We start from the raw sequence: 144,179 nt of genomic DNA on the forward strand, positions 1-144,179 counted from the left end.
GACGGCTCCTGCCTCACTTCAGAGGCCAGTCACAAGTAGCAGGAGCCCAGGTTACCCACAGCTTCTGTCCAGTTGGACTTCAGATCAGAGGTTCCTATAACCCTCCTTCAGGTTTGATTAATTTGCTAGAGTGGCTCACAGAACTCAGGGCAACACTTAGGTTTACCAGTTTACTAAAGGATATGAAGAAGGATACAGATGAACACAGGTGAAGAGACACACAGGGCGAGGCCTGGGAGGGTCCTGAGCACAAGAGCTTCTGTCCCTGTGGAGTAGGGGTGTGTCACTCTCCTGCCATGAATGTGTTGCCCAACTTGGAAGCTCCACACCCCATACTTCGGGGATTTTATGGAGGCTTCCTCATGTAAGCATGATGAGCTATGAACTCCATTTTCAGCCCTTCTCCCTTCTCAAGAGAAAGGAGGGTGGGGTTGAAAGTTCCAAGCTTCTAATCATGGCTTGTTCTTTCAGGTGACTAACCTTCATCCAGGAGCCGTTCAGGAGCCCACCCAGTCACCTCATTAAAATTCCTATCACCAAGGAAATTTCAAGGGTTTCAGGAGCCCTGGTTCAGGGATGGGGTCAAACGCCAAATATTAGAACACGAGATGCTCCTGGTACTCTTGTCACTTAGGAAATTACAAGAGTTTTAGGAGCTCTGGGCTAGAAACGAGGATGAAGACCAGATATTTCTTACTATAAATCACAATACCACAGGGGCCCAGCACTCTGTTTCAACAAGCCCTCAGGGTGGTTCTGTTGCACGTGAAAGTCCGAGAACCACTTTCTAGACTCTAAAACTGTGCAACTCAACACCCGGACCCAGGGCCTGGCAGCATTGGCATTACCTAGGAATTTGTTAGAAATGCAGTATCTCAGCGTCCACCTAAGATTTACTGAATAAAAATCTTTTAAACCAAGATTCCCAGGTGATTCTTATAAACATGAAAGTTTGAGAACCATTGCACTTGTGATTGGACCTGTAGTCAACCTGGCTTGTAGGTCACAGGTAGACAGGATTATTTTAAAGAAAGATATGTTCTCCTCTCTCTCTGTTCCAGTGGGCCCCCTTTAGTCAAAACCTGGGCATCTGAGAGACAATGATCACGCTGGTCTGAATCACCAACTTACTGGGTAGCAGGGAGCAAAAAATTATTTTCCTTGTGAATTAAAGATATATCCACTTCTTCCTGCTTAAACTGTCTCATTGGGTTAACTCAGTTACTTTGGGGTAGATGTTCAATCTTTCAAGTATACTCCACCTCTCCTAGCTCCTCCCATGAAGGCTCTGTGAAATGGAAGATGCTTATATAACCTTGTGGTGCCAGGGGAAAGGCAGGGTTAAGCTATTCACATGGCATTCTGTGCAAATTAGAAAAAGATGAGTCTTCCTTAAGACACTCTCCTTCCAGTGTTGGGACATTGTCACACTGATTTTGTTAGAACATGTTGCTGCCATATGCTCTAAAACTGCCATAATAAATGTATGAATCTATGATGTCTGTGAAATGAGTGTTGCCCTACAGACATGGATTTCTTGTGCAGTGCTCAACCTGCACAACTGTTGGCTAATCTCTAGTTTTGTACCACATTGCTGTGTATCAGGATGCATACGGGACTTCTCCCAGAGACTTGCAGCTCCCTGCAGGGAAAGCGGATTATTAGCATTGACTATTCTCCCCTACACACTCTGAAGTTTCTGCTGCTCCTCAGGCCATGAGGTTCCACATTTGCCTCTGCTGTCCTCACTGTAATTTTTACTACCTCCTCCCTACGGTCCACTGGAGTCAGGCGGCCAGGCTTTTCCATTTTCTTGCAAAACAGGAACTTTTGTTTACATCATGACTGCATCATCACTTCCCTTGGCTTAAAGAAAAATCCAAATTTAAATCATCCAGGCCTGGTTCTTGGTATGAAATGGGAGCCCAAGGGATTTTTAAAAATTCTTTTCTTTCTCCATAATGTCTAGCTTTTGAGACTCTGCTCTCGAGTGACTCACAATTAATATTAGCTTCCCTTTCTAGCTAAAATTCCCCCTTTTCCTGAAACATGAAAGCATATTGCTTCAGGGGATAGGTCCCTCGGGCAGCAATATTTTCTAGATTTGAAAATATATCAGGAAAGGTCTCACAAAAAATTGTATTATTGTACCTTTCTCTTGTGGGACCTTATTGAGGGCTATAAAAAGAAGCCCAAAGACTCCAATGTCTTGAGTTTTTCCTAACAATTCCTTAATGGGAGAGCCTTGGTAGGCATTTTCTGAGTCCCAGGACATAGAAGAAAACAGTTGATGAAGCACTTATTTTGCTACCATTTAGTAACAAGGGCTGCCAACATCGTTCTCAATGGTGAAAAATTGAAACCATTTCCACTAAGATCAGGAACAAGACAAGGTTGCCCTCTCTCACCACTTTTATTCAACATAGTTTTGGAAGTTTTAGCCACAGCAATCAGAGAAGAAAAAGAAATAAAAGGAATCCAAATCGGAAAAGAAGAAGTAAAACTGTCACTGTTTGCAGGTGACATGATACTATACATAGAGAATCCTAAAGATGCCACCTGAAAACTAGTAGAGCTAATCAATGAATTTGGTGAAGTTGCAGAATACAAAATTAATGCACAGAAATCTCTTGCATTCCTATACATTAATGATGAAAAATCTGAAAGAGAAATTAAGGAAACACTCCCATTTACCATTGCAACAAAAAGAATAAAATACCTAGGAATAAACCTACCTAAGGAGACAAAAGACCTGTATGCATAAAACTATGACACTGATGAAAGAAATTAAAGATGATACAAATGGATGGAGAGATATACTGTGATCTTGGATTGGAAGAATCAACACTGTGAAAATGACTATACTACCCAAAGCAACCTGCAAATTCAATGCAATCCCTGTCAAACTACCAACAAACTAGTTCTGTTTGTTCTACAGAACTAGGACAAAAAATTTCACAACTTGTATGGAAACACAAAAGACCCCGAATAGCCAAAACAATCTTGAGAAAGAAAAACGGAGCTGGAAGAATCAGGCCCCTGGACTTCAGACTATACTACAAAGCTACAGTAATTAAGACAGCATGGTACTGGCACAAAAGTAGATATATAGATCAATGGAACAGGATAGAAAGCCCAGAGATAAACCCACGCACATATGGTCAACCTTATCTTTGACAATGGAGGCGAGAATGTACAATGGAGAAAAGACAGCCTCTTCAGTGAGTGGTGCTGGGAAAACTGCACAGCTACATGTAAAAGAATGAAATTAGAACACTCCCTAACACCATACACAACAATAAACTCAAAATGGATTAAAGACCTAACTGTAAGGCCAAACACTATAAAACTCTTAGAGGAAAACATAGGCAGAACACTCCATGACATAAATTACAGCGATATCCTTTTTGACCCACCTCCTAGAGAAATGGACATAAAAACAAAAATAAATAAATGGGACCTAATGAAACTTAAAAGCTTTTGCACAGCAAAAGAAACCATAAACAAGATGAAAAGACAACCCTCAGAATGGGAGAAAGTATTTGCAAATGAAACAACTGACAAATGATTAATCTCCAAAATATACAAGCAACTCATGAAGCTCAATATCAAAAAACAAACCACCCTATCCAAAAATGGGCAGAAGACCTAAATAGACTTTTCTCCAAAGAAGATATACAGATGGCCAACAAACACATGAAAGGATGCTCAACATCCCTAATCATTAGAGATATGCAAATCAAAACTACCATGAGGTATCACCTCACACCAGTGAGAATGGCCATCATCAAAAAATCTACAAACAATAAATGCTGGAGAGGGTGTGGAGAAAAGGAACCCTCTTGCACTGTTTGTGGGAATGTAAATTGATACAGCCACTGTGGAGAATAGTATGGAGGTTCCTTAGAAAACTAAAAATAGAAGTACCATATGACCCAGCAATTCCACTACTGGGCATATACCCTGAGAAAACCATAATTCAAAAAGAGTCATGTACCAAAATGTTCGTTGCAGCTCTATTTACAATAGCCAGGACATGGAAGCCACCTAAGTGTCCATCGACAGGTGAATGGATAAAGAAGATGTGGCACATATATACAATGGAATATTACTCAGCCATAAAAAGAAACGAAACTGAGTTATTTGTAGTGAGGTGGATGGACCAGAGACTGTCATACAGAGTGAAGTAAGTCAGAAAGAGAAAAACAAATACTGTATGCTAACACATATATATGGAATCTTCAAAAAACAAAAAATGGTTCTGAAGTAGCTAGGAGCAGGACAGGAATAAAGAGGCAGACATAGAAAATGGACTTGAGGACACAGGGAGGGTGAAGGGTAAGCTGGGATGAAGTGAGAGAGTGGCATGGACATATATACACTACCAAATGTAAAATACATAGCTAGTGGGAAGCAGCCACATAGCACAGGGAGATCAGCTTGGTGTTTTGTGTCCACCTAGAGGGGTGGGATAGGGAGGGTGGGAGGGAGATGCAAGAAGGAGGAGATGTGAGGATGTGTGTGTATGTATAGCTGATTCACTTTGTTATAAGCAGAAACTAACACACCATTGTAAAGCAATTATACTCCAATAAAGATGTTAAAAAAAAAGTAACAAGGGCTGCTAATTTCATAAGCTAGAGCTGTCCCCATTGTCCTTTCCTTCAGACCTCTTCAGCCCTATTTCTTCAACAATCTTAGTCTGTAACTTACATCACCTTCACCTTCACTTCCATGTGCACTTCCACATTCCATTAGGACCCTAACGGAACCCTTTGGGGTTCAAGAAAGGAAAAAAAATCTGACTCAGACTGATTTACAGAATAAGGAGGCTGATGTGGTCCACATAACTGCCATGTGCGGAGAATCATTGTCTCAGAAGACCCAGCTCCAGTGCTCTGATTCCCTGAGTTCTTTCTTCCGTGTGTTGGCTATTTCATGACCACAAAATGGCCACGGAGATTCCAGGAAGCTCATCGTCATTTGACATCATCCAGAGTGAAACAAAGAGCCTTTGTCCCAGCATTCTAAGCAGGTTAAGCCACCTGGACACCACGGAACCAATCATAGTTCCAGGGAATTGATCTATTTTGATTGGCTTAAGTACATGCTCCACTCCTAAGAAACCACGTGGATTTTGAAGAGAATGTCGACCTGATGCACAGGACTCTGGGTCATTAGCTGGCTTCTAGTCAGTCTTGTCAATGAGCCCTGGCCCCAGGATAATCAGGGAGGCAGCAAAGAATAACTGAGGTTCAAAGAACCACTGAAAGCTTAGATAATGTCATTGTCAACTGTGATCGTTAGAGACTGGAAATCAAAGGTCCCTCCTCCATTTTCTTAACATCATGTAAACCTCCCTGATTCTGGTGTGAACCTGAAAAAGGACAGCCCAGTAATGACTGAGATGGAATTTCCTATAGCTTGGCGGTATGTGGGCTGGGAGTTATATATATTTTTTGTAGCACTGAGTCAGTGAATAGAGGCAGTCATGTCATTGTATAGTCTGCAACAAAATTTAATCCATGTATAAACAGCTGACTAAAAATTTAAGGGAAGAACAACCTAAAAAAAAATTTTCATGAGCACAGAATGATAGATGTTAATCAATATAATACCTATTTTTACCAATTTAAAATGAATGTCATTGAAAATATTTGTTTCTATTTTACTTTAACAAATGTAAGAAATATTAATAAAATCTTTCTTAAAACTATTTCTCCATAACCTCATTTTCCCATATAATCTTAAAGTTATTCAACTGGAAGTACAAATAGTTCCAAGGGTTTCAGAAACCGAACTCTGGGGTTAGGACAAAGAGTGAAATTGTACCATTTTTAGTTCATTCCGTTAAAGAACTTTATTCACTTAACAAACAATTCCGATTACCAGTGAGAACACCCTTAATAATAGTCCTTTTAGGAGTCAGAACAAGATTTGTAGAGCAAGAATCTCTGCTTATTCCAGACCCTGATTTGGCTTGGCAATTCTTTCATCCAAAGGGAACTGGATGAGTGCTGAAAAGCATTAGGTCTTTCTGTCCCATAGTCTTTTTTTCTTTTTTCAAAATATAAATGTATTTAATTTTGGCTGCGTTGGGTCTTCGCTGCTGCGCGTGGGCTTTCTCCAGTTGTCTCGAGTGGGGGCTACTCTTTGTTGCAGTGCGTGGGCTCTAGGCCGCTAGCTCAGCAGTTGTGGCTCGCGGGCTCTAGAGCGCAGGCTCAGCAGTGTGGCACACGGGCTCAGTTGCTCCGCGGCATTTGGGATCTTCCCGGACCAGGGCTCGAACCCATGTCCCCTGCATTGGCAGGCGGATTCTTAACCACTGCGCCACCAGGGAAGTCCCTGTCCCATAGTCTTTTTGAACACAGGATGTCACATGCTCCTTTCTTGGGTGAACTGCCAGAGAAGCACAGAAGGCATTGCCCCAAAGATTCAAAACAGATTTCCTTAGCATCAGCGAGTGTCACTTCCATGAATGGGTGAGTGGTATGACAGAGGATTTTTTTTTGTTTATATATATATATATATATATATATATATATATATATAAACATCTTTATTGGAGTATAATTTCTTTACAATGGTGTGTTAGTTTCTGCTTTATAACAAAGTGAATCAGCTATACATATATCCCTGGATCTCCTCCCTCTTGTGTCTCCCTCCCACCTTCCCTGTCCCACCCCTGTTATATATATTTTTAAAACACTAATAAAGCTTAACAGAGCTGGCACTTATCATGCACACGCTTCTAAGGTTGCCGGTATGCCGCTCTGTGGCATTCCTACAGAGGCACGTTTTAGTCCATTATCTCAATTCTTTGATTTGATCCATTTAACTATCAAAAGAAAACAGGGTTTCCAAGTTAATCTATTTGTTAGTAAGTGTCAGTAGTCTTAGAAGCAAGACCAGAAATTTTACAATAATTTTGAAAAGGATTCTTTTAGAAGGATGTTTACAATTTCAATCACATTTCCAAGAAGGATTGATGAAATGCTGAGAACTGAAGTTAATATTTTTCATATCATGGGCAAGTCCAGTCATTGCAGAACAAGATTTCTTGATTGTATTTGATTTTGAAATTAACTGAACACACATTTCCTAGATAATGAAATTTGTATTTTTTTTAAAAGTTTGCACTGAACAATGACATGCAGACTTCCCTAGCCCATTTCTGTATTGGCTTGCTTTTTGAACACCTAATTACAACATTATTTGAGGAATCATAACCTATTTTTTAAATGTGTAAAAATCCACTGGTGCTTCATAAAGAGCTTAAGAAAATTATAGGCAGAAGAAAAGTAGATTATAGGCCATTAATGTGTTTAATGATATGCAAATGCTGTTAAACTAGAACATAATTGTATTACTGTTCTTTGGGGAAGAACAGATTTAAACAATTCAAAATAACAGACGTAAGTTTTTAGTGCTGAGATCTAACAGTAATAAATTAGAAATGAAAGTCATACATATATTGAATTACATCTTGACTTTCATAGATTGTAATTTCATCACAGTAGCTGTAAGCAAACCGCTTACAGCTCATATGTTTTATGTTTCTCTTCATGTGAAAGGTGGCCAGTACTTTCTTCCGTGGGTAAGTTAGCTGAATTAGAACAAGTCATCAGTGTTATACCCACGATCCTGCAGAAATTATATGATTTAGCCTACGTTCTCTCACATGTAGACTGACCAACTTAACTGACTGGAAAAAAAAAAGTTAGAATGACATAGGGAGCTTAAACCAAGTGAAATTATCTGATGGTTACTGAGCTTTCTAGAAAGCAGAGAAATAAATAATGCAAACTGAATTTCAGCAGTTGCCCCTATTCATTTCCAATTCATAGGGAATCTTTCTTGTTTCTTGGATGGAAAAATGTCATTCTAAGCTCCTCTTTGCTTCTGGGGGGTGGCAGCTAGCCGTGAACTACAGGGTCCTGAATAGAACACGATCAACACCTAGTGGCCACAGACAAGTCTTGAGTGTGATTTTTCTTGGCCAGCAACAAGTGATGTCGTAAGAAAAGGATCTTTGGAAAAGAAGAGGAATCTTAGCTCCCACATCACTTTTCCCTCACCCAAGTTTGACCCGATGCTGCCATTGCCACCTTATTCCTGCAAACAAGGGGCATTCAACTAATGCGACTAACAAATGCTACCATCACACTGTCGTGATGGGTAAGCTGTATGAAATGCGAAAGAATAAAAGAAATAATAGGGGTCAAAATTTTTTTTAACTTGAATTGAATCAAGTGTTTATACCATGAACGAAGAATAAAACAGGACATCCCTGTTTTCGTTTAAATTAACCTTCTGTTATTTTCCCCCCAGGACGTGTAAATAAAACGTCCCAGTCAGAACTAGATTTTTCCAGAATAGTAGAGCAATGGAAACAATGCAGATACAAGTTTTCTTACCATGGCTTCCTTGGCAGCCACTTCTGGTTGAAGGAAAAAGAAGGGAGGAGGGAAGGGGAGGGAAGAATCTCAACAGTGTCTCCCAGCTGCTGACTCAGTAAACAAGAAAATAAAACACTCATGTGTGCATTATTTCAGAAGGCAAAGAGGCCATATGTGTTCTACTTGTTGCTATTAGATATCTTGCAAAAGAGTACAAACATAGGTTAAAAGGTCCCAAGGAATTTTTGTTTGTTTGTTTTTGTGAGGTGAGGCAGGGTGTTGGAGTCTATGTGTTCTTTGTGTGCTGTAACATCTACTGGAGGAACAGACTTCTGATTCACAGCAGGGTCACCTGATGGACCTAGACAAAGAAGTCTCTAATCAAAAAGGCCTTCATGGGTCAGGGTGTTATTGTAGCTGATGTGTTTCCATAGCAACCTGTGAATGGGTTTCACCAGAAGAGAGGCCCACGCGTAAATGACAGAATGATGACAGTGACGTCTGGGCAAAAAAGAAGCCCAGGGCAAGATAAACATGTTTTAAACAGAAATGCCTACAAGCTATGTATCACAAATTCTATTTAAAAGTAGGTACTGTCTAGTTAAAAACAGGTGAAGTCAACAGAAGCAATTGGTAAATAATTATGTATTTGATCATAACATTAAGGATTGGAAATATAATTTCTTGGGGAGAACATTTAGCTTAAACTAAAAAGAGAAAAGGGAATAAATCAGGTCGGAGAGACAGATTTTCTCAGGATGCTCCTAGGGAAGTGATGCTATGTAATTTGAACAAAATGAGGTGATTTTTTTAATGTCTTTTAACTTTTTCACCCATGAAGCTTCTCCCAGACTAGGTAGAGAAAAGGGAGGTTTTAAAAAGCTCTTCTCAGTCTCTTCACTGACCTATCCAAGATGTCTAATTGAGTTCATTCAAATAAAAAATAACATTCTGAATAAAGAACAAAAGGTCAAAAACTTAAATTAAAAATGGATCTCTACCTGTTTATGGTGATGTACATAGCATGTGTCTCCTCAGAAGTGTGAACTCCTAGAAGCAGGCACTATCGAGAATGTGGAAGCAACAATAAAGGCCCTTAAGTTACCATAATGGACTTGTTGAACCATCTGGGGGAAGTAACCATAGCAGTGGTGTGTGAGAGCCAGCCACTACTAGCTCACGGCGCTATATTCCTACCCTCAGAGTGCCTCCAGGGACTGTTCTATCTTGTGGGTAGCTATCCACTAATCATGATGAAGATGAGAATAACTGATAGTAAGAAACATTTAGAAAACTCATCATAGTTTACAAAGTGTTTTCACATCTACTTGTTAAAAGCAAGTGATGCTACTGTCCCTGCTGTTTATAGAAACTGAGCCTTAGTGAGAGCGTGAACATTTTTTGAGATCAAACGGTTCGTAAGTGGATAAATGCTGGTGTTCTAATCTAGGTCTTCTGACAAAGGCGTCCCAGGTAATAATAGCTACAAGGTCTTATTCCTTCCAGAAATCCTTTTAGTTTAATGGAGAACCGTAATCAGGAACCTATAAAGCCGGTTCAAGACTAAAGGATTAACTTTCCAATGTTGGGATTGTCGATAATTTTAGATCATGTCTAGAGTGCTTTACCCTAAATCATGTGAGCAACCTCCTAATGTGGGTTCTCCATGGTTGGCCCTGCGTAAAGGTTGTGGCGGCCTGGTTCATTTTGGAACTTACATGTTAGATCAATGGTTTTGCTGTTAATTTTTTTTTTTTTTTTTTGGCGTTACGTGGGCCTCTCACTGTTGTGTCCTGTCCCGTTGCGGAGCACAGGCTCCGAACGCACAGGCTCAGCGGCCATGGCTCACAGACCTAGCCACTCCGCGGCATGTGGGATCTTCCCAGACTGGGGCACGAACACATGTCCCCTGCATTGGCAGGCGGACTCTCAACCACTGCACCACCAGGGAAGCCCTGCTGTTAATTTGTAAGTAGAATGTTCTTACTAAGGGGACCACAAATTTGTATCTGCCACATCTCTTGATATAACCAACTGAGGTCAAGTTCTAACCAGTTCTCTGTAACAGATCAGCTTAATTGCTATCTATATGACTTATTTTATTTCCAGAGATATTAACTTATGAAATAACTCTCCTTTTCCTCCTTATTCTTATCTTGAATCCAATGACTATCTTGAACAACTCTCCATGTATATATGCTTTTCACATCCCTAAAGAAAGAAATGGTAGAAATGTCAAAAAAAACAAAAAATAAACGCACGAAGGAGGAATAGCAGCTCTGGAAGGAAGTCGGAGTTTCTGGGCTCAAGATGTGGCTCTGCTTCAACGAACTGTGTGATCTCAGACAAGACAATCTGCATCTGAGTTTCCAATGTGGGCAAAACTGTTCCTGGATCTTTTACTTTCACACGTATTCAATGTAGGTGCTGCCAATAATGTATCAGGAAAGAATCGAACAGCCCAAACTATTTTAGTTCCTTTTCGTTTCATTGGTGTATCTTTAGCCTTTAAGTATGTATAAGTGTATCTCAGGGTGCCCAGACTCAATCTATTAATTCTCCAGAAACTTTATGATGTGAAAAGTGCAAAGAGCAGAGAAAGCACATAGGGCCTCAAAGCAAGGTGGTTTTCTCTTGTGCACCCAAACTGTCATGGACAACTTTAATAGAAAATGGAATCAGTTTGTGCACTAACTGAGTTTTCTCAGTGTATATCTAGAAATTCATTATTTGTCTCTTTTGTTATCAGATTTTTGTTTTCTAATATGAGGGCACAAATGATACCAAGACATTTACTATCTGATCAATTTTGGGGACTGGAAGGAACAGATAGTAAAGAGAAGGGAGAGAAGGAGAAAAGGAGAATAGGAGGATAAAAACATCTTCGAAAATCTTAAAAAATACTTTGGTTAAGAAAAATGTTTACCTGATGCTTACTTAAAACTAGGCGGAGTAATTTCTGTAGTGAGAAAATATAAATATAAAAGAATATATTATACCAAGATTCTCTAAATACTCTAAACCCCCAAAGAAGTCTCTGAATGTAAGATTTAATAAAAATAAATGTCTTTTTTGTTTATAGTATATTTTTGTCTAAACATTAAACTTCTAATAATTTCACCCACACTGTATTCAACAGCAAATTTTGAAAGAATCAAAATTTTAAAAATTGTGATTTTAAAGAAAGTAAAAAGTTCTCTGATTAACTGAAAGAACTTTCACAAAGCTCATGTCCTTTATATCATGGATGAGGCCTTCAGACTCTCACTCAGAGACTACTGACTTTTATTTTATAAAGAACACTTACAAGCTCAGTGGCTATGTTTCCAAACTGATATAAGCTTCAAAAGGCTTATGAGATCATTTCTGTTGTAACCCCAGTACTTACCACAAAACCTAGCACATAGAGTGGGCTCAATAAATGTTTGTTAACTAATGAGAAGATTAGAAGCAGTATTTAGTAGTTGGTGTTGTTGGCTGGGAGAAATGATAGCCTGAGATCCATAGAAAGAGTGAGAAAAATCACAACAACCAGACACGAAGCTCACCAATTTAAAAACACACAGTCCAGTACATCTTACTAACCTCTGAGTGATTAGAGCACAGATACAAAAGCAATTGCCATTCTACAGTGATGATCCTGAGTCATTAGGAAAATATTCAATTTTGTTTAATTCTTGTTTAATAAAAGTCAGGGAGCTATAGAGCACACGTTTGAAATATTTCCATCGGAGAGGATTAAGATAGTCCCTCAGTGGGAACCTTTACTCCCCTCTCATGCTGAGATTTCCTTCTGAAAATATAATCTTGACGGTATAATATTGCATATCTTTAAAAAATTAGACCTTGGTTCTATTCCAGGATGTCTAATTCCACAGTATCTTTTGTAGACATAGAAAGTATGCTTTTTCGTTGTCTTTTGGATTTATTAAGCTTCTCAGTAAAGACTCTGAATACATTCCACATATCCGATCTTCCTGTTTCAGTTACGAAGCAGTACAGAATTGGATCAGCAACACAATTTAAACTTGTTAATGCAACTGTGATTCTATAGATTTTATAACTCTGCTTCCCAGGCTTGTTACGGTCAAACATACGTTCATCCAAGCTCACATCATGCTCTAAGATGCTGCGAATCAGCAACATCACATGAAAGGGAGTAAAACACAAGATAAAAGTCAACGTGATACTGACAAGTAGTTTTATGATTCTCTTCTTTTCACTGTTTCCTGTAGCTTGATTTTGCTTCACAGCTTTGTAGACTTTCTGGTTGCAAGCCATTATGATGACCAAAGGTATCATATAGCCTACACACGTCCTAACAAAGTTAAACCGGATTTGCCATTTCTCCAAAGGGTATTTGTCGTAGCATAAAGTAAAGTTAGACTTTGCGGCGTCACAATATTCAACAGCTGTTTCATCTTCCCACAGAATGACAGCATTGAAGATGGTTTCCAATATCCAGATGAAGAGGCTCACCATGAACGCACATCTTCTTGACCTTAGAAAAGAAAACTTCAAAGGGTAGACAACTGCTAAATACCGATCAATCGCGATGCAGGTGAGGAAAGCTGTGCTACTGTAAAAGTTCATGTACATGAAGAAGGCACTCCCTTTGCACAGGGCAGGAGAGAATGTCCAGTTGTCTTTATTCCAAGTATAATCAATCCATAGAGGGAGAGTTAAGGCATACAGCAGATCCGATAAGGATAAACTGAAGAGGTAAATGCCTAATTCATTTTCCTTCTTTGCTTGCAGAAAAGACACACATAGAGAACCGATGTTAGCTGGAATGCTGACTATTATCACAAAGATGTAAACAACTGGAAACAAATAGTGATCCAAGTCATGCTGTTCTTCAGTACATGTGCTGTTCATGTTTCCTTTTTTAGGTGATGATTATATGCGTTCTTAGATGGTAAGTACCAAGATAAGCCTTGTCTCTTGGGAGTTTGTTTCCAACACCTAACTCTCTTTCACTAAGATTTCTTCAGTTGTCCTTTGCTTTCAAAAGTTCTGATGGATTCATCAATGGTCTTAAAGGATGAGTGGAGATCAAGTTTCACACAGGTATCGATGGCTGGAAGTCAGGATCCAGGTTCCCGGGAGTTACTAAAGTGATCAGTGATTTTAATGTGCAGAAGTCCATGTGCTTATTCTCACAGCATGCTGATGAAGAACCCTGGAGGATTCGCCACATTATCCATCAGCTTTCATAGAATGCTGTCTTCAGTTTGGTTTCCTTCGTGAAACTCAGAGGAGATTGGTGCGAACGTGAATATAGAAGGCTTTACTTTCACAAAGGTTGACATCTCTTTTTAAAATGCCTTCGTTTCTGTAATGAAAGACAAACTAGAATAGTTCGGATGCTTAAAAGAGACATCATGATTTTTGAAACAATCTTATTTTATTTCATTTATTGAGGATATCAAAATGCATGAAATTGCATACAATGAAGGTGTTTAAAAAGGGAAACTTGTCTAATTGACTTTGGTAAATGAAATCAGGCTGAGATATTTGACCTTTTTCAAATAAGAATTATCCAAGGGATGCCAGGTTAGAGGGAATTATATTTCTCACTAGACACAATCTAAGCACGCAAAACTAAAGTTAAAAGTCATTTTAGAAGCTAATTAAAAAAAAAGATGGCGAATTCAATTATTTGTTTGTAATCAGTAAATGCATTTGAGTGTATGGTAAACTGTATGATTATAGGATTTCAAATTTTTTATTTCGTGTGCAATCTATGTATAAGGCACTTATTTTCAAAATATGCTTATTAGCCAAGAAAAAAGTTGTCACAAGAAGTTTGATAAAGTGAAGCACTTGAAAATATAGCAGTTTGCTGAAACTTCGTAAATAATTAGACAACACTTCCTCATTTGTTTCTCCTTTGCTTTCTTTGTGGGCTGATTTACTTTATCTTTCTCGTACTCTTGTGAAAGAGAGGGCAGAATGTGCTGCATTCTGGGTAAAACCTATGATCATCAGTTTCTACATTTATACCTGATTGTTTACTAGGTTAGCTTTTTAAAAATGTACATCTGATGTACATCCATGTAGGAACAGAGAATATATCCTTCTCTCCATATTGGAATAGAGAAATACTAGCTTTATTCCTTTGCTAGTGAGGCCTGTTGGTGCTTTGGATGATTTATCTGAGGGGAATCTTCACAGAAAGCTTTGTAGAGTCACCATGTAGGGGAAGGAAGACATGTCCTCTTCCTGTGTGCTGTGAGGCCTACAGGACCTCAAAACCGTCCCTTTCCAAGTGTTGATGCGCCCTTAGCACAAAAGAGACCTGCCACCACAAGGCACCAGTATTCTGCTGGGAGAGTAAACCATATCCAGAGCCCATAGGATATGTCACTCTTAACACAAAATGGAGAACTAAAATTCCTGAAATCACCTAATTTTTCCACACCTAAAAATATGAATAAACAGCCTTTTATTTTTAAAATTTTTATTGGAATATAGTTGATTTACAAATGTGTTAGTTTCAGGTGTACAGCAAAGTGAATCATTTATACGCATACATATAGCCACTCTTTTTTTTTTTAAGATTCTTTTCCCATATAGGCCATTACAGAGTATTGAGTAGAGTTCCCTGTGCTATACAGCAGGTTTTTATTAGTTATCTATTTTATATATAGTAGTGTTTATATGTCAATCCCAATCTCCCAATTTATCCCTCCCCGTCTTAAACAGCCTTTAAATAAATAGGAAAACCTTCCAGAGAGGAAAAAAAGGAAGCGGGCGCTAATATCAGAGAGCTAAGTGAGCAGTAAAGCTCTGGGTACCCTAAGGCATACGTGGATCTGGAGGAACTAACTAGAGCTTTGACTGCAGAGAACCAGTGGCAGAGCATGGGCCAGTGACAGGGCATGGGCCAGTGACAGGGCATGGGCCAGTGACAGATCATGGGCCAGTGACAGGGCGTGGGCCAGTGACAGGGCATGAACCAGTGGTAGAGCATGGGCCAGTGAAAGGGCATGGGCCAGTGACAGGGCATGGACCAGTGACAGGGCATGGGCCAGTGACAGGGCATGGGCCAGTGGCAAGGCATGGGCCAGTGACAGGGCATGGGCCAGTGGCAGAGCATGGGCCGGTGACAGGGCATGGAGCAGTGACAGGGCACGGGCCAGTGGTAGAGCATGGGACAGTGGCAGAGCATGGGCCAGTGACAGGGCATGGGCCAGTGACAGAGCATGGACCAGTGACAGGGCATGGACCAGTGACAGGGCATGGACCAGTGGCAGAGCATGGGCCAGTAGCAGAGCATGGGCCAGTGACAGGGCATGGGCCAGTGACAGAGCATGGACCAGTGACAGGGCATGGGCCAGTGGCAAGGCATGGGCCAGTGACAGGGCATGGGCCAATGACAGGGCATGGGCCAGTGACAGAGCATGGGCCAGTGACAGGGCATGGGCCAGTGACAGGGCATGGACCAGTGGTAGAGCATGGGCCAGTGACAGGGCATGGGCCAGTGACAGGGCATGGACCAGTGACAGGGCATGGGCCAGTGACAGGGCATGGGCCAGTGGCAAGGCATGGGCCAGTGACAGGGCATGGGCCAGTGACAGAGCATGGACCAGTGACAGGGCATGGAGCAGTGGCAGAGCATGGGCCAGTGGTAGAGCATGGGACAGTGGCAGAGCATGGGCCAGTGACAGGGCATGGGCCAGTGACAGAGCATGGACCAGTGACAGGGCATGGACCAGTGACAGGGCATGGACCAGTGGTAGAGCATGGGCCAGTGACAGGGCATGGACCAGTGGTAGAGCATGGGCCAGTGACAGGGCATGGGCCAGTGACAGGGCATGGGCCAGTGACAGGGCATGGGCCAGTGGCAGAGCATGGGCCAGTGACAGGGCATGGAGCAGTGGCAGAGCATGGGCCAGTGGTAGAGCATGGGACAGTGGCAGAGCATGGGCCAGTGACAGGGCATGGGCCAGTGACAGAGCATGGACCAGTGACAGGGCATGGACCAGTGACAGGGCATGGACCAGTGGCAGAGCATGGGCCAGTGACAGGGCATGGGCCAGTGACAGAGCATGGACCAGTGACAGGGCATGGGCCAGTGGCAGAGCATAGGCCAGTGGCAGAGCATGGGCCAGTGACAGGGCATGGGCCAGTGACAGGGCATGGACCAGTGGTAGAGCATGGGCCAGTGACAGGGCATGGGCCAGTGACAGGGCATGGACCAGTGGTAGAGCATGGGCCAGTGACAGGGCATGGGCCAGTGACAGGGCATGGACCAGTGACAGGGCATGGGCCAGTGACAGGGCATGGGCCAGTGGCAAGGCATGGGCCAGTGACAGGGCATGGGCCAGTGGCAGAGTATGGGCTAGTGACAGGGCATGGGCAAGTGACAGGGCATGGACCAGTGACAGGGCATGGGCCAGTGGTAGAGCATGGACCAGTGGTAGAGCATGGACCAGTGGTAGAGCATGGGCCAGTGACAGGGCATGGGCTAGTGGCAGAGAATGGACCAGTGGCAGGGCATGGACCAGTGACAGGGCATGGGCCAGTGGCAGGGCATGAGCCAGTGACAGGGCATTGGCCAGTGACAGGGCATGGGCCAGTGACAGAGGATGGGCTAGTGACAGGGCATGGGCCAGTGACAGGGCATGGACCAGTGACAGGGCATGGGCCAGTGGCAGAGCATGGGCCAGTGGCAGAGCATGGGCCAGTGACAGGGCATGGGCCAGTGACAGGGCATGGGCCAGTGACAGGGCATGGACCAGTGGTAGAGCATGGGCCAGTGACAGGGCATGGGCCAGTGACAGGGCATGGACCAGTGACAGGGCATGGGCCAGTGGCAAGGCATGGGCCAGTGACAGGGCATGGGCCAGTGGCAGAGCATGGGCCAGTGACAGGGCATGGAGCAGTGGCAGAGCATGGGCCAGTGGTAGAGCATGGGCCAGTGACAGGGCATGGGCCAGTGACAGAGCATGGACCAGTGACAGGGCATGGACCAGTGACAGGGCATGGACCAGTGGCAGAGCATGGGCCAGTGGCAGAGCATGGGCCAGTGACAGGGCATGGGCCAGTGACAAAGCATGGACCAGTGACAGGGCATGGGCCAGTGGCAAGGCATGGGCCAGTGACAGGGCATGGGCCAATGACAGGGCATGGGCCAGTGGCAGATCATGGGCCAGTGACAGGGCATGGGCCAGTGACAGGGCATGGACCAGTGGTAGAGCATGGGCCAGTGACAGGGCATGGGCCAGTGGCAGAGCATGGGCCAGTGACAGGGCATGGAGCAGTGGCAGAGCATGGGCCAGTGGTAGAGCATGGGACAGTGGCAGAGCATGGGCCAGTGACAGGGCATGGGCCAGTGACAGAGCATGGACCAGTGACAGGGCATGGACCAGTGACAGGGCATGGACCAGTGGCAGAGCATGGGCTAGTGACAGGGCATGGGCCAGTGACAGAGCATGGACCAGTGACAGGGCATGGGCCAGTGGCGGAGCATAGGCCAGTGGCAGAGCATGGGCCAGTGACAGGGCATGGGCCAGTGACAGGGCATGGGCCAGTGGGAAGGCATGGACCAGTGGCAGAGCATGGGCCAGTGACAGGGCATGGACCAGTGACAGGGCATGGACCAGTGGTAGAGCATGGGCCAGTGGCAGAGCATGGGCCAGTGACAGAGCATGGGCCAGTGGCAGAGCATGGACCAGTGGTAGAGCATGGGCCAGTGACAGGGCATGGGCCAGTGACAGGGCATGGACCAGTGACAGGGCATGGGCCAGTGACAGGGCATGGGCCAGTGGCAAGGCATGGGCCAGTGACAGGGCATGGACCAGTGACAGGGCATGGGCCAGTGGTAGAGCATGGACCAGTGGTAGAGCATGGACCAGTGGTAGAGCATGGGCCAGTGACAGGGCATGGGCTAGTGGCAGAGCATGGACCAGTGGCAGGGCATGGCCCAGTGACAGGGCATGGGCCAGTGGCAGGGCATGAGCCAGTGACAGGGCATGGGCCAGTGACAGAGGATGGGCCAGTGACAGGGCATGGGCCAGTGACAGGGCATGGGCCAGTGACAGAGGATGGGCTAGTGACAGGGCATGGGCCAGTGACAGGGCATGGACCAGTGACAGGGCATGGGCCAGTGGCAGAGCATGGGCCAGTGGCAGAGCATGGGCCAGTGACAGGGCATGGACCATTGACAGAGGATGGACCAGTGGTAGAGCATGGGCCAGTGACAGGGCATGGGCCAGTGACAGGGCATGGGCCAGTGACAGAGGATGGGCCAGTGACAGGGCATGGGCCAGTGACAGGGCATGGGCCAGTGGCAGAGCATGGACCAGTGATAGAGCATGGGCCAGTGACAGGGCATGGGCCAGTGACAGGGCATAGACCAGTGACAGGGCATGGGCCAGTGGCAGAGCATGGGCCAGTGGCAGAGCATGGGCCAGTGACAGGGCATGGGCCAGTGGCAGAGCATAGGCCAGTGGCAGAGCATGGACCAGTGGCAGGGCATGGGCCAATGACAGGGCATGGGCCAGTTGCAGAGCATGGACCAGTGGTAGAGCATGGACCAGTGACAGGGCATGGGCCTGTGGTGGAGAATGGGCCAGTGACAGGGCATGGGCCAGTGACAGGGCATGGACCAGTGACAAGGGCATGGACCAGTGGCAGGGCATGGGCCAGTGACAGGGCATGTTCCAGTGGCAGGGCGTGGGCCAGTGACAGGGCATGGGCCAGTGACAGGGCATGGGCCAGTGACTGGGCATGGGCCAGTGGCAGGGTATGGGCCAGTGGCAGAGCATGGACCAGTGACAGGGCATGGGCCAGTGACAGGGCATAGACCAGTGACAGGGCAAGGGCCAGTGGCAGGGCATGGGCCAGTGACAGGGCATGGGCCAGTGACTGGGCATGTTCCAGTGGCAGGGCATATTCCAGTGGCAGGGCATGGGCCAGTGGCAGAGCATGGACCAGTGACAGGGCATGGGCTAGTGACAGAGCATGGACCAGTGACAGAGCATGGGCCAGTCAGTGACAGAGGATGGGCCAGTGACAGGGCGTGGACCTGTGGCAGGGCATGGGCTAGTGACAGGGCATGGGCCAGTGGCAGGGCATGGGCCCACACAGGTAGCACGGGGTCCTCGACATCCCACTCGTGCTGCGATCCAGGAGCCTCAGCCATCAAAGTAAACAAAATAACAACTTTACAGATATTTGCAGACAGACAGCAGGGAAAGTTGGCAAGTTCCCTGTCTTACCTTTGTTTCTGTGAGGAGCTATCATAAAAAAAAACAATCCCTGAGTACTCATGTCCTCTGGCTGGTCCTCACTTGGGAATGGGGTCTGAGTCTATACTATTAATCTGGTTCCATAAACTTCAGGCCAATAGTGAATTAATATTGGATCTATGTGCTCAACTTCACTAGTCGTCAGAAATCTACAAACTAAAACCACAGAGGGATACAACTACACAGCCACCAGAATAAACGAAATGAAAAATTTAGCAAATACCAAGTCTTAGTGAGGACGTAGAACACCTGGAACTCTCATATACTGTTGGCTAGAAAACTGTTTGGCTCTTATGCAAATCATATGGTTCAGCAACTCTACTTCTAGGTATACGCTCAATAGAAATACATACATGTGGTCCCAAAAGACGTGTGGTAGAATTAGAATGTTCACAGCAGCAGTATTTGTAATATCCCCCAACTGGAATGCCTATTAGCATTAAGAGAGGTAAATAGATTGTGGTATATTAACACAATAAAATCTATACATTAATGAAAATGAACAAATTATTGTTACATGCAATAACATGGTTGAGGCTCAGAAACAATGCAGAGGGATAAAAAAAGGCAGGCAGAAAGGGTACATATTATCTGATTAAGAACCAGGTAGTGTTAATCTATGCTGTCAGAAATCAGGGTAGCAATCCATTTACTGAGGGCTTTCTGTGTGCTGGACTCCATGTAAAATGGCGTGCATATTTATTATAATTTATGTTTTATTGTAACTGTGTCCTGTTTATTACAGTCCTATGTTACAAAGAAGAGTTGAGCCACGTATTAGGCAATTAGCCCCATATTGCCTGTCTAATCTTGGTAGAACTTGGCTGCAATCCTAGGTTTAACTCTAAAGCCTCTTGACTCAACTATTTGTCTTCTGCCTTTTACATAAAAATACCTTAGATGTCTGAGGTATTTTTGCTACGGCATAGACTAGCTTTGTTGAAAAGGAAGAGAATATTTTCTACTTTCCTCCTAAATAGTAGCACTGAAGGATTAGTACAGGTCTTTCAACTATAATGGCTCTTCTAATTAAAGAAAACGACGTGAATGAAAACTTCTGCAAACTAGATATAAAATAATCAACCCTACATTTTCTAAAAGATGTCACTTTTATGTTCTCTATTAAACTGTGTGGACTTCAAATAAACTTGTGAGAATCATCACCTTACATCATGTCTCACACTCTGACAATGTGTCCTTATGTTTCCGTATATCTGTCAACACATTTTCTTTGGAAGGTTAAGCATGTTCCTTTTCAGTAATTTATATAATGGATAAGGCAACATTTTATTTAGGCTTTTATTTTTCCTGTACTTGATTTTAGAAACAGATGGCTAAAAAGGAGCAAATATCCTGCTACCACGGGGGGGCGGGAGCGGGGCGGGGGAAGATCTCCCAGTTTTTTGAGTCAGGAGGCTGAATTTTGAAGGGTCTATTGTTTAGATCAGGAATCATCTGTGAATTGGTTTAAAGCCGAAATTAATTATCTTTCACCACTCACAATGTGGTAATGAAAAAAATGTAAATAAGACCAACTGGAAGTGGGAAAACCATCATGCATTCCCGTTCTTCTCAACAAAGCCCACCTACATTGTTGCAAACAACTATGTAGAATGTCATATTAATTATTTAGTTATAAAAAACAGAGAAAGAGGGCTTCCCTGGTGGCGCAGTGGTTGAGAGTCCGCCTGCCGATGCAGGGCACACGGGTTCATGCTCCAGTCCGGGAAGATCCCACATGCCGCGGAGCGGCAAGGCCCGTGAGCCATGGCCGCTGAGCCTGCGCGTCCGGAGCCTGTGCTCCTCAACGGGAGAGGCCACAACAGTGAGAGGCCCACGTACCGCAAAAAAAAAAAAAAAAAAAAAACAGAGAAAGAGGAGTCAGATGGCTGTTATCTTTGGCGGGGGGTGGGTGGGTGAGTAATGACAGGAAGAGGGCACCAGCAGGACTTCTGAGAATTGGGTAATGTTTTGTTTCTTGATATGAGTGTTGATTCCATGAACAAGTTCAGTTTGTAAAAATGAATCATGCTGTACACTTAGGATATGTTCCTTTTTGCTGCATGCAGATTATATTGCAATTAAGGTTAAAAAGTGAAATCGAAAGGCTATGTGAGATGAGATGTAAAGAATCTCGACAACTAACATCTGAATAACCGGCAGATACAGCATATATGTCTTCCTAAGAAATGATATGATGTCACTTCTTTCCTCACATATAAAAAGTAATTTATAGAAACACAACAAAACAAACAATAAACAACTTAAATAATCTGAAAATAAATTCACCCATAATAAAAGTTTACCATATGAAAGAATAAGTATTCTATGCACGTGGAAGAAGTAAATACAAACCATGCCTTGAGGAAAGCTCCCTCAACCCAGGCTTTAAAGAATTCTCACAGATCTCGTTCTAACAAATATAGGCTGATTAAAACCCCCCAACCCCACACACACTTGATTTTAAAAATAGATGGATAAAAAGAACAAATATCCTGCTACCACACTAGAAGAAAACACACATACTTACACACATACAGAAATTAGCTTGTATGTGAGAGTCAGCAAAAGCAAGAAAGAAGAGTACTAGATCCACGAAAGCTTTAGAGATAAAATTAATAGATATATAACACAAAACAAGTATGTTTAATACATTTAAAGAAATAAGAGAAGGAATCTGAACACATGAGTAAGGCTCAAGAGACAATAAAAGATGACTGGGCATATTTTTTAAAAGATTGAAATAGACCTTTCAGAAATAAAAAATACAGTAATATAAAATTAAAAATTAACACAGGGACTAACCAACTGCCTAGCTCCAGCTGAAGAGAAAATTAGTATATTGTAAGACAGCTAAAGAAATAACACAAAATTATCAGAGTGCTAAAGAGACAGGAAAATACCACAGAGACATGGAGGATAAAGTGAAAAGGTCAGTGTATGTATAATTAAAGTTCACAAGGACAGAAGAGAGAAAGTAGGGGAGAGGCAATGTTAGAAAAGATGCTGACTGAGAGTTGTCTGAAAGTGATGAAGGACATGGCATCCTCAGATTTATGAAGCTCAGCAAACCCCAAATAAGATTAGAAACAAACAAACAGAGCTGGAAATCTATACTTAGCCAACGTTGCAATCAAGCTGCAGATCACCAAAGACTAAGAAAAAAAAGAGCCAGAGAGAAAAAATGCACTACCTACAAAGGATGAAATTTCGACCGACAAAGACATTTTCAACAACAATGATAACATAAACCAGAAGACAGTGGATTGATATTTCCAAATTGTTATGAAAATGTATGTCATCCTATAACTGAATACCCAAAGATCTAAATTTCAAAATGAGAGCACAAATAAAGATATTTTAAGATAAACTACCACTGAGAACATTGACCCCCAAAATCCTCATTAAAGAGACTTCTAAAGAACATAAGCGAAGAAGGAAAATGACACTTGAAAAATGTCTGAGATGCACAAAATTTAATAAGCTACAGAGGATGGAACTCTGATGGTTACGCAACATCACGTCTATCACTAGGCTCATGCGTCTGGGGAAGAACACTTAAACCATGAAAATATTCTTCCTTAGAAGAAGGACTTGGGAGAGCTGGGTGATGAGCAGGAAGGTGCCCCTTCCTGCTTTGTCCATGTTACTCAACAAATACTCATCTTAAAAAAAAAAAAGATAGGAAGGGTCAAATGGAAAAATAGTTTTGAGAGGACTTACAAAATTCTCAGTGGAATAAATTTCTTTCTCTGTAGAAATATTTCCTGCCTTAACTAAAACAACCATAAGACTGAATGGTTTAATGAAGCAGTTACTGGGTGTCTTCTGGTTTGGGCAACAGAGGCAGTGTTTCTGGGGGCTTGTGGTTACATGTGTGAGGGCTCTGGAGACTCAAAGGTTCTCAGCAGCTCTTGGGGGATTTGTGACCATGTGTGTTCCTTCACCTCTCTAAGTTTCAATTTTCACAGGCGTAGATAGCAACCATTTCACAGAATTCTTGCGAGGATTAAATGAGATAACACATGAAACTCAGTACTGAGCACATGGTAAGCCTTCATGACATGTTAACTGATATTGTTCTAATGACGACACTGGTAGCCTGTGTTGTCCCCTACATTTCCTGAAAGCAGATCATCTTTGGCCACCTATCCAGAGCATAGCAGAGAAACCAGAGGCATTCAGAATATAATTTATATAATAACATTTCACATATGATACCAAACACTGCAGAGGAGAGCTGTTAAATTAATTTGTGTGAATCTGAGATTTTAACAGAATACATAATTCTTATTATTCATACATCTTGTCAGATATTATTTTGATTGCTTTAATCATATTTTGAGAAAACTGTTTTTAGATCCAGTGCTGAGAAATTTGGATAAGTTTTTAATTCTGATTTTAATTTTTACCTGATACCCAAAGAAGATAATCCACAGCTCCTAAAACAGTACCAACCATTGATGGTTCGTAAAAATCAGAATTAAAACAGTACCAACCATTGATGACAATGATCAGAAGATAAAATGTTATAGGAAACATTTGCCTTCATTTATCAGTTGAATAGCTACTTATTAACACTCTACTGTGTGTCAATGTGATAGTCATCTCTTAAGAATTATTAATTAATTAATACATACTAGAAATATTAATTAATACTGGAAATATTATTTTCAAATTTCACATAGTTTCTGATGGTATAAAAACATATCACTAGACCTTTACACTGCTGAGGAAGTGGTGCTAGATAGCTCTACAGCCAGGAGTTGGTACATTTCTTCCCTAACCACTTAATTTTCATTTTGCCAATATACTGTTTCCTGTAGAGGAAATGGAGCGTAAGCATTCCTCTTTTATATTTTGATAGTGTTACCTATTTCTAAATGTAAATTTTGACATCCTTTACTACTGCTCAAAGTAGAGAAGCCATGTGTCGTCCTCATTTCTCCCCGTCTTATAATACTTTGCATGACCACATTTATACAGCCCAAACTAGAAAAAATGTTGCAAATATTACTGACGATCATTCAAAAGTATGTTATCTACTTAAAATCTTATTTCTTAATCTTACACTTACCCATGTTTCTTGGGATGATGATTTTGTTGACCGAGGAGCAAGATAAATCTGCTTGCACCCAGAAGAGAAACCAATATTATTGAGGGGACAGGAAATTGCACTCATATTTCATCACAAACCAATGAGGAAGCAACATATTAATGAGAAGGAAGTGCATTATCCAAGTTTAAGCAACAGAAGTCTCCTAAGTATTTTAAAAGAGGTTTTATGTATTATTTACTGTAGTATAATTTTTATTACTCACTTTTCTCTTTGCATCTTAATCACAATTGTATACTGATACTATATGTGCTTTATTTGATAGAATATGTACTAGAATCTCATTCATTCATTCACTCCCTCCCTCACTCATTTATCTGTCAACACATATATCTATCCTCCTCTCCTAAGAGACCACTGTGCTGGCAGATATATAGGACCTGGCCCTAACCCACAAGGAGCTTATCACTTAGTGAAGGAGAAAACGCTAATAACCGCAATGGTAAAAATGGTAAAAATGGATAAATACTCCAAGAGAGGTACAAAAAGATAGGATGAGTCGTTGGATGTGTAGAATAGGAGAGGATGTTGTAGATGGAATCAGGGTGATCAAGATCCTGGGCGAAAAACAACAGAGAGCGAATGCGGATGTGTGTATAGAGAGCATGTTCATTGCTTAATGGCATGATGGTGGGGTCAAGGTAGCCAACTAGGTAACGTTTTTTATTGTTGTTTTTGTTTTTTTTCAAAGGGATTATATATTAGCTATACAGTATTTTATTGTAGAACCATTTTCTCCTTTGATTTTCCTCTTGGAAGAGAAGATTCCATCAGAAATTGCTAAACCATGCTAAAGCCACTTGAACTAACTGGCTTAGGCAAATCAATAATTTTACGAGATTTGAAACTTTATTTGAGAAAGACATGGGATGTTATAATGAAAATTCACTTAGTATAGTAACACCTGGACAGTTGTTGCCAAATCTGTAAGTGATTTTTTTTTTTTTTTTTCGCGGTACGCGGACCTCTCACTGTTGTGGCCTCTCCCGTTGCGGAGCACAGACTCCAGACGCGCAGGCTCAGCGTCCACGGCTCACGGGCCCGGCCGCTCCGCAGCGTGTGGGATCTTCCCGGACTGGAGCACGAACCCGCGTCCCCTGCATTGGCAGGCGGACTCTCAACCACTGCGCCACCAGAGAAGTCCTGTAAGTGATTTAATGTGAAGTGAAATTAGCTCCTGGAACTTCTGAGATATAAAAAAGCCAGAGACTTCACTTTTGAACCTCGCCTTAATAAACTTTTATTACACACGAAGAGGAAATGTTTACTTTATAAGGACAGAATTAATTTGGGATGGAAAAATTTAACTTCATTTTAAAAACTGTAATCATGACAATTTGAGCCTGCCTTTGTAAAATGATATTAGAAGTTCCTGTTGGTAGGGTTTTTAAAATTTCTCCCCAGAACTGGAAAAGATGATCTTGTGATATAACCAAGATTTTTAACCTTGACGTTATTCAGGATGTAACAAGAGTGTAATGGGTTTCCTATACTTCCTTTGTAGGTCTTTTATTGAAAATAATAAAAGTAATCATTTAGGTTTATAAAGTACATTTGCAAAGTAATTTAGTGTATAGGAACTTAAAAATTCAGAATACTTTCTGTTTTTACTGAAATAATAAAAATTTAAGTACAATGTAGAAAATTAATAGTAAGACAAGCCTTTAAAAAAAAATGAAAGCAATGACTTCAGTTTACTTGTCACTCTAATCCAAAATTCTCATTTTTGTTTGGTTTTGCACATCCACTTATCTGTGCCTTCTGTACATGGGTATCTCATGACACTCACAATTTCTTATTTTACCTAAATAGACTATACTCCTGCTTTTAGGGAAATGGCATCTTAATATCCACATCAGATTTTTATGTATTTTGCTCCTCAGAAGAAAAAAAGGATGTTGTTATAAAACACAGGAAACGCAAACTTTCATTTCTGATTAATTAGGAGAAAAACTGTGGCTGCCCTATGCTGAAACGTTGTCAGTTCCACATAATAGGATATTTAAGAACCTGTAATAACTCTGCTTCTTATTTAGTCCAGAATATTTGACAATACTGTATTTTCAACTACAGAGCTAGCTGATGAAGAGATGGAAATTCCAGAGCGTTGAGTCTCTGACATTTAAACAAATCCAAGGTGAGAAAAAGCCAATTAGCAGCATTCAGAATACTACCTTGAGGGGTTTGGTGTTCTTGGCATGTTGGTATCTGGTTTCCTGAGACCACAGAATGGACACCCGACACTGGCCCGTGCAGGGCACTTGGGCTGCCCATGGGGAAAAGGGGAAGTGAATGTGGTCTTGCTTGGCTCCAACTTCTCCGTGGGGCAGCCAGTGGAAGAATCTAATCTGCTGATGAAGGGTCCTTTGCATCCACATTTTCCACTTGCTGCAATTTCACTAGTTCAAATAGCAGCTAAACATGGCAGGGAACATTCTGAAATACTGATTTATTTCCCCAGCCTTACTTCCTTTTACCCCATCCCTATTCCCCCTCACACTCAATTAGCCATTTTGCATTTATTGCCTCAAGAGAAGGAATTCTTGGCAGAAAAATACGGGGTTGGGAGGAGAAGACAATCCTAGGTTTAGAGTTTCAAAGGATTCATGCAACTCAGGAGAATGAAAAGGACTGAGGTGCAGACAATCTGCTTGGAAGAATATCTGTTGAGCCAAAGCAAGTCTTCCGCCCCCCAAGAACAGATAAAAGATTTTTCCTGCCAGCGGGGCTGGGGCTTAGGGTTGTGAGAAGGGAAGTCACAAGAATTCAGATGTGGTGGCCTGATACAGGGACACTGCATCCTGACTGTTTGTACCCTCTCCCCTGCAATCCCTGAGGTGGGGGTGGGGTGACAGTTACTCTGCTGAACTGCATGTTGTGGGGAGGAGAGTGATCCTGTCTCTCATGTCCAGGGTGAAGTCCAGATAGGAGGCTATCTCAGGACTACATGTGTGAGAGGCCTGAGACAACCTTACCATATTCCCCTGTGCCCAGCACAGAGCTGGTCAGGGCACACGAGGGGTGCACAGAAGTGATGCAAGGACTCAGCCCACCTCATGGCGCTTCCAATGGCCCAGCGTGTCACAGAAGAAGCCTTGTCCCCATTGATGGGGGACAACCCAGGTGAGTCCTGCATGGGTTAACTACTGAGGACCAGAAGGGAATGAGGACATCTCACGAGAGGCCAGCATGCACAGAGGGCAGCCTTGAGAATTGGGGCTTGAGCTAAACCTCTCCAGCCTTACCTACATACAAACTCCCTGGATTCTAGATGGTGTTATGGGCTGACTTGCATCCCCTTACCTCTCTGCCAAAATCCATATGTTGAGGTCCTAATCCCTAGTATGTCATAATGTGACTGTACTTGGAGTTAGGCTCTTTAAAAAGATGACTAAGTTAAAATAAAACTGTTAGCATGGGTCCTAATCCAATCCGATCGGTGGTGTCCTTATAAGAAGAGGAGATTTGGACACACAAAGAGACACCAGGTATGCGCACGCACAGAGGAAAGACCAGGTGAGGACAGAGAGAGTAGGAAGACATCTGTAAGCCAAGGAGAGAGACCTCAGAAGAAACCAACCCTACTGACACCTTGATTTTGGACTTCCAGCCTCTAGAACTGTGAGAAAATAAATTTCTGCTGGTTACACCACCCAGTCTGTGGTGTTTTGTAATGGCAGTCCTAGCAAAGTAAACACAGGCAGAATCCAGAGGAAGAAGACGTAGGATCCTGAATTGACTGTGATTAAGTGTCCACCAGTTTGGTAGAATGGGGTATTGAAATGGAATTTTAGTTGAGTTACAGAAAGATAAAGAATATTTTATTTCTGGCATCTCTGATTATGGCCTGAGATTGGAATCCACTTCATGTGTTTGATCTAAAATGTGTAATTCAACAAACATTTGTTAAGCCTTTGAATAGGACTACTGAGCAAAAATATTTTTCTCATTACTTGTCAAGGAGCCTAAAATGTAACTATTAGATGACTTTTATTTGGGGGGGGGGTCTTGAAACTTTTACCAGCAGGCTTCCTTTCTAAGGATGCAAATATATTCCTTGTGTTTGGGCGGGGGGTGGGGGGTGCGGAATATTAAGTTGTCAGATAAAACCTTACTTGGCTTCTACATTATGGCAAAGCTCCCTGAGATCCATTGACATCAATGGTTCTCCAAGTATGCTTCTTGGATTAGCAGCATCAATGTCACCTCTGAACATTGGAGAATTAAAATTCTCAGTCTCACCCCAGGCCCGGGGAATCAGAAGCTCTGGGGCTGGAGTTCAGTGATGTGTGTTATAAAAAACACTCCAAGTAGTTTTGATGCCAAAAGTTTTGTTTTTTTTAAGGAACAAAGTTATTTTTTAAAATAAACAAATAAATTTATTTATTTATTTATTTATTTATTTATTTATGGCTGTGTTGGGTCTTTGTGGCTGTGTGAGGGCTTTCTCTAGTTGCTGCGAGCGAGGGCTACTCTTCCTTGCGGTGTGCAGGCTTCTCATTGCAGTGGCTTCTCTTGTTGTGGAGCACAGGCTCTAGGCATGCGGGCTTCAGTAGTTGTGGCACGTGGGCTCAGTTGCCCAAGGTTTGAGCACAACTGGTGTACAGGATGGTTGCCTGGGTAAGAGACTGTTGGGGTGGGTGGTGGAGAGGCAGGGAGAACAGAACCTCCAAAAAGGGAAGAGTAAGGAAACACTTTATGTTCAAATTCTTGCTTGCTTTTGGTACTTTAACCCTGTCTGAAAGGAAGAAATTTTTCTCTACCCTTCTGTGTTCCTCTGGCTGGTCCAAGAATGAAATTGACATGAGACAGATTAACAGGAGAAAATAAAACAAAAATTTAATAGCATGTATGCACTGGAGAGGCCCAGGAAAACTGAATAACTCACTAAAATGGCTGAAATCCTCACCTTAAGTATTATCTTCAGCTAAAGACAAAAGAGGATGTTGGGGGTAGTTGTTCAGGACTGCAAAGGGGAGGAAGGCAATTCATATGGAGATAAAAAAGCAAATGTTTGGTAAACAAATGTTTGCTGGGTCGTGCAGAGACAATGGGGCAGGCAGAGGACTCTGATCTCTAGGCTCTGCTGAGTTTCCCCCATCACAGTCCATATTTGCAGATATCTCTGGTGATAGCTCTAATCTGGGAACAGGCCCTTTATCCAAATCCTCTTAGACAGTTAAGGGTGGAGGTAGCAAGAAAAACTTCCCAAGTCTTCTGTTTCTTAAAAATAATCAGTCTAAATCAATTCTCATACCAAAGAGACACATTTTTGGGGTGGCAGATTTTGTTCCCCTACAGCCCTATTATCCCTTCATCAGTATTTAAATTCCATTCTGCATCATTGTACCATTAGTTCACTTGGCTCTGCCCTTTTCAAAACAGTTGAGCTAATACAGCCTCTCATTTCAGACTTGTAAATGATTTTAACTTAAAGCTTAAGTCAGAATGTAAGTATAGTAACAGTTAAAATGGAGATATCAAACTAAGGACTAGAGTCTTTAATATCTTAAATACCTTTTCAGAAGATCTAATATGTATTTCATGATGTCTGTAAATTACATATATGCCTTTTAATTCCTTTGTTATACTCATTTATTGAAATAACCAAATTTAAGAAGATTAACTCCAAATAGTTTCCTCTGATGTATTGTGGATGTGCAGACTGCTGATTAGCTTAATTTTTAAAGTCAGGATAAGAAGTGTAAGTCCTTGTGGAATTATCTGTTGAGTTTGCTTATGGTAGGGATAACCAGCTAATCGTTTAAGTTTTAGGATCGAAAAAATATTTCATGAACTTAAATTTAACCAAGACATGTACTAATATTTAAGGAGGTTCAATCCAAAGGATAGGGCAGAGAAGTAGAAATGATTGGCAAAAAATTGAGTCAACTGGGGCAGAGGGGCTAGGGACAGACAGGAGGGAGGATCTGAAGCCAGCTTAAGTGTTGTGGGTTCTATGGCATCTGGACTGGGGAAGGCAGGTTCTGTTACCCAGAGCTGTGGGTCATACCAGAATCCACAGAATGAGCAGAGCAGAGCAGAGATTATAGTGAAAACCCAAGAGTGATAGGAATACCTGCCATTTTACAGAAAATAACGTTAAAGTGTTTATTTTCCTTGGTGCTTTTTTAGAGGATGCTAAAGTATCTTTGCAAACGTGCAGTAATTGAGTAAATCCCTTATATCATACCCATTTCTATGAATAAGCCCTCAAAATATTAGTTACTGCAATATTTAATACTACATCATATGAGTGGTTTGCTGAAATTCATCATGGGTAAGTGTTGTGATTTTAAAATATGTTCACAAATTCCTTGGCACCCCTCCTTTCAAGAGGTGGAGCCCAATTTCCCTCCCCTGGAGTGTGGGCTAGACTAAATGACTCATTCCTAGAAAATAAAGCAGAAGTGATGGTGCACTATTTTGGAGACTAGGTCGGAATAATCCTGTGAATTCCTCCTCATGCTCTCTCTCTCTCTGCTCACTTGGTCTTGAGGGACGCCAGCTGCCCTGTCGTGAGAAAAGGTCCACGTGGTGGGGATCTGAGTGAGCCAACAGTACTGAGTAACCATCTTGGAAATACATCTTCAAGCCTCCAGATAATTACAGCTCCTGCTAACATCCCTACCGCAACCTCACTAGGGATTCTGAGCTAGAACCACTCAGTGAAGGTGATCCAGAATTCCCAACCCACAGAAACTGAGAGATACTAAATATTTGTTGTTTTCAGCTACTGAACTTTGGATACTTTGTGACACAGGAACAGATAACAAATTCAGTATATATATTGTTGAGTTGATGTGAATGTTGTGACATGGAGACTGGGTGCCAGTAGTCCAACGTAGACATAAATTATGAATTTGGGATTAATTCAGGCAATTGTCAGTGTTCAAGAAATTTTCCCTTTTTATAACCAAAATACTCTGTTAACTCTCTGGGTTTATGGCATATACTTAACTCATTTTAAACAAAATTTCCTAATAATCACGGTTACTTATTGCTGATTAAAAGACAACTGTCTGAAAACAAAAAAAAGAAATTTTAATCCTATGGTTTGGACATGCAAGCAGTACAGACAGACAGTAGGTGTATAAGTCAGCTCAGGCTGTCATGACAAAATACCGTAGACTGGGAGGCTTCAACCGTAGAAGCCTTGATTTTCTCATACTTCTGGAGGCTGGAAGTCCAAGATCAAGGTATCTGCCATTCAGTTCCTGGTAGGGTATCTTTTTCTGTCTTGCAGACAGCTGTCTTCTCACTGTGTTCTCACATGGTAGAGGTGGTGGGGTAGAAGGGATGAAGTGAGACAGAGAGAGGATGCGAGGGCGGGGGGCGGGGGGAGAGCCCGCAAGAGCGCACTCTGGTGTCTCTTCTTATAAGGACCCTAATCTTAGTGTATCAGGGCCCCATCCTTATGATCTCATTTAACTTTAATCACCTCCTTATTGTTTCTATCTCCAAATCCAGTCACAATGGGGGTTGGGGCTTCAATATATGAATTTTAGAGGGAAACACTTTAGCCAGTAATCAAAGTCTGAGATGGGGCGGGAAAGCAGGTTGTTGTCCAAATTATCCTCTCCTGAGGTTGGGGAGAAGTGCAGTGAGTGGGGGATGGAAACCAAACAGCATTTGAGGCTTCCATGGGGCCAGAATGCAGGAGGGGGAGGTCTTTCATCCAAACTGTTGGTGTCAAAATCAATTAAGCAAAGTGAGAAGCCAGGGCTGCTGAAGTAGCCTGTGACTGGAGGGATAGAGCCCAAAACAATACTGGCAGTCAGAGTATGGAGACAGGAGTCGGAAATCTAGGGAGGAAGATCACAGCAGTGAATGTAGAACAAGTACTGGCAGGTAATTCTTACAAATAGGCATGAATGCACATGGTGGGGTTATGTTTGCTGCATGCTGGTGCCTGGGACGACTGGCCACTACCGTTCTGTTTCTCCTTGCAGGACACCTCTGACACCCAGTGTGTGTGGGTTTTCATTCCACCAACAACCAGTTCTCCAGTACTCCAGACACCAGCTAGAAGTCCTTCAATTTAGTTCACTTCTGACACTAATTACCTGGAGTACGCACCAGATTCCACAAGGTAAGAGCTCCATCCCACAGGGCTGTTTCCACTTCAGATGCTGGTCACAAGACCTCAGTCTCCAGTACTTTGGACCAACTGGCTGTCATTTGGGGGTTCCCACAACCCACTCCTCAGGTTCAATAATTTGCCAGAATGGCTCTTGGAACTCAGGAAAGCATTTTACTGACATTTACCAGTTTGTTACAACTGAACCACTGTTAGATATTGTTACAGGCTGAATTTTGTCTGCCTCAAATTCATATGTTGAAGCTCTAACCCCAGTGCCTCAGAATGTGACTGTATTTGGAGATAGGGCCTTTATAGATGTGATTAAGTTAAAATGAAATTGTTAGCATGGGCCCTAACCCAATCTGACTGGTATCCTTATAAGAAGAGGAAATTTGGATACACAAAGAGACACCAGGGATGCGCACGCACAGAGGGGAGACCGTGTGAGGATGCAGAGAGATGGTGGCCACCTGCACGCCAAGGAGAGAGACTTCAGAAAAAGCCGAAGTTCCCACCACATCGATGCTGAATTTCAGAACTCTGAGAAAATAAATTTCTGTTGTTTAAACCACTGTTTTGTTGTATTTTGTTATGGCAGCCCCAGCAAAGAGTGGATATCCTTCAATCTCATCTTTAGCAGCCAGAGGCAACCCAGGGCCTGGCATACATGAGATCTGCTCAGTCCAACCCCGGCACCACTGGCCACATGTGGCTATTGTACACTTGACATGAGGCCAATCTGAATTGAGGTGTGCTATCTGTGTAAGACACACTCTAGATTGTTGAAACCTTCGTATGAAAAAACCCCCACAAAATCTTTTATTAATATATTTTCATATTGATTACATATTTATCAATAGTATTTTGGATATCTGGGGTTAAATAAAATGTATCATCAAAAATTAATCTCACCTGCTTTTTTTTTTTTAACTTTAATGTGGCTACTAGAAAATTTCAAATTATGTATGTGCTTTGCCTTACATTTGTGGGATGGAATTGTACTAGATGTTTAAAAAAATCTTTTGAGCCATGGGAACCTCTTGTACTCCTATTTTCTTCATGCCTAAGACTTGAAATTAGGTGGACTCTAGAATTCTTCCCCTGGTAGGAGTGCAGAAAATGGTATTGACGATCCAAAGAAGAATAGACATATCACAGGTGAAATAGGAGGACAGCAAAACTTCCTGGAGTTCCTTTATTGGAACTAATCTATGCATTAACAATTACCAACAGGGACTTCCCTGCCGGTCCAGTGGTTAGGACTCCACGCTTCCACTGCAGTGGGTGTGGGTTCAATCCCTGGTGGGGGAACTAAGATCCCACATGCTGTGCAGTACAGCCAAAAGAAAAACCAAAACCCAAAAACAACAACAAAACCCCCCAAAAAACAATTACCAACAAAAGAACTACAGGTGGTGAAGGCAGTGTTTAAAGTGGGGTAAATGCAGACCCAGAGGCTGAGAATTCTCTGCAGTGATCTCATCTGGTCTTGATTATTACCTGGTGTATCAGTCAGGGTTCTCAGCTGCAGATAACAGCACCGTCTTTGGCTAACCTGAGCAAAAATGAAAGACTTAGAAAGAAATCAAGACAAGGCACAGAATTGCTGCTGAGGCTGCAGAACCCGTCTTGTGAAATGGGCTAGGGCCAAAGGACTAGAAAGGCAGCCCAGGTCATCCTGCCTGAGCAGTAGGTTAGGATGGCACTTCTCACCCTACTGCTCCTGGCACTTGAAGCCCATCTGGTGGAGCCTCTATGCCACCACCTCCTCTGCACTCTGACACTGCTCCAGGGTGCTTTCTCAGCTGTCCATACATCTAATCACTCTTCCAAGATCAAAGTCACAGGTTTGGGGAACTGACTGAGGGAGCTGGGTCACTGGGGCTCTAGAGCCCATGCTGCTGGGGGTGAGACGAGGGAGGATGTGGCGCCTTAACTCCTGAAAGAGGTGGAATCTGCCTCCCACCAAGACTCGCATGAGTGGAACCAGCCACACGGGACATGGATTTGGATGAGTGTAGACAACAAAAACAGAAAAAAAATTCAGACCAGTACAAAGACAGGAAGAATCCTTTTCCTCAGGACTGTCTTAGTTTTGTGGAGAGCAATAAACTCAAGAGCTACACTATAGTTAATCTGTATTCTATTTATGTTATTATTTATATAATAAACCCTTTCATAGCATGCAGGATGATTATATATATATATAAATATAAATATGGTGGTCACTCTTCTAAATGTTTCATAAATATTAATTCTGCTAACCTTCATATCAACTTCTCTATCATCATCTCTATTTATGGATGGTTAAACTGAAGCCCAAAGAAGTAAAGTAACTTGGCCAAAATCACACAGCTAGTAGGTGGTAGGAGAGATTTGAAGCTATGTAGTCTGGGGCTCCAGGGCTGATCGTTTAACTACTATACCACACTGCTCCTTACTACAGCAATTTTTATCTGTAGTTATGCCTAAGAAGATGTTTAGTAAGCAATATATAATTTATTCCATCATGTGGGTTCTGTCCTTTGAACCATTTTTACTGCCTTTATATATAAAGCCCTGAGTTTACAGAGAGAAGTCTTTGAATAGCGGGTGATGTAATTAACAACTGCAATCAAGCAACTTACCTACAAGTTGTAAAGATCAGATAAATGACAGATGTTACAGGATAGTTCATGATAAGAAAATACTTCATACTTTTGGCCCCAGAGGACTCTTACTTTAAGAAATGTTTTCAACTTCTTTTATAAATAATTCTTTTTTCTTAACCCCTTATATGATTTTTCAGTGATTTTCTAAAAATCAAACTTTTATTTTGTTGTGTCAAGATATTGAGTCCTATCCAGACCCCTGGTTATACAGGAATTTACTCATGTTTTCTAATAGAACTTGTAAGGTTTCATTTATTTACATTTAGAGCTTTATCCATTTGGCAGTTATACTTATGTGTGGTGTGAGGTGTAGATCTAAAATTTGATCTTTTCCCAAATAGTTATCCAGTTGTCCCAATATCATGTTTTAAAAATCCCATCCTCTTCCAGTGATTTAAGACACCATCACCACAGTGATTTCTGTTTCTTTAAGTTCAACTTAACAAATATATATTGAGTACACACCATGGGTTGGACACTGCACTTAAGAAGTACAAAGAAGAAGACTTTCAAGGCCTCTGGCCTTGAACTTGTGGCAGCCTAATTCAGACTTCTAAAAGTAAAGCCATTTCTTAAAGTGAGACAACAGACTTTATCAATAACGTTTCATTAAAAGGCAAGATCGCTCACTTTTCTCAAGACCATCTGATTTTGATCACTTCAGAAAACTGAGAAATTTGCTGTGGCTGAAGTATAGCTGTGATACTCAGAAACGTTGCTTATTTAAGAGAAAAAGTGTCCTTACTTTTTAAACTCATCTGACTTTTGAGAACTGAGAAATGCTTCTTTCCTACTGTCTGGTGTATATCAGGGACCCTGAAACCACAGAAGAAAGGGAAGCCGAACACACAATCACTTGTCTGATAACGGCCGTTTCCCTTTATCTCATGTCTTGAGCACATCTGAGTGCCGTGCCCAGCAGTTCAAGGATCTCTCTTTCTCAGCTTGTATTTACTGCTTTTTTATTAGAAACTTTTTTTTTTTTTTTTTCCCGGTACGCAGGCCTCTCACTGTTGTGGCCTCTCCCGTTGCGGAGCACAGGCTCCGGACGCGCAGGCTCAGCGGCCATGGCTCACGGGCCCAGCCGCTCCGCGGCATGTGGGATCTTCCCGGACCGGGACACGAACCCGTGTGCCCTGCATCGGCAGGCGGACTCTCAACCACTGCGCCTCCAGGGAAGCCCTATTAGAAACTTTCTCGTCTAATGGTTTCCTGAGCGTAGATTAGAAATTTGCAACAAGAGACATTTTCCCTGGTAAGGAATTACTTTGGTTATGAACTAATGGGAACTAGTGGTACATATTTACTGTTAAATATTCTGTTTCCTCTTTTACAAATATCACACATTGCACAAATATTTGTGGTGTGCCTTCCAAATACAAGGTGCAACAGTGTGTTACGGAATGACATATGCTGGGTTCTGGTTTCAACTTCCCAGTTTCGCTTGTATGGTATTTTTTCCTCTATTTTCTTCTAGTTACATGATTATGCAGATGTTACATGCATATCCCAGACATAAAATCTCAGGGTTGGTAGGAAGCTTAGCAGTTACTTGATTTATCAGCCACGTCTTGCATCCACTGGTGCTCCGCTCACGTTTAAAATTTTATTAGAACAGATGGATCAGAGTGAGTTCAGAGAAGGTACGTCTATGGAACTTGACTAGTAACTGACTTGAATCACAGTATGGTGATTGTAAGGAAGGTAGTTCAGATAAGTGCTGTATGGGGAAAAGAAGAAATGGAAGAAAACAAGTGGCCAATATACAGGGAACTATATAATTTATCATACAAGCCAGAACATTTTTGAGGGTGAAAGGGATACTATTAATAATTATGTTAGGACAATAGACACAAGCTGGGACTGTCCTTGGTAAATCATAATAGATCTATAGTAATTTAGGAAGATGGAAAGAGTAAGCATACTGTCCATTAAGAACCTAGAGATATCATAAGGGCCTGACGAGTGTGTTTACGGGACTGCCCAGATAAATTTTTCCTCCTGGTATAATCGTAGTCTTGACATTTAAATTTACGTTTGCAGTTAAGGGGCAAAACAATCAGATCTGGGGATCAGAGATGCTTTCTCTGCAGCCTCTCAATAGTCTCTTCAATTTGTTTCAATACCAAGGAAATCAGAAATCTCAGACCAATGCCGGATGTGGCAGGAACCCCAGGACAATCCACAACTTCCCTGCCAATTTAGGGTTATCTGCCTGGAACCATTTCAACTGGCAGCGGCAAGTACCTTATGAAGCAACCAGGATGAAGTTGTTACCAGGATAAAGTTGTTACCAGGATGAAGATCCATGTCAGCTAAGGCTTGCTGAGTGTGTCACGCATTCAGCTAAGATTTACTGCCTGTCTGTTGCCTTACTCGTATTTCATTTAATCATATGTCCCCATGCGGCTGCTCTTCTTGCTTCATCTTACGTAAGAGGAGACTCAGGCTCATAAAGCTAAGTGACTCCACCAAGGTGACAGCCGAACAGGGACTAGGATAGAGACTCAAGCCTGCTCCTCTTTCTCGTTCTGCCACGTACTGGCAGGTGGCAGAAGCGCCCGGAGACGTTCGGGGAGGTCCATAGTAGGCCACGCACTGCCCTGCTCCCTTGGCCTTGGACATCCACCTCCCCTTCGATAAAGTGCTCCAGTGGGTGAAGCCGAAGGAGAGGCAGCGAACGGATACACGCGAAGGCTTAACCCGGACCGTGAACTTGGGCCGAGTAGGAAAGGCTCGCTCCGCCCTCCCCCAACATTACGGCGGCTGCGTCAACGAGCTGCGGCCCACACTCAACATGGCGGCGGCGGCGCCAGCGGCCTCCTGCCCTTCTCCATCATGGCGGCAACCGGACCCGCCTCCGCGGGCGCCGGAGTCATGTGACCCACACAATGGCTGAGCACCTACTCCAGGCTTCCTGGAAACGCCAAGTGAAAGCCATGACGGCCGCCGCGGGTTCGGCGGGCCAAGCCGCGGTGCCTCTGCTGCTGTGCGCGCTCCTGGCGCCCGGCAGCGCGTACGTGCTCGACGACTCCGATGGGCTGGGCCGCGAGTTCGACGGCATCGGAGCTGTCAGCGGCGGCGGGGTGAGCAGCGGGGGGTGGGACGCACGGGTGGCGTCAGGGCACAGCTCCGTCTCGCCCCACAAGCCCCCGCGGCGTAGCCCAGCGTTTCGATGCTCTCCCGTTGCGGCCCGGCTCCCGGCGGGCGCCCTTCGCCTGGCTGTCCAGACCCGCCGGCCGCGGGGCTGGAACCTGCGTTTACTGGTTTAAAATGAACCTGTAGAGCCAGTTAGATTTAACAGATCCGGGGGTCCACCGAGTAAGTGACAGGTCTAGATAGCGACAAGGCTGGAGCTCAAACCCTTCCTTTCTCTGGGCAGCGGGGCATGTGTGTGTGTGGGGTCTCTTCGCCTTGGAGAGGGCACTCTGGGAGGGTCGCTCCAGAGACGGCCAGGGAGCCGAGGAGCATGCGTCTGCTGAAGAGGATGCCCCAGTGGGATGCTTTGGCTGTGCCTCTTCTTTTTTAGGGAGGGGGTTCGGGAGTGCTGGACTAGTACTGCAGGATGCGGTTGGGCTCTTTCAAAGGGTCAAGTACCGAATAAGTTTTTTTTTTTTTTTGCGGTACGCGGGCCTCTCACTGTTGTGGCCTCTCCCGTTGCGGAGCACAGGCTCCGGACGCGCAGGTTCAGCGGCCATGGCTTACGGGCCCAGCCGCTCCGCCGCATGTGGGATCTTCCCGGACCGGGGCACGAACCCGCGTCCCCTGCATTGGCAGGCGGACTCTCAACCATGGCGCCACCAGGGAAGCCCCCGGATAAGTTTTTGTTTGGAGGCACAGCAGGTATCTCAAGGCCTCTTTAGGAAGGTGAGAGGCTAGAAACTGTCTGGGACCTTTTTTTTTTTTTTTTCTTTTTCTAATGGCAGCCTACACCAGTTATCAACTGATAGTTTAGGATTGTTTACTGTTGGAGGATTGTTTTCCCCTGGGATGGCAAAGGCCTAAGAGGGTGAGTTGCCCTCTGGAAGGGGCAGTGCCTCATTGGTGGCTATTTATGTGTGTGAGGAGAGGGAAACGATGGGTCACCAGTCAAGATAGTGACTCACCACCGTTAAGATGCATAAGAATCACCTGGTCGTTTGTTTCCATGCAGACTCTGGCCTCCCCGCCAGCTCCCATTCTGACTTTACAGTTCTGGAGTGGGGCCTGAAAATCTGCTTTTTAACAAATGCGCCAGTGCCTTCTCATACTAAATGTTGAGAGAACTATTTTCCTGATTCAAGGATATCTGGAGCAAGCGGTTTTTTGTTTTTTAAATAAAATTTTAATTTAAAGATAGTTTCTGATTTACAGAAAATTTGCCAAGACAATACAGAGTTCTCATATACCCTGTAGCCAGTTGTCTCCTGTTATCAGCATCCCACATTAGTACGGGACATTTGTCCCAACCAATATTAATTATGTTAATGAAAGTCTGTACTTCCTTTCATATTTCCTTAGTTGTTACCTAATGCTCTTTTTCGGTTTCAGGATCCTATCCAGGATACTAATTGCATTTAATTGGCATGTCTTTTTAGTCTTTTTTAGGCTGTGTCACTTGGGATAAGTTTGTATTGTCTGGGCATTTTAAAATACTTACGTTAAGGGAGACATGAGGGCCATTCCAGCTTAATGCAACGTTTGTGTGGGCACAGCTGGTAATTTCCTTAGTTCCCTAGTCATGCTGATGGGTGGCTCCTAGGCCTGGGAGCTTGCCACAGTAGCTTGATTGTTCTTGGCTCCTAAAAATTTACTTAGTCCTGTCTCATGCTCTTTGTAACCATTGTCTTGTCTTTGTTTTATCCCCTTGTGTTTATAGCTTTTGGGTCCATGGGGTTTATGGTGGCAGATCTTTGGGTGAGAGGGATTTTCTTTTTTGTACCCCAGATCATAGCTAAAACTGATTTTATTTGAAAATGGTAAGGCAGAATTCTTGAATTGGTTGAATGGGTTGTTTGTTGGGTTGAGTCAGATTGGTGCTTGTATCTTTAGATGCAATTCAGAACCAGCTTGAATGCTTGCTTGCTGGGTGGATGTTCTGGGCTGGTCTCAGCCTATTGATAACCAGTGCTTTGGAGGGACTGGTCCTTGTGCTTCTTTTTATTCTTTTTTTTTTTTTTAACGTTTTTATTGGAGTATAACTGCTTTACAATGGTGTGTTAGTTTCTGCTTTATAACAAAATGAATCAGTTATACATATGCATATATCCCCATATCTCTTCCCTCTTGCATCTCCCTCCCACCCCCCCTCCCTATCCCACCCCTCTAGCTGTTCACAAAGTACCGAGCTGATCTCCCTGTGCTATGTGGCTACTTCCCATTAGCTATTAATTTTACATTTGATAGTATATGTATGTCCATGCCACTCTCTCACTTTGTCCCAGTTTACCCTTCCCCCTCCCCATGTCCTCAAGTCCATTCTCTAGTAGGTCTGCGTCTTTATTCCCATCTTGCATCTAGATTCTTCATGACTATTTTTTTTTTCAGATTCCATATATATGTGTTAGCATGTGGTATTTGTTTTCTCTTTCTGACTTACTTCACTCTGTATGACAGACTCTAGGTCCATCCACCTCACTACAAATAACTCAATTTTGTTCCTTTTTATGGCTAATATTCCATTGTATATATGTTCCACATCTTCTTTATACATTCATCTGTTGATGGACACTTAGGTTGCTTCCATGTCCTGGCTATTGTAAATAGAGCTGCAGTGAACATTGTGGTACATGACTCTTTTTGAATTATGGTTTTCTCAGGGTATATGCCCAGTAGTGGGATTGCTGGGTCGTATGGTAGTTCTATTTTTAGTTTTTTAAGGACCCTCCGTACTGTTCTCCATAGTGGCTGTATCAATTTACATTCCCACCAACAGTGTATGAGGGTTCCCTTTTCTCCACACCCTCTCCAGCATTTACTGTTTGTAGATTTTTTGATTATGGCCATTCTGACTGGTGTGAGGTGATATCTCACTGTAGTTTTGATTTGCATTTCTCTAATGATTAATGATGTTGAGCATTCTTTCATGTGTTTGTTGGCAATCTGTATATCTTCTTTGAAGAAATGTCTGTTTAGGTCTTCTGCTTTTTTGGATTGGGTTGTTTTTTTTTTTGATATTGAGCTGCATGAGCTGCTTGTAAATTTTGGAGATTAATCCTTTGTCAGTTGCTTCATTTGCAAATATTTTCTCCCATTCTGAGGGTTGTCTTTTCATCTTGTTTGTGGTTTCCTTTGCTGTGCAAAAGCTTTTAAGTTTCATTAGGTCCCATTTGTTTATTTTTGCTTTTATTTCCATTTCTCTAGGAGATGGGTCAAAAAGGATCTTGCTGTGATTTATGTCATAGAATGTTCTGCCTATGTTTTCCACTAAGAGTTTGATAGTGTCTGGCCTTGCATTTAGGTCTTTAATCCATTTTGAGTTTATTTTTGTGTATGGTGTTAGGGAGTGATCTAATTTCATTCTTTTACATATAGCTGTCCAGTTTTCCCAGCACCACTTATTGAAGAGGCTGTCTTTTCTCCATTCTGTATTCTTGCCTCTTTTATGAAAGATAAGGTGACCATATGTGCATGGTATTATCTCTGGGCTTTCTATCCTGTTCCATTGATCTATATTTCTGTTTTAGTGCCAGTACCATACTGTCTTGATTACTGTAGCTTTGTAGTATAGTCTGAAGTCCAGGAGCCTGCTTCCTACAGCTCCGTTTTTCTTTCTCAAGATTGCTTTGGCTATTTGGGGTCTTTTGTGTTTCCATACAAATTGTGAAATTTTTTGTTATAGTTCTGTGAAAAATATCAGTTGTAGTTTGATAGGGATTGCATTGAATCTGTAGATTGTTTTGGGTAGTATACTCATTTTCACAATGTTGATTCTTCCAATCCAAGAACATGGTATATCTCTCCATCTATTTGTATCATCTTTAATTTCTTTCATCAGTGTCTTATAATTTTCTGCATACAGGTCTTTTGTCTCCTTAGGTAGGTTTATTCCTAGGTATTTTATTCTTTCTGTTGCAGTGGTAAATGGGAGTGTTTTCTTAATTTCACTTTCAGGTATTTCATCGTTAGTGTATAAGAATGCAAGAGATTTCTGTGCATTACTTTTGTATCCTGCTACTTTACCTAATTCATTGATTAGTTCTAGCAGTTTTCTGGTAGCATCTTTAGGATTCTCTGTGTATAGTGTCATGTCATCTGCAAACAGTGACAGCTTTGCTACTTCTTTTCCCATTTGGATTCCTTTTATTTCTTTTTCTTCTCTGATTGCTGTGGCTAAAACTTCCAAACCTATGTTGAATAAAAGTGGTGAGAGAGGGCAGCCTTGTCTTGTTCCTGATCTTAGTGGAAATGGTTTCAGTTTTTCACGATTGAGGATGATGTTGGCTGTGGGTTTGTCATATATGGCCTTTATTATGTTGATGTAAGTTCCCTCTGTGCCTACTTTCTGGAGGTTTTTTATCATAAATCGGTGTTGAATTTTGTCAAAAGCTTTCTGTGCATCTATTGAGATGATCATATGGTTTTTTTCCTTCAATTTGTTAATATGGTGTATCACATCAATTGATTTTGCATATATTGAAGAATATACATTCTTGCATTCCTGGGATAAACCCCACTTGATCATGGTGTATGATCCTTTTAATGTGCTGTTGGATTCTGTTTGCTAGTATTTTGTTGAGGATTTTTGCATCTATGTTTATCAGTGATACTGGTCTGTAGTGGGTTTTTTTTTGTGACATCTTTTTCTGGTTTTTGTATCAGGGTGATGGTGGCCTCGTAGAATGAGTTTGGGAGTGTTCCTCTCTCTGCTGTTGTGGAAGAGTTTGAGAAGGATGGGTGTTAGCTCTTCTCTAAATGTTTGATAGAATTTGCCTGTGAAGCCATCTACTCCTGGGCTTTTGTTTATTGGAAGATTTTTTTTTTTTTTTTTGTGGTAGTGGGCCTCTCACTGTTGTGGCCCCTCCCATTGTGGAGCACAGACTCCAGACGCACAGGCCCAGCGGCCATGGCTCACGGGCCCAGCCGCTCCGCGGCATGTGGGATCCTCTCAGACCACAGCACGAACCCGTGTCCCCTGCATTGGCAGGCAGACTCTCAGCCACTGCGCCACCAGGGAAGCCCATATTGGAAGATTTTTAATCACAGTTTCAATTTCAGTGCTTGTGATTGGTCTGTTCATATTTTCTGTTTCTTCCTGGTTCAGTCTCGGAAGGTTGTGCATTTCTAAGAGTTTGTCCATTTCTTCCAGGTTGTCCATTTTATTGGCATAGAGTTGCTTGTAGTAATCTCTCATGATCCTTTGTATTTCTGCAGTGTCAGTTGTTACTTCCCCTTTTTCATTTCTAATTCTATTGATTTGAGTTTTCTCCCTTTTTTTCTTAATGTTTCTGGCTAATGCTTTATCAATTTTGTTTATCTTCTCAGAGAATCAGATTTTAGTTTTATTGATCTTTGTTATCGTTTCCTTCATTTCTTTTTCATTTATTTTTGATCTGATCTTTATGATTTCTTTCCTTTTGCTAACTTATGGTTTTTTTCCTTCTTCTTTAATTGCGTTAGATATAATGTTAGGTTGTTTACTTGAAATGTTTCTTGTTTCTTAAGGTAGGATTGTATTGCTATAAACTTCCCTCTTAGAACTGCTTTTGCTGCATCCCATAGGTTTTGGGTTGTTGTGTTTTTATTGTCATTTGTTTTTAGGTATTTTTTGATTTCTTCTTTGGTTTCTTCAGTGATCTCTTGGTTATTAAGTAGTGTATTGTTTAGCCTCCATGTGCTTGTATTTTTTACATACTTTTTCCTGTAATTGATATCTAATCTCATAACATTGTGGGCAGAAAAGATACTTGATACAACTTCAATTTTCTTAAATTTACCAAGGCTTGACTTGTGATCCAAGATATGATCTATCCTGGAGAATGTTCCATGAGCACTTGAGGAAAAAGAGTATTATGTTGTTTTGGGGTGGAATGTCCTATAAATATCAATTAAGTCTATGTTGTTTAATGTATCATTTAAAGCTTGTCTTCCCTTATTTATTTTCATTTTGGATGATCTGTCCACTGGTGAAAGTGGGGTGTTAAAGTCCCCTACTATGATTGTGTTACTGTCGATTTCCCCTTTTATGGCTGTTAGTATTTGCCTTATGTATTGAGGTGCTCCTATGTTGGGTGCATAAATATTTACAATTGTTGTATCTTCTTCATGCATCGATCCCTTGATCATTATGTAGTGTCCTTCTTTGTCTCTTGTAATACTCTTTGTTTTAAAGTCTATTTTGTCTGATATGAGAATTGCTACTCCAGCTTTCTTTTGATTTCCATTTGCATGGAATATGTTTTTCCATCCCCTCACTTTCAATCTGTATGTGTCCCTAGGTCTGAAGTGGGTCTCTTGTAGACAGCATATATAAGGGTCTTGTTTTTGTATCCATTCAGCCAGTCTATGTCTTTTGGTTGGAGCGTTTAATCCATTTACATTTTAGGTAATTATTGATACGTATGTTCCTATTACCATTTTCTTAATTGTTTTGGGTTTGTTATTGTAGGTCCTTTCCTTCTGTTGTTTCCTGCCTAGAGAAGTTCCTTTAGCATTTGTTGTAAAGCTGGTATGGTGTTGCTGAATTCTGTTAGTTTTTACCTGTCTGTAAATGTTTTAATTTCTCTGTCAAATCTGAATGAGATCCTTGCTGGACAGAGTAATCTTGGTTGTAGGTTTTTCCCTTTCATCACTTTAAATAGTCCTGCCACTCCCTTCTGGCTTGCAGAGTTTCTGCTGAAAGATCAGCTGTTAACCTTATGGGATTCCCTTGTATGTTATTTGTTGTTTTTCCCTTGCTGCTTTTAATATTTTTTCTTTGTATTTAATTTTTGACAGTTTGATTAATATGTGTCTTGGTGTGTTCTCCTTAGATTTATCCTGTATTGGACTCTCTGTGCTTCCTGCATTTGATTAACTATTTCCTTACCTATATTAGGGAAGATTTCAACTATAATCTCTTCAAATATTTTCTCAGTCCCTTTCTTTTGCTTTTCTTCTTCTGCGACCCCTATAATTCGAATATTGGTGCGTTTAATGTTGTCCCAGAGGTCTCTGATACTGTCCTCAATTCTTTTCATTCTTTTTTCTTTATTCTGCTCTGTGATAGTTATTTCCTCTATTTTATCTTCCAGGTCACTTATCCGTTCTTCTGCCTCAGTTATTCTGCTATTGATCCCTTCTAGAGTATTTTTAATTTCATTTATTGTGTTGTTCATCATTGTTTGTTTGCTCTTTAGTTCTTCTCGGTCCTTGTTAAACATTTCTTATATTTTCTCCATTCTATTTCCAAGATTTTGGACCATCTTTAATTATTCTGAATTCTTTTTCAGGTAGACTGCCTATTTTCTCTTCACTTGTTACGTCTGGTGGGTTTTTACCTTGCTCCTTCATCTGCTGTGTGTTTCCTTGTCTTCTCATTTTGCTTAACTTACTGTGTTTGGGGGCTGCAGGTTTGTAGTTCCTGTTGTTTTTGGTGTTTGCCTCCAATGACTAAGGTTGGTTCAGTGGGTTGTGTAGGCTTCCTGGTGGAGGGAACTAGTGCCTGTGTTCTGGTGGATGAGGCTGGATCTTGTCTTTCTGGTGTGCAGGCCCATGTCTGATGGTGTGTTTTGGGGTGTCTGTGACCTATTATGATTTTAGGCAGCCTCTCTGCTAATGGGTGGGGTTGTGTTCCTGTCTTGCTAGTTGTTTGTCAAAGGATGTCCAGCACTGTAGCTTGCTGGCCATTGAGTGGAGCTGGGTCTTGGCGCTAAGATGGAGAGCTCTGGGAGATTTTTGCTATTTGATAATACGTGGAGCTGGGAGTTCTCTGGTGGACCAATGTCTCGAACTTGGCTCTCCTACGTCAGAAGCACAGCCCTGATGCCTGACTGGAGCACCAAGAGCCTGTCATCCACACGGCTCAGAATAAAAGGGAGAAAAGAAAGAAAGAAAAAGATAAAATAAATAAAGTAAGATTAAATTAAAAAGTTATTAAAAAACAAAAAATTATTTAAAAAATTTTAAAGTAATTTAAAAAAAAGAAAGAAGAAAACAACCAAACCAGAAAGCAAATCCACCAATGATAGCAAGTGCTGAAGTTTATTAAAAAGAGAAAAGAAAAAAAAAAAAAAAAGGACAGAACCCCAGGACAAATGGTAAAAGCAAAGCTATACAGACAAAATCACACACAGAATCATACGCATACACACTCACAATAAGAGAAAAAGGGAAAAAAAAATTACTCCCCAAATCCACCTCTTCAATTTGGGGTGATTCATTGCCTGTTCACGTATTCCACAGATGCAGGGTACATCAAGTTGATTGTGGAGCTTTAATCCGCTGCTTCTGTGGCTGCTGGGAGAGATTTCCCTTTCTCTTCTTTGTTCGCACAGCTCCCGGGGTTCACCTTTGGATTTGGCCCCGCCTCTGCGTGTAGGTCGCCTGAGGGCGTCTGTTCTTCGCTCAGACAGGATAGGGTTAAAGAAGCAGTTGATTCGGGGGCTCTGGCTCACTCAGGCCGGGGAGAGGGAGGGGTACGGATCCGGGGTGAGTCTGCGGCGGCAGAGGCCACTGTGATGTTGCAACAGCCGGAGGCGCGCCGTGCGTTCTCCCTGGGAAGCTGTCCCTGGGTCACGGGACCCTGGCAGCGGCGGGCTGCACAGGCTCCTGGGAGGGCAGGTGTGGATAGTGACCTGTGGTTGCACACGGGCTTCTTGGTGGCTGCAGCAGCAGCCTGAGCCCATCTCTGGGGTCCGCGCTGTTAGCCGCGGCTTGCGCCCGTCTCTGGAGCTCCTTTAAGTAGAGCTCTTAATCCTCTCTCCTCGCGCACCAGGAAACAAAAAGGCAAACAAAGAAAAAGTCTCTTGCGTTTTCGGTAGTTACAGACCTTTTCCCGGACTCCCTCCTGGCTAGCTGTGGCCCACTAGCCCCCTTCAGGCTGTGTTCACGCAGCTCCCTCCCACTGGTGCAGGTCCCGTCCCTATTCTTTTGTTTCTGTTTTTTCTTTTTTCTTTTGCCCTACCCAGGTACATGGGGAGTTTCTTGCCTTTTGGGAGGTCTGAGGTCTTCTGCCAGCGTTCAGTAGGTGTTCTGTAGGAGCTGTTCCACATGTAGATGTATTTCTGATGTATTTGTGGGCAGGAAGGTGATCTCCACGTCTTACTCTTCTGCCATCTTGAAGCTCCTCTCTGTGCTATTTACCATGATTGCAAGATGCCCTCAGTGATAACCGTCAGAAAACCTTGAAAATAAAAAGTTTATTACTCACAGGTCCTGGAAAGCACATGGCACACCTGGGCCACACAGGGAGGTTGTAGGTAGAGAGGGGGGTGTGGGCCTGGGGTTCTGCTTTCATTAGGGTCAAGGGTGAGGCCTAGGGTTTTGTGGGCTCACTTTTTATTGGTGAGTTCAAAACTTAAGAGTAGAAAATTAAAGTGCAGGAAGAGAAAAAAAAATGACCGTAATGATGGTCAGTTATCGAAATCAACCAAGATCTCAAGCAAAGAATCCCCCCCACCCCCTCCCGCCAACCCCAGCCTGGCTCTTTATCTAGTTCTGTGGCTGGCAGTGTGTTTATTTGAGATAGCTATCTCTGAAATGGATAACTCTGGAGTGGATGCCTTGCAATCAAAGCTTAAGTCCTGCCCTTCCATTACAAAAAAGGAAAAACCAACTGTTGGGGATTACACTACAATCCACCCTTGATGCCTAGGCATCAGAGTCAGTGGTGAGGACGTTAACTGCCTGAGTAGCTGATTTACTAAAAGTCAGGGATAGGGCATGTTGTAACCTAGAAAGGATTTTAGTAGCACTCCTATAATAATTATATTGAACAAGCAGTAGTCCTGAAATCCAGCTGGTAGCCATTGACCCAAGCTTAAAGGGTCATACCTTGAAACGAGATCAGTGATGTTGGGGCCCTAGGGATCCATTCAAAGATTAGATAATGTTATGATTAACATCTTGGGACATCTGGTGTAAGTAGGTTTGAATCTGTGCTGAGTTGGTGGATTGCTCCATATCGCACCCAACCACTGTCTTAGAATAGGTCAGTTCAATTAATGGATTGTGTCTCATTTGAGGAGGCAGCGATGCAGGTGTGTTTATAAAGTTAGGCCTCTATGGTGCAAATATTTGATTCAGGTTATTTCATAAGAGGCATTTCTATGGAAACAAAAGAAAAACAATGGTTAGTGGTTGGAGCAGATTATAAACCTAGTCTGAGGCCTGAGGGTAGCCAGTTGAGATTTCTAGATGTAGGACTTGAAGCATATTCAGATGGGGTGGGGACAGATGGTGGCAATCATAGATTTTCCTGGTTTGTAGTCTGAATATCTCTGGTGGTGGGGGGGTTCTTTCTGAGTGGTCCATGCAGCAAGAGGCGCAAAGATTGTTCATACATGAACTGTTGTAGTGATTTCTCTGGAGTTTATATCTAGTTGTCCCACTTTAGCTTGCATGGCTTCAGGAAAAGGGCAATTTTAGTTCTCAATAATTCCAAGTCAGAAAGGTGGGAAAAAGTTGGAAACAATATCTGGAGAGTTGTAGCCAGATATTAGAGGAAGTGAGAAGAATTCAGTATTCAGTCCAGTTTACAGGTAGAAAACAAGCCTCAAAGGCAATTAACAGGACTAAAATCTGATATCCACAGGGTGTCCTATAGTTTCCCCTTCCCCCCACCTTTTATCAGAGATAACCCAAATAAGGCTAATTTACTTGCAAAATAAGTCTGGCCTGATTATTTAATAATTAATTAATTTATTATTTATTAAGTGCAACAAGAATAGTGATAGACCCTATAGGCTCTTTCAAGTATACTCTGCTGGACCTTCACACAAGGAATCACAGATTGGACTCTTAGAAGTCTCTCTCAAGGTAGGAAGCCAAGCTATGAGCTTACCATCAGACCTTCCCTGCAGTACTGATAGATTTGGGTAAATTCCTTTCTTCTCGAGGTCCACCGAATATCCTGAGGTTCGTACATCTGCCAGGAAGCGACCTTCCTTACTCACCTGGTAAGGCTTCTGTAAGCAAGTTGCCAGGCTGATTTTTCCAAGGAGCTTTATTGGCTCCATAAGTCAAGTTTAGTTCCTTAAATCTGTCTGGTCATATCTGAGTCTATGTTCATCTCTCTCAGATATGACATTCCAGTTAAAACCTTAGTAATATAATCAATGTTTCCAATTGTGTCTTGTTACAAGGAGGACAGATTCTTAGGAACTTATGCAAATAAATATATTGCTATGAAAATGAGAATACTCACTAAGAGTTTCTAAATTCTGAAGGGATCAGGTAGGGAGAAGTTTGTTTTATCTTTGTTTATAAGGGTACACTTTACCAAATTGCTGTAAGTCATAGACAGCTTAGGAAAACGGGTTTCCTTAAGTCTGGGGGAAAAAAAACCGTTCAAGAACTAATAATGTTTCAGATAAAAAAATCATAAAAATTATAATTATCCTCATCAGTTCATTCAGTTCCTTGTAATTAATTCTGATTGATCTTGATCTTTAGTTAGCAGTTTTATGAATCTTTTTTTTTTTTTTTGCGGTACGCGGGCCTCTCACTGTCGTGGCCTCTCCCGTTGCGGAGCATAGGCTCTGGATGCGCAGGCTCAGCGGCCATGGCTCACAGGCCCAGCCGCTCTGCGGCATGTGGGGTTTTCCCGGAACCGGGGCACAAACCCGTGTCCCCTGCATCGGCAGGCGGACTCTCAACCACTGCACCACCAGGGAAGCCCTGAATCTTTTTTTACCTTAGAGTTCTGTAAATTCTTACCCAGTTGAGCAGTATGATCTGAAAATTATCAGAATCCTGTACTTTAAGTTAGAGTCCTTTTCACAAGTCTTCTTGAAGATGAAGCACTTTTCAAAGAACACTTTTGCAAAAGCATCAGAGTAAATAATTGTCTGTAAATGACAAAAAGACTTAAACACGACCATGTTAAAGATCTGATAAAGTTTATTATAATGCAAATGACAAGGAAATTAGGTTATTTCTGTGACATACAACATTTTAAGTTAATAACTAGAATTACAAGTGATAACATTATACCAGGATATAGCAGGTATCTAGGAATTTTATGTAATTTCTGGAACACATATATTAGTAACATATATCAATACAAATAAAACCTAAAGAAGGTTTAGTATTATGTCTTTGACAGTGCTTCCCATGCAATTTAACATACCAAAAAAGCCTAATTAGTTTAACGTCTGTCTTTATAAGGAGAAAGACCACATCTTTTGAGATGTTCCAGGGCCCATCTGGAAAATCTCAAAGTTATTTTGAGGTCAGAAAGACTTCATTTAGAATTTGATTTTGGGAAGTTTGTCAAAATATCAAAAGCTGTTAAAACACTTGATTAAATAGGATTGTTGGTCACTGTGAAATAATACTTAGTTATCCATTTAACCAAAATCACAAGAACTTCACAGGCAAATACATAAAGTTACTTATTTTAATCCCAGTTTAACCCCCACCCCCACCCCAAACACACAACCTTAGCTCTTTTAATAGAGAAGACTCACTTTTTTTTTAAGTAATTAAAGATTAAATAAAGATAATGTGAAGCATAGAATATTATTTTGATAAAACACAGAATCTTTATTTCCTAGGCAGGTTACTTAAAAGGTAAAGAAAAACCTTTCACAGGTTTATCAAGAGCAGACCAATAGTCTAATAAAAATTTGTCTTCTTAGCAGATGAAAGATAATTAAGTTTTAGTTTTACATAAGTATGCTATTAAAGTTTATTTTTAAAAATCCTTAAAATAAATTTATTTCATTTTTAGCTAGCTTGACTACACAGATAAAATTCCCTCTCTTCTCTCTCTCTCTTTCCCCAGCTTCTATATCCATTCATTTTGTCTACTTTAGGACAAAATTACTTTCATTTCCCTAACAAAAATACATCTCCCTACCTCATACCTTTCCTTAGCCAAAATACATCCTACTTTCCTTGATAGAATTGTTTCCCTTATTATTTCCAGTATTTTAATTACATATATTAGTTAGAATGCTTGACTCTTATTAACCTTAATTTCTAGTGAAAACTAGGAAGTAAACAATTGTGAACTGTTATACCAGTATTCTGTAGGTTGGCAAATTTATGAATATATTTTATAATTTCTAGAAGCATATGCTTCTTTTTTGGTACAGTTTTTCATTGTAGCACAAGACATGTTTTCTAACAGATCTAAATATCTTTTGTTTCTCTGTGATAAGAAACCAAAAGTAGATAAACCTATGTTCAGTAATTAATGTTTTAGCATTTTATATTATTTGGAAATTATCTATATATTTAATTAATGTCCATCATTTAACTTAGCAAAACTCTAAGGTTTCAAGTTACCGACGAGATTTGGGTGACTATTTTTAAGTAGACGTACCAGAAAACATAATTATTTTTGAAAAGTGGATGCTTTGGTGATCAGAGATTAAGTTTTGCATTTGCATTACAAGAAGGAAAAGCCAGTGGATAACTTGGTCTGTAGTCTGATCACAGATCTGACCTTCTACTGTGGAAAAAAAAAATCTTTTCCCTAACCCAGCTGATTTTTACATTTTTATTTTCTAATGTTGCAACCTTACTCATAGATGCTGGTGCATATTTCAAGGTAAACAGTAGACTAATGGGCTAATGTATTTATTCTTTACTAATACCATTCTCCTTTCTATTTTTGTGGTTTAAACCTGGAATAGCCAGTATTTCTTAAAATGAGGACTCATAATGTCCTAATATCTTTACTTTGATATTAAATCCATTGTTTAACTTGCTGAAAATGGAAATGTTTTGTTATTTTATGTTTATTAACTCAGTTTAAAATGAGAAGAATTGTTTCGTAACTCAGAATAGGAGACTGTTATCTGTTCTAATAGTGTCCTTATGTGTAATGCATCACTCATCTTAGAAGTTCGGTAAATACGATTGGATGAAAATGGTTGCAAGACTATATTTGTACACCACTTTAAGCTTCTTTCTGAAGTCCCTGGTACCTAGCACAGTTTGTGGCAATAAGTGTTTGGAATCTTCATATTTGATAGGGAAGGCAGTATGGTGTACGTGGACTGAAGAGCAGATTGCTAGGGATCTGTTCTGGGCCCTGCCACTCACTGTATAGCCTTGGGCAGGTTATTTAACTTCCCTGTATCTCAGGTTTTTTTCTGGGGACACAGTGATACCTACCTGGTAGGAACATTGTGAGGATAGATGTCAAAGCACAGGATGGCATCTGTCACACGACTAATTTTGGTTAATATGATTCTGTTTCATAGATTAGTGGGGAGGAAGTTATTCCAAGGATTTTAAATGAAAAACGTGTTCCAGTTTGGGTATACAATGCCTGCCATTTGTTGAGAGCTTACTATGTTCCAGCTACTGTGCTAAGGCTTCCTGGGCTGCTTGTAAAGAGCTCCAGGCCTTATTCAGGGAGCGTGATTAGTAATTTGGTAATTTGCTATTGCTTAATGGTACCTTTCAACATTTGGCTGTACTGCTCCTAGCTGACTATTGCCGTTGACTAAGGCTTTTGCATTGGGTGTGACTGTAGGCTTGCAATAGAGTCATGATGTGGTGTGGTTACTCAAAGTTGGCCCTTTCTGTGTTAGGGATAGAAGAGCACAGAGAGCAAAATAACCCCCAAACAGTGAAACACACTGTTCTAACAACAATGTGTATTGTTAGCATAATGCAGAGTAGGCAGCATTGTTTACCTTGGGTCAAGGATAGGCTAGTGTGCGTATACAGCATTCATTCACTTTAATATTTGAGCCTCTGCTAGTCTGTAAGCTCTTTGAGAAAGTGACTCTATGTTTAAAAACAATTCGTGTATACAGTCCCTGTCAATTCTTGAGAGCTTACTATGTGCCAGCTACTGTGCTAAGTCCTTTACATATACTTTATTTTAGTCTTGGGACAGCTGAATGAAGAAGATAACCCACTTTATGATAAATTGCCCTTGGTCACATTGCTTGTAAATGATGTAATCAGGATACCAGCTTCATGGATGCAAAGCCTATATTATGCTGCCTGTGCAGTGCAACCAATGATAACATAAAAGATATTAAATAAATGGTTATTGAATAATAGACTAAATGAGGATATGAACTTGAATAAGACACAGTCCTTGTCCTCAGGGAACTTAGAGGTGAAACAGAAAAGTAAAGCAGTGATGAGAGTGCAGGGATAGAAGAGTTATGGCAGCCATGTGGACCTTGTGCCGAGGGAGTCCACAGTCCAATCTGCATCAGTGGTGTCCGACCCTTTTGGCACCAGGGACGGGTTTCATGGAAGACAATTTTCCCGTGGACCGGGGGAGGGGGATGGTTTCAGGATGATTCAAGCGCGATACATTTATTGTGCATTTTATTTCTATTATTATTACATTGTAATATATAATGAAATAATTATACAACTCACCATAATGCTGACAGGAGGTGGAGCTCAGGCGGTAATGAGAGCGATGGGGAGTGGCTGTAAATATAGATGAAGCTTTGCTCGCTCACCCTCCACTCACCTCCTGCCGTGTGGCCCCGTTCCTAATAGGCCACCGACTGTACCGGTCTGTGGCCCGGGAGTTGGGGACCCCTGACTTACATCAAACTTATGGGGAGGAGCAGAAGGTATTCTTCCTTGAAGAGGTGGAGTTTGACCTGAAAGCTAAAGGATGAATTGGATTTGGCCAAATGAGGGTGTAGAATGCATTCCAGACAGAAGAAAGAGAAAAATTGGTTTGTTAGACCTAGATAGATGGTGTGAGAGTGATAAGGGGTAAAGTGTCAGAGGTAGAATCCAAATAATTAAGGGATTTGGGTATAAAACTGAACAATCTGAACTTTATCCTGAAAGCTCTTGGGGGAGGGAAGTCTTGGCATGTTTAAACAGAGTAGTTTCATGGTTAGGTTTTTGTTTTGGGAAGATTAATCTGACAAGTAGTATTGAGGATAAAATATGGGGAGGCAGATGGGAGACCCTGAAACCATTTAGGCTGTTCTAATAATTGAGGAGAGCCTAGGAAGGTAGTGGGGTTGAAGATGAGGGGATGAAGAGAGATATTAAGGAGGTCTTGGTGACTGTAGATGGAAAGTTTGATGAAAGGGTGACCCTAAATTTATGGCTCAGACAGGTGTTGTTCTTTACTAAGATGGCAAATACATGAGAAGGAAACAGATTTAGGAAAAAGTGCTATGTTTGGTTGGGGATGTGTTGAGCTTGAAGTGGCTAGAGAGTAGCTCCATGGGCTTGTGTGTCAGTGGCAGGGGCTGAGACACCAGCAGAATGTCAGTGGTAGCATGTATGAGACTAAAATAGAACATCAAGCCCCATGGAAGTCAAGTCTTGCCCTTGGCATACACCTGGCAAGGTGTTGGTTGTTTCATGTTAAAACCTATCTCTTTATTCCCCTTGCTACTGTTGCCCCCCAAAGTATACATACTTGGTGGGTTATTGATTTTGTGATTTCTTTGTTCAAGCAGTCATCAGCCATGGTTTAGGTATGATCAAGTGTTATTTCCTGCATCTTCCACCTCTCTCTTTCTATTCTGATGGAAAGTCTTGTGTGAGGTTTCCTTAGTACAGCCTGGCCTGGGGAATCACTGTGTGGTCGTTCTTAATAGCAAGAGGTAGCACCTATAAATCTCTAATAAGAATGAGGAGAGTGGAGGTTCCTTTAAGCAGTGCTGCTTGTAATATTTTCTTGCAAGATGTTGAGGGGAAAAATTACCTGAGATTCATCTTTCCCATTCTGGCCCCCAGATACTGTAGTTGACAAACAGCCTTAAGGCAGAGAAACTGTTTCATTTCTTCTAAAAACCACTCTGTGAGTCAAGGTCCTCAAGATAAATTTGTAGTAATGAGATTCATCAATAGACTTAGCAAGCTTACCTCCCAGCCAACCCTCATCTCAGTAGAAGAGAAACCTGGTTGTTGCTTGGAACCTATGTTTTAGCTATGGGACAGACAACAGCCGTATTTGCCCAATGATGGGCAAAACCAAGACAGGCAAACAGATAACCTGGGAAACGGCTTTCCACAGCTCAACGCTGCCCAAGAGCTGGCTAAATACGGGCATGCTAGATGGCATGTATAAGCACTCTGAAAAGGTGTTCATTATTGGATTTGTTTTATTCATACTTTTGAAAACTTTTTATTTTTTAGGCAACCTCCCGACTTCTAGTAAATTACCCAGAGCCCTATCGTTCTCAAATACTGGATTATCTCTTTAAGGTAATGAAAAAATAATTATTTAATGGTATCTGTGATATCTTAGAAACTGTGGTGAATTTCACCAATAGTCTTTAGTGCCTTCACAATTCTAGTTTTTAAAAAACTAGGCAAATTACTTTTGGAATAAGTTGCTGTTTATTTGAAGTTTTGCTTTGGTTTTCTCATCTGCAAAACCAAAGGCAGTGATTAGTAATTGTCTTAAAGTGTTTTGTCCTTCATACAATGAATCACAGTGTTAATATTGTTACTTCTTTCCCCAGCCGAACTTCGGTGCCTCTTTGCATATTCTAAAAGTTGAAATAGGTGGTGATGGGCAGACAACAGGTAGGAGTATTTGTGGAATGGCATCGTTTTCACCCAGTATTTAAACCTATACTTAAACTTATGGACTGTGGTTTCAGAATATAAAGAATGCCAACATTTTTTATGTTGATTACTGCTTAGATTGTTCTTTATTGTTCCTTCTTCATTCTAATTATTTTTAAAATATTATATCAAAATATGCATTTTTTCCATACAAAGCAGCTTGTGGACTTTAGATTGCTTATTTAGTTGAAGTACTAAGTAGTAAACAAATCCACAGTTTTTTATAAACTAATATTTACTAGACAGAGCATAGGGAGAGTTTGGAATTTTACTGAGAAGTTAAAAAAAGAAAGATTTTAATGTATAAAATATGTAAGATGTTATTAGCTTTAAATAAAAATATGTGGCAAAAATATAAGTAATTTCAGAGATATTTCAGAGATATAGCTTTTTTGTCTTTTAAAAATAAAATCATTTTCAACCACTAAATTTTCAATCTTCATTGTCATAATTTTGGCTTTGTGTAGTACATGTAGTCAATTAAAAAATTTATAGGTCTCTGGTTTTCAGGAAGAAGAAAATTCTCTCAATGATTGTATATAACTTATTTTTTATCAGTTAGATTCCATTATAGTGAACCTTAGAGTATTGTCTATATACCCGTGTACCTGTTAGTGACTTGGAAGTGGCTTTTGTTAAATAGATATATCTGCATAGTGGAATTGGTATTTAATTCATGCTGAAAAGAAACAATGCAAATGAAAAACAAAAGAAAATCCCATAACAAAACTATCCCCAACCTATTATAAAAGACATGCATTTTATTGTCAAACCCTATTTTGCAGAAGTGATAATGACTGGCCACCTTCATTTGCTGAAGCTAAATTAGAGGTAGAGATACAGAAGCAGGTAGTTCTTGTGAATTCTGATGTTCACCTTTAAGAAGAAAAGGGCTAGGGCCCCTCTCCTTCTGAGGCCCTTCTTAACAAGGGCAGATGTTTGTGAAATGTGGTAACACGTGAGGACTGGTGTCACTTACCTACCTTGACACCCTGTAGAGGTTAGTATAGAATTTTCTTACAGTGGGAAAGTGTACTCGTTCCTCTTTTCTCAAAATTCTGTTGTCTTGATTTAACAAGGCATGTTACAGGCTCAAGGCCTGGGGTATGGAAATTGGGGCTTTGGAGCCCAGGATTCACATCTAGGATTGAGAAGCTGGAAGCTGAGGTGATCTAAACTTAAAGTTGGACATAGGGATTTGAAAACCCCAGAGAGACCAAATCCCAGCAGAATATAGTCCTAGGAATTTTCAATTATATGAGTTGATAACACTTTTCTTAACACTGCTTACAATAGAAAGTTGTGGTTTTATAATTTAAGACCTTTATGATGCTTATGGTAATGAAAAAATGAAATAATATGCTTTGATCATCCATCCTTAAGTTATATAAGATTATTCTTTTTTTTTTTTTTTTTTATAAGATTATTCTTATGTGCCCTACGTCAGGATTGGTTCTGGAATACTGCTTCTCTGAAATGTGTGTATGTGTGTAGGGGAGAGTGGCCTACAAAGCACCATTAACAGATAGTTTCCTTTCTGTTTTGCTCTCTCCCATTCAGATGGCACCGAGCCCTCCCACATGCACTATGCATTAGATGAGAATTATTTCCGAGGATATGAGTGGTGGTTAATGAAGGAAGCTAAGAAGCGGAACCCTAATATCACACTCATGGGTAAGAAGTGAAGTTTGATGTACTTTTGTAGTCTGTTTTCCTTTAATTTTTAAATTCTGAATCATGTGTGTGGAGTATCTATTAATACTGTAGTATTAATAATGTTGTTAATACTACCAGTATGCTACCAGCAGCAAAGCATGTGCCAGGCATGATTCCTTCTTTGCTCATATATATTGTGTCTGATATTTATCATACCTCTGGAGTAAGACATTACTCTTCTCATTTTACAGAAGCAGTGGAGGCTTAGAGAGCTTATAGCACTGACTTAAGGTCAGAAAATTAGTAAATGTCAAAATCAGGTTTAGAACCTTATTCTGTTGTTTTCGATTTTTTGTTTTTTTTCTTTTTTTTGTGGTGCTATACTAATTTCCTCAACAAAATTTCTCATCAAAATTTGTAAAAGGGCAATACTATTTATAAAATTGTATACTGTATGCAGCAGTATATCCCAACTATTTGCAAAAATTGTGTGCTACATGCAGTAGTAGACCCCATTTCTAGATGAGGTACGTACAAAAGTTTTTTTTGGTTTGTATGTGTGTTTGTTTTGAACCTCAAGGATGTGGTGGTCACTGTTCTAGGCACTGGGGATGCCTAGAACAATCCAGCCCCCAATTCCTGTCCTCGTGGAGCTTAGATTCTAGTGGCAGGATGGTTTCTTAAATGGGACTGTACTCCTTGCACTGTTCTCCTGTAGCAGTGCACAGACCTATAAAAGATTTCAAACATACACAGTGGTGACATACTTTTATCATTTGAAATGAATTTGATTTTTTTAAACAGGCTTATACATTCAGGCTAAATTACATGAGTTGAGATCCATTTTATAGGACTTAATTTCAAGTTATTTTAAAAATCATTTTCAACCATCCAATTAAAGGGCAAGCATAAGTTTTTCTAAGTTAAAAAAAAATGAGGAGGTCAGTGTGTTCTTTCTAAATGGACTTTTGTAAGAGATTCCAGAAATGTTTTGAGCAGTAAAAAGCATCACTGACTTCAGCACATACTTGCCCATTGTTCTGTTTTCAAGGTCAGTTCTAATTTAAATGCAGAAAATCTGGCATGCTGAACCATGTCCTAACAAAGACTTCACATGGTGGGCCTTCAGAATGTATTTGGCATTTCATTGTTTTAAAACATTCCATTATTTTAATGTCACATTTATTATGTGGATACACTTAGGCATTCTTCTAGAGTTTAGAAAAATAAGCATTTTGGCACTTTGATTTTAATTTTTTTCAATGGTGAACTAGATTGGTAATATATATTAACAGTTAAGGAACTTAATGTTGACCTTATTTTAATATTAATATATTAGTAAGAGAATTAGGATTTAGAATCTTAATTAGTGCTTCTCTACTCTTCTCATATTTTTTTTGGATTAATAATAACTGGGGTATTGGAAGAATGTGGATTATTTGTTCTATATCGTGTAACAAAGGTATATTTCCCTATTGAGTCAATGGCATTTGTATTGACATAGGACAAACTAGTTTTGTTAAATTTGATTACCTGACTAATTAGTCTTTAAATAGCTTCAGGTTGTAAGAAGATGTACTAGTGAATAAGGAATTTGTATTGTACTTAGCTCACAGAAATAGTTAAGCATAAGCCTTTCAAAACTCTTTGATTTGACCTTAGAGGACAAAAATTGAACATTGTATATCTTTTTAGCAGGAGGTGTGGAAGTTAAATTAAATTGTAGGTTACATTTCTTTATATTGGTAAGTATCATTGAGAGAGGTGTTTGTTTTTGTTTATTTTTATTTGTTTTTCTTGAAAGAGCATTTGGAATTATGGAACCTGACTCTCGGGGTCAATAGGAATTACTGTGTTCATAAACTGGAAGGGATTTTGAGAATTTGTGCATGATGTGTAATCTTTCCTTTAGTCAGATCTTTATTGGCTCTTTGCTTAGCCTGTGTTTGTTCTTTTTGATTTATTTTGCTTTGTTTTTAATAGTGCCAGCACTCCTATACCTACTCCAACTTTGCCTCTTCCTCTCTGCAGGGCTGCCATGGTCGTTCCCTGGATGGCTGGGGAAAGGTTTCAACTGGCCTTATGTAAATCTTCAGCTGACTGCCTACTATGTCGTGAGTTGGATTGTGGGCGCCAAGCATTATCATGATCTGGACATTGATTATATTGGAGTTAGTAATATATTTTTTAGAACATGATTAACCTTTGGACATTTATTTATAATTTTTAAAGTAATTTGTGGCACTTTGTTGACTACTTTGTGTCATGAGACTAATTTGTTCTATTGATGTCTATTAACAAATTAACTACATGTCGCCATTTATTCTTTCTCTCTGCCCATCCAAATTCTTCCCACTTTAGAAAACTATACTTAGTATATGCCTCCTGGAACTATTTCTTTGTTTTTGTTATTGGTACTACCCCAGGTCAAATTCTCCTTCTTCCAAGCTTTCCCTAGTTTCTCTAGTTCTTACAACAATATTGTGTTTACTATATAGTTTAATGAATGATTAATCTCATTTTGCTCCATGAGTCTTCCGTGGTCCTAAACCAGAGGGTGGCCGACTTCTTCTTAAAGGGCCAGAGAGTAAATATTTTAGGCTTTGTGGATCAAAAGGCAATATTAAGGATATTATGTAGGTAATTATATAATCATTTAAAATGTAACCACTTAATACTGTTAAAATCCATTTTTAGCTTTCAGGCTGTAAAAAGTACAAATGGTGGGCCAGATTTGGCAAGCTGGCAGAAATCTGCCTACCCTTTTCCTAAACCGTTATTTAACACCTTTTAATGATTTAAAAATGTAAAACGATATCTTGTGTTTCTAGCTGGTCTGTTGGCAGGCTGGAGGGATACGTCACCCTGCACTGTACCCCATAGAGCCTCACACACACTCATAGTGGGTCTCTATACACTTTTGCTTGTTAATATGCTGTCTGTCAAAACTGATTTTAAAAGTTTTCATGCAATTAGCAAGCAGTTATTGAGCTTCTACTGTGTTGAGGCATTGTGACTATTATGTTTTAGGGATACCAAGATTAGTAAGCTCTTGAGGAGTTCAGTGAAAGAGGCAGACACGGGAACAGATAAAACTACAGTAACACAGGACATGATATAGGACATGAGGATGAGCCAAGGGCTCTAGGAAGCCAGAATCAAGAATATACTTGTTTTTGTTATCCTTCCCCAGATTACAACAAAATTGTTTGAGAACTTTCTTAAATGTCAGGGTATGTTTAACCCATAGTGAAACTAAATGTAGGTTTGGGTCAAACAGCATTCTATTATGGTAAAGTCACACTTAGAAATTGTTTCTGGTAAATAATGGGTTATTCACATCTCTTTTAGACTCTTGATAATCACAAGCTATGGTGAGGAAGCTTCTTTGATAAGAACACTTTCCAGTATCACTGGAGGCTGAAAAGAGTACCTGGAGGCTAGGCCCATCTCTCAGCTACAGACTGAAAGTCGTGGAAGTTCTCTTTTAACTCTAAAACCTCCTGCTACATGATTCTGAGCCTGAGAGATTTGTGCATGTTCCATTTATCTGTCTTCATTAAGAGTTTGCTTTTGTTATGTGGCACATCATTGTGATTCTCTGTGTGCACTAAAAAAATTACTCCTGTACATTGTCCTTATTAATACTTGGCTTTGGGGTGTGTGTGTAGGGATCTTATAAGAATTATTACAACAATCCCGTGTCTGTTAGGTCTCCAGTGCCTGCTATAGTCCTCGGCATACATTGCCTTGTCAATCTTTGTTGAATGATTGAATGGATATTCCATTTTTAGAAATCTCTGGGATTAGGTGACTTTTTGAAAAATACCCACCAAATATTTTAAGGTTTTTAAAAATAACATTTTAATTAAAAATTATGTTGTCTTATAAATATCTATAAATTTAATAACAGGACATTCCCTTAAGTAAGAAAAATGGATTTTCAGATGATAAGAAAGATGATGAGAGATAATATTAATGGAGAAAGGTTAATATTAATGATAATATTTGCTTTCTGACACAAAAACTTTCAGTTCTGACATTTTGACTTTCTGTTTTGCAGATTTGGAATGAGAGGGCATTTGACATCAATTATATTAAGGTCTGTACAACTTTAAAGTCTTTTTATCTTTAAGTTATTAGTGAAAAATTCTTTTATGGTTTCACGGAAATTAGTAGTAGGAACACCATATTTTTTATAGCACAGTTATTTATTTTGCTAGTTATAACATAAAATCCAAGCAAAATGTTAATAATATTTATATTCCTGATTAAGGCATATGTAATTCCCTCTATGCACCAAATTGCCTTTGTCTGTAGAGTTGTGTTGAGTTTTCCTACTTAAATATTCATTATTTGTGGAATTATGATAATCGTTATAAAAATAATTGTATCATTTTAGATTTTTAGGACTTCAAGAAATGTAGATTTTTCTTTCACTGTCATATATCAAAATTTATAGTATATAATCTCATTCTTATTTTCTGTGGAATGCCTATTATATTGGAGTGTGTTAGATGTTTCTATTTGTGATTAGCAAATAGGTAGCAACTAACATTTGCAACGTGTGTTACTTTTTGAGCCACTTTCCCTAAATATTTATTTCTATTTAATTCTTACTACCTCCTTTATGAGGTAACTACTATTATTTCTATTTTTCAGAAAAGGAAAATCTGAGAATAATAATCCCTTCTGTCATTGGAAAACAAATGGCAGTTTAACTTTTCAGGTGGAGATATTCTTTAGTTTATCCTTATATTTGTCTTGTTTTATGTGTCTTTTCTCCAAGAAATATAATTTTGTGGTTATATTTTCTTTCAGTTTAAAATTTTTTTTTCTTTAAATTGAGTGTCTTATGTTTTTAAACAGGTAATATCCACTAAATTTCTTTCATTTGTTTATTCATTCAGTCTGCCAGGAAGCATTTACTCAACACCTAGTTTGTCAGGCATTGTGTACATGCTTGGAATACAAGGATAAAAAGTACTGTTTCTGCTCCAAAAGAGTTAACATCTGGGGACTGTAGAGTCCCATATGAACAACTAAGATATCAGCTATAATTTCTTTGGCACAATAATGCACAGGGTTGTCAGAAGGTACAGAGAGGGGGTGACACCTCTGCATGAGGATTTGGGAAGTCTGTTGGGAAGTCTGTTGGAAGACTAGTTGGAATCTTCAAGGTGGGATGGATAGGAACTCCCCAAGTTGCTAAGGCAGGACCATACCTTTGAGAAGTGAAGACTGGGAGGTAAAGGGATTTGGGGGAAGAGCAAGTGGAGAAAGATGGATTAGACAAGTGGGGGCACTGAGCCATCAGTAGGCCATTATGTTCACTGCAGTAACAGCACAATTTAATCACTAGTTGTGGGGAGGAGAAGGTATAGATTTAGAGGACTGAATGCAGCCAGAGCCAGGTAACTCAAAGTTAACTCCATGCTGTAGGCATTACCAGTGAAGTGGTGAGTGTGGTGGTGTGGAGGTGGGACAGTGGAACTAGTGTAAGATTGAAGCACAAGAGTTGTTCGTGGAAAGTTATGACTGCTGTGAGTGCAGGTAGGTCTGATGAGAGCAGCAGGGGGACAGAGCAGAAGCCAAGTTAGTGGCTGTGTCCTGTGTAACCCTATAGTCAGGTGGACCATGTTGCCGCAGTCATGGACTTTCATCTTCCCAAATTTGACATTTCATAGTTTTTTTTTCTCCTTGGGATTATACATGTCTCTTTAATTGTGTTCATTTCATTTGATGGAAGAATTAGAATTTAGTTCCCTTTTTCTTTTAAACTAATGGTCTGCAACTAAGGTGGTTATTTTATTTTATTTATTTATTTTTTTACTATTAAGAGTCTGTTGCTGGTTCCATTGCATTCTAATTCAGCTTACCTGATTTGAAAGACTGTAATTCCTGTTCTAAGACTCATCATCAGCATTTCAAACAGTTCAGACTTCATTTCCTTCCCTGAAACTTTAGTTTACCTGCAGTAACATGTCTCAGGAAATAACTTTTAGTTTGCATTTGCCATTTTTGTAGCAAGATTTTATTGGAATCTGCGTCCTGTTTGTTAAAATGCCTATTGAAAGGGTTCAATAATGGCAGATGAATGTAGGTGTTCAGGTTCGATAAGCTTAATGAATATATATTCCGTATAGTATAATAAGATGGCCCCTGGAAATAATGAGGATTTGTTTTTAAGAGTAGAAATAAACACAGTACAAACAAGCAATGTATGTAAAGGTGGCAAGGCTATTATTTCTTTTATTTTTGCTATTTACATTGTATTTATGGTTTACTCTGGTTTTCAGTGATGTTTTAAAATTGTGTCTGGAAAATCCCGTCTAGGATCTGAGGGTGGTGGACGGAAATGGATGTGTGAGTCTCTGGACTCTCATTCAGTCCAATCAGAACAGTTTCCTTTTCATTTCTCTTATAGGTAGGGTTTCTATCTAGGCTTTTTAGGGGGCAGAAAGGGATGGGTTCCACAGCAAGAACATTTGGAATACATTAGATAAAACTTTGCTCAAAGAATGCTGCTATTCATACTGATTTTGGCAATCTATTATAGAACATAGATTATAGGCTTGTATAGTTTGGAGTATTATTTGAATATATACTTAAAAGTAAGCAATCTTAGAGGTGATGGTCTAGGAATAGCACTAGAAAAACTAGATATAATATTGCGATAAATGCAAATGTGACTAAGTTGTTCTCCTTCCTCTCTGTAGGGATAAGAAAGAATTTCAGGGTGATGAAACTCAAGATTGGTCTCCTAATAGAGAGCTTGGGAATCTCAATCCTACTGAATCTTGAGAGTTGGTCTTTATTTACTATTAAGGATCTGTTCAGATTTCTTCCAGAGTGGAATTGATTTATTATTTGCCTCCTAAAAGAGCACATTAATTGGCAATTTCTTTAGTTCAGAAAAGTTAGAGAGTGAAAAGAGAGCTTGTGAAAATCTTTGTTCTTTCTTATCTTAATTAATTCAACCAATGTTTATTGAGCACCTGCTACTATGAACCTGACAGTTCAGAGTGCTTGGGGGTATAGCGGTGGGTTTATTCACACCCATTCATCAAGAACTACTTCTGTTTTGAAACTAACACGGTATTGTGAAGCAATTATACTCCAATAAAGATCTATTTAAAAACAAAACAAAACTACTTCTGTTTTGAAATCTGAACCTCCTTCTCCTAGGTGAAATAATGACTTCTTTTCTCTTGTCTTGTTTTATATTTTGGCAATCCATACATTTCAGTATATACTACTCTCTGATTTTCTAGGACATTCTGTTAGTTTTAGTGTCCTGGTGAGTGTGTTTGCCACCTAAGGGTGAGAACCCCATCTTGTGCTTTTTTTAGAGTCCTCATGGGGCCCAGATACAGAACTAAATACCAGAGTAGGCACTCTGTGCTTTGTTCATTTATTTCCTGTTACAGTTAGCTTGTTACTTTTAATCTGGTGGGTGGATAGTCCTACAGGCAGATTTTATTGCCTGCCCTGTGTATACCTATTAAAGACTTGAGGGTAACAGCAGAATATTTCTTATTTCTACTTCTAGTATGGTACAAAATACTAAGAACTGTAATCTTTTCAGTAATGGCAGAATATTTAAAGACATTGGAAAATACTCAAAATAAACTAAGTTAAAGCATTTTATTTACCAAATAGTGTATTTAATTTGATCCCAATTTATTGTGTCTGTATAAGAGAATTCATGAAAAAAAATGCATACCAGGGTAATAGTGGGTTTTTTATGGGTAGTACTGCTCTGATTTTTTAAAAAAAATTTCCACCCTTGCACCCACATTTTCTATGGCTAAACATAATTTTAAATTCAGAGGGAAAATCCCTCTAAAACATTTTTACCTCTTGTTTTTTTTTTTCTCCTTACATTCCCATGAAGTGGGTTATCTTAGTGATAATGCTTTTTTCCCCCCACACGGGGCACATTTCTATTGAGAAATAATATTGACACTATCATCCAGGTTGCTGAGTTTGAAGACATTTTAGCTTTCTTCAGTGTAATTCAGCCGCTGAAAACTCATTTTTAACCTTTCCTGTGTTCTGCTTCTCTCTCTGAAAGGTGTTAAGAAGAATGCTGAACTATCAAGGTCTCCAGCAAGTGAAAATCGTAGCGAGTGATAATCTCTGGGAGCCCATTTCTGCTTCTATGCTGCTTGACTCTGAGCTCTTGAGGGTGATTGATGTCATAGGGTAAGGAATGTTTTACTTTGAAAACTAAGTTTCTGACTGCTTGCTGTGGATATTGACTGTGCCTTTGTTTTTGCCTGCTTCTCCCCATTTGATTATATTTTCAGAAGGTAGCTTTCTTGTATTTATTTAACCAAAGCATGTATAAATGATATTTCATTCCTTTTTTCTTTGAAATGTATATACTTTGGGAATCTTTCTATGACAATGGAATAATGTACTGGTAACTTAAAATATTGTTTTAATGTTTGGAGTAATAAAACATGGCTTTGTTTAGATGAAGGGGCAGAGTAGTGTTTACATTTTAGAAATTATAAAGGCAGTGTTGTGAAATTAGTTCCTAACCCTCAGACTTCCTGTGCTTGGGCGTTCATGAACACTTAGGTAAATGGTATGGTATGATCACTGACCGTGACTTTTGTTACATATCCTAAGCAGTATGGCTTTGACCCTGCTCCTTAGTCCAGTTCTGCCTTTCAGCCTTTGGGGCCTTGACCTCACTGGGTTCCAGCAGTATTTTTTTCTTTTAAGTGTATTTGAATTTTGTCTATCATGATAATGTATATAAACATTTGAAAAATAGAATACATATATATGTGGAGTTTGTTCTTTATTCAGTGTGAAGGCTCTGCTTGAACTATGTGTGCTTTTTTTTTAATGAAGAATTTTCAATGTGCACAAAAATAGGCAGAATAATATGGTGGATATTCATGTTCCCATCATTCAGCCTCCATAACTATGAACCCATGAACAATTCTCCATTCACATGCCTATCCATTCCTCTTTTCTTCCTCCTCACATTATTTTGAAGCAAATCCCAGACATTATATTATTTCTTCCATAAAAATTTTACCATTTATCTCTCAAGATAAAAACTCTTTCATTTCACCATAAATAATACTATTATCACAAGAAACTATGTGATAGTTTCTTGATATTATCAAATATCTGTTATTGTTATTTTATAGTTTTATTTGATTGAATCTGGATCCAATTTAGATTCATATATTATGATTACTTGATACCTAAGTCTCTTCTAATTTTTTGGTTCTTACTCCATCTCTTTTTTTTTCTTTTCATTTGTTGAAGAAACTGGATTGTTTGTCCTGTAAAGCTTCTCACAGTCTGGATTTTACTGATTTCATCTTTGTAGTTAAGTTTAAAATGCTCATCTATCCTGTTTCTTGTTAGAAATTGATAGAGGCGTGATTAGATTAGATTTAGGCTTATTTATTTATTTATTTTTTGGCAAGAAAAGTAAAATGTATTTTAATATTTTATATATTGACATTAGAATGTAATTTTTGCCTTTATTGTTAAAACTTGCATAAATAGGTCAAATCTTGAGGGAAAAAAGTTGTGTTGATCTTGAATATATTTGGCTAGGAAAAAATAAATGAAAATTTGGGTTTCACTGTATCTTCATGAAGAAGTTGGATGTTTAGTTCATTTTATCTTTATTGATGTTGGTATCTTATGCAATGAATTCTCCTTTGAGCGCTGCTTTAGGTCTATCTCATGGAGTCTGTTTTTTTAATCATTATTTTCTAATTTACTGCATTATGGTCATTTAATGCTGAATGTATTATTTGATTTTTTTCATAAAATTTCCCAAGGTCTTCTTTTTATCTTATTAGGGTATATTTTCTATCAGGATACGAGAACTGAGTGTATATTATCCACCTTACTGATTGCATTGTTTCACTATTCTGTATTCTAATTATTCTGTTCACTTAAACTATCCAAGGTTACTAAGAGTGTTAGTTTCCTCTTATTAGTGAGTTTCTATTTTTCCTTTCAATCTCATGAAATTTCTGCTGTTAGAAAGTTGTTGCTGTGTTATTTGGTACATACGTATTCGTAATGTTTTATCTTTATTATGGTTTGTAACTTATTATTAGAAAAAGTCATTCTTTGTCTCATATTATGCCTCTTGGTTGAATTTCGCTTTGCATGTAACTAAGAGAGAACTCTGCCTTTTTTTTTTCATTTGTATTTGCCTGATAGAATCTTTGCCCATACTTTTATTCTTTACCTTTCAAGGTAATTTTGTTTTAGGTGTGATGCTGCATATAGCATAGGTTCAGATTTTGTTCTGAAAATCTCCATATTTTAGTGAGTTTAACTCATTTATATTTATTGATTTACCTGAAGGTTTTGTTTTCTTTTCTACTGTGTTTGTCATTTAATGATTTGTACCATATATATATATTTATATATATAATACACCCCCACACACATTCTTTTGCTATGTGATTTGTTTTCTTTGCTCTTTTTAAATGAAGTGTCTTTTTTGTTATTTAACAAGTTTTGATTCTATTGATTACATTTATGCTGATACCTTTATACCAGTAGCTCTCAACTGGGGATAATTTTGCCTCCTACAGAACATTTGGCAATAACTGAAAATATTTTTTTTTTTTTTTTTGCGGTACGCGGGCCCCTCACTGCTGTGACCCCTCCCGCTGCGGAGTACAGGCTCTGGACGCGCAGACTCAGCGGCCATGGCTCACGGGCCCAGCCGCTCCGCGGCATGGGGGATCCTCCCGGACCGGGGCATGAACCCGCGTCCCCTGCCTCGGCAGGCGGACTCTCAACCACTGCGCCACCAGGGAAGCCCTGAAAATATTTTTGACTGTCACTGGCGTAGGTGCTACTGGCATCTGATGGGTGGGGGCCAGGGTTGCTTCTCAGCATCCTCCAGTGCACAGGATAACTCCCCCACAACAAAGAATTATCCAGCCAAAATATCAGTAGTGCTGAAGTTGAGATCTGCTCTATATTAATAATCTTGGTTCTCTCTCTATTTAGACATTGTCTATTCGTTTACTATAATTAATATTAAAATTATTTTACAACCATTTCTTCCTCCCCCTCTCTCCGACGATGGAATTTTAATTACCAGAGTTTCTTAATCTTTGTGCTCTTACATGAGCATAAGCTTGTATGATCTTGATTTGTCAGCTTCAAGTTGTAATCTTTTACTCTCAGCTAACTGGCAAACTTAGTTTACATTTCACTTTCTTTCCTCCTTTTATTTTGTGTCAACTATATTAGTTATACATTATTAGAAAATGTAATGTTTATATACTATTTAATTACCCTTTCTTTTAGTCAAACTCTACTGTTAAGCATATTCAGTGCTCACCTGTAAGTCTTTTGCTGAAGTATCTCCTTTAGTCTCTTGAGTGTCAGAAGCTTAATATCTGCTATATTTCTCAGAAAGTGCTAATGGAAACATATTTCTTGAACTTTTACATGTTTATTACTATATATCTGTGGCCTTTAGACTCAAAGGACAGTTTGGCTGGGTGTAAAATCCTTGATTCATATTTTCTTAATTCTTGAGTATCATAAAACTTGCTCTGTTGGTTACTTACATAAAATGTTGCTGTTGAGAATTCTGATGCCAGACTTATTTTTTCTTATAAATGACTTGGCATAATTCTGGTATGTCCAAAGAATATTTCTCCTTAACTTTAGAGTCTAGTACTTTTATACTGTTTACCATTTCCCAGTAAGTAGTGTGCACCCTTTGAATATCTATATTTCAGTATTTTCTTTTTTCAGTAAGTTTTACTTAAATCTTAATTTAAATAATCATCCTGCTCCATTACTTTGATTTTCTTTGTAGAAAGCCCAGTTACACATATTGGATCTCCTTTGCATATTGTCTTTATTCTATATGTCTCTCAAGTTTTTTTTATCTCTTTATTTATTAGACAGTGTCTAATCTGTGTTCCTTCTACTTTAGTCTTCATTTCTAAAATGCTTTTTCTTTTTAAAGTAATTATTCTGTAATTCTCTCTTTAGTTTTATATATCTCTGTTGTCTAATAATTTCATTTCCTTACAAATTATTAAGTATAACATACAAACACAGACACATACATACATATAGAAGATCATAAGAGTATATAGCTTAATGAATTATCGTAAAGTGAACATACCTATACAATTACCACCTAGGTCAAGAAATAGAAAATTATCAGTATCTATGAAGCTCTCCCCTTGGAAATCTTTCTAAGCAGTAGCCTCTCATTTTGCACCAAAGGCAACTACTAATCTGACCTCTATCACCATAGACTAATTTTTCCTGTTTAAAAACTATTTAAATGGCATCTTAGAGTATCTATTATTTTGGTCAACACTATATTTATAAGATTAAGTCATGTTGATTTTAATTACTGTTTCGAATTCAGTTGTAGGAATATAACACAATTTATCCATCTAGTCTTTGTTAAAGGTCATTTGGATTGTTTCCAAGTTTTGGCTATTGTGGTACAATGGAATTTTGTTCAGGAGATGTTTATTCTGTGGCTCCCACCTCCATAGAAAGAGTATGCCTCCCTGCCCCATTCATGTTGTGCTTGACCTGCGCTATGTTTGCAGATTTTTGTTTTGCAGTTACAGTACTTTCTGGGGTCTTCTTCCTCTGGGCCCCATTCTCCCTACTGTCTAAATGTTGTCTCTCTCATCCTAAGTGTTCCTGTCTTATTCAATTTGGATTCTAATTTAAGCAGCTTATTCTTATGGTGAGACTCTACCATTGCAGAAAGGATTGTTTGCTACCTATTTCTGAAATAGTTAAGGGTTTAAGCTTGTATTGCCCAATATGGTAACCACTAGCCACATGTGTTTATGGAGCACTTGAAATATGGCTAGTCTGAATTTAGGTATGTTATAAGTGTAAAGTATGCACTGGATTTTAGAGATGTAATATAAAAAAGTAAGTTATTAATAATTTTTATATTGATTTTATGTTGAATGATAATATTTTGGATATATTGGGTTAAACAGTATATAATTAAAATTTCTCTTCTGCTTTTTTAAAAGTGTAGCTACTGGAAGATGTAAAGTTATCTGTACACTTCACATTGTATTTCTATTGGACAAATCTGGTTTAAACTGTCACAGTATTGTGTTTGATCTCTTAGTGAATTTACTGTTTTTGGCACTTGGGCCCAATTTAAGCCTGTAAAGACATTTTCACTTTAGCCAGTTGTTCTCAATTCTTCCATTCAGGATAGAGTCTGCTGCTGGGGGGCGGTGAGTACCTATTAGTCCCCTTTCACTTCCACTGTTTCCATATTCTGTCTGTTGATCCTGGCCAGTCCTGATGCTGCAAGGCTCCTGGGGATTCCCTGTCACCTAGATTTGACGTGGATATTGTCTGTGGGTTTTTACTTTCTGTCATCAGGTGGGTCTGTTTGGTTTCAGGAGGAGTACTGGAGGAGTTTCAGAAAGTGGGCTACCATGATCCACCTCATTCATAAGTTCTATTTTTCTTTCAATACACATATATTTTTCTGTTAGGATAAACCTTGGTTTACTTTCATTGATCTTAATCTTGTCATTTAAAGTTTGAAAAATCATGCCATGAAATGATAGAGATGTTTTTGCCTAATTATATGCATTTAAAAAATTATATTCTTAAAGAACTTATACATTTTGTTGAACTATGGATCTGGACATTGGGAGAGACCTGGATTTTAGTATCAGTTCTGCCCCTCTTTTCTCAGATCATTTGATAAATCAATCAGGTTTAAAATGTAACAGTTTCATTGTTTTCTGATTGAGGGATATAATACCTATTTCTGTAACTTTAAGAGATACTTCTTCAGATTTTAAAAATAGTGCATGCTCATTATAGAAAATTTGGAAAATGTAGAAAGCCATAAAGATAGAATTAGAACTTACTCAAAATCTTAATATCTAGAGATCATTAATAACATAATAGCCTATTATTTTCCAGACTATTTTTTTTATATAAGTATTTTTTACCAGAGACACACCAAATATACATTTGGCTGAGTGATAACTAGATGAGTCTTAAAATTAGTATTTGATTGAGGTGTCAAAACCAAATATCATGACCATAGAATGAAGTTCTGGGATATAGAATAAATCTAAAATGTAAAAGTTTATTAAAATTATATAATTTCAAAGAATAGTAGTCAGATTTTCCAAGTTGGGAATTGTAGTACCAGAACAATAATTTCTTAATCCTGTTAGGTGCTGGCTTGCTCTTGGGGTCTCTGTTGTCTATATTTACAATACTGAATAGATAGATGCCTGTTTTCAACTGAGTTCAGTGACTCAACAAAATCTTGGTGGAATCTCATTTTTTCCCTAATTCTTTATATTCTTTATTATTTACCTATTTCTTCCTTACAAAATCCTGGAATGCCAAATTAATGTTGTGCCTTAATTCGTCTTTACTAGTATAATTAATTCCCAAGTAGGATAATTTTTTCTTAAAAGATTCATGATCTAAATGGAATTAAATAAGTAAAAACTAAAGTAGGTTTTCACAATCATTCTTTTAATGTTATGAATACTACTACACCAAACCACAAAGATTAGAATTATGACATAATCCAATCTCTGTTATTCTTCTTGTATTATTGTTAATTTATTTGTAAATAGTTGTTGGCCTAGAAAGTATACACTCTTGTCCCTAAAGTTATTTGGTTCATATGGTCTCTAATTCTTATACTAACTGTTGGTCTGTTTTCTGTTTTCCATTTGAAATTTCTTAATTGTTTTTATATTCAAGAATCAGTCACTTCCACAATCATCATTATGGCAGTATTTTACTCTTAGAACAATAAATATACATTTATATTTAGGCTGACTCCTCTCAAATGCTAGAACAAGGGAGGGGTTCATTAGTCTGGGGCAGGGTTTCTCAACCTCTGCACTACTGATATTTTTCACTGGATAATTCTTTGTTGTTGGGACCTGTCACGAGTGTTACAGGATGTTTAGCAGTATCTCTGGCCTCTACTCAGTAGATGCCAGTAACAAATCCTGCCCTGCCCTGCCTTCTCCACCAGGCAAAAAGCATTCAAGTTGAGAACCACACTGCTCTGGGATAAAACTTATAGTTTTCCCAAGATAGTTTATTCTTGTTATTCAAAGAAGAATTCTCTGTGCATTTTTGTTTGTTTTAGTGTTTTTGTTTTTGCCTGGGAATAAACAATAAATGCCTCTCTGTCTAGGAGGAGTGGGAGCAGGGGAGGAGATACTACATTACATAATAGACTCATTAGTCTTATTTTTCATTTCTTTCTTACTCCTTCCTTCCTACTGTCCAAGCTCTCTGTTTCCCCTGGGAAGTCTGAATCCTGTCTCCACCTCATTCATCTTTGGAGTGTTCTAGGCCTCTTCTGCTGCCTCTACCTGTCAACATCCTTCCCTCCATGTTATGGTTTCCAGAAAGAAATTTCTCATCCATTGCTATCTTCCTTCCCATTCTGTGTGTTATAGGTTTATCTCATTCTAAGGGTGTTCTGAGACACAGAGTGGGAAGAGGATGCTTACAGTCTGCCAGCCACCTGGAAGCTGCCCATTATTTTAAAATAGAAATCTTGGAGAAGATGTGTATTTTTATTCACTCAATAAATAGATATAAGTGCCATGTTCTGGCCTTTTTACATTTTCTCCCACCCTTTCTTTTCTAGAGCTCATTACCCTGGGACCCGTACAGTAAAGGATGCTAGGTTGACTGAGAAGAAACTTTGGTCTTCTGAAGATTTTAGCACTTTAAATAGTGATGTGGGTGCAGGCTGCTGGGGTCGCATATTGAATCAGAATTATATCAATGGCTACATGACTGCGTAAGTTATTAGAAACTTTTAAAGGTTTTTATTTGGAAAAGTTTCAAAACACGATAAGTAGAAAAAAGTACAATGGACTTCCATAGTCTCACAACTTAAATGCAATGATTTTAAACATTTGCCTTATTTCCTTCATACCTATATCTATACCTAAGCTGTGTCAACTCAAAAAAGAAAAAGCAAGAAGCTGCAAATAATAGAGCTTATTTGGGGTCTGATATATTGTCTCAGATATGGTTAAGTTATTTCCCTGGCCTGATAATAGCTGTTTGTTCTTATGTTCTTTTATTCCCTTAAAATCACTTACTACTGAGACCTGTTCTGTAAGGGCAAGCATTGTGGCCAGGCTTAGATCACAAAATGGCTTAGGCCTAAAATGGCTTCTCTTACGTCAAGAAAGTTATGTCTGGTTCTCTTCCTCTGGGGAACCCTTACCCTATTTGCCTACACCATCATTTGAACCCTGGCAGTCTGACTCTAAGAGTTCTCATTTGTAAAACTTTGCAACAGCTCAGAGTGAAGTTCATAAAATTACGTCTTGAAACTGGGGCATTTAGAATGCTGACCGTCAAAAGGAAAGCAAGTATGGATAAAGCCTTTATTTGTATTTGACTCACATTTGTGACATGTCTGGTACTGGTAGGTCATGATTCATCTTCTGGTTACACCATTCGTCAGTAAAACTGTACACCTCATATACATTTGTATTTTTTATTATATGATTCACCATTAAAAATATTTAGATGCATCCAATACTTGATTTTTCAAAGTGTGGGTGAACTTTAGGCAACTTATGTTTTCTTGTTTTTGGTGGTAATTTTTTGTCATTTACATATGTTTGTGTAAACTCTGATAAGGTCTTTTTTACTATAGGCTTGTAGATATTTACATTTCTATTACAAGCTGCTTTGGTGTTTCATTTTTATCAAACAAATCTTTTAGCACAATTGCTTGGAATTTGGTGGCTAGTTACTATGAACAGTTGCCATATGGGCGTTGTGGACTGATGACTGCTCAGGAGCCATGGAGCGGGCACTATGTAGTAGAAGCTCCTATCTGGATATCAGGTATGGTTCAGATTCCACCTCTCAATCCCTAACTTACTCTCTAAGAGACAAAGCAGAAAACACTTAGAGGGGATTATATGAACACTGTGTATGTGTGTGTGTGTGTGTTAGTTTTAAGTGTGTCTCTGTTTCAAGCAAGATTTGTCATAGTGTTTTGTAAGAACCTTTTGGGTAACTAGGCTACTTTCTGTATTCCATTCTCAATTATTCTAAGACCAGGCTTTTTTTTAGTTGATATATTTTTCTCAGAGATTTGTAGTCATGACATTATGTAACCATGACATTATACTAAACTCAGGTTGTTATTTCAAAAATATGGAAATATTAAGTTGGATTTGTATATCCTGGTTGGTTATCCCCTTAAATGTTGAAATAATTGGTCCCACATTATCTACATGAACTAATGTACTTTTCTAATTTTGTCACTGGTTAATTGTGTCACCTCCCAAAGTGGACAAGGAATATTGCTCAGTACATTTTCAGGACCAACTTTGGAGGTGCCCAATAAATACATATTGTGGAAATAAACTTGTTTTAAACCATAAAGCTTAGTTTTTGGAATATTTTGTTAACTTTTTAAAAACCATATTCTTTGTAGTTATATTAGCATGGGTTAAATAGAGATCATCAAAAGTTGGGAGGGGATAACTTTATTTTTTACTCTTGGTAAAAAATGGTTTACTCAGTAGTCTTGAACTGACAGAGTGTGGTTCATTTATTTTCACCAGTCATTCTAAGAATATTCCCATAATTGTACCATTTAACTAGAAGTTGAAACATGAGACTGGTGAATATTCTTCTCCAAAATAGAAGATGGCTGTTAGACTCAATCAGACTTGGGGTGGAGAAGTTTTCCTTCTACCCTTCTAGGTTCTTTGGCTAATCTAATAATTAAATGGATGTAAGACAGATCACCAGGAAAAAAAGCACATTTAATTTTGTACATAAAAATATGAGACTAGTGCTTCCCTGGTGGCACAGTGGTTGAGAGTCCGCCTGCCGATGCAGGGGACACGGGTTTGTGCCCCGGTCTGGGAAGATCCTACATGCCACGGAGCAGCTAGGCCCGTGAGCCATGGCCGCTGAGCCTGCACGTCCAGAGCCTGTGCTCTGCAATGGGAGAGGCCACAACAGTGAGAGGCCTGCGTACTGCAAAAAAAAAAAAATGAGACTCAAATTTGCAGTCAGGCAGTTGAGGTTTATAATGCCATCCTGAGCTAAGGAATGGGATAGGGACCTGGAGCTTCAAAGGGTAGGAAGACAGTTCATAGGAAGAGAAGAGCAGATGTTTGCCCTGCCATGCAGGTGAATCTTTCAGATACAAAGTTGTCTCTGGTAGTAGCTGTCTTTCTGTGCCAGGTCCCCTATCTAAATTCTTTCAGGCAGTTAAAGGAGAGAGAAAAGTTTTTCTTTTGTCTGCTAGGTCTTGATTGCCATCAGCTCAAAATAATCCACATGCTAAAGTGGCACATTTTGGGGTGGCATGTTCTGTTTTCTTTCAGACTCAAATCAGTAAACAGCTTTTTATTTTTTGACGGAATCCTATTATCACAGTTTTAATCTTATTTGGGTCTTTCTCTGCTTGTCTATAGCTCATACCACTCAGTTTACTCAACCAGGTTGGTATTACCTGAAGACAGTTGGCCATTTAGAAAAAGGAGGAAGCTATGTAGCTCTGACGGATGGCTTAGGTAACCTCACCATCATCGTTGAAACTATGGTAATTCTTTGTTGTTTTTATTGGATTAATTCACTTTGTTAGTATTGGAAAATATAGCCTAAAACACAACTGAACACCTTCTTAAAAAAATAAAAAAACGGGAGCTATTCTCCTCTGCATAGGATCCCAGGACTGGGACAGCCAGTCTGTGGCTTGACCTACTCACTCTCCAGGTTGAGAGCAAACCTTCTCTTCCTTTCAGATCCCTTCCAGGGGTGGAGGACCCAACCTTATGCCTTTTTTGCCATTCTACCCAGTTACGTGGAGATCCTTCTTGCAGCTTTGGTTGTATAGAAGTTCTTCTGCCAGTTCCTAGTTAGTTTTCTTTGAGAATTGTTCCACAGGTAGATGTACTTTTGACACGTTTGTGGGGGGAGGTGAGCTCTGCATCCTCCTACTCCACCATCTTGATCCAGCCTCCTCTGTTTGTTTCTTTGAATCTAAGTTGTCTTTCTTTTTGGCAGCATATAGTTGGATCTTGCTTTTTGAAAAATTTAGTCTGACCTTTTGGTTCAATTGCTTAATCTATTTACATTTAATGTTAATATTGATATAGTTGGATTTACATCTTTCAGCTTACTTTTTAGTTTCTATACGTCTCATTATTTTGGTTCATCTATTCTTCTGTTACTGTTTTCTTTTGCAATAAGTCAATATTTTGTGATGTAATATTTAAATTCTTTTAATTTTTTTTTACTATATTTTAGTGAGTTATTTTCTTAAGTGGTTGTTCCAGGATTTAGTGTAGAAATCTTGACTTATTAGAGTCTACTTCAGATTTCTATTAACTGCATTCCAGTGAGATATTCATTTTTCAAAAGGTAGTTTTGCTTAATATAAAATTCTAGGCTGACAGTTTTTCCTTGAATGTGCTGTCTTCCATTGTTTCTGGTGATAAACCAACTATTAATCTTATTGAGGTTCCCTTGTAAATGATCTTGTTCCTTTCAAGATTTTCTTCTTTTCTTTGACTTTCAGCATTTTTACTGGGTGTCTGTATGTGCATCTCTTTGTATTTATTCCTCCTGGAGTTTGTTGAGCCTCTCGGATCTGTAGATTAATGTTTTTCATCAAATTTGTAAAGTTTTCAGATACTTTTCTTTGAATATATTTTCTGCTCCTTTCTCTCTCCACTGTTTTCTACTGTCCCATTGTATATATGTTGGTGTACTTAAGGGTATCCCACATTTCTCTGAGGTTCTGTTCATTATTCTTTATCCTTTGTTTTTTTTTTCCCCTCAGTTCCTCAGGTTGCACAATTTCTATCGATAGTTTTCAAATCCTCTAATTCATCTGCTATTTCAAATCTACTGTTGACCCCTCTCGTGAATTTTTCATTTCAGTTATTATATTTTTCAATTTCAGAATTTCCATTTGGTTCTTTAAAAATTTTTTTGTCACTTAATTGATATTGTCTGCTTGATGAGACATTGTGATTATATCTTCCTTTACTTCTCTAAGCCTTGTTTCCTTTAGTTCTTTAAATGTATTTATATTGGTTACTTTGAAGTCTTCAACTGTTAAATCCAGCATCTGGTTGCTCTCACAGGTGGTTTCTGTTGCCTAGTTTTTGTGTATGGGCCACACTTTTCTGTTTCTTTGAATGTCTCCTAATTTTATGTTGAAAGCCAGACCTTTTATATAATATATTGTGGTAACTCTGGGTACTGATTCCCTCCTTTCCTGGGGTTTGTTGTTTGCTTGCTTGTTTGCTTAGTGATTGGCTGGAGAAATTTAGTGAAGTTTATTCCCTCCACCCACCCACCCACCCCCCCCTCCCTCGCACTGAGAGGCCTCAAATGTTGCTTCTTAGACAGTGCAGCTTTGGGCAGGTGCACCTCTCTGTTATTGCCTCACTGATTACTGGTGGATTGCTCTATTGTTTTCAGCAATGCTCAGGGGCTTAAATTGCTCCATGAGCTGATCCAATTAAATTCCAGCTTATTTGCAGAGGTGGATTTTGAGGTTAGTGTTTTAGGTTTATTCTGACATCAGGAGGGTTCTTCTTAGTTTTCTTTTTTTGTGGTTCTCCCTGTCAAAATAGCTGGGCAGTGGTTTAGCTTATGCATCTAATGAAGCTGACAGTCTCTTTTTATTTGCTTGCCACCAAAACTTCCATTATTTTTAAGAGCACCCTTACTCTTGAACTTCCCCATGCTCTGCATTAAGTACAATCAATTTCTTTGGGGAGACTTTCTGAACTCTTTGTTTTATAACCTGTCTCTCTCCCTGGACGAAATCTCTGAGCTGAAACTTGGAGTTGGGGATGGGGACAAGGGTGTGTTTCTCTCTTAGTGACACCTCTGATTTAGGAGTATGGTGCTGGGTGGGGGTTTGGAATCCCCATATTCTCAGTGTGCCTTGTTTAAGGTGAGTCTGTGAATGGAACCTGGACAGAGGAAGGGAACCCTCAGCCTCTTGGCCACACTCATGGCTACTTGTCCTCAGCATCAAGTAGCTGAGGAGAAGGGGGGTGAGAAATGCTGATAATTCTGCTTCTCTCACGAAGATACTGTTGTCTTCATCTGGGAGCTGGGAGGGAGGGAACCCTGTGTTCTTGGCTGTACCTACTTGGCATGGAGTTTCTGTCACTCTAGGCTGAGAGGGACAGGGAGGGAGTCGATCATGGTTTAAATGCCATGAGTTTTAGTAGATTTTATTGAATAAATGTTTCTATATTTGTTGCATGGCCTTAGGACCATTTCCAGAGACTTTATTGTAATAATTATTTAAATAGTTTTCACCAGGTTCACTGGGAGCAGGTTCATGGAGCTCCTCCCATTGCCATTCTGGAAGCAGATCTCTCCTTTATTCATTATTCATTCAGTGTTTTGAACATATTTAAATACCTGATTTAATGTCTTTGTCTAGGAAGTCTAATATCTAATAAACAATGACTAGGGTTTCTCAGACATAGTTTCTGTCAGCTGCTCTTATGCCTGTGTATGGGCCTTTCTTTCCTGGTTCTCTGCAAATCTCATAATGATTTGTTGAACACTAGACACATTACATAAAATAACATGGAGACTGTGGAGATCAGATTCTTCCTCCTATCTAGCATTTGTGGTTGTTGCTGTTTATTTGCTTTGTGACTTTCCTGAACAAATTCTGTAGTTTGTTAGCTTTATCATTTGTGGCCACTGAAGCTTCTGCTCAATTATCTTAGTGGTCAGATCATGACTGTACAGATTTCCTTATGTTTGGAACTAGCAAGTGTCCCAGCCTTTGCTGATGGGCTCTGTGTGCACAGTTGGGGCATGCCTCAATACTCAGGCAGGCAGTTTACAACTCTGCCTTAGCTCTTACTTCCTGTTTGAGCAAAGCTCCCAGGTTGACTTGAATTTCCCAGTAAAGCCATCTGGCACCACAATTTTCTCTGTGGGAAACTTTTAATCTACAGTTTCAACTTCTTTTACAGATATCGGGCTATTCAGTTTGTCCATGTCTTCTTCAGTGAGCACTGGGTTTTTGTGTCTTCAAAGAAATTTGTCTTTTTAAGTTGTTAAATTTCTGGGCACAAAGTTATTGATATTATTCCCCACTATTCTTTTAATATCTATATACTCTGTATTGATGTCACCTTTCTTAATGTTCATAATTGCAATTTGTGTTTTCTTTTTATCCTGATTTCTTGATTAGTCTGGCTAGAAGTTTATTCAATTCTGTTAATCTTCTCAAAGAGTCAACTTTTGGTTTCTCAATTATTCTCTCTTGTTTTTCTGGTTTTTGTTTGATTTATCCTTTCATCTCTATTATTTTCTTTCCTCTGCTTACTTTTTTTAAATTTAATTAAATTTTTTTATTGAAATGTAGTCAATTTACAATATTATATTAGCTTCAGATGCACAGCATAGTGGTTCAGTATTTTTATAATTATGCTCCCTTTAAAATTATTAAAAAATAATGTCTATATTTTCATGTGTTGTACAGTATATCCTTGCTGCTTATCTATTTTATACATAGTAGTTCGTGTCTCTTAATCCCATACTTACCCTGTGCTTACTTTGGTTTTAATTTGCTCTTCTTTTCCTAGTATCTTAAGCTAAAGTCTCAAATCCTTTCTTCATTTCTAATCTAGGTGTTCAGTGCTCTACATTTTTTTCTAACTACTCTTTTAGTGGCATCCCACAAATCCTGATGTGTTGTGTTTTGCTTTTCATACAGCTCAAAATTCTTTCTAATTTCACCTTTTATTTTAAATTTTTTCTTTGAGGCATGAATTATTTAGAAATTTGTTATTTAGTTTCTAAATATTTTGGAATTTTTCCAGAGATTTTTGTTATTCATTTCTGATTTAGTTTTATTGTGGTCAGAGAACAGACTTTCTGTGACTTGAATCTTTTTGAATTTATGGAGACTTCTTTTATGGCTAAGAATATGGTGTACTTCGGTCGATGTTCCCTGTGCACTTGAAAGGAATATGCATTCTGCAATTGCTGGATGAAGTGATCTGTAGATGTCAGTCCAGGCAAGTTACTTGGTAGTGTTGTTCAAATCACCTGTGTCTTTGTTGATCTTCTGTCTAGGGGTATATCAGTTATTGAGGAAAGGTATTGAAATCTCTAACTGTAATTGTAATTTAAAATTTTCCCACAAAGCCTGTCCCAGAACCTTACATTGTAAGTCCTCTGTGATTGTTGAATCCCCTAAAGTCGGGATGATGTCTCAGACTTCTTTTGATCCCAGCCCATTGTACCGATTATTTTGAAAAAAATGATGCTGGCAGTGAGATTTGTTATATGTATTTAGCTGACCTCAGTTGTGTATTTGAAGGTTATATATAGGTGAGATGCCTTTTCAGTGAAAATGTCCCATGATTTACTTTTGTTTTGATGTATATTACTTGGAAAACAGAACATAAAAATTAATCTGTGTGCCATCAAATGACTGGAATTCAAAGTTTGATTCAGTCAAAATGCCATTGAGTTTTACTTTGACTAGGCATACACATTCAATAAAGGTTTTTAAGAAAAAAGTCTTTAAAAGTTTGAAATAAACTGTTATTTGTCACCTATTATTGTGTCATTTCTGTTAATCTATAGGCATTAAATGTTTGTTTTTTCCCCCCCCCATGGCTTGTATATCATTCGGATAACTTACATGATTCTTTTTTTTTTTTTTTTTTCTACTCAGAGTCATAAACATTCCATGTGTATACGGCCACTTCTTCCCTATTTCAATGTTTCACGACAATTTGCTACCTTCATCCTTAAGGGTTCTTTTGTAAGTAAATAAGTGGAACTTTTATTTTGATTTTGATTTGAGAATTTATATATTTTATCATGGGCTAGCAGTTCTTAAGTGAAGTCTTACAAGTGATTAAGAGTTTGCATATGAATGGGTAAATGCCTTGGTGTCTTATGTCTGCTGACTAGTTTTGGAGTTTTGGTCAAACATACAGAAGCCACTAGGAGGTAATGCTCTTTGTGGTTCTGAAGAATCCTAACAAAAGTCACTTGCAAGAAAGTTGTTCTTTTTGGTAGAGCATCATTTGTGCAGTTGAGGGAACTTTCAAACGTTGATCTTTACAGTACTCTGTACAAAAAGAGACAAGATTCTTGTTATTTCTACCTATTGTTCGATTTGAATACAGAAATACAGTGCTCTTTCTACTAATCGTGTAAGAATTGTTTTTTAATGCCAGAAAATTCTTAAAGAACTTTTTACATAGGTATAATAATGAGTATTTTTGAAGCAAAGACACTAAAATCTTTTTGAACATTTGCCAAAAATCTGCAGTATTTTTAAGAAATAAAGTATTTGCTTGAATAATGTCTTCCTACTTTCAAAATGTTTACTATTTAAGATTTGAGGTGGATCTTTTGGTAAATAGAAATAGAATGCACCTTGTCATTGATTGATTCTTGCTGGTACAGATTTTAGAAATCCTCAAAGAGGAGATGATGAATCACTCAACTGTGCTTTCTTTGTGTTTCCTCCTTAGAGTGAAATACCAGAGCTGCAGGTGTGGTATACCAAACTTGGAAAACCATCGGAGAGATTTCTTTTCAAACAACTGGATTCTCTATGGGTAGTTTTAAATCAATTCCTATAGTGCGAGCATTGCAACAGTAAAGGGAACAGAAATTTGATCAATGAATTAATTTTTAATTTCATAACTGATTTTATGGCTGAAGCATAATAGAGGTAAAGTTTGCCCCCCATTCTTTTAAATAGAAGTCCTCTTCAAGGCAGTATGGTTTGGTAGATGTGTTTCTTCTTGGTATTTAGTTTGTCTTGGTGAATGGTAGCAACCATCACTTGGTTGCTCGTCAGAAATTTGAGTCTCATTTGAGACTGTCATTCCCACTCACCCTTTGCATACCATCAGTGACCAAGTATAGACAATATCACCCACATATCTCTCCTACCCACTCCTTATTTTCCATTCCCACAGCTACTGCTTGTTTCAGTTCCTCATTATGTCTCTCTCGGATTTCAGAAACTGTCTCTTGTTTTCTCAGTCTCCCCGCCACCCATCACACTACTACCAGAATGATGCGTCTAAATGCAGATCTGATTTTTGTCAGTCCCTGCTCGAATGCCTTAGTGATTTTTCCTATAAGTTCACGTTCCTTAGTGTGGCGTGTGACCCACGTTATCACCTCATGAGGTAAAAGACTGCTTTCCTTTCTAGATGCATGTCCTACTAAACTGACCTTTCCTCACAGACTAAACATCTTACATTTTTCAAAGCATGGCATGCCAAGTTAATTACTTCTGTGACTTTGCACATGCTTTTTCTTTGTCCTAGAATGCCTTCTGTTCATCTGTGTCATCCTTCAAGACTCAGCCCAAGTGTTGCTTCCTCTGAAGCCTTCCCCACCAGTCTTAGGTCATAGCCACCTAGGGATATGTACTTACCTAGTAAACACTTTCCCCACTACATTGGATGCCTCGAGGATTGGGTCCCAGCCTTTTATACGTTTTTGTCCCAGGTGCCTAGTGTAGAGCTTAGCAAATGGTGGTTTCTCATGAGTAAATGTTTCAAAGAATGAATTGGCCCACGCAAGCACATCGCTTCACCTAACTGACACAAATCTGCTACTTTTTATGGTAATTATTAAAGTTGTGTGACTCAACTAGTCAGTATCAATAATTGAACGCCCATTGTATATTAAATTTGAAAAAAGGAATAGTCTCTAATTTTTGCACAACACATTGCTAGAAATAGCATAATAAAACTGATTTTCCCCATAGGAAAAATATCATTTGGAGTTCTTCCTAAGCCAGAATATGGTATTAGATATTTCATAGATCTGACCAACAATTTATTAAAGCAAAGGTATGATATAAACCTCTAATGTAAAGTAGAAAAAAAGAGCTACTCAGATGTCATCAAGTGGACATAATGTTTAGCGCCTGTGACAGTTATGCAAAGGACTTCAGTGTCTTCAGAGGCCTGCTTTTACCATAGGACACCTATGATGTAGGAAAGGTTTCTTGTAGGTCACTCACTGAGCTTAGAACTTTATAAACATTTTCTCATTTAATCCTCACAATAGCCCTATGAAGTATGTTTTCTTCCCCTCATTTTATAGATGAAGAGATTATGGCTTTATATGCCAAGGTCATAAATGTGACATAAATGTAATTTGTTAATTGAAATACGTATTGAACATGTAATGAGTAGGACTTTTTTTATATAGTAAACGTTTTCTGTGTTTAACAGCTGAGTCAACAATAAGATTTTATGGATTTTTCTACCTTAGCAAAGTTCTAAAAAATAAATAAGCAGATCTCTTAGTTGCATGTATTGAATTATACACAGGTGTTAAGGATAGTACAGTCTAATGGAAAAGACAGAGTAATGGAAATAGATTTGGGGATCATCTAGTCCTTCTTCCTTCTGTGAAAAGAAATGCTTTTAATATCCTTTCTAGAATGTTTAATTGTATAAAGTCTTATAAATAACTTAAGAAAAATGATTCCAAGGGCCTTGATATTGAGTGTGTCCTTCACAAGTAGTTAGGAAATTCTAAAAGAAATGAGTTTGGCTTATCTTAAGCTTATTTTTTAAAAAGCTATTTGACCCAAATGAGATGAGCCAAAGCACTTGGCCTGAACACAGCATCGTTTCTTTCTCAGCTCCTAGACAGCGGTGGCAGCTTCACGCTGGAACTGCAAGAGGACGAGCTGTTCACACTCACCACGCTCTCCACCGGCAGCAAAGGCAGCTACCTGCTGCCTCCGAAGTCCCAGCCCTTTCCCTGTGTCTATAAGGATGACTTCAATGTCGGTACGTTTTTGTACTAAAGCTTAACTTGGTTTCCAATTTCAGCAGTAGTGGATAGATTTCTGCCTGTCAAACTGGTGCCTGATGGAGTGGTTGTGAGAACTACATTAATTTAGCTCTAAATCTCTACGTGGTAAACGGGAACTAGTTTTTGTGTTACTTCAAGATAAATCGCAACTTGAGGGTCCTGTAAGGTTCAGTGCCAGAAAAAATGTAGAGGTTATTGTTGGAATGAAAGTTATACAGATCTTACTCAACTTACGGTGGGGTTAGGTCCTGATAAACCCATCATAAGTTGAAAATATCATAAGTCAAAAATACCAAACCTCATCACTCAGTCTAGCCTACCTTACATGTGCTCAGAAAACTTACGTGAGCCTGCAGTTGGGCAAAATCATCTAACACGAAGCCTAATAAGGTGTGGCATATGTCGTGTTGTTTATTGAAGACTGTACTGAAAGTGAAAAGCAGAGTGGTTGTCTGGGTACAGAATGGTTCTGAGTGTATCTGTTGTTCACCCTCGTGATTGCATGGCTGATGGAAGTGTGGCTCACTGCAGCTTGCTGCCACTACCCGGCATCACAGGAGGGCATCCTGATCAAAATTCAGAAGTTGAGGTACAGTTTCTGCTGAATGCATACTGCTTTCGTACCTCTGAGAAGCTGAAAACTTGGTAAGTCAGGGCCGTTAAGCAACTTGCCTGGGGAACCGACTGAGCTAGAATCCGAACCCAGGTCTGCTTATTCCACAACTCATGATCTTTCCTCTTAAGCAGTTACATGGATTAAGTATGTAAAGTCTGTAGGTCAAACTGATCACATTGATACTTAATAAAGATGATATAAAAGTCGATAGCTCTTTAGTAACCTAAACCCTAAACTTTGACTGTTTATAAGTATCATTTACTTATTTAAAACTTTTCAAAAGTATATCAAAATGTACCAGAAAATATCAGAGAGGAGAGATTCTGTAAGATTTGATACTAAACAAAGAATTTATTGTGTTCTGAACAGATTACCCATTTTTTAGTGAAGCTCCGAATTTTGCTGATCAGACTGGTGTATTTGAATACTTTATGAATATTGAAGACCCTGGAGAGCATCGCTTCACACTGCGCCAGGTTCTCAATCAGAGGCCCATTACTTGGGCTGCTGATGCATTCAGCACCATCAGTATTATAGGAGATTACAAATGGTATGTAAAATTGACATCCTTATGTAGATCTGACTGAAATAACCTTGTAATGTTGTCAGGTACATTCTGAAGCCAGGACTTTTCAACAGTTCTCCTGTCCAAGAACCTAATAGGTTTGTTATAATTGTTGAATATCACGGTGGCCGTAAACCAGCCAATTGTTTTATTGCCTAAGTGTCCTTCCATCAGATTTGCCCAATTTAATAGTAATTGTTGCAGGATCAGATTGATTTTAATATAAAAATTGAGGACTTTTGGACCCAGTGATAATTTAAAATTTATTTGTAAGCAGACTTTGTGATTTGCGTGTTTTTTTTTAAGCTTTTGTTTTTGCTGGAGAGTTGATTTGTTGAAATGGTGTTGCCACCTGCTGGATTCATACTTGAATTACATTGTTTTAGCTTTTGTGGAAAATCTATTTACCAGGTGACAGTAGATGGCAACAGTAAAAAGCAAATCAGCTTTTAGTTGGCTAGAGAATTCCACTCTTTTATTTAGGCATTTGATAAAGAGAGAAGATGTATTTATTCTTCACTCAAAATATAATGGCCAAAGCAAAGCTGAGAAGTCAGTTATGGAATTCCAAGGTACTGACTAATTATAACTGTTTTAGGTGTTTCTTTTCTATTTTTTCTTTTAACTAGTATAATGCTACTGTGAAACATAAAACACAAGCATTTCAGGCTTAGTGACAGTAACTATTAATGTCAGGTCACCAAACAGCCGTATCTGTAGCTTGGAAATTGGGCAGGGAAGGGAAGATCATTTGGAAAAGAGCTTTGAATTGTTTATCTGTAGAATGCTGCAGAAAGTCTCTATCCTTTCTGTATTGCCTTACTCCCTGTTATAAATCCCAATTCTAGTCTCAAGCTCAGATAGTAAGTCTTAAGAAACTCCTATCCAGAGTTTCTAGAACCCTTACAGCTCCTTGGAGAGTTATTGGGGGTAAAGAATTCTTGCCTAATTTAGAATAACTTCAATGGCTTATCTTCTTATACAACAGAAATACTGTTTATCCAAACATCTCTGTACCAGACACTTTATCTGGGCATTCTGGTCATGTCAGCGGGGTTTGTGATTTTGTCATTTGTTACTAATGGTCTTACGGTAAGACAGGTGGCTGCCTTTAATTATCTAAGGGATGGTCCCTGTTATTTTGATCACCGGTCTGGAAGCCAGCCACCATAGAAAACCTTTAAGTTTCTGTGACAACCCATATCCCCCACGCTCATGAACACTACATAGGGCTCTCTCTGAACCCCAAATCTATTGTTTCTGGCTGGGACTCCAGAAAGACTGGGAGACTCTTTCGTTGTAGTAGAGAGATGATGTAGAGCACCATCTACAGATTAAACAAAGCTCTTCATACCTTTGAAGGTTTTGCAGTATTTAAATAGCATTACTCAATCTTTGCTATTGCAGTGTGTAAGGAGGTGAAGAGGAGGATGGGGGAAAGTGGGGAGAGAAGGGAGGAGTGACATATTCTGAAAGAAAAAGAACCAGGAAATGGCAATTATGCATGTCAAGAAAGGACTATTTTTGTCTTTCTTAAGCCCTGCTTTCATCATGTTCTTTCACTGCTCAAGAATATGCAGTGGGGCTTCCCTGGTGGCGCAGTGGTTGAGAGTCCACCTGCTGATGCAGGGGACGCGAGTTCGTGCCCCGGTCCGGGAAGATCCCACATGTGGCGGAGCGGCTAGGCCCGTGAGCCATGGCCGCTGAGCCTGCGCGTCCGGAGCCTGTGCTCTGCAACGGGAGAGGCCACAGCAGTGAGAGGCCCGCGTACCGCAAAAAAAAAAAAGTGTGCAGTGACTCTTTCCTGCTACCGAACCAGATCTGCACTTCTATGCCTGACTTCCAAGATCATTTAAAATTTGGTCTCATCCTATTTATTTTGTGTTATTTCCCATTATCCTATCCTGGATTCAAGGGAGCCAGACCTGTTTAGCGATGTACACACATCCCATGTTCATTTCTGTTCTCTGGCTGTGATGCCCATTTATTGCAGGGAAAGGAGGGAATGAAAACTGGGTAACACTAAACACTGGTATGAGTTTCCTATAGCTACCTTTTGGCAAAGGTAGCATCCTCTTTACCTTATAGACTGGGAAACTGAGGCTTCGGGGTGAGATTTGTTCAAGATCCCATACTTTTAAATTCCAGAACCAGGGCAAGAGGCCAGGTCTGTTTGGTGCTGTAGCCCATGCTCTTGGACTATACCTCACAGCCTTGTTTTAATCATTGTCTTCTTCCTGAGAGGAGGAAAGGGAAAGTTAGTAAGTTAGTGGAGTTTATCCATAGTGCTGTTCTAGTAAATCGGCTCTATGTGCGCACAGTGCCATCAGTTCTTAGAACTGTGTTTAGGACAGACCTTCTTTCATATTTAGATTTAGTTAAGTATCAGCACAGTAATTTGACTATAAATGGTAGACTTTACCAAAGCTGTTAAAGACTTCCATCTTGTTAGTAAGCTTTGGTTGGGATCTGAGGACAATCACAAAATTGTCTTTCGCTGCACAGACCTGAATTCTGCATCCTTTTGATCAAATTTGCTTAATTATGTTGGCTGGTTTGTGTTCTCTCAGCACTTCCAAGAGATTATGGCTGTGGAAGACTAAACCAAACTTTTATTCTATTTTATTCATTATCTGTAAAATTGCCTGTAAGTTGTGATGCAAGAATCACTTATTCTGGACTGTAATGTATAAAAGGAAAACGTTTGATCTTCTCTCACTCTAACTCTAAATAGAATAAGTTTTTGGTGCTGACAGGATCTGTAGCACTTTCAAACTTCTGATGAGCCAGCAGGGAGGTAGGGGATGTAAGGAACAAGGCTGATCCTTGGTGGTTTCATGCTGGTGATAATCTACAGAGAGAAAAACTCCCTCTGCTGTGGGAGGACATACAAGAGAGACTGAGCTTTAGTTACTTGGCATTTGATTTTCCCGTAAAGTAGCCCAGCTTTGATTAAATGATTAAATGTCGATTTTCCTGATTGTTGTGTACCTGCTGTAGGCGCTTCTTTTTTATATTTTCCTTTACAAAGTAAAATTTCACTGTGCAAAATTCACTGACAGGAAACTCTGAGAAATGTAAAAGTCACATAATTCTGGATCCAATTTCTCCCCATTTCCAAAATATATTTCTTGGCATTCTTAGTTTTATTTTAGATAAATTGCTTGCTTTATTACATGACTGTGTGCAAGTTTTCTAATTCTTTTCCATTTGCACTTAGAATTTGAGTGGGAGGGGAATTATTCTCAGAGGTCGTATTGGATTGGGGTGGTTATATCATTGCAGAAGGAATCCAGTAGCATTTGTAAAAGGAAGCCTGGAGGAGATCTCATCGTTAAAGCTCTGGTAGTTCCTGGTTGGCTGAACCTTTCTCGTCCTTTGATCTCCTGTCAGTGATACCAAAACCAGGGTTTTACTGCCTCTGCACAGACTTAGGTACTCTGTAGGGGAAAACGGTCCTCCAAGTGAGATTCCTGGACCAGAAGCATCAGCATCACCTGGCAATTTGTTAGACATGCACACTCAAGGGGCCCACCCTAGACGTACTGAATCGGACCCTGAGGGGTGGGGCCTGCAGACTGAACTGAATAAGCCCTCCAGGGTGATTTCAATACTGCTCAAGTGTGAAAAGCCCTACTGTAGAGTCAACGTAGAGTTGACTGTGTCTTGTTGGGGTTAAATATAAAAATTAGCCTCAAAGCAGCTTTTGTTCTCCCAGAGGTTCCTAGCAGTCTCCACTGCTTCCCTTTGCTGATGGAAATGTAATAAACCTTTTTGTTCAGAATGATGTGGAAACTTATCTTTCACGTATTCCTAGAAAAAATGGCTTCTCCTTATATTCTTAGAATGAGAAGTTATTTTATTGTAGAAAGACAGGAAATATATTCTTAAGAAGCTTGAAAACAGTAAATATTATTTTCCAACAGTAAGTCATTAAAAGAGGCAATGAAATGACTTGACTTCCGTCATGTAAAACTTGAAACCATCATCAATGAAGCCCATCCCTGGTATAAGTGTGGACTTAGCAAATCACATACCTTGATTAGAAGTTTGGAAGCATGTGACTGTGAAAAGAGCCATTTGTGCTACATTTGAAATGACATAATTAAAAGCACTAACACTTTGATTTTGCAGGTCCAATTTGACTATAAAGTGTGATGTGTACCTAGAGACCCCTGAGAAGGGAGGTGTGTTCATTGCTGGAAGAGTGAATAAAGGTGGCATTTTGATTAGAAGTGCCAGGGGAGTTTTCTTCTGGATTTTTGCAAATGGAACCTACAGAGTTACAGGTGATCTAGGTAAGTGGCTTCTTCTATAGCACATGGTTACTGTATGATATGTTGCTATATCTGTCTGTTACTTATGGGAGTAATGAAGGAGCTTTATACCTCATCGTGTTCGAACATCTAATTGAGAAGAGATTCAACACGTGTAAGCAAACGCCAAACGATTCAAAATTATAGTGTTAATTAGTACAGACAGAGGCAGCTCAGTGAAAGAGAAAATTGTGCAAAGCTTATCGGCTATTGTAGAGTTGAGCTAGGCTGTCAGAGTAGGATTACCAGAGATTGGGGTGTGGTGCTAGTAGTAGGGAGAGAATACTCAGGAAACACTATAACTCAAAGCAAGACTATAAGAATGTTGCTGGTGTGCTTATGGAAATACAAAAGGAAGGATTGATTTGTTTAAGACGGAGGATTCCTATTTCCTAATTTAGTCAATATTTGAAAACAGCTGGACTTTTCTCATTCATCTTAACAGCCCTTGTCTTATGTAGAATAGTATTTTATCCAGAATAGGTGCTTAGAATCCGTTCAAGTTGAATCCCATCCACTTCACTTTGGTTTGGGTACACACTGCTCTGTTGAAACTAGACCTTATTGGTGGTGACTCTTCTTGATTCATAGTCTCTTGACTTTCGTCCTGCATTAATAAAAAATCTTCTCTCCTACAGTTTGTTCCCCTATGCCTCTTCCTAAGGTGAAAAGGGCTCCAATAATAAAATAAAAATTAAAGAGGGAGTGGGTAATGAGGACATTAGAATAGGAATTGCATAATCATAGCATGACTGATCTGGAAGGTACCTTGCATTTTCCAGTCCAAAAGAGAGTGGCAGAGAGGTTAATTGCTTTACCCAAGGTCTCAAAATGAGGTAGTGGCAGAATTGGAACTAGGGATTTAAATCTCTGACTTCAGTCCCCACTGCTCTGTGTCTTAAACTGCCCACTGGACATCTCATCCTGGCTTTCTCTCAGGCATTCAAATATAATACGTTCAAAAATTAGCTTATTATTTTCTCTCTAATTCTCAGCGAGTGCTATTACCATGTAGCCAGGTACACTAGCTGGAAATCTTATGGTAGATTTTGACTCTTCCTCCTTATCCTCCATATTCAGTCCAATCAGGTGTACATGCAGACCTGAACTATACACGCTAATGCGTCATTGTACCGTGCTTGGTTTGTAAGTTTATTTTGCTCGTTCTCTTGTGAGCTCACATATGGCTCAGAGTAGGATCTCTCTGCATGCTGGATGGATGCCAGAATGAAGGATGTTTTGTTTTAAATCAATTGTAGGTATGGAAATGTCGATCTTTATTAAGGCTGACTTTACTACATACAAATGCGCCTAAGAACCCCCACTGAGTTATGGGATTCTGTGATTTAGATTCTAAAAATACATCAACCAGGATAATCTCTTTGTGTTACAGCTGGATGGATCATATATACTTCAGGACATGCTGACGTTACAGCAAAAAAATGGTATACACTCACTTTAACTATTAATGTAAGTATTGCTGATCAGAATGCCTGAGGTAAAAATATTCTTTTCTTGTGCTTTTCTAACGTTTTCTGTTATCAAAGGGGGAAAGTACGATAAATAGTGGAAAATAGGCAGAGAGTCTGCCGTGATACCAGCAAACCACCAGTCCCTGGGATGATAGCGTGTGTCTGGGTAAACGCACCTGAGAACCATCAGCAGCTGACTTTATCACCCCCAGTATTTTGTTTTGTTTTGTTTTTGTTTTTTAAACTCAGGAGTAATTGGCAGAATCAATAATTGAACTATTTTTTTTTTAAAGTTTTCTTAAACCAAGATTCTTATTGGAGCTAATAGGTATAAGCAAAGTCACATAAATTTATTTTTTGATGGTTAAGAATGATTTGGTTTTCAGCTATAAGCACACTTTTTTAGAAGTTAGTTTCCATGACTCTTTATCAGAGATGATACCAGATTGACGGTAGTATCATGGAAATCTAAAAATATTTGTCAAAATTATTGGTTGATCATGAGTTATTGATTGACCTGCTTCCACGGGATGCTGTGTAGAGAAATCCTTCTGTATAATATACTGCTCTCTGCCAAGACAGTCCTGTCATAATTTTCTTTAGGTTACAATAGAGATAAAAAATGGAATTCAAATAACTTTTTGAACTTGTTCTCTTCTCTTACTCAACCACCAAAAGTGACAGTACTAATTTTTCTGGCAGTAACAATATTTACTGAAAATCCAGTTTGGGTGTGACACAGTTTATATAACTAAAACCACACTTGATGGGTGTAACCTCGTTCCTAGTTCTTCCCTTTTGCAGTGAACTGAGGCAGTAAGGGCTGGCTTAACTGCAGATAGAGGGGAGGCATCTTTTATGTGCCTTTGGTGTGAGGTGGTTCCTGCTGGAACAAATAACAGTACACATGTGCTGTTATTTGTTTAGGCAGATACTAGGTCTTGGAATTGGATTTTAAATTTTAACAGATCCTGCCCCTATTGCTAGCCAAACTATATCAATTTTTATAGCAGTTATAATAATATTTGATATTACTGATTTTAAAGATTTTTTTCAAATTAATAGACATGAATTTTATTTCCTTGATAATTAGGGAGGTTGCACATCTTACTATGTTTATTGGCTGTTTGTGTTTTTTCTTCTCTGAAGTTACCCATTCACACTCTTTCCTCATTTTCCTATTGTGTTGTCTTTTTCTGATGGATTTGTATGAATTTATTATATATTCTGGGTAGTAACTCGTCTGTTATATGTGTCACAAATATTTGCTTCTATTCCGTCATATGTATTTCAATTTGCTTATGGTATATTTCGTGAATAGAAGTTTTAAACTTTGCTACTGTCATATATTTCACTTTTTTTCATTGCTTTTATGTTTTATTTAAGAAGGGCTTCCCCTTTCTCAACGTCAGGAACATTTTTTCCCCAAAACCAAACAAAGTTTAGGATTTTTTTAAATGTTTAAGTCTTTAATCCATCTGGAATGTATTTGTGGTTCATAAGGAGAAGAGCCCAACATAATTTTTTAAAAACAAGTGGATAGCCATCATATTTAGTACATAGACTGTCCTTTTGCCCATGATTTAAAAGCCATGTTTTCGACATAACAAATCATCATGTGTACATAGGCTTATTTCTGAGCTTTTTTTCTGTTTAATTGCTTTGTTTGTTATTATCCGATATCCCACCTTAAATTGTGTTTACTTTCTGTAGTAAAGATATCTTTGGTTACATGGTTTACTTCCTTCAGAGTTCCTTCCTGACCACCTTCTATAAGATAGCACCCCGTCTCACTCTCTTCCCCTCTTCTCTTCCTTAATTTTTCACTGAAGCTCTTGTTAACCTCCTGACATCTTACATGTTCTGTTGATCGCTGTGTGTTTGTCCTGCTCCATTCACTAAAACCAAGCTCCTTTAATGACGGGCATCTGTTTTATTCATTGCCGGCTCTCTGGCACCTAGAAAAGTGCCTGGTGCACACACAGTCAGAGCAAGAACCCTTGTAGAATGAATGAGTGGATATCCGGTGAGGCAAGTTCCTCATTATTTCTTTTTAAAAATTACCTTTGCTATTTCAATAGTATATTTACTCTTCTATTTGAATTTTTAAAACATCTTTTCAATCTCATGAAAAATGCTACTAGTATTACTCTGAATTTATACATCAATTTGGGCAAAAATAATATATTCTTTTAGAATAATGTGTTTCCAGGGACTTCCCTGGCGGTCCAGTGGTTAAGACTTCGCCTTCCAATGTTGGGGGTATGGGTTCGATCCCTGTTTGGGAAGCTGGGATCCCATATGCCTTGTGGCCAAAAGGCCAAAGCACATGATAGAAACAACATTGTAACAAATTCAGTAAAGACTTTTTTCCTAAAAAAAAGAATAGTGTGTTTCCCATTCAAGAACATGGTAACAAGAACATGCTGCCTCTCACCATTTATAAGATCTCCCACTGTGTCCTTCAGTTTTATTTTTATAGTTCTTCCACATTACTTGAAGGGCTTATTTTTAGTAATTTTATGAATTTTTTGAAATTTTGAATAGGATTTAAAAAGGTAAATTTCCTTAATTTTATTAGATATTTTGCATACATGTTTAAAAAAAGGGCTTATCGAAAACACCTGCCTCCTTCCTCACTGCTGTTCCTGCCGCCTCACCCCATTCTGTGTTCTGCTCCTCTGACACAGCCACTTTGAACTATTTCAGCTGTTTTCTTCTGGTATGTCTTTTATATAATGTGATTTACTACTTTTAGAAGTTAGCTCCAGTCTTGCTACTGGGATGGGCGGGGATATTGCTGACTTACACCTGCTCCACCCCCTACCCCATTATTTCTTGTTCCACCAACTCTGGGCACATAATCCAGAGCGGTCTCTGAGGCACCCACCATCACATCAGCCTGTTTCAATTCTTCACAGGCCACTTATCTCTTAGGTATCATGCATGTTTGTGTGTCTCCTTCTACTAGAATGTAAGCTGTATAAGAGCAGGGACCTTGTTTTTCTTGTTCGTCCTAAACTCCCAGTGACTTAAGCAACATTTGACATATAAATATTTGTCGCATACATGAAAAACAAAACAAAACAACATCTTTTATGATGTTCATTTTCCAAATTACTGCTAATATGAGGATTTTATGATTTTGAAATTGGCCATTTTTGAATTCTTCTCAGCACACATCAGATGCTTTATCTTAGCGCTGTTGCGTGGGGGTTAGAACGATAAACTTTGAAGTCTATTAATAGTCACTTGCAGATATTTTATGTTGCTCTGCTTCTGTTTTACCATCATAACCTCATGAAGACACACCCTTATGTAGATTGAATGGTATCATATATAAATATATACATATAAAGGTTTGGTACAGTACCCAATATGTGGTGAGCACTTTAATGAGTCAAGTTAATATTCTTAGGAGTAGGTGTGTTAGGAACCAGACAGGTCAGCATTCACATTTCCTTACTGATATATGCTGAGACTTCCAGCAAGTTATTTCACGTTTTTGAGCCTCTGTTTCCTCATCTGTAAAATGGAGGTAGGCTCTGTAGATTGTTTTAGAGTTTTTTATTTTTCATTCGACACATTTTTATTAAGCATCTGTTACATGCACTGTTCTAAGTACTGGGGATACAGCAGTGAACAAGACAGAGGAGGTTCCAGCTCTCTCAGAGCCTGTATTCTTCTAGGACAGGGATTATTAAACTTTTTTTTTCTTTAAAGAGCCAAAGAGTAAATATTTTAGGCCTTGTGAGCCCTTTGGTCTACATTGCAGTTGTTCAGCTCTGCTTTTGTAGTGAGAAAGGAGCCGTAGACTATAGGTAGATGAATGGGGGTGCCTGTGTGCCAATAACATTTAATTTATAAAAATAGGTGGCTGGCCTGTGGGCCACGGTTGGCTCACTCCTGCTCCAAATAAACAAATAAATAAAATTATGAAGGAAAAATGAGATAATGAGTTAAAGTAGCTTCCCTGCCAGATTCTCTAGATAGAGAGGTCAGGGAAGGCCTCTTGAAGTGGGTGATGTTTGAGGTGAGAGCTGAGTGGTGGGAAGAGAGCAGTCTGAGCACAGGACACTGCTGTGATTGGCCTTGCGTGACGAGCTGCCAGAGGATAGGCTGGCTGACACCTGGGGGGCGAGGGGCAGGGGGAGGATGAGCTTTAGTGCTGAATATAATTTGTGTGCGTAAGCTCCTTGGCTCAGTGTTAATATTCACTGTCCCCTATGTGGCAGAAGATGTTCAGGAAGCACTTCCAGAGCTGAAGGTGGCTGTGCAGGTGTGTAGTAGCAGAAATGTACGTGGCTCTGAATGTGGAGTTGCGCAACTCAAATTCAAGTCCTAGCGTTGCTGGCAAATCTGTGACTTTGATTTTTAGTCTCATTAAGTCACCGTGTCTCCATGCATAAAATAAAATAAGTAAATGAAGGCTCATTCCAGTATAATTTTATGACTTAAGAGCAGATTTTATTTTGATCCTTGGCCTAGTGCTTTGGATCTTTTGCTCTTCACTCTTTGAAATTAGCTAGTTTTAAATGTAGCTGGAATGAGTGTGCTGTGGATATATGCTCATAAGCATGCTATAATAATGATAATAAGAGCTGTGTGCCAGCCACTTAGCTAAGTAGGAATGGCAGCTGTCTGAGGAGGACATTATTTTTATCTTTCTCTGTCAGTGACTAGGAAGTTGTTCCTGTGGATATTTCTCTCCTTCCATCCACTCAACCCCCCACCTCTCCCCAGTCATCAGTTTAACTGATAGTTACTGTTTTTCTAACTTAAGTGTAGGCTCTTGATATAACTTTGAAGTGGTATTCTGTACATGAGGATAAAGCAATAAAACGAAGGTTAATTACTCCTCTCCCAGCTGGGCTGAGGCTCCTTAAAGAAGACCTCAAATGAACATTTTGAGGGACTTCCCTGCTGGCGCAATGTTTAAAACTCTGCGCCCCCAGCGCAGGGGGCCTGGCTTCGATCCCTGGTCAGGGAACTGGATCCCACATGCATGCCGCAACTAAGAGTTCGCATGCCACAACTAAGGAGCTGGCGAGCTACAACTAAGGAGCAGGTGAGCCGCAACTAACACCTGGTGCAACCAAATGAATGAATGAAAGAATAAATAGATAAATAAGAAAAGCCTTTAAAATAAATAAATAAATAAAACATTTTGACCCCAGCAGTCCTGTCTGAAGAGCTGGTGGCTGTAAGCTGTCAGTACAATGCATGTACATGCCATTACGTGTAAATGACAAATGGTTTTTTTTTTTAGTGAACTTTTATCTAAAATTTTATCGTAATATTATGAAAAGTGTTACATTTCTGCAAGTTTTACAGCATTTAGGTGGAGTACAAGGAAATACTGAGGTATTCTTGTACCTTGGAAACTGTTTTATATAAATAGATAAGAATTTCCTTTGAAAACATTTTTTCTGTATTTCAAACTTTTGCTCAAACTTGTGGAGTCATTTTGCTGTGGTAAATCTTAAGTGAGAAGGATATTTGTTGCACTAAGTAGGTTGGCCATCCATTAAGAAACAGACTTCAGAGGATCAGTTTCACGTGTCTTTAAGGGATGTGTTTCTCCCCACTCCAGGGTGGTTTCTCTTCTGGCACGCTGAATGGCAAGCCTCTCTGGAAAAACGTCTCTGTGAACTTCCCAAAGAATGGCTGGGCCGCGATTGGAACTCACTCCTTTGAATTTGCACAGTTTGACAACTTTCGTGTGGAAGCCATACACTAATACCCACAGAGTGCCATAGAACACTCTCTGGATTTTCTTTCTTTTTGGTTTTGGTTCAGAGCCGTTTCTGGTTTTGATGGATCAATATAGGAGCCTTTTGGAAGCTACAAAAAATGGAGAGTAAATGAGGAGAAAAAAATATTTTTGCTTGACCATCTTGAAGATTTTTTTTTTAGAATTCCAAGGAGAAACAGATGAATCTTTAATATAACCTGATACATCCCGTACATAGGGCACTAGGTACGTTGGTCACATCCTGCAGAGTGGTTTGGGTGTTCAGACCTCGAAGCCTTGTGTTAATGCTGAGGTAGCTCTCGTCATCTTATTTGCACGACCATGCAGATGGCAAGGACTTGATCGTCACTGTGATGTATCTATTCATGCTGACTGTGTGTCTAGTGAGCTGGTGTCCTCGTCGTGGGTAATGCTGCCGTAACAGGAAGCTGAAGAACACTGGATATACTGCTTTTTTTGTTGTTGTTCGTATTACCTTTATTTCATTTTTATTAAAACAAAATTTTTAAACGTCTTTATTGGAGTATAATTGCTTTACAATGTTGTGTTTCTGCTTTATAACAAAGTGAATCAGTTATACATATACATATGTTCCCATATCTCTTCCCTCTTGCGTCTCCCTCCTTCCCACCCTCCCTATCCCACCCCTCTAGGTGGTCACAAAGCACCGAGCTGATCTCCCTGTGCTATGCGGCTGCTTCCCACTAGCTATCTGTTTTACGTTTGGTAGTGTATATATGTCCGTGCCACTCTCTCACTTTGTCCCAGCTTACCCTTCCCCCTCCCCATATCCTCAAGTCCATTCTCTAGTAGGTCTGCGTCTTTATTCCCGTCTTATCCCTAGGTTCTTCATGACCTTTTTTTTTTTTTTAGATTCCATATATATGTGTTAGCATACGGTATTTGTTTTTCTCCTTCTGACTTACTTCACTCTGTATGACAAACTCTAGGTCCATCCACCTCACTGCAAATAACTCAATTTCGTTCCTTTTTATGGCTGAGTAATATTCCATTGTATATATGTGCCACATCTTCTTTATCCATTTATCTGTCGATGGACACTTAGGTGGCTTCCATGTCCTGGCTATTGTAAATAGAGCTGCAATGAACATTTTGGTACATGACTCTTTTTGAATTATGGTTTTCACAGGGTATATGCCCAGTAGTGGGATTGCTGGGTGGTATGGTAGTTCTAATTTTAGTTTTTTAAGGAACCTCCATACTGTTCTCCATAGTGGCTGTATCAATTTACATTCCCACCAACAGTGCAAGAGGGTTCCCTTTTCTCCACACCCTCTCCAGCATTTATTGTTTATAGATTTTTTGATGATAGCCATTCTGAACAGTGTGAGATGATATCTCAATGTAGTTTTGATTTGCATTTCTCTAATGATTAATGATGTTGAGCATCCTTTCATGTGTTTGTTGGCAATCTGTATATCTTCTTTGGAGAAATGTCTATTTAGGTCTTCTGCCCATTTTTGGATTGAGTTGTTTGTGTTTTGGATATTGAGCTGCATGAGCTGCTTGTAAATTTTGGAGATTAATCCTTGGTCAGTTGCTTCATTTACAAATATTTTCTCTCATTCTGAGGGTTGTCTTTTCATCTTGTTTATGGTTTCCTTTGCTGTGCAGAAGCTTTGAAGTTTCATTAGGTCCCATTTGTTTATTTTTGTTTTTATTTCCATTTCTCTAGGAGGTGAGTCAAAAAGGATCTTGCTGTGATGTATGTCATAGTGTGTTCTGCCTATGTTTTCCTCTAAGAGTTTGATAGTGTCTGGCCTTACATTTGGGTCTTTAATCCATTCTGAGTTTATTTTTGTGTATGGTGTTAGGGAGTGTTCTAATTTCATTCATTTACATGTAGCTGTCCAGTTTTCCCAGCACCACTTATTGAAGAGGCTGTCTTTTCTCCATTGTATATTCTTGCCTCCTTTATCAAAGATAAGGTGACCGTATGTGCGTGGGTTTATCTCTGGGCTTTCTATCCTGTTCCATTGATCTATATTTCTGTTTTTGTGCTAGTACCATACTGTCTTGATTACTGTAGCTTTGTAGTATAGTCTGAAGTTGGGGAGCCTGATTCTTCCATCTCCGTTTTTCGTTCTCAAGGCTGCTTTGGCTATCCGGGGTCTTTGTGTTTCCATACAAATTGTGAAATTTGGAAATTCTGCTTCTTGAAAACTACTTCAACATGTTATGCTTACACTCTAAAAAGTATTTTTTTCCTTTCCTTTTTAAGATGAGGCTTTTGAATTATAGATATATGGAGTGGGATAATTTGAAGAATGCCCCATTAATAAACTACCTCTAAAGCTATTTCTACAGTAATAAATATTAGCAGATTAATTGGGTTATCTGCATTTTTTAATTCTCTTGGGTCCGACTTTTAGTCTCGTGACCCTTATAACTCTCTGTGATCATTTTCCCAGGTGACTGGAAGGAGGAAGAAAACCCCATATAGCCAATGCTGTGAGTGGGTCCAAAGGTAAAATTGTAGCAATTTTCTTGTGTTTCATTTTATTGTGCCTTTCATTGTCTGTCTTTACTCTGTCCCTATCATTTCCAGTATGTCTGCTTTATTTCTGATGTTCTTGTCTTGTTGCACTGGTTAGGACTTCCAGTACAAGGCAGGGAAGAAGTGATAAGAGCAGATGTCCTTGCCTTATTCCTGATCTTAGGAGAAAAGTGTCTTTTGTCATTGAGTGTGATGTTAACTGTAGAGTTTCTTTTTTGTAGATTCCCTTTATCTAAGGAAGGTTACCTTCTATTTACAGTGTGCTGAGAATTTTATTATGAATAGAGATTTAATTTATTAAATGCTTTTCCTATACCTAATAACATAGTTATATGATTTTTCTCCTTTATTTTATTAAGGTGGTATGTCATATGTTTGATCTTCACGTATTAAAACAACTTGGCATTCCTGAGATATAGCATGACCAATTGGGGTTTATTACCCTGTTTATATAGTAGTGAATTTGATTTCTGGGTATTTGGTTAAGGGTTTTTGGTTCTATATTTATGTGGAATATTGGTCTAGTGTTTTTTTTCGTATAATGTCTTTGTCTGGTTTTGGTAACAGGATGATGCCTTATAAAATCAGTTGGGAAGTGTTCCCTCCTCTTCCTTATTTTTTGAAAGAGTTTGTGAGTTTCTTAAATCTTAGATGGAATTCATCAGTTGTATTGGTCAGGGTCCAGTCAGGAGGCAGAAGCTACACTAGGAAAAACTTAACGTAAAGAGATACTAATTAGTAATAGGATTAACTACTGAGGAGTAAAGAGACACCTAAAGAACACAGAAATGGCAGCTGTAGAGACCAGCCACTTCCTTGACTGGGGAAAAGTGCTCAAGGAAGGAGCACATTTGGAAGAGGGCTTCCTTGCAAGGCCGGGATTCAGATCTCATTGGAGGTGGTTTGGCTGTGGCACTGTGGATGGCATAGGAGTTTGCTGGGATGGTGAGCACTGGGTCTGGCAAGCAGGAAACTGCCTTCCGGGCTGTATTTGAGACTCATTGGGAAACTACCTCCCGGGATGCTGCTGAAACTCTCTAGAAAGTTACCTTTTGTGGTGCTGGTGAAACTTTCTGGGAAAGCTCTTGGAGTGTTGGTGAAAACTACTGGAGGGTAAGTACTGGCTGTCCCAGCCCTCACTGGAAGGGGTGCATCACAGGGTGTCCCCAGGGCTGCTATTAGCCCCACACCACAGGAGCAGGAAGAAGAAAGCACATGGTCTCAAGGATGAAAGCTCCTTTCCTCTGAATGTCCCTGCGGTACCCTCCTTGCTCTCTGGCAAAAGAGAAGTGTTTACAGGCCCCAGCTCCAGTATCACAAAGCAGGTCAAAGAAGAGGAGTTGGGGCTGAGAATCTCTAACAGAAACAGGGTTCTCCAATTTTAAAATTTCTTATGTCAGTTTTGGCAATTTATGTTTTTCAAGGAGTTTGTCCATTTTATATAAATTGTCTATTGGCATAAACTGGTTTACAGTATTTCCTTTTTATTGTCTGTAAGACATTCCTGATATGGCCACTTTGTGCTTTTTCTCTTTTTATATTTATTAGTATAGTTAGAGTTTTGTAAATTTTATTTATCTTTCAAAGAACCAGATTTTGGTTTCTTAGATATTTTTCCTTAGGTTTCTTTATTTTCTATTTTATTGATTGCTGCTTGTACCTTTGTTATTTATTTTCTTCAGCTTACTTTGGGTTTATTTTCTCTTTTTCTAGCGTCTTAAGATGTCAGCTTAGATTTTTGATCTTCTTTTTCTTAGATATAGGCACTTAATACTAAAATTTTCTCTAACCACTAATGTAACTGGATCTCCCATATTTTGATATGTCATGTTTTTATTTTCATTCAGTTCAAAATGTTTTCTAATTTCCCTTGTGTTTTTTGACCTTTGTGTTAATTAGAAGCGTGGTGGTTGATTTCCAATTATTTGAGGATGTTTTAGATTTCTTTTTTATTATTGATATTTAACTTCATTATGTTAGAGAATATGCTTTGGTCAGAGAATATTCTGTTTGATTTCAATTATTTTAAATATATATCAACTTGTTTTATGACCCAATTTATCTTAGTTGATGTTCCCTTGAAAAAGAATACAGATTCTGCGGTGTATGACTGTAATGTTTTAAAATATTAAGCCATGTTGGTTGATAGTGTTGTTTAAGAAGTCTATGTCCTTATTGATTTTCTGTCCACTTGTTCTATCAATTATTGAGAGAGGAGTGTTAAAGTCTCTGAATACAATTGTGTTTTCTATTTCTCCTTTCAGCTCTGACAGTTTGATTCTTTTGGAGCTTTTAGAGCTTTGTCAGGGCAGATCCAGAGTAGCCTTTACTGCAGGTCTGGAGTAGCCCTGTTCTTAAAGTGTGGAATTCTCTGGAAGTTGAATGAGTTCACCACTATACAGCTCCACTATAGTTCAGATCTTGAGGATCTCCCAGCTCTGTGAGAATTTTAATAGTTGTTCAGCTAATAGGTCCTTTGTAACTGTTCTCTCCCTGGTGATGCTTTGCCTGGCCCATGGAGAGTCACACTATGAATACATAGCTTAGCCTAGAGCCAAAGATGCAAATGGACCCCTCTGCAGATTTCTGGACCTCATTCTGCGTAGCTTCCTTCTCTCAGGTGCTCTGCACTGCAAATTTCAGGTGTCTCAGCCTCCTTCAACTCTGAACCTTATCTCCACAGCTCTATAAGAGCCCGCCCCCATACTCTGTATTTCCCCTCTGTGTACTGGAATCTGATAAATTCCTCCACATAGAAATAGGAGATCACAGGGCTTGGCTCATTTATTTCCCTTCTTTCAGGGATCACAGTCCTGGGATGTGTTGTCTACTTTCTGAAACAGTTGGTTACAGCGGAAGGACTGGTCCATTTCTAGTTACTATTCTTTCATAGCTGAAAATGGAACTCTCCATTCGTTTAATTTAATATTTAGCCTTCATGGTCTTTTCCAAAATCCTTTAACGCTAATAATATGAACCACGTGTTATTATGACTTGGACGCTGTTTCAGGTGGCAGCTTGATCTTCTTAAGTAGCTTTTAACCCTTTGGGTAAAGAATGCCTCATGCTTCTGCATTCCCTGTATTGGTGCACAGTATTAATAGGTGCTCAGCAAGGACTTGATTTCTGGTCAGGTTTGATTTGATACACTGTGTTTATATATGGGTACTGGGAACCGTGAATTGTATTTATTAAAGCAGACAAACCAAACCTCTAGATGAAAACACTTTGTAAATGGCTAAAGTTACTTCACATACTGTCTTAGCTATTTGGCTGCTAGAACAAAGCACCACACAGTGGGTGGCTTATAAACAACAGACCTTTATTTCTTACAGCTCTGGAGGCTGGGAAGTCCAAGATCCAGGCAACAGCATGATCCCCTTCTGGTGAGGGCTCCCCTTCTGGCTCATAGCAGCCCTTCAGTGAGTCCTCATACAGTGGAAGGGGCTAGGGATCTCTCTGGAGCCCTTTTATGAAAATAATAATCCCTTACCCTCATGACCTAATCACCTCCCAAATGCCCCACATCCCAGTACCATCATATTGGGCATTAGGATTTCAACATATGAATTTGGGGGAGACATAAACATTCAGATCATAGCACACACCTAAAAGTCACACTTGGAGGAGCGCCATGATAACAGTATTGAACGTGAGTCCTAAGGTCTGGGTTCAACGCCTGCTCTCTTACTCATTGGCTGATTGAATCCCTTAAGCCTTCTGGACAAGCTGCTGTTCCTATAAGCAAAGAAACGAGGCTGGTTGCTGAGACTCCTTCCGGCTCTTGCTCTGTAATTCTGTGGCTTGTAAATCTGCGTTTCTTTATTTAATTCAGATTTTGCTTATCTGAAGAGGTAATTTCTTTTCCAAATCAGTATGGTTTGCTATCCATTGTTTCCCATAAAGCAGATGATCATACAATGCCTTGTACATTTTCACTGCAGCAAAATGGCTTCATGGAGTGAAATCATTTTGCAAATGTTATTTTACTTCATTCTAAAGTAATATAGATAAGCTTTGTGGCAGATTCCATTCTTCGAGATATGTGACCTGCTTAGAAAAGACTAGTTTATCATTCTCACAGGACTATTAGTAATATTTCAAACTATCACGGTGTCCACACATTGTGATAAGTTAGACTAGAGTCAAGCGGTAATCAAGAGGCATGATTTAGAAACCACAGTTTTGCTCATAGGTGGATTCTTTCTAACACTTGATTTTTCTTTTATCTTGATATTTTTCTTTCACTTGAAAGAAGTACTTGTTTTCTCTGTATGTATGTCAGAAATATTATAATTTGATTTTATTATTCTGAAAGTAGCCTTTTGGCTTTACTCTAGGCCATGGGTAACTTGAAACTGTCTTAAAACACGGTATCCTCCTCCTCTTCCTCCTCCTCCCCCTTCCCTTCCCCATCCTCCCCTCCCCTCCCCTCCCCTCCCCTCTCCTCCCCTCCCCTCCCCTCTCCTCCCCTCCCCCTCCCCTCCCCTCCCCTTCCCCTCCCCTCCCCTCCCCTCCCCTCCCCTCCCCCTCCCTTCCCCTCCCTCCCCCTCCCCTCCTCCTCTTCTCAGCCCACTCCTCCTCCCCTTCTCCCTTCTCTTCCTTCTCCTCCTCCTTCTCCCTCCTTTTCCACCTTCTTTTTCCTTCTTTCTCTCTTCCTCTTTCCTTCCTTCTCCAAAAAAATTGAACTTGATGCTCCATATAATTGATCATTGTTACTCAACTAGAAAAAAATGCAAACACTTTGAGGAATTGTGGGTATTGTTGGGCAAGAAGCTTGAAGTGATTTCATTCCAACAGGATATTTATAATTTTCACATTCACTGAGGGAGGGAAGCATGAAATTCAGTGATTTGAAGATTATACTGGAAAGACAGTTTATTACTTTCTGCATCTGTTTGACAGATTGCACTGTTTAATGTTTTTGAATTGTGTGGTATGTGCTGAACACAATGTGGGGAGTGTTTTTGAACCCGTGGTAAAGATTGCTATGCAAGGTGGTACCATGTGCTTGTATGGCTCTTAAGTTTGGGGGACACAGTGGCACCCTCCCAGGTCGGGTCGCACACTTTCTGGCCCTGAAGGCTCATAAGATTTCTCAGCTGCTTGTGATACTGTCTAACAGGGGTGGGAATATGGTCAGATTGTTTACAAATGGGATTCAGGGTATCTCTACCCTCTTGTCTCTTTCCAATTGCTCTGGAGACTAGATGTGTGCCTGGCTACTCCTTTTGTGTAACTGGTAACAACCCCAGGATCATTTGAGAATTTCCTGAAAGACTGGGTAAGTTGAAGATCAGTTTCTCAGGTATAGCCTCCCCTGGCCAGTCCAGGCCACAGAGCCTCCCAAAGTCTCTTCCTGCGTACCCTCTGACAGATTTACATAAACTGTGATTACCTTTGCAAATAATTAAGGTTTGCAAAGAAAATTACCTAAGATGCTAGAATGTTTAATTTTACGTGTCAACTTGGCTAAGCCATGATACCCAGGTCAAGTATTATTCTAGATGTTTCTGTGAAGGTATTTTTTAGGTGAGACGAACATTTAAATGAGTAGACTTTTAGCGAAGCAGATTACCCTCCCTAACGTGCCTGAGCCTCATGCAGTCAGCTGAAGGCCTTAATTTAAAAAAAGACTGAACTTCCTTGAAGAAGAGGGAATTCTGCCAGTGGATGGCTTTTGGACTCAAACTGCAACTCTTCCCTGGGTCTCCAAGCCTGCTGGCCTACTCGGCAGATTCTGGACTTGCCAAGCCTTCCCAGTTGTGTGAGCCAATTCCTTAAAATAGATCTCTCTCTCTAGATGTATACATCCTGGTGGTCCTGTTTCTCTGGAGGACTTTAATACAGATGCCTTTATCATAGAAGTGCATTTTGGCATTCTTTAAATGGAAGTAGATAAAATCTTCCATTTGGAGTACTGCATTACATTTTCTAATAAAAATGTAACTTAAAACCCAAGGGTTTTTGGCTATTTTTTATAGAGGATAGAAGAGTGCACGGGAAACCTTCGATGATCATAAACATTTGTGAATGAAAGTCAAATGAAAAGCCTACAATTACTCTGTGATGACATTTCCCTCCCCTAGCAGTATAAAGGGTGTAAGAACCATTTACCTATTCCTCTAAAGAGAGTGCATATGGCTTGCTGGCTTATGGTGATGTTTAAGTAAAAAGCTTGCTAAAAAAACTGACTTTTGAAAATTACTCTTCTGCGTGTTTCAGTAGCATTTTTCTTCCCATATATGCTTCTTGTTGACTGCTCTTCCTGAGGGGAAAAAGGGCCTGGCCCTTCCCATTTGAGAAGATGTACTGGAAAGATGAATTGACATGTCATTGACTGGAATTTAGTAACATTCTAGCCAGAGTCACCAGAGAGGCTGGGAATTAAGGTCTTTTAGCTGTGCACGTTGGCACTCCAAATAAAATTGGGTTCAATTGCTCAGGAGAAAGGGAAAGTGAATATTGGGGCCAACAACTACCAGCCTCTGCCACCTGACGCTTATCTTTGTTAGTGTTATTTAAAATCTCAGTCTGTGGAAAAGGATTTTGCCTAGTGGTTTTCAGTACTGCTATATTAAATCTGGCAGACCTGAATCATCATTGTTTTTAGGGAAAAACAAAAGCCACATACACACACTTAAAATTACTGGAAAATGTTGGAGCTGGCAGGGATCTTAGAGTCTGGCACATTATCTTCATTTGGCGGAGGAAGAAACTAAAGCACAGAGACGCAAAGTGACTTAAAAGTTACAATGCACTGCGAAGACTTCTTGGAAGCAGGAAGTTGGTTGTCTCAGCCTGTACCTATACCCACCCCACCCCCAACCCCAAACCCTGTCATTTCAAGTTTAATCAAAGTCACAAAGCTATCCAGCCCTTCAGGGCTGCATTTGTTTCTTTCCATGAAACTTAACTCTACAAATACCTGCCATCTGGGAATAAGCAAGCCCAAGTAAAAAGCTGCAAATTCTTGCTGTACCGCTCACACTATTTATTTTTAGCAGCGAAAGGATCTTTCCCACTCTTAGCATCTTGAAATAATAAAAGCCAGCATCTATTGAGAATTAGTTTGTAAGCTCCATGGAAGCAGGGATCAAGTTTAATTTTCCTCATCACTCTATCCGTTGTGCCTAGCCCAGTCCGTGATGCATACTACAGAACACAACAAATAAATAGCTGTTGGATGAGTGGACGTAGTGTTTACAAGGTGGCAGACACTGTGTTAAGCACTTTTCATGGGTTCTCTCATTCTGTCTTCATAACTATCCCATGAGGTAGGTAATATTTTAAAACTAAAATTTGAAAACGTGCCCAAGCATACAAACATAGTGAGTGTTAGGACCCGGACTGCTCTGTCTGACTGCATCCTGAATCACTAGGGAGGCTGGAGGTTTCGGGGTTGCCATTGATTATCATATGAAATGTATAAAACTACTGTTAGATTAAATATGGGGAATTTTAAAAGCCTGACTAGCTGACATGTTATCCAGCACTAAAGATAAGTTACTGAACCTTAAAAAATAATGGAAGAATAAAATAGGAAAAGACTGACCTGCTGGGTTAGCTAAAGATGGTTGGGTACTTGGGGAGGAAAAGCATGAGGTTGAGTGGAGAATAATTATGCAATAAAGTTTCTACCTTACCTTGTTTGAGAGTCCAGGGACTCTCTTCTGCATTCCATTTGAAAATGCCATCCTGTGGTGTATCACCTCTAGATCATAGATGAGAGACATTGAAATCTTATTGCCAGGGTTTATTCCCATGATGCTAAACCTTTCAGGGGAAATGGTGCATTTGCACAGACGCAGAGGAGAGCAGTGAGCCCCAAGAACTGACTCTGGTTTCTATGCCTCAGGCACTGCTCTTCCGCCTCGTTGGGACAGAATTTTTCTATTTTTGTGTATGGGATTTTTTATTTTCCCCCTGAGGCATTACTAATGCCAGAAGTCTGTGTTAGGTGGTGAGGATGAGATCCTGTTTCTCAGACTCCTACAGCCAGACCTAAGCCATTGTGTCTGGAACAGAATCCCTAAAGCTGATCCACGGGACTGACTTGATCTAGGGCTCAAGTCTTTGAGTGGATGCGGGTTGGAGACCATGATGCCACATTCCTTTAAAGGTTTTATTTTTTCCCCTCCCTCCATATTTCTAGAGCCTGGTTGTTCTCAACCACGGGTGCACATAGAATCATCTGAGGAGACCTAAAATATGGATGCCCAGGTTCCACCCCTAAGGGTCTGGTTTAATTAGTTTGGAGAGAGGTCCAGGCACTGGCATTTATTTTAAAAGCGTCCCAGGTGATTCTGATGCGTAGTGGGCGTCGAGCGTCATTCTTGTAGGCTCCTGCCCCAGTGACCATTGTTTTTCTTCGCCTTTCTCCCCTTCCTGCGTCCTGGCTCATGCAGCCTGGGGGCGTCTTCTCATATTGGATGGCATTTGTAAGGACTGTTAAAGACTGTGCATTTGATTGGGGTGGGGAGGACAGGACACGGAAGGCTTCTATGAAATCACAGAGTGAGGTATATATAACAGTGGACTATTTTTTCTTTTTAATTAAAAATTAATGAATATCCCACATGCCGCGGAGCGGCTGGGCCCGTGAGCCATGGCCGCTGAGCCTGCGCGTCCGGAGCCTGTGCTCCGCAAGGGGAGAGGCCACGACAGTGAGAGGCCCGCGTACCGCAAAAAAAAAAAAAAAAAAAAAAAATTAATGAATAAACCTAAGGAAAGAAATAACTAAAACTAAACAAATGTGAACTAGAAAATTTTTATGGCTTTTCTGTAACCAGTAAATCTGAGCACAGATTATCTTAACAACTGGAAAAAATAGGCTAAATGAATGCTTTTGTAAGAAATGGCCTTCATAAAACTGACTCAAGATGAATTGAAAAGAAAAAAGAAAGCCATCAATTATCATGGAAGAAATTGAGCCATTTGCTGTAAAACATCAGAGAAAAACAGTGTCCGCTTGGATAATTTTAAAATATTGAGGACCAGATGGTTCCAAGGCTGTTTAAAAGTGTTCTAGAACAGGGAAAAAGACGTAAAGCTTCTGAATTATCTTTCTGAAACAAGCACACCATTGGTATAAGATAATGGGTGAGGGTAGCTCTTAAAAACAGTTAAGGGATATATGTATATGTGTAGCTGATTCACTTTTTTTTTTTTTTTTTATTTGCGGTACGCGGGCCTCTCACTGTTGTGGCCTCTCCCGTTGCGGAGCACAGGCTCCGGACGCGCAGGCTCAGCGGCCATGGCTCACGGGCCCAGCCGCTCCGCGGCATGTGGGATCTTCCCGGACCGGGGCACGAATCCGTGTCCCCTGCATCGGCAGGCAGACTCTCAACCACTGCGCCACCAGGGAAGCCCTCTTTCTTGTTTCTTCATTTCTTACTCCCTTCCTGCCTTCCTCTCCATCTCTTGTCTCTCTTTCTTTCCTCCTCCCTCCCTCCCTCCTTCCCTTCCTTCCTTCCTTCTTCCTTCCTAACTTCCTTCCTTCCTTCCTTCCTTCCTTCCTTCCTTCCTTCCTTCCTTCCTTCCTTCCTTCCTTCCTTCCTCCCTCTCTTTCTTTCATTGTGTTTCCCTCCCTGTGCTTCTCCTTTGTAGAATTTACAAGCACATAAACATTTGTTTAATTTCTGTTTTTTGTCTGCCTTCTCCACTAGACAAGCTTCTGAAAACACAGCCATGTCCGTTGGGCTCATTATTCTATCTCTGTTACCTGCCCAATAACGGGCACATGGCAGGCACTCACTCAATCAATATATATTGAATGAATAAATACATGAATACTCGATGGTGATCATTAAAATAATAACCTTTAAATTGCTAATTTTATTATAAGCTAAATGTCCTAGTCTCAAAGGTATGATCCAAATAAGGTCATGTTTTCCTTTTTAAGTACCCACACTGTAATGTTCTGCATTGTCTAAGCCATAGGCGTCCCCTCCCCAGGGGAATTCTGGGGGTTGTGTGAGGGGCTGTGTGTCAATATATTTATGGTGTATGTAAATGGTCAGACCATAAATATTTTAGGCTTTGCAGGCCATAGGTCTCTGGGTACAACTGTCAACTCTGCTGTTTCTGCACTAAAGTGTCCACAGATAAAATATAAATGAGTGGACATGACTGTCTCCAACAGAACTTTACTTATGAAACAGATGGTTCGCCTGGGTGTTGTAGTTTGTTGATTCCCGTTCTAGACGATAAAACAGATGTTTAACATGGCAGGTATGACAAAGTGCTAAGAATCAAAACAAGACACGGTGGACAGCAGAGGACAGATTGTGCAGGAAGTTATGCTGAGTAAGATTGGAAATCCTTGGAAGATTTAAACAGGGACATGGTCTGCTCTGACTCCCAGGTCCAGTGGAGCACATTGCAGAAAGGGTGGACACTTGGAGACCAGTTGGAAGGTTATTGTGATGGTCCAGATGCAGAGGGGTGGAGATTGGTACCGGGATGGGAGTGATGAGGTGGTAACAAGCGGTTGCATTCTAGGTAGGCTTAGAAGTTGACCAATAGGCTTTGCTGATGGTTTCAATAAAAGAGGGAAGTTCAAGGATGACTCTAAGATTTTAGTCTGAGCAGTTGGAAGAATGGTTTTTCCATCTACTGAGATGAATAAGAGGGGAGGAGGTATGGGTTTTGGTCAGAAGACCAAGAGTTCTGTTTGGGACATGTTAAGTGAGAGATGACTGTCAGACACCCAAATAAAGCTGCTGAGCAGGCAGGTGGATAGATGAGTCGGGGATTAAGGGGAGAGTCATCAGCATGTGGATGGTCCTTGCAGCGTGGATGAGATCAGCTAAAGAATGAGAATTGTGTGGAAAAGAGGTCCAAGGATTGAGCCCTGGGAGGTTCTGAGTTTGGAGGTCAGGAAGAGGAGAGCAGGGAGAGGAGAAAGCAGCCAAGGAGGCTGAGGGGCAGGGGGGGAGGCAGTGTGATAGCAGAGAGGCAAGGGAGAGCCGGCTCAGGGCGGGGGACATGAGTGGCATGCCCACATTTGCTTCTTAAGCCCTGCACCCGGGGCTTCCTGTGATTAGATGCTGGAGCTCAGCTGGAGAGCTCTTTGCGTTGCCTCTTGGACTCTGCATTTCATGTCCCCCTGCGGTTCTGGCTGCTGCTTTCAGCGAACTCCCAGACCATCACTCTTCCCTGATCCTTTTATTGCCTCACCAGTTGCATTTTCTTTGCAACTTGGCAGGGAAATCATACCTCCCAAATTGCTCATAATCCTTGGCTAAGCTGACTCCTTTTGTACTGAAAAAAGGAAGCCAGCAGAGCCAGAGAATGATTTCTGGAACAAAGAGGAACATTTTCTAACAAAAATACAGGCACATCATATACCCTCCACCCCCTTTCCCTACGCCCTGGGGCAGGATGAACTCTCCTGGCCAAGAGAGCAGCTTTCCCCTTACAGGGTGAAAATGCAGCTCCCCTGAGGACTGTGGGAAGCATCCTCAGTTTCCCATGGAGGCAGAAGCAACAGGAATGGTCTTTTCTGAGCCTGTGATTGTGTGCACAGAACAAATGTGGGGTGAGAGGGAGGGTGGACAGAGGTGAAAGAGAAGGGCCCGGGGGAACCGAGGAGGTCGCCGAAAGGAGAAAGACCGAGGCAGAAACCCTGAAACTGGAGGCAGCAGGCTTTTTGTGTATCATCTTGAGTATCTGTGACTGAGAACTGGCCCCATGTTTAAGGTCATGGATCCAGGGAGTTGGTCCCCTCCTTCCTCTCTCCTTTTTCCATCACAACAAAGATGACACCTGGCATTCTGAGCTCACATCTGCTCATGCTTTTGTTCTATTTTTTCCTACTCTGTTCTATTAGGGTGTCTGGCATGAGGGACTGAGATTTGAAAGCGACACTCCAGCTGTCCCCTCTGTGCCCACTCCTACTGAATTATCCTGAAATCCCTCCTGCTGGCATGATCCCCTCTGGTTCCCCCTAAGAAGAGTCTGGGGCAGGCTTCTGTTCTGACACGGAATCATGCCCTTGGCACTCCGCGCCCCCCAAACAGTCTTCTTGGATTTTTTTCTTGTATTTAATAAATGTAATTTGCAGGCATTAACCTAGGGAATTAGTTCTGTGTAAACAGAGAAGAGTTTAGGTCTTTGGTCAGAGATGTAGAATTCACATGTGTTTGGGGGCAACGTTTCTGACAATAGAATAGGAAAGGAAAAAAGCATAAGCTTGCTCACCGAAGATAATCACATGTCGTCTTGTTTAAACTCTTCTGTTAAATTCAGTATTTCGGGCTATTCAATTTATACCCAATACACTTACTTTTGGCATACTTATGTAGAAACGAATGTAACAGATATGTGTTTCTTTGGCTGGCAAGTTAAAAAAACAAATGAAAATTGGAATTTTATCTTTTAAATCATTAAATAAACTATTACAAGGATGCTTTTTTCCCCCCAAATTAATAAAACTGCTTTCTGGAAAGAAGATTATTTTTAAACCTAATGTATGAACATCCATCATCACAAGGTAATATTTTTAATACTATGAGCATATTCTTAATTTATTTAAAAAATTTTATGCTGGTCATTTTGTTAGATTATTACTTCTTACTTATGTTTCAGTTCCTACTTTTAGAGAAACATCAAACATAATTTATATTCTTTACCAGATATTTCTAATACCTGAAGTCCTTTTTAAAAATTGAAATATAGTGACATATAATATATGTTAGTTTCAGGTGTACTACATAGTGATTTGACATTTGCACACATTATGAAATGATCACCATGATAAGTCTGGTAACCATCTGTCACCATACAAACTTATTACAATATTATTGAACACATCTCTTATGCTGTATATTACATCCTTGTGACTTATTTATTATAAGCAGTTTGTACCTCTTTTTTTTAACATCTTTATTGGAGTATAATTGCTTTAAAATGTTGTGTTAGTTGCTTCTGTATAACAAAGTGAATCAGCTATATGTATACATATATCCCCATGGGGGATGTATGGGGGATATATGTATCCTCTTGTGTCTCCCTCCCACCCTCCCTATACCACCCCTTTAGGTGGTCACAAAACACCGAGCTGATCTCCCTGTGCTATGCGGCTGCTTCCCACTAGCTATAGGTTTTACATTTGGTAGTGTATATATGTCAATGCTACTCTCTCACTTTGTCCCAGCTTACCCTTCCTCCTCCCTGTGTCCTCAAGTCTATTCTCTAGTAAGTCTGCATCTTTATTCCCGTCCTGCCCCTAGGTTCTTCATTTTTTTTTTTTTTTAGATTCCATATATATGTGTTAGCATACAGTATTTGTTTTACTCTTTCTGACTTACTTCACCCTGTATGACAGTCTCTAGGTCCATCCACCTCACTGCAAATAACTCAGTTTCGTTTCCTTTTATGGCTGAGTAATATTCCATTGTATATATGTGCCACATCTTCTTTATCCATTTATCTGTCGATGGACACTTAGGTGGCTTCCATGTCCTGGCTATTGTAAATAGAGCTGCAGTGAACATTGTGGTACATGGCTCTTTTTGAATTATGGCTTTCTCAGGGTATATGCCCAGTAGTGGGATCTCTGGGTCATATGGTAGTTTTATTTTTAGTTTTTTAAAGGAACCTCCATACTGGTCTCCATAGTGGCTGTATCAATTTACATTCCCACCAACAGTGCAAGAGAGTTCCCTTTCCTCCACACCCTCTCCATCATTTACTGTTTGTAGATTTTTTGATGATGGCCATTCTGACCGGTGTGAGGTGATATCTCACTGTAGTTTTGATTCGCATTTCTCTAATGATTAATGATGTTGAGTATTCTTTCATGTGTTTGTTGGCAATCTGTATATTTTCTTTGGAGAAATGTCTAGGTCTTCTGCCCATTTTTGGATTGGTTTTTTTTTTTTTTTTTTGATATTGAGCTACATGGGCTGCTTGTAAATTTTGGAGATTAATCCTTTATCAGTTGCTTCATTTGAAAATATTTTCTCCCATTCTGAGGGTTGTCTTTTCATCGTGTTTATGGTTTCCTTTGCTGTGCAGAAGCTTTGAAGTTTCATTAGGTCCCATTTGTTTATTTTTGCTTTTATTTCCATTTCTCTAGGAGGTGTGTCAAAAAGGATCTTGCTGTGATTTATGTCACAGAATGTTCTGCCTATTTTTTCCTCTAAGACTTTTATAGTATCTGACCTTAAAAGTCTTTAATCCATTTTGAGTTTATTTTTGTGTATGGTGTTAGGGAGTGATCTAATTTCATTCTTTTACATGTAGCTGTCCAGTTTTCCCAGCACCACTTATTGAAGAGGCTGTCTTTTCTCCATTGTATATTCTTGCCTCCTTTATCAAAGATAAGGTGACCATATGTGCATGGGTTTATCTCCGGGCTTTCTATCCTGTTCCATTGATCTATATTTCTGTTTTTGTGCCAGTACCATTCTGTCTTGATTACTGTAGCTTTGTAGTATAGTCTGAGGTCCGGGAGCCTGATTCCTCCAGCTCCATTTTTCTTTCTCAAGATTGCTTTGGCTATTCGGGGTCTTTTGTGTTTCCATACAAATTGTGAAATTTTTTATTCTAGTTCTGTGAAAAATGCCATTGGTAGTTTGATAGGGATTGCATTGAATCTGTAGATGGCTTTGGGTAGTATAGTCATTTTCACAATGTTGATTCTTCCAATCCAAAAACATGGTATATCTCTCCATCTGTTTTATCATCCTTAATTTCTTTCATCCGTGTCTTATAGTTTTCTGCATACAGGTCTTTTGTCTCCTTAAGTAGGTTTATTCCTAGGTATTTTATTCTTTTTGTTGCAGTGGTAAATGGGAGTGTTTCCTTAATTTCACTTTCAGATATTTTCATCATTAGTGTATAGGAATGCAAGAGATTTCTGTGTATTAATTTTGTATCCTGCTACTTTACCAAATTCATTGATTAGCTCTAGCAGTTTTCTGGTAGCATCTTTAGGAGTCTCTATGTATAGTATCATGTCATTTGAAAGCAGTGACAGCATTACTTCTTCTTTTCTAATTTCGATTCCTTTTATTTCTTTTACTTCTCTGATTGCTGTGGCTAAAACTTGCAAAACAATGTTGAATAATAGTGGTGAGAGTGGACAACCTTGTCTTGTTCCTGATCTTAGTGGAAATGGTTTCAATTTTTCACCATTGAGGATGATGTTGGCTGTGGGTTTGTCATATATGGCCTTTATTAGGTTGATGTAAGTTCCCTCTATGCCTACTTTCTGGAGGGTTTTTATCATAAATCGGTGTTGAATTTTGTCAAAAGATTTTTCTGCATCTATTGAGATGATCATATCGTTTTTATTCTTCAGTTGGTTAATATGGTGTATCACATTGATTGATTTGCATATATTGAAGAATCCTTGCATTCCTGGGATAAACCTCACCTGATCATGTTGTCTCTTCCTTTTAATGAGCTCTTGGATTCTGTTTGCTAGTATTTTGTTGAGGATTTTTGCATCCATGTTCATCAGTGAGATTGGCCTGCAGTTTTCTTTCTTAGTGAATCTGGCTAATGGTTTATTAATTTTATTTATCTTCTCAAAGAACCAGCTTCTAGGGCTTCCCTGATGGCACAATTGTTAGGAATCCACCTGTCAATGCAGGGGACACAGGTTTGAGCCCTGGTCTGGGAAGATCCCACATGCCATGGAGCAACTAAGCCTGTGTGCCACGACTACTGAGCCTGTGCTCTAGACCCTGCAAACCACAACTACTGAAGCCCATGCGCCTAGAGCCTGTGCTCCACAACAGGAGAAGCTACCACAATGAGAAGCCCATGCTGTACAATGAAGAGTTGCACTCGCTCGCCGCAACTAGAGAAAGGCTGTGTATAGCAATGAGACCCAATGCAGCCAAAAATAAATAAATTAATTTTAAAAAAGAGGAAAGACAGATACTGTATGATTCCATTAAAAAAAAAAGGAAGAAGCAGCTTTTAGTTTTATTGATCTTTACTATTGTTTCCTTCATTTCTTTTTCATTTATTTCTGATCTGATCTTTATGATTTCTTTCGTTCTGCTAACTTTGGGGTCTTTTTGTTCTTCTTTCTCTAATTGCTTTAGGTGTAAGGTTAGGTTCTTTATTTGAGATTTTTTCTTGTTTCTTGAAGTAGGGTTGTATTGCTATAAAGTTTCCTCTTAGAACTGCTTTTCCAGCATCTCATAAGTTTTGGGTTGTCGTGTTTTCATTGTCATTTGTTTCTAGTATTTTTTGATTTCCTCTTTGATTTCTTCAGTGATCTCTTGGTTATTTAGTAGTGTATTGTTTAGCCTCCTTGTGTTTGTATTTTTTACAGATCTTTTCCTGTAGTTGATGTCTAGTCTCATAGCATTGTGGTCAGAAGATACTTGATATGATTTCAGTTTTCTTAAATTTACCAAGGCTTGATTTGTGACCCAAGATATGATGTATCCTGGAGAATGTTCCATGAGCACTTGAGAAGAAAGTGTGTTCTGTTGTTTTTGGATGGAATGTCTTATAAATATCAATTAAATCCATCTTGTTTAATGCATCACTTAAAGCTTGTGTTTATTTTATTTATTTTCATTTTGGACGATCTGTCTGTTGGTGAAAGTGGTGTGTTAAGTTCCCCTACTATGACTGTGTTACTTTTGATTTCCCCTTTTATGAGTGCTAGCATTTGCCTTATGTATTGAGGTGCTCCTATGTTGGGTGCATAAATACTTACAATTGTTTTATCTTCTTCTTGGATTGACCCCTTGATCATTATGTAGTGTCCTTCTTTGTCTCTTGTTATAGTCTTTATTTTAAAGTCTATTTTGTCTGATATGAGAATTGCTACTCCAGCTTTCTTTTGATTTCCATTTGCATGGAATATCTTTTTCTACCCCCTCACTTTCAGTCTGTATGTGTCCCTAGGTCTGAAGTTGGTCTCCTGTAGACAGCATATATATGGATCTTGTTTTTTGTATGCATTCAGCCAGTCTATGTCTTTTGGTTGGAGCATTTAATCCATTTACATTTAAGGTAATTATCGATATGTATGTTCCTATTACTATTTTCTTAATTGTTTTGGGTTTGGTTTTGTAGGTCTTTTCCTTCTCTTGTGTTTCCTGCCTAGAGAAGTTCCTTTAGCGTTTGTTGTAAAGCTGGTTTGGTGGTGCTGAATTCTCTTAAATTTTGATTGTCTGTAAAGATTTTAATTTCTCCTTCAAATCTGAATGAGATCCTTACTGGGTAGAGTATCTTGGTTGTAGGTTTTTCCCTTCCATCACTTTAAATATGTCCTGCCACTCTCTTCTGGCTTGCAGAGTTTCTGCTGAAAGATCAGCTGTTAACCTTATGGGGATTCTCTTGTTTGTTATGTTGTTATTCCCTTGCTGCTTTTAATGTTTTTTCTTTGTATTTAATTTTTGATAGTTTTATTAATATGTGTCTCTGTGTCTTTCCCTTTGGGTTTATCCTGTATGGTACTCTCTGTGCTTCCTGGACTTGATTGACTATTTCCTTTCCCATGTTAAGGCAGTTTTCGACTATAATCTCTTCAAATATTTTCTCAGACCTTTCTTTTTCTCTTCTTCTGGGACCTCTATAATTCGAATGTTGGTGCGTTTAATGTTGTCCCAGATGTCTCTCAGACTGTCCTCAATTCTTTTCATTCTTTTTTCTTTATTCTGCTCTGGGGGTAGTTATTTCCACAATTTTTTCTTCCAGGTCAGTTTTCCATTCTTCTGCCTTAGTTATTCTGCTATTGATTCCTTCTAGAGAGTTTTTAATTTCATTTATTGTGTTGTTCATCACTGTTTATTTGCTCTTTAGTTCTTCTAGGTCCTTGTTAAATGCTTCTTGTATTTTCTCCATTCTATTTCCAAGATTTTGGGTCATCTCTACTATCATTACTCTGAATTCTTTTTCAGGTAGACTGCCTATTTCCTCTTCATTTGTTTCATCTTGTGGGTTTTTACCTTGCTCCTTCATCTGTTGCATATTTCTCTGTCTTCTCATTTTTTTAACTTCTGTGTTTGGTGTCTCCTTTTCCCAGGCTGCAGGTTCATATTCCCCATTGCTTTTGGTGTCTGCCTCCAATGGGTGAGGTTGGTTCAGTGGCTTGTGTAGGCTTCCTGGTGGAGGGGACTGTTGCCTGTGTTCTGGTGGGTTTGGCTGGATCTTGTGTTTCTGGTGGACAGACCTGCTTCCGGTGGTGTGTTTTGGGGTGTCTGTGAACTTAGTATGATTTTAAGCAGCCTCTCTGCTAATGGGTGGGGTTGTGTTCTTGTCTTGCTAGTTGTTTGGCGTGGGCCGTCCAGCACTGGAGCTTGCTGGTTGCTGGGTGGAGCTGGGTCTTAGCGTTCAGATGGAGATTTCTGAAAAGCTCTCACCGATTGATATTACATGGGGCCAGGAGGTCTCTGATGGTCCAATGTCCTGAGCTCAGCTCTCCCACCTCAGAGGCTCAGGCCTGACAGCAGGCCAGAGCACCAAGACCCTGTCAGCCACATGGCTCAGAAGAAAAGGGAGAAAAAAGGAAAGAAAAAAAATTTTAATGAAAAAAAAGTAATAAAAATTTAGAGCAACAAAACCAGTAACGAAATCCACCAGTGATAACAAGCGCTAAAAACTATGCTAAGGTAAACATAAAAATCAGAAAGAAATCAGTCACAGACATCAAACCACAAGTCTACAGTTGCTCCCAAGGTCCACTGCCTCAATTTTGGGATGATTCATTGTCTATTCAGGTATTCCACAGATGCAGGTACATCGAGTTGATTGTGAGGATTTAATCTGCTGCTCCTGAGGCTGCTGGGAGACATTTCCCTTTCTCTTCCTTGTTCGCACACCTCCTGGGGTTCAGCTTTGGATTTGGACCCGCCTCTGCATGTAGGTCACCCTCAGGCATCTATTCCCACCCAGACAGGATGGGGTTAAAGAAGTAGCTGATTAGGGGGCTCTTGCTCATTCAGGCCGGGGGGAGGATGGGGTACAGTAGTTATAACTGGAATGCAGGGCGAGCCTGTGGTGGCAGAGGCTGGAGTGACATTGCAACAACCTGAGGTGCACCGTGTGTTGTCCTGGGGAACTTGTCTCTGGATCATGGGACCCTGGCAATGGTGTGCTGCACAGGCTCCCGGGGAGGCGTGGATAGTGACTTGTGCTTGCACACAGGATTCTTGGTGGCTGCAGCAGCAGCGTTAGCGTTCCACGCCCATCTGTGGTGTCTGAGCTAATAACCACTGCTTGTGCCTGTCTCTGGAGCTCGTTTAGGCAGTGCTCTGACTTCTGTGGGCACACAGGGGAGGAATCCCTTCTCCTCGCGCACCACAAAACAACGGTCTTTTGCCTCTTAGGCAGGTCCAGACTTTTTCCCGGACTCCATCCTGGCTAGCCATGGTGCACTAACCCCTTCAGGCTGTGTTCACGCAGCCAACCCCAGTCCTCTCCCTGGGATCTGACCTCCGAATCCTGAGCCTCAGCTCCCAGCCCCCGCCCGTCCCGGCAGGTGAGCAGACAAGCCTCTCGGGCTGGTGAGTGCTGGTCGGCACTGATCCTCTGTGCAGGAATCTCTCTACTTTGCCCTCTGCACCCCTGTTGCTGCGCTCTCCTCCGTGGCTCTGAAGCTTCCCCCCCCATCTCCGCCAGTGAAGGGGCTTCCTAGTGTGTGGAAACCTTTCCTCCTTCACAGCTCCCTCCTAGAGGTGCAGGTCCCGTCCCTATTCTTTTTTTTTTTTGTGGTACGCGGGCCTCTCACTGTTGTGGCCTCTCCCGTTGCGGAGCACAGGCTCCGGATGCGTAGGCTCAGTGGCCATGGCTCATGGGCCCAGCCGCTCCACGGCATGTGGGATCTTCCTGGACTGGGGCATGAACCCGTGTCCCCTGCATCGGCAGGCGGGCTCTCAACCACTGTACCACCAGGGAAGCACCCCTATTCTTTTGTCTCTGTCTTTTCTTTTTTCTTTTGCCCTACCCAGGTACGTGGGGAGTTTCTTGCCTTTTGGGAGGTCTGAGATCTTCTGCCAGCATTCAGTAGGTATTCTGTAAGAGTTGTTCCACATGTAGATGTATTTTTGATGTATTTGTGGGGAGGAAGGTGATCTCCACATCTTACTCCTCCACCATCTTGAGGGTCCCCCCAAGTTCCATATATTTTTGATTATTTCAGCTTTGTAGTATAGTTTGATAGTTTGAAGTCAGGGAGTGTGACGCCTCCAACTTTGTTCTTTCTAAAGCTTGCTTTGGCTATTTGGGTTATTTTGTGTTTCCGTGAAAGTTTAGAATTATTTGTTCTAGTTTTGTGAAAAATGCCATTGATATTTTGATAGGGATTTCATGAATCTGTAGATTGTTTTGGGTATTATGGTCATTTTAACAATATTAATTCTTGCAATCCATGAACATGATACATGTTTTTATTTGTTTGCATCACCTTCCATTTCTTTTATCAATGTCTTATAGTTTTCAGAGTACAAATCTTTTACCTCCTAGGTTAGGTTTATTTCTAGGTATTTTATTCTTTTTGATGCAGTTGTAAATGGGATTATTTTCTTAATTTTTTTTTCTTCTTGGATTACTGAACATCTGCCTTCTAGGCTTCAAATCTTGTGGTTGAGGGATGACCAGCTGTCCCTGAATAGAGCTGAGTGCCATGAAATCGATGGGGATTCTGGATGGTTTGGATTCCCAAGCCAAGGAATATACAGGTAAACTCTGTTTAACACAGACTAGGCCAGTAAAGTCCTTTAGATTAGTGGGATACCCATAAAGATAGAATGGTTTTAAACTTAATTAATGATTCTTTGTGGTACTGGGCTTTATCAAATCCAGAATATGGCTTTTGTTTATTGTCCTGGCTACCAGGACAAAGTAGGTCAGGGAGAAAATAGGCATGAGAAAAGCAGGGAAGAGAGAAGCATGTAGGGAAAGAATGTATTATTTTAACATCTGCTACTGGAAATATTCCCAGGAAGGGAGCTATTTTAGGAAAATATCTTGAGAAGTCATCTGGGAATGGAAGTAGAAGCACTGTGGGTTCTTAGGAGTCAAGACAACCCAAGGAATTTCAAAAGTGCTGTGTATAGGGCTTCCCTTGTGGCGCAGTGGTTGAGAGTTTGCCTGCCGATGCAGGGAAGGTGGGTTCGTGCCCCGGTCTGGGAAGATCCCACATGCCGCGGAGCGGCTGGTCCCGTGAGCCATGGCTGCTGAGCCTGCGCGTCCGGAGCCTGTGCTCCGCAACGGGAGAAACCACAACAGAGAGAGGCCCGCGTACCGCAAAGAAAAAAAAAAGTGCTGTGTATAGATATCAGGACTTGGGGAGAAGGAGAAGGGAGGATGAAGCTGGAGCGGGGGCCAGAGGCCAAAGAAGTATGAAGTGCTTCTATTCTATTAGTCAGTGTTCTCCAGAAAAACAAAACCAATAGGGTATGGATGTATACGTATACGTACATGTATATGTATATGTAAATCTAGAAAGAGATTTATTATAAGGAATTGGCTCCCATAATTATGGAGGCTGAGAAATCCTATGATCTGCTCTTTGTGAGATGGAATTTCCAGTCGAGGTCTGAAGGCCTGAGCACCAGGAGGAGGAAAGACAGGAAACCGATGTCCCAGCAGCTCAAGCAGTCAGGCTGAGTGAATCCAACCTTTCTCCACTTTTCTGTTCTATGCAGGCCCTCCACAGACTGGATGATGCCCACCCACACCTGAGGAGCGCCACCTGCCTTAGCCCATCAATTCCAATGCTAATCTCTTTGAGAAACCCTCTCACAGACACACCCCAAAATAATGTTTAACTTGATAGCTGGGCATCTTGTGACCTCGTCGGGGTGACACATACAGTTAACCATCATGGTGCCCCTGTTGGTAAAGAGCTCAAAGGAATTCTATGCACAGAGATGACCGATGCTCAACATCAAGGGGCTGCATGTTAGTAATGTAGCTCTCCCCCCTCCCAGTTTGTTGAGATCTTTGGTGAAGTATATTGTGCACACAAGGGTATGATTTTTCTATGTGGTGTGCTTGTGTGAATGTATATGTGCATGTGTGTGCATGTGAGTGCAGGCATGGTTGTGGGCATGCATGTATGATGTATGTAAGCATGTGTGTGTATGAGAGAGAGAAATTGAGAGAGACAGAAGAAGAGAAAAGGTGGTTTGTGCAGATGCAGGAAACTGCGATGTCCCCGGGGAGGGTTGGTGCAGAGCAGAACAGGGATCGGATGAGGAGATAATCCAGAAATTTAGCCAATTTGGCAGAAGCAGGACTCTAAATCAGAGGCCATGGAAAGGCATGAATCCCCAGAAATCTTGTGGATGGTTGAAATGAAATGGGGGTTACAGCCAATCTTGTCTGGATTATAAGGGACATGGTGATGCCAGTGATGCGTTCTCCATGTGTTATGGATTGTCCATTAACTTTTGGTAGAATATAAAGGCCTGAGGCTAAAAGATTGATAATCTGACCATAATTGCCCTCCACTCTCAACAAAGCAAATAATCGGGATTGTTCTTCTACCGTTATATTCCTCTGTAGTTATCATCTTTATGACAACTTTCTGTCTCCTCGTTTATCAAACACACTTGAACCTAATTTTAGCAGACAAGATTGTTGGGGGTGAGGGTGTGATTTCTGTAGTGGCTTGGGATGCAGGGCCCTTTCAATACTTTTTGGGGGCCAGAAAGTATAATTCAATAACAGCAACTTGTTTTACTTGGAGCGTCTAGGACACCAGTTGTGTGAGATGAATTATGTTTTCATGGAAGGTTCTGAGAGGCCAAATGACAAAACATGAGTACAGTGTTTTCTTGAAGGCTTAAATGGCTTTGCAGATGTGAATTAGTCTATAACATCACAGGCACTCTTTTCGTGTGGGTCACACCACCCCTTCCCTCTTCCACTGTTGTAGACAGAATCATTAGTATGTGTCAGCAGCTGAACTGGAGTCAGATAAGAAATGGATTAGCAAGGAATCATATAAACTGTATTTTCAGAGTGAAAATGAAGGCAGTGCACATTTAAAATTCGCAGTGAGGCTACCACAGCTATTTAGGATGCAATAAAAGTCCATTTTAATAAGTATCACATAGTTCACCTGTAGCCCATTAACTGCGTTTCAGAGATAGGCAAAGTGAAAAGTGTAATCTGCTTTTAAACATTTTCCACTAATATAAATTACCCAAATGAAGTATTTGGGCATGCTTGCACTGCTAAATAAGGCAGAAAACTTTACCAAACTTTTATGTTAATACTCCATAGGTGCTCGGCTGTGTTAGCAATGAATCATGCAGTATAAGTGACCGCCCCCTGCCCCCGCATCGTTGGGTTTGGAAATCCAAACAGACCTCCCTCACCTCTGCCTTTTGTTCTCTGATCTTGGGCACAACACTTCCCTTCTTTGGGCTGCAGGTTCCTCATGTGTGAAACTAGGTAAATTAATCCTATAAGTATGGTTATCGGGTTAAATGAGATTATGCACGCATGGCATATACTAAGTGTTCTGGAAATGAGAGCTATCATTACTATAAACTTGTAGTACGTGTATTTAATTCAACACTGTTATTTTGAGTGTTCTATTTATTTTAACCATTTAAAATGGAAATTTTAAATAAATTCTGGGCTTCGTGCTTGTTAGGTCAAATTTTGTCTGTTATAAGAAGACATTATAACAATGAAAAGGACATTTAAAAAATTTTAAATAATTCGCCATAATACTTACATCCTAACAACAAAGCAATTTTCCTCTTTCTGGATTCCTTTGCCCGTGTATAGGCACATTTTGCATCGTCATAATCAGTCTTCAAAGCATTAGTCTATAGTTTGCAATTTTGTAAAATGTACTGTATTTTTATGTGGCTTCATAATTGGAATTTTTAGTGGCCATGTTACATTCATTAGAGGTTGTGGACCCTAATCTAATAGTCCCTGTTTTTAGTCATTTTGATTGCTTCTGGTTTTTATATACATGGCAGAGATGAGTATCTTCAGTCTAACGCTCTCCCAACTGAGCTATTTCGGCCACCTAAGATGAATATCCTTTGTAGAAGGAGTCAAGGGATTCTAGATTTGGAGAATTGAAAGAGCTGAGTCCTTTTGATTGGGGCTGGGCAGAGGTCTTTGTAGCTGAGGTGTTTCAAGAGGGAAGACTGGGGCTCCTGAGTGCTTCTAAATGCAGCAGCAGTGGGGGTGGGCTTGGGGTTTCCAAAGGAGAAGACCCCACGGGGCTGGCATACAAGGCTGCAGGTTATGGAGAGAGGCAGAGGGAACCTTAAGGTTGCCTTCTAGGTGGACCTACTCACTTCAGCAGAGAAGGAAAAGACCCAGGGAACAGGGGCAGAAGTCCCTTCCAGTAAGGAGAAGAGGGAGTTGGCATCTTGGAGGCAGCCTCTGCTTCTGCTACTTTCAAAGTGAGCTCTTTTAATCCTGTAAACTACTATTTGCAGAAAGTAAGGCACAGAGAGATGGCGTAGGTGGCCCAAGTCAAGAAGCTGGCACATTGGGTGTGTGTGTGTGTGTGTGTGTGTGTGTCCAACTCCCCAGGCTTCCCCAAGCTGGGAGCTGCAGATCCCTAAGGGGCACCCATCTGAGTGCCTCTGGGAGTCCTGTGAACAGCCTTTGACCAGTGAAGGGCCAGTTCTGTATTACAGTTAAAACCAAAAGCTCGCCTTTCCTGCTGAGTGAATGGGGACACCGCAGAGCAAACAGAGACAAGATGGCCACCAGGGGCTCAGCAGTGGTTGATCACATCCTCAGGAGTGTTGCCCTGGAGGGTGATGCATTTCAGAACAGAGCACCCCGGGGTGTGCAGGTAAAACAGTTCTTCCCTTGAGGACCTCTGCAAAGCCTGCAGGATCCACGGAGGATGGCCATTTTAGCAGTTTGTGGTAAGGAAGCCACCTTAGCTGCCATTCCCAGGCGGAGATCAAGTCAACCAAAGCATTCTGATGGTCGCCATGTGAGACTTGCGTTGCTCTAGTGCACAGGAGATATCGTGAAAATGTATAGATTAATTAAAATAATAAAAAGACAGCATTGTTTTGCTTATCACTTTGGCAAATACATATATATATATATATATAAATATTTATACATTATATATTATTTTATGTATAGCAGGCAATGTATAAGTTAATACATTGTGTATGTTATGTACTTATTTGTATTACATGTATATCTATTGATATATGTTTGTAATCCTGGCACAGTACTTGCTTTGTTCATAGGGCAGTAAAGTTCACATATGTAGGTAGATGTACCTGAATGTGCTTTTGAGCGAGGAGTTACTTTTCGTCATCTAACGCCCCTGCCCTTTTGGCAGAAGGAGAAACTAAGGCTCGGAGAGATGACTCCTTCAGGGTGCACAGCTGAGGAAGGAGCCCAGCCTCTCTGCTTTTTCATTCACGTCCTTCCTCCTCCTGGTGTGACCTCAATCCTGCAGCCATGCATGTAAAGGGGCTAAAGCAAAACATCTCTTTCCAAAGAGTAGCACTTTTGTCACAAAACAGTGCTCATAAATGCCTCAGGACAACAACAAAAAGAAAAAAAAGGAAGCGATTGGCCAGAGTTTCCGTTTGAGGTCTAGCTCCTCAAAGACACGCCATGGAGCTCAACAAAAGGCAGGTGATTGCCCCTTTGATGGTGCTTCTTTCCAGGGGACATCTTTTCTCTTGTGAGAAGCTTCTCATTTTTAGACAAAAGCAGATAAACAGAAATTCTATTCTGACTCACCGAGTGTCACTGACATATTTGAAAATATCTTTCTACCAAGACAGGAGAAAGGGATAGTGTAAGAATTCTCTGAGATACACTCAAGGAAATCTATAAAGGAATTCCACAAATTAGCCTCCTAAGGGAAAAGCGATGTCTGACATGAATCTTAGCACTTTAAATCCTTTCTTAACAATTTCCAGGAGATGGAAGAACCGCAGTTCTAAGGGATGTCCACTAGATGACAGCATGACTATGGTTAAAGTCTCAGTAGCTTTCTCTGGCATGGAAAAGGGGATTTATTACTCTGATCAGAGGTTGGAAGTCAAAGGTTTTATGGATACGAATATGCTGTTAAAATATTATAAACTAAACTATATATTTACATATATCTAATATATAATTCTTACTATTATTGTGTGAAGTATCGTATTGGCTTTCTTACCATAATTCTTACTATCTTTACTCAGATCCATGTGTGATTTAGGCAGGTTTAATGTTATGGCTAAAAGTCCTTTGCTGGCTGCCACCACCCTTACTTGAATAATCCCAGCGTTTGCCTTTGTTCTTCAAATGCTAATTTATTAAATGGCTTTAGTGTACATTAGCCACACCGCTGTGATCCTGCTAATTACTGGTCAATCCTGATTTTCACTCAGTTGTATGATGTAGTCAATTGCTTCTTTTTCTACCACAATTTAATATTAACTATAGTCCAATTTTTTATATTTCGTGGATGCAATATGTTGTCTTTATGTTTTCACTGAGTGCCAGGCCGTGTGTGAGCTGTTGGCAATGCAGACCAAGGTTTTCGTGGCGGTTATGCGCTAATGAAATATACCACGACACGTAGGTAAAGTACATCCTTCAGTACTAAGTAAATTCTTTTTTTACAAGTCCTTTTAAGATTTAGATACTTTCCCTGTTGATGATGGAAAGTTCTTTTGGAAAGAGCTGGGTGATCAGGAAAAGGGTTTGGACCTGACAGCATCAGAGGTGGCTTTCCAAATTCAAGGATTATTAGGAGAACACCGACACCAGACATGTTCTTTAGGGACCAGGACCGTGCTGCAGCTGTCCGCTATTGTCACCATCTGGCATCTTTAGGAGACATCCACATGGACAAGGCAAAATGTTAGAAATATGTAGACAGTCTGGTTAATTTAGTTAGCTGAATAAATGAATACACACACAGACTGGTGACGAACAGAACAAGTTGTGCTAGGCAAAATAATTATTTCCTGTCTTAAAGCACTTGAGAGTTGATAAAGCGTGTTCAGATATATTACATGTGAGTTTAACAACACTCTGTCCAGGAAATGCAGCAATCTGCCCCAGCTGCCAGTGAAGAAAGAATTCAGAAGTAGAAGGATAAAACATGTCAAGTGCCCATCGGAGGTACCCCATCAATTGCTGTTTTACTGTGGTTACTATTTACTAGGAGTCAGGTCATTGGTATCCAGGCATGGCAGTCTTATATCACGCTCTATCTGGTTCAGGACTTTATGACTTGAGGTCTCCAGGTGATTCTTTAAGTTCCAGCTCTGACTGTGTGTGTGTGCCTGACCTTCACATTCTGCTCCTGGGGTCTCTGTGTATCTGTTCCACTTGTGTTTTTGTGAGTCGCGAAGGAAGGGGCGTGCCTTGTCCAGCTGGGGCTGGCAGGACCTGAAACCAAACCAGCATTGTTATTGGGCAGAGGGTAAATGAAACAACAGTGTTTTCCAGAGAAGATGTGTGGAACGACTACCCCGCATGTGATTAGCCTGGAAAAGGCTTTTCTTGCTGTGGCCAGTGGGACTTAAGAGCGATACTTATTTATAACTCGGGGCAGCAGGAGGGCTCAGCGGTGCAGTGGCTATGAAAGAACATTGAAATGTTAGAGGGAAAAGCTGTTCGCCATAACCTTATAAAATGGGCTTTCTATTTCCAACAACAAAAACAAGCAAACAGAAAAAGAAATCTGTGAAAAAGTAAAAACAGCAAAATGATGGAGGGGTGTGAGTCAGTTCAGAGGAAAGGTGCCAGGGTTTCTAGGGGTTGAATTTTCCATAAACAAATATATCTAGAAAGTGGCAGTACCTTTTGACATTTGTTAAGTGATTTTGATGATTGACTTTTCAATTGAGTTTCTGTAGCGAGCAAAGGAGTGGTGAGAGGAAAAAGCAATTTTCCCAATGGGAGTATAAAACCCTTCAGCCTAATGAAATGTTTTCTCTGGTTTAGAGATAACAACCCACTTTTGGGTTTTATGCCTAATATTGATTCTTTGTGTATTTTTTATAGAGGCCTTGATGAAATTCAGTTAATTGTATTTTATTAGACTGAGAGATTGTCTTTTTTAATATTCTCCAATCTTCCTCACCCGTGGTTCTTCCTACCTTCTCCTTTCTCCCTATCAATAGTTTAACTTTGATGGGTGGTTTGTGGAGGTTAAAAAAAAAATCAAAATCTCCCTCTACCTTTTTGATCTGCTTCCTGTTTGCACAGTTGCAAAAGCGCTGAAAAAGCCAACTTCCTTTAAGCAATAAGATGCTGAAATATGGTCATTAAATCCCGATGGGTTTTTCATTCTGCACTCATAATTTTAAGGAGAACCGCTTTCTGAGATGGTTGGATAAATGTAGAAAATATAATAAGGGGCAAATGAGGTCCCAAGGCAGCTTTTCAATCTGCAGGGTGCTGAGTTTATTTACAAACACGAAAAGAGCTCGTGAGTTATCAGGGTTGCCTTGCCAAACCATGGTGACTCTGGAATACAATATGGCAGGTTTGGGGGAGTCAGCAGTTTGGGGGCTGGCGGCAGGGGCTGAGGTGTCTTCCATCTTTTTACGTCTCAGTGTTTTACCTAGAGAAGGCATTATCTTGAGAGAACTACTTTGCTGTTGGGCAATAAGATGACTTAGTTCTTGGCATAAAGGGTCTCGTAAAAGAATTGGGCAAGAAGACTTAGTGGTTTATAGAAACTGTAATCTTTCTTGACCGATGGGGTGGGCATGGGAAGCAGAACTAAATTTAGAATTGCTCAAAAGATAAAAAGGTTCAGATTTATTTAAACCAAAGAATAATGAAAATGAAAGGCAATAGACAGGATATTATGGTGCAAAGAGTTCTGCCTTGGTATTTATAAATTTATTTATTTATTTTAGTTTTGGCTGCGTTGGGTCTTCGTTGCTGCGCGTGGGCTTTCTCTAGTTGCGGTGAGCGGGGTCTACTCTTCCTTGCGGTGCGTGGGCTTCTCATTGCAGTGGCTTCTCTTGTTGCAGAGCACAGGCCCTAGAGCGTGTAGGCTTCAGTAGTTGCGGCACTCGGGCTCAGTAGTTGTGGCTCACGGGCTCCAGAGCACAGGCTCAGTAGTTGTGGCGCATGGGCTTAGTTGCTCTGCGGCATGTGGGACCTTCCTGGACGAGGGCTCGAACCCATGTCCCCTGCATTGGCAGGCAGATTCTTAACCACTGCGCCACCAGGGAAGCCCCTGCCTTAGTATTTAGAAGCCTTGGATTTTAGTCCTGGTTTTGTGACTTAGAAGCCAAATGTACTTAGGGAAATCACTTAACTTCTCTGAGCTTCGGTTTTCCTATCATATAAAAGGGTTTTCTTGGGGCTTCTTTGGGGCTGGATGAAGAACTCTACATGTGTTCTCTAATTTAACCATCTCAAGAACCTCATGAGGCAGGAACAATTATGATGATTTCTATTGCACGGATGAAGAAACCAAGGATCATCAAAGGTTAGTAACTTTCCTGAGTCAGTGACTGGGGTAGGATTTGCATAGTCTAAGGCTGGTGTCTGAAACATACATACTACTATGGTAGCGCCATGCTAGTGACACAATCCTTGCCTTGCTTACATGATCGTGGTATGATCAGATAAGTTTATACTGGTAAAAAGTACCTATAAAATAAAAACTTATGCATACAAGTAAGTTGCTATTGTTTCCAGTTTCTTATTAATAGCTTCCTTAATGCTGGCTGTGGAGAATATGTCTCCCTTAGACTGTAGACTCAAATGCCTTGAGGTTGTTCTGCACTGTGGGTGTGCTATTTTCCTAGGGCTTCTGAAACAAAGTACCACACTCTGGGTGGCTTAGAACAGTTCAGTTTTATTGTCTCAGAGTTCAGGAGGCCGGAAGTTCACAATCAAGATGTTGGCAGGGCCATGCTCCCTCTGAGGGTGTGAGGACTGTTCCAGGCATCTCTCCTAGCTTCTGGTAGCCTCAGGCGTTCCCTGGCTTGTAGACGGCTGTCTTCTCCCTATGTCTCTTCATATCATCTTCCCTCTGTGCACGTCTGTGGTCAAATTCCCCCTTTTATAAGGATCCCAATCACTTTGGATTAGTGCCCACCCTAATGACCTCAATTTACCTGGATCATCTGCAAAGACCTTATTTCTAATGAAGGTAACATTTACAGATACTGGGGATTAGGATTTCAACATTATTATTTTTTTTTTTTGAGGGTGGGGAGGCGGGGACACAATTCAAACCACAACAGTGAGAAAGCACAGGATGAGATCTGGAATCAGGCACACCAGAGTTCAAATCCAGCCTCCATCATTTACTAATGTGAGGTGACTGTGTTAGTTTCCTGTTGCTGCTGTAACAAGTTACACACATGTAGTGGCTTGAAACAGTACAGTTTTCCTATCTTAGAGTACTGGAGGTCAGAAGTCCAAAAGGGGTCCCAGTGGGCTAACGTCAAGGTGTCAGCAGGGCTATGTTCCTGCTGGAGATTCTGGAGAATCTGGAGAATCCATTTCTTGCCTTTTCCAGCTTCTAGGGCCTGCCTGGACTCCTCGGCTCATGGCCCCTTCCTCCATCTTCAAAGCCAGCAACGTAACATCTTCAAATCTGACTTTGAATTTGACTTTACCCTCTCCCTCCCTCCTCCATATTTTAAGTCTCCTTGTGATTCCATTGTGATTTCAAGGATCCTTGTGATTACCACCTGGATCATCTAGCATCATCTCCCCATGTCAAGATCGTGAACTTAATCTCATATGCAACGTCTTTTTTTTTTTTTTTTTTCTTTGCGGTACGTGGGCCTCTCACTGCTGTGGCCTCTCCCGTTGCGGAACACAGGCTCCGGACGCGCAGGCTCAGCGGCCATGGCTCACGGGCCCAGCCGCTCCGTGGCATGTGGGATCCTCCCGGACCGGGGCACGAACCCGTGTCCTCTGCATCGGCAGGCGGACTCTCAACCACTGTGCCACCAGGGAAGCCCTGCAACGTCCTTTTGCCATGTAGCTCACTCACAGGTTCCAGGGATGAGGATGTGGGCATCTCTAGGGAGAATTATTCTGCCTACCACGGTGACTATCCTAAGCCCCCTCTGTAACTCGGGAATCCTCCTGGTTTTACTTCAGAGTATTGTTGAGAAGGTTGAAGGAAGCCTTTCTTTTGATGCGCTCAGGCCAGCGCCCGGCAAAGAGCAGTGACTCATTTCCTGTTAGCTGCTGACATTGTTATCCTTTTCACCCATGTAATGGTTGAATGGAAAACTTTCTCTTTTAAATTCTTTTAAGTAGAGGGGAAACCTGTGCAAATATTTCTGATGTTTGTATGTATCCAAAACAAAGCATGGGTGTTCTGTTTTCTGAGCAATCAGTGAAGCTCCATGTACCTAATGGTGTGTGGGGGGGACTTGAACATCATTTGTGTTGCCTACGTGTCAGTTTGTTCGGTTCACTATTCAGTCAAGTGGCAATTACTGGAGATTGTGCTTTGGGAAACTAGCCAGTTTCACTTGGCACTCCTAATATAGTTAAATATTCCATTTTTAGGAATCTTAATGTTTAAGACATTTTTTTTTTTTTAAACATCTTTATTGGGGTATAATTGCTTTACAATGGTGTGTTAGTTTCCGCTCTACAACAAAGTGAATCAGCTATACATAAGACATTTTAATGGCTGCTGTAACACTTATTCTATCACCTCCCAATTCCCAGCCTCAGTTTAAATCATTTTGGAGTGTTTAATGTGTCTTATATAAGCAGCCCAAAGCCATACCAATAGAAGGGAATAATAAAAATTACTGTTTTTTACAACTACAATAACAATATAAATAATTGAAGAATACTTTATCGTTTTAGAAAAGGCTTTCTCATAGACTATCAAATAAATGACTGATTTGATGGTTACACAAGGCTTCTAGTGTCTAATGAGGAGAGTGATTGGGGCACTGGCCTCAGAACGAGACCCAACAGCTTTATAAATCCAACCGTTGCCCCTTATGGACTCTGTGATCCCAGCCAAGTCACCTGGTCCTCTCTGAGCTTCAGTCTCCTCATCTGTCAAGTGAGGCAAACAGCACAACTTCCTCATGGATTGTAATGAGGCTTCAATGAGAGAATACTCATAAAGCACTTGGTCCAGTGCCCAGTACATCTTAGTGACTGATCAGTATTGGCTGCCATTGTTACTATTATTGTTAATAGAGGCTACCATCCAAAGTAAGGGTGAAAACCACAGGCAAGACTGAACTAAACGTGGGTTCTGACTTCCTCCTGACCACTCACCTCCAGCCTCAAAGAGGTTGGAAAGATGGGCAAGAGGGTGGGAGATGAAAAAGAGAACTGAAGATGGAGGTGTTGGGGGGGTGAGTTGGTCTCCTAAGGGTGTGTCACCTCAGGTCCAGAGAGGAGGGCAGTAAGGAGTCTGCCCAGAGAATGTACTACAACATACTATGTGTCTCTGGTAGTTTGGTGGGTACCACAGACGGGTACACGACTCATCTCCAGGATCCCAGAGGGCGAGAGACTGGCCAGTTGCTGAGAGGATGGAGTGATGGAGAGATGGCGGCTGCCTTGGGGTCAGCTGCACTCCCAGCGCTTCTCTAGGCAAAGGAAGTGGGCCCTGTGGAGCAGATGGGACCGAGCTTGTGGACGGTGGGGCTGTCTTAGGTTTTAACCAGGATGTTAAAACCAGCAGGGGTGAGGTGCCTCCCACCACAGAGGAGAGGGGGCTCTGGATTTCCAGGGGCTAAAGCAGGATGCGTGAATGTCGGCTGGAAGAGAGACATTTGTCCAAGTCAACAGAACTACAGCAGAGCAACCCCCAGCTATGGGGCCAGGGAGGGCATGTTTCAGAGGCTCAGGGGAGAGCCCCAGGAGGGGAGCTGGGGGTTCACGCCAGGTCATCCCGAGATGAAACTCCTTTTCTTCTCTCCCTCCCTCAAGCTCTGATCCAGAAGGGTCAGAAACCATGATTAACAAGCTTGAGGAGAAGGGATGAATGTGCAGGATGGGAAAGAGAAGGCAAATGCTACCTCCTCCCAGGCAGGCGGCCCACCTTCTTGCCCACAGTGAACACGGAGAAGCTGTGAGTGAACAAAGAAGTGAAGAGTTTCATTTATCCATTCAGACCCAAAGTTATGAATTACCCAACCAAGACTTGTTTGATTCCTTTAAGGTGTCTGGAAGAATCATGTGACTTGCCCTAAATCTGATACAGGGGCAAGAAAAAACCAGTTCTGGGAGATGAACCCATAGAGCTGGTGAGAACTGAATCCACCCCTTGATCATATCCCGCAAGTTATGTTTCTGTGACACAGTGCTTCCCTCATTACTTCTCACAATAACCTGGGCGGCAAGTATTGCTGTGGGAAACTGATAGTGATTCCACAGATGAGGTCGTCAAAGCTCAGAAGCCTGAGGGGTTTGTGCAAAATCCCAGAAGGAAAACAAGCAGAGACAGGACCTGAACCCCAGATTCCTGATTCTACTTGTTCCACAGACCTCAGGGCTCCCAGACCCTGGTGAAAACGGTTACGGAACCAAAGTCCATGAGGACCCTGGAGCCCAAAGCATACTGTTGGAAAGTCAGAGATTTCTTGGCAGGAGCCCTGCATCCGTTTTGCAAGGTGGTAGCATCTTCCTAGGTCAATAAGTGTTTAAATCGGTTGTTTTGTGATAAAATCCAGATCAAGTCTGTGCGCTTCTCTTTCAGCACAGGTATGCTTTAGGGGATTTTGTCTGAAGGAGGTGGTGCCATCTTTCTTAGAGAAGAATGCACCATGAGTCATCGATTTTCTTAAACACCTCAGTTGTACTGCATTGTGAAATAGGGCATCGTAAATGGTATTCTCTACAGGAGAGCCAAGATGGTGAAAATGGAAACTGTTATAGGAGATCATGGGTCAGGTTCCCTTCAGGGGCCTGAAGACCCCACAGGGGCTCACCTGGAAGGAAGAACTTCTCCTTTTTCATGAGAACAAATTGGCTTAACTGAGCATGGCCACTGTCCCTGTGCTCAGGGCCCTCTCCCCTGGGATATTTATGGCATTCCTGTGACAGGGGGCTCCGTGTCTGGAGGTTATGTTTGCCTGCATCTCTGGAGATGGAGAGGAACCTCCCCTGAATGCCTTGGATGAGACAGGAATGTTTCTGCCCTGGGGAGGAAATCAAAGGTGATGCTCCCCCTACCCCACTGAAGCAGGTTCTTGGTCATGCATGGGGTTGGCTGCGGGGTGTGGGCTACCACTGTATGTCACCCCCTGTGTGTATGTGAGCAGTGCCAGCTTAGGGGATCACGGCTGCCATTCATTCAAGTCATCACTCCCTTGACCATGGGCTGGAAGCAGCGATTAGAAGAGCTAGATATTGCATTGCACTGTCTTGAGTAGTAACTGAAGGAAAAGAAAAACAAACCCCAAGTCTCTGACCAGTTTCTCTCTCTGTGTCCTGAGGTGTCTGTTTTGCTGAGATGGCAGGAATCAAATCAAGGCAGCAGCCACTTAGAGAGTCATCTCTGATTCTGACAGATCCTAACACAGAAACCTGGTCTCACCAAGGGTGGTTGAAAAAGAGGAACATGTTTAGCTCAGAGACAAATAAAAACAGGGAGGAGGCAGGAATGCTTCATCACCTGGAGGGGGCATACGTTTGTTCTCTGTGACCCCAGAGATCGGGGAACGGAAACGGGGTTGAGGTCACGTGCAGACAGACTTGGACTCAACAAAATGAATGCTTTTCTAGCTCATCCCTTCTTCTCAGCCCAAGAAGTCATCATGTTCTTTGCAGAGCACTACAAAATGGTGGGCTGAGCAGTTCTCACTCTGCCTCTGGCCTTTCTGCCCCATTTCTCCCCAGAGCTAGTTGTTATGCTACCCTCAGACTGAGTCATCATCAGGGACTGAGGATGGGGTGGAACGCTTTTCTGGATGACAGATTTTCGAGGGGAAGGCAGATAGAGTTTGGTAGTTTTCTCCCAGCTCAGTGGGGTTACAGAAGAGAGCGTGGATTTTGGAAGCAGACTGCTCTTGGTTTCACCCAAGGCTCTGCCACTCATAAAATGGGCGACTTTAGGCAAGTTATTTAAGCTCTCCAAGCCTTAGTTTCCCCAACTGTAAAATGAGGAAAATAAAAATCACTGGTGTATTTGTACAGTTGTTATAATTAAATGTTTATCATGGCCTGGGGCCTTCTACGTAGATGGCAACCTCAAAAGGCACACCTTATTATTTTTTATTTTTTAAAAATTTAATTGAAGTATAGTTGATTTACAGTGTTGTGTTAACTTCTGCTGAACAGCAAAGTGATTCAGTTATACATATATATATATTCTTTTCCATTATGATTTATCACAAGATACTGAATATAGTTCCCTGTGCTATACAGTAGGACCTTGTTGTTTATCAATCCTATATATAATAGTTTGCATCTGCTAACCCCAAACTCCCAATTCTTCCCTCCCCCACTCCCCCTCCCCCTCGGCAACCACAAGTCTGTTCTCTATGTCTGTGAGTCTGTTTCTGTTCCATAGATAAGTTCATTCATGTTGTATTTTAGATTTCACATATAAATGATATCATATGGTATTTGTCTTTGTCTTTCTGACTTACTTCACTTATATGATAATCTCTAGATCCATCCATGTTGCTGCTGGCATTATTTCATTCTTTTTTATGGCTGAGTAATATTCCTTTTTTTTTTTTTTTTTTTTTCCGATACGCAGGCCTCTCACTGTTGTGGCCTCTCCCATTGCGGAGCACAGGCTCTGGGTGCACAGGCTCAGCGACCATGGCTCACGGGCCCAGCCACTCCGTGGCATGTGGGATCTTCCCGGACCAGGGCACGAACCCATGTCCCCTGCATCGGCAGGCAGACTCTCAACCACTGCGCCACCAGGGAAGCCCTAATATTCCATATTTTATATGTATACACACACACACACACACACACACACACACACACACACATCACATCTTCATTTGTCGATGGACATTTAGGTTGTTTTCATGTCTTGGCTATTGTAAATAGTGCTGCTGTGAAAATAGAGGTGTACATATCTTTTCGAATTAGAGTTTTATCTGGGTATATGCCCAAGAGTGGGATTGCAGGATCATATAGTATCTCTATTTTTAGTTTTTTAAGGAACCTCCATACTGTTCTCCATAGTGGCTGTACCAGTTTACATTCCTGCCAACAGTGTAGGAGGGTTACCTTTTCTCCACACCCTCTCCAGCACTTATTATTTGTTGGCTGTTTAGTGACGGCCACTCTGACCAGTGTGAGGTGGTACCTCATTGTAGTTTTGATTTGCATTCCTCTAATAATTAGCAATGATGAGCATCTTTGCATGTAAGTCACCTCTTATTTGTTCCCCATTTACAATGCTTAGAAATATTGAATATAACGAAATGGTACATTCCATAAAACATGATAACATTATAATTACAGGTCCAAATACCTAGGGTTTTTAAATAAACAATTGCATCTTGGGCATTGATGATCCTGAATTTTGCTGTTAATATCAATTCTTTCTAGTTCTTTTGTGTGGTCCTCTGCTAGCACACACCAGCAGACATGTGATAATAGATTCCCAAAGTATAAGAAAGACCACTGAGAGAAAATTTAAGTTTTACATATTTTTAGATGTTAAATTCAATGTAATTATTTTTGGACTCAAACTGGGCTTGAAGTCCCGTTTGGCTAGGAATTAACCTTACAACTTTGGACAAATTACTTAACCACTTTAAATAATTGGTGGGTTAATGTCAAGATGTTGGCAGGGCCGGTTCCTTGTGGAGAATCTAGGGGAGAATGCATTTTCTTGCCTTTCATAGCTTCTGGAGGCCATCTGCATTCCTTGGCTTGTGATCCCTTCCTCCAGCACTTAGTCTCTTGGGTCCATCATCAAATTGTCTATTTCCGTATTCAAATTTTCCTCTAATAAGGACACTGTGAGTCCATGGGCCCACCTGTATGACCAAGGATAATCTCCCCCTCGCAAACGCCTTAACTTAATCACACCTGCAAAGTCCTTTTTTGCCAATGAATTGATATTCATTGGTTCTGGGGTTTTGGGCATGGACATCTTGGGGGCGGGGAATCGTAGAGCATGATTCTTGTACTGGCTGGACGCCTATTTGGGAGGGACACGTGGGCATTTAGAAACTGATTATCAATGAAAGACAATAGGGAAAATTGTACCACCCCTAAATGAAAGAATTTCTCTTTTCTTCTCTGCCTTGTGCTGTAATGTTTCATCTCAACTCAGAAAACCTTTTATCTGTAATTGCATTTTCTTGGAGGTATGTTTCAGCCAATTTGGACTAATCCACAAGCCAGTTGAGCCCCTCTCCTACTCTTTTTGGGGTTCCCCCATTCTTCTGACACTCCTCTCTTTTATACTCTCTTGCCCAAAACCGACAGGCCTATCATACTTATATAGCATTTGTATACCATCTCTATTCTAAACACTTTATATACTTTAACTCATTTAATATTCAAAATATTCTGTGATGGATGTATCCCCATTTTTCAGATGAGGGAACTGAGAAAGGGTATAACTTTCTCAAAATCTCAAGTGAGCTTTCAAAGACTTTCTGGCTCTAGAGTCCAGAATTTTTTTTTTTTTTGGCGGTATGTGGGCCCCTCACTGTTGTGGCCTCTCCCATTGTGGAACACAGGCTCCGGACGTGCAGGCTCAGCAGCCATGGCTTATGGGCCCAGCTGCTCCACGGCATGTGGGATCTTCCCAGACCGGGGCACGAACCCGTGTCCCCCACATCGGCAGGCAGACTCTCAACCACTGCGCCACCAGGGAAGCCCTAGAGTCCAGATTTTAACCACTGTCCTCCACTGCCTCTCTGCAAGAAGTACTCAGTAAACGGTCACTATTACTGTTTCTATAGAGCCCAGAAATAAATGTTTTGGAATATTTATTTATAAATAAGTATACTTATACTTATTCAGAATAAGAAAGACAGAAGAAAGGGAAAGAGAAGAGAGCAGGAGACGTTCTCATTGACTTGATCTGGGAGTGACATCCATCCTGTGGTTGAGCGACGCACATGCGGGTGACACCGCCAGTAAGCAATTAACGGATTTCATAGTCTAGCGTTCAAGTTAGGGCCAAGCAGATGTTGACAGAAAAAATTCAGAGAAGCATGATAAAATGATGATTAAGCGAATAAGAATTTGAGTGGGAAAATCTTAGCGTCTAAACATCTATAAATTTATGACTGCTCTGTGCCTTTGTGTGAAGAATTCAACCTTAAATCTGTAGCTGTGATGAGAGCTTGGAAAGGCAGAGAGTGGGTGTGGTGGTGGGAGATGACTGTGTCCGTCTCCCCTCTGGCGGACCTCCCTCCTGCTCGCAGAGGTAGTGAGAAGTACAAGACGGCACACTGCATAGTGGGTAACAATCAAAGCTCTGGGGCCAGATGGTCTGTGTTCAAATTCTGACACCACCATATACTAGCCGTGTGACCATGAGCAGGTTTATTAACCCTTTCTGTGCCTTAGTTTCCTCAGGAGAAAATGAGCATAATAATGGCAACAACCTTAGAGGGTTTTGTTAAATTGTTAATACCCATCAGCCATTTGCCTCCCACGTAAGTACTCAATACATGTTAACAGTTATTATTATGCCCTTATCATGGCTTACGGGCTTGGGAGATCATCATGCATTTGGGAAGAGGGAGATGTTTTTCTTTGGATGGAAATTGTAAGGGAGTCACTCATTGCTTGGGGGAGGAAAAGAGACAGATAATAAGCTGTCTTAGTTAGCTCGGGCTGCTACAACAAAATACCACACTGAATGGCTTAAACTCAGACATTTACTTCCCACCATTCCGGAGGCTGGAGTCTGAGATCAGGGTGTCACCAGGTTGGGTTCTGGTGAGGACCCTCTTCCTGGCTTACCGATGGCTGTCTTCTCACTGTGTCCTCGTGTAGCAGAGAGAGAGAGAGAGAGAGAGAGAGAGAGAGAGAGAGAGAGAGAGAGCTCTGGTCTCTCTTTCTCCTCTTATAAGGGCACTAATCCCATCGTAGAGGCCCTACTCTCATGATCTCATCTAAGCCTAATTCTCTCCCAAAGGCCCCACCTCCAAATACCATCACATTGAGGGTTAGGGCTTCAACATATACATTTTGGGGGAAAACTAACATTCAGTCCATGCTATTATCAAACAGAAAATTTAAGAGATGGTTTCAGAGTGTGGTAAATGCCAGGAAGAAAATGTTTCATAAGAATGGGTTTGTTTGTGCCCGGGAAGGGGGTGGGAGAGAGAAATCTACTCCAGTTGGGTAGGCAGGTGGGCCTCTTTGGGCTGGAATCCAAGTGAGAGCAAGGATCTGGGAGGAGGATTTCGGCTATGGAAGCAGGAGGGCGAAGGCCCTGAAATGGGGAAGAGCTTGGGGTGTTGGGGAAAGAACAGCGTTAAGAAGCCTGGTGTGGCTGGAGGAAGAATGCATGGAGATGGGAAGGGAATGACGCTTGGGAGTCAGGCAGGGTCTGGACGGCATGTGATAGGGAGGGTGTTTGATCCTAAGTGTGATGAGAGGCTGCTGCGGGTTTCAGCCAAGCGGAGATGTGCCCTGATCGTGTTCCAGACTTGATGTCACTTGATGTGCTTTTAGTGTGCTGTAATTTATGTTCACATTATTGCTATGGGTAGAGGCATTTAGTAAGTGCTTATTTATTAAGCACATGCTGGGCATGTGCTAGCAAATGCACACATGTGATAGGAAGTAAACTGGAAATTCCAATAAAGGCATCAGGATACCATAGACGTGAAATTCCAAAATGAGATGCCAGACTAAATGCAGATTTTCAAAGGAGCAGGGGCTCGGTGGTAGGCACACGCACCCGTAGGATGTAAAGGGTAGAGAGAGCGGATTTGTGAAGAGGATTTCTTTGGAGACAGCTGATGCCAAACTCCTCCCCCCACAGTTGGGGGCTTCAGTGGGACCTACTTGGAGAGTGGATTGTCCGTGCTGGCAGTTTGGGGGCACATTGAGATTGGGTGGGTCTGACGTGGGAGAGGGGGCAGGAGGGAAGAGGAAATAGGGAAGCAGGTCAAAGAAAGGTACATGAATAGTTGGCCAGAGACACAGACTGGTGGAAATATTGGGTCTAAGGTCATTTAGAAGGAGACAACCCAAGAGGACCCTCTAGAGGGACAGAGTCTTTGTGGAATAGACACTCTCTTGGCGAGGGGAGAAGATTCGAAAGCAAGTCACATGTGACTATTGCCTAGAACTGGACCTTCCCATTTCTGAATTGAGATGGTATTTGAGAAGTGATTGGATGGATTTTATCATCTAGGGCTCAGCAGTTGTGGACCAGGGTTCAGACAGACCTCCATCAACTGCAAAGAAAAATCGTCTCCCACTGAATACATTCTGAAGAGAAGCTCTGAGTTTTGATTACAACCTTTGAAACTCTCTTGTTCCAGCAATACTGGTTATATACGGTAGTTTATTCAAAGACCCTACCACTGGACAGTCTGACAATGAACTGCTGGAGATAGCTCACAGGTGGTGGGTTTTGAATTTTTGTTTGTTTGTTTTTTTTCAGTACGCAGGCCTCTCACTGTTGTGGCCTCTCCCGATGCGGAGCACAGGCTCCGGACGCGCAGGCTCAGCAGCTATGGCTCACGGGCCCAGCCGCTCCGCGGCATGTGGGGTCTTCCCGGACCGGGGCACGAACCCGTGTCCCCTGCATCGGCAGGAGGACTCCCAACCACTGCGCCACCAGGGAAGCCCTTGAATTTTTTAAGAAAGAAGGATGTCAGCCAATGTACCAAGCCTGATCCTCTGTCTCTCAGCTGAGGACAACTTGAAAAACTCCCCAGAATGAAGTGGAATTTTGGCCCCATGGCTTGGCATTTTCTCTCATACATTCCAAGAGGGCAGAGCCGGGTCTTTAGGGAGACGGGGAAGATGGGGGTGCTTCTTTCTCCCTACCTTCCTGTGGCACTGTTCCCTTGCTGTGTATGCTCCCCAATGCTAGCTTTAGCGAGGACCCAGACTATAAGTTCAGGGCCAGGGCTGTGATTGTTCACCCAGGTCTCCATCTTGTGTCCACTTTGCTGAGCTTTGCAGGGCTGGGGGGCAGTTCTAAAGCCACAGAGCCATGCTGGAGAGGTGAGGAATTCTGTTTTTCAGAGGGGCTCTCAGGGACCTCTCCCTGCTGCTTTGTTACCTTTCTCAGGGAGCATCCTGAAAGCAGCTTCATCAGTGTGTGCCACCATCCCCTGTATAAAGCTGTTGTTAAACACCCCTTGTTAGGATCATGGCTATCAGATAAATAAAATACTGCTGTCTAATCAAGCATGGCCTTTACAGCATTATATTAAAACAATAAATCAAGTATCACAGGCTCAGCGTTTGAGCCAGCTTTTATTGCATTATTCCATTCTCTCCATTATCCAGCTTTAAAAATCCCTTGCCCTGCATTTAGGATTTTGAAACATTACATCAGTTATGTCCCCATGGCTCTTTAATCTAATCCAACACTTTATGGGGGTAGGTAAGTGTTTAGGACACCGGGCCAGGCTCTGATCATTTTATGAAACTGCTGTTTTATAGAAGAACATTACGTTTATTACCAGCTTCTCTGGCGTGTTTGGGGGGACAATCTGGTTACAATTACAAATAGCATTTCTTAAGAGTTGCAGTAGAAGACTCAGCCATTTGAAGGTCAGCTATGGCTTCCTCGGTGGGTTGGCGCATATTGGTGCAAGATGTCGGAAGGAAGCTTGCCTAGTGCTCCGGCCTACTGCTTCTCCTGGGGGATTTTAGGTTAACTCTTGGTGCAGGTGGTTCCAGTGGAAAAACTTGACTGTGGGCCCTGAAGTAATGTTAGTTTTTCTTAGCACGGTTGTCACCTATATGAAAGGAGGGCATTTATGTACTGGCTAAATTCACCCCAAAGGAAATGACGCCATTAAACCTTTAGAGCAACGGACTCCTTCTTACAAGACGGGAGGTCAGACTCCTGGAAGGGGCATCACCTTCTGCGGTGCCGCTTCTCCATCTCTCGGGGAGGAAATGGGCATCTGTCTCCAACGACTTTCAAGCAGCCGCCAATATCCATGTGTGTAGTTCCTTGATACCCATTTCTTTTATTTTACTTGTATTGGAGGGATAGTCCGTAGATAAAGTAGTTTTCAACAATAACCCAAACTGGGTCAGTAGGATACTGTTTAAAATTCAAGCAGCCTGTATTTCTTATACCACGAGCCTCAGGGAAGCCAATAAACGTCAAAGAAATGTCATATTATGTATGTATTTATTGGGGCCACGGTGAGTTTCTGAAGAAGCCTTGTGGTGTTTGGTCATCGCATTCTTTGAAGGCAACAGACAGAGTAGGGGCCATAAATACATCAAACGAATCTCAGCTTCTACCTCTGTACAATCAACAGTTCAGCGTTAGAGAACGTGCAAGGCTCTTCCCTCTCGGGGGTTGCCTTTGCCAGATGATTCTTTTAGCTCTGATGTTGAAAGCAGGTGGGCAGACATGTCCCAACAATCAGTGAGGAAGGCCCAAGACTGGATGGTCTTTGATGTTCCGAGCCCTTATGGTGGAAGCCTTTTAACGTTCCAGGTGACTTTAGCAATCACCTGTGGAGTCGGGGAAGGTAAGCACGTAGGTGGTGCCATGAAGAAAAGTGGGAAGAGCGTGGTGTTGGCAGCTGGTGTCAGCAAGGGCTTTCTGAGACCACTCTGGCCCCTTCCTAGGAGGACATGTGCGTCTTTCTTTCTGCTCCTTGAACAGAAAGACCCCCTGAGGCGCCCAGGTCTTTCTGAGTCAGCACGGCCTTCAGGGACAGAGCTGAGGTGAGCTGAATTCACAGGCAGCCAGTTTAAATATGTCTTTTTTTCTCTTTATTAAAACCGAAAGCGAATGTGTCAAACTTCTTATAAAAATGCTGCATCAGTATGAAGAAGAAATTATTTTCTTTCCAGTAGATCTCTTCCCGCAGCCATTCTCTCAAACTACCTGAATTCTATAGCCCAATTTTTCCTTTTCTAATATCGAGGATTCAACATTTACGGAGTACCTACTGTGTGACAGGCACTGCGCTCAGCCATTTATGTTTATATTATCTCTAGTTAAGCCTGCAAGACATGTGGAATTATCCCCATTTTACAAGGGATGAAACCGAGACTCCAGTTTGCCGAAGTAACTTAACCTACTCAGTGCCAAAGCAAGTGTTTGAACCAAAGTGTTCCTGGACCCCAGCCTGCTTTCTGCTCATCGCCTCAGGAGGTGCCCAGGAAACGTCTGTTCCTGAATTTGGGGGGCTTCTGAACAAATATATTCAAAGCTGTTCAGCTCTGAGCCATATCCAGAAGCAGAATAATTGCAGAGGGCCTCAAACCACACCCATGTTTACCCAGCAGTTTTTCATAGGAAATGGAACCCCGGCCTCTTTGCCAACACGTTATGGGGAGGATGTGAGGCTGGTCATCATCAGTCAGTGCAGTTCAAGGCCAAAAGGATGAAGAATAGGATAAACTGAAATCGAGAAGAGTGTGGCCAGCTGTAGTGATTGTGTTATAAGTTATTTATTTGAAGCTTTAAAGAAAAATGGAGTCTTGAATGGGCAGTGACTGGCCATCAAGGAAAAGCATGAAGTGTGGTGATGCAGAGGAGTGAGCCTGGGCAAGTCCTGTACGTAAAACGCGCTAAGAGGTTTCAAGAGGTTTTCATTTGACTATCTCTCTGTTATTAAAAGGGGGCGACCACAAATTCCACGTGAACAAAGTCACGCTTGTGAAAGAGCTTTGGAATTTTAGAAAGAAAACTTCTTTGGAAGGAGACTCCATCAATCTAGTTTTATCATTAGAATAACTCTTCATTCCCCATTTGATAAACTGCCCTCATTTGTTCTGTCTCCCTTGAGCCTATCATGAAACCGGTTTGCACTCGCATCAACTTGCAAATTATTCTTCAGCTTGGCCTTGTAGGAGACGCAGATGCTGATCCAGCAGCCACTTAGTCAGGTCCTGCACTAGACATTTGCTTCTATGTCCTTCTGAGGTATTTCTCCCCTCAGGAATTCCACTGACCGCAGTAACAGGGGCATGCCTCATGGTGGAAGACATGGGCCATTTTCTGGCTTCTTCCCTGGAGTTGCTCTAATGGAAAGGATTGTGTCTTAAAAAAAAGCCCAGATACCCAGTGAAATTGTTAGACAAACCCTGCTTTACCCCTACTTAGAAGAACATTAATAATTGGGACCTCACTAATGTAGAATCTACTTCAAGTCAGACATAAGCTTGAAAAATTACACTTATCAATAACAAAATCTAGGAGGCACGGCTGGGCCCGTGAGCCACGGCCACTGAGCCTGTG

At 40.6% G+C, this 144,179-nt stretch overlaps 2 protein-coding genes across 2 annotated transcripts; one reads left to right on the forward strand and one right to left on the reverse strand.

Moving 5' to 3' along the window:
* Positions 1-12,239: 12,239 nt before the first annotated feature.
* On the reverse strand, positions 12,240-24,815 carry GPR65 (G protein-coupled receptor 65). Its single transcript, XM_065872599.1, has 2 exons — positions 24,735-24,815; positions 12,240-13,734 (listed from the first exon to the last, which is right to left on the reverse strand). Exon 2 carries the CDS (start codon positions 13,275-13,277, stop codon positions 12,252-12,254), a length of 1,026 nt encoding a protein of 341 aa, XP_065728671.1. The 5' UTR covers positions 13,278-13,734; positions 24,735-24,815; the 3' UTR covers positions 12,240-12,251.
* Positions 24,816-38,398: 13,583 nt separating this feature from the next.
* On the forward strand, positions 38,399-97,398 carry GALC (galactosylceramidase). Its single transcript, XM_065871105.1, has 17 exons — positions 38,399-38,593; positions 55,722-55,790; positions 56,051-56,114; positions 57,717-57,830; positions 59,844-59,983; positions 61,876-61,914; positions 65,890-66,020; positions 73,483-73,638; positions 74,581-74,705; positions 76,298-76,425; positions 81,559-81,648; positions 82,370-82,456; positions 84,514-84,664; positions 85,675-85,855; positions 90,005-90,168; positions 91,580-91,656; positions 97,252-97,398. The coding sequence occupies exons 1-17, from the start codon at positions 38,399-38,401 to the stop codon at positions 97,396-97,398; spliced, it is 2,058 nt and encodes a 685-aa protein (XP_065727177.1).
* The last annotated feature ends 46,781 nt before the right edge of the window (positions 97,399-144,179 follow it).

The sequence above is a fragment of the Phocoena phocoena genome, chromosome 2 (assembly GCF_963924675.1).
Source record: "Phocoena phocoena chromosome 2, mPhoPho1.1, whole genome shotgun sequence".
Lineage (NCBI taxonomy): Eukaryota > Metazoa > Chordata > Mammalia > Artiodactyla > Phocoenidae > Phocoena > Phocoena phocoena.

What these genes read in the sequence shown, in the direction of transcription:
- GPR65 (XM_065872599.1), bottom strand. Translation starts at nt 13,277, where the DNA reads ATGAACAGCACATGTACTGAAGAACAGCATGACTTGGATCACTATTTG.
- GALC (XM_065871105.1), top strand. Translation starts at nt 38,399, where the DNA reads ATGGCTGAGCACCTACTCCAGGCTTCCTGGAAACGCCAAGTGAAAGCC. An exon ending in AGCTCCTATCTGGATATCAG is followed by an intron (nt 74,706 to 76,297) that starts GTATGGTTCAGA and finishes GCTTGTCTATAG; the next exon opens with CTCATACCACTCAGTTTACT. An exon ending in TAAGGATGACTTCAATGTCG is followed by an intron (nt 84,665 to 85,674) that starts GTACGTTTTTGT and finishes TGTTCTGAACAG; the next exon opens with ATTACCCATTTTTTAGTGAA.